Below are 144,179 nucleotides of genomic sequence, written 5' to 3' on the forward strand. Positions count from 1 at the left end.
TAAAAGACAGTGAAAAGAAATTGAGATCCAACCCAAAGTCACACGAGATCTTGAGAGAAATTAAACTGTACCAGAAGCAATATATGGAATTGACGAACCAGGAGATTGAATGGAAAATTAAACGAATGAGACAAAAGACATTTGAATCGGCAGATAAATGTGGAAAACTCCTATCATGGCAATTGAAGAAGAGACAGAAATTGAACACAGTCACAAGTTTGGAGGTAGATGGAAAGAACATTTCGAAACCAAATGAGATCAGCAACTGCTTTCAGAGTTATTTCAGAAGATTGTACGCACAAGGGCCGGAAAACGAAAGAGAAATGGAAGAATTTCTTAAGAAATATGGATTACAAAAAATTTCGCAACAAAGTATGTTGCTTTTAAATGAGAAAATAACTGAACAAGAAATTGAGGGTGCCATCCAAAATATGCAACTGGGGAAATCTCCAGGGCCAGATGGATTAACCTCCAGATATTACAAAGCTTTGAAAGACTGGATAATTCAGCCGCTGAAGGAGGTTTGTAACGAGATACTAGAGGGGAAAAGGGCACCTGAGACGTGGAAAGAAGCCTTCATCACACTTATACCAAAGACTGAGGTTGATAAAAAACAGATTAAGAACTACCGCCCTATATCACTACTTAATGTGGATTACAAAATTTTTGCAGACATTTTGGCAAAAAGATTAAAGAAGGTGCTGGTGGAGGAGATTCATAAAGATCAGGCAGGCTTTCTCCCGGGTAGGCATATATCTACCAATGTAAGGAACATAATTGACATTATAGAAATGTTGACAGTGAACATTAATACGAAGGCAGTTTTAATTTTTGTGGACGCGGAGAAAGCCTTTGACAATATATCTTGGAAATTTATGAAAAAGAATCTCCATGGGATGGGGGTAGGCCAAAGGTTTGAAAATGGTATAAGTGCAATTTATTCTGAGCAAAAGGCAAAGCTAATTGTAAATAATGTGGTTATGGATGAATTATCTATAGAAAAAGGGACACGTCAGGGGTGCCCAATATCCCCACTACTTTTTATATCGGTCCTGGAGGTCCTGTTAAATATGATTAGGGGGGACCAGCTGGTAAAAGGGATTCAGGTCGGAGCCAGACATTACAAATTAAAGGCTTTTGCAGATGACTTAGTATTGACTTTACAAGAGCCAGACACTAGTACCAAAAGAGCTTTAGAACTAATTCAAGCATTCGGCCAGGTCGCAGGATTTAAGTTGAATAAACAAAAAACTAAGGTTCTGGAAAAAAATTTAACAAACGTTGAAAGGGATAGATTCCAAGAGGAAACTGGGTTAGTGGTGGCAAAGAGTGTAAAATACCTGGGGATTAACATGACATCTAAGAATGTAAACTTATTTAAGGACAATTATGATAAGTGCTGGACTGAGATAAAGAAAGATTTAGAAACATGGTCAAACCTGAAGCTTTCCTTGTTAGGTCGAATTGCAGTAATTAAAATGAATGTATTGCCTAGAATGCTATTTTTGTTTCAGACATTACAAATTGTTGATAAACTGGACTGTTTCAAGAAGTGGCAGAAAGATATATCTAAATTTGTCTGGCAGGGCAAAAAGCCCAGAATTAAGTTCAAGATACTCACCGATTCTAAAGAAAGAGGGGGGTTTGCCCTGCCGGACTTAAGACTCTACTATGAATCGGCAGCTTTCTGCTGGTTAAAAGATTGGCTACTTCTTGAAAATGCAGACATTCTAGATTTGGAAGGATTTGATAATAATTTTGGTTGGCATGCATATATCTGGTACGACAAGGTTAAAGTGTATAAGGGTTTTAAAAATCATATTGTCAGGAAAGCACTATATAATGTTTGGGTACGGTACAAAGATTTACTGGAAAATAGAACTCCCAGGTGGCTTTCACCTATGGAGGCCAAGGAGGTAAAGAAACTTAATATGAGAACCAATTGGCCGAAATATTCTGAGATTTTAGAACAAGAAGGTGGTGAATTTAAACTACAAAGTTATGAGAAAATAAAGTCCAAGGTACGAGATTGGCTCCATTATTTTCAAATAATGGAGGCTTTCAAACAAGACAGGAGAATTGGTTTCCAGGTGGAGAAATCGAAATTAGAAACAGAATTGTTAGAACCCAATACTAAGAATCTATCAAGAATGTACAACTTGCTGTTGAAGTGGAATACATTAGATGAGACAGTGAAGTCTGCTATGGTTAAATGGGCACAGGACATAGGTCATGACATTATGTTTGCTGACTGGGAGCAGTTATGGACCACAGGTATTAAATTTACGGCATGTAATGCCTTACGAGAAAACATTATGAAAATGATTTATAGGTGGTACATGACCCCAGTCAAGCTTGCGAAGATTTATCATTTGCCCAATAACAAATGTTGGAAATGTAAAGAGACTGAAGGTACCTTTTTCCACCTTTGGTGGACCTGCCCAAAGATTAAGGCCTTCTGGGAAATGATTTATAATGAAATTAAGAAAGTGCTTAAGTGCACCTTTAACAAGAAACCAGAGGCATTTCTCTTGGGCATGGTCGGCCAGCTGGTGTCGAAGAAGGATAAGAATTTCTTTTTGTACGCTACTACGGCAGCAAGGATTCTTCTAGCAAAGTATTGGAAGACACAAGAGCTACCCACGCTGGAGGAATGGCAGGCGAAAGTGATTGACTTTATGGGACTGGCAGAAATGACCGGCAGAATCCACGACCAAGAGAAAGAGACTGTGGAAGAAGATTGGAAGAAATTCAAGATGTATCTTAAGAATTATTATAAAATTGAGGAGTGTTAAAATGCTGAGGGAAAAGAAGATGTAGAATTGCAGCGAAAAATTGTTTTTAATTCTAGGGTGGAATAGAAAAAGAGAATGAACTTATATTTAATTGGTTAAGAAGGGTTGCTGAATAATGGTACTAAATTAAGGATGCAAAAAGGGAAAGGTATGGGGAAGTCCGGGAAAAGAGGGTTATGAAAATAAGGTTAAGAAAATATGAGTTTTTGTGTTTGTTTTTATGTTGTTTTTTTTGTTTATGTTAAAAAATTGGAAATCAATAAAAATCTTTATAAAAAAACAAAACAAAAACAAAACAGTGTATAGTGAGGGCCACACATAACACACATTCCCAATGTAGAATATGGTTTCTCAGAGCTCCATTAAATTTTGACACATCATCCCTCACAGGTGACTGCTGCAGTTTCATTTCTTGTGTAGGTAGAATAATCATTTGCTTTTGCCAACTTCCACAAGCCTTGTAAGAAACCAGTCTCACTGTCTCTGGATGTCACTGGAGTTTGTTCTGCAACTTTTGAAAAACCATTAATCAGCCCATCAGGCGCTTCATGATGTGGCTCAGAGAATCCACTGTGTATATTTTAAGATAGGCCTTCACAAACTCCCCCATCTACGTACTCATACCTTGCTTTTCATAGGCCTTTCCTTTTACACAGTTAACAAAGTTGGGATTACCTCCAAAGCAATGCAGCCATACACATTCATGCTAAAGTCTTTGGGAGTAAACCTTGGGGGGAAAGTGCATATGTTGTGTTGTAGCACATCTTTGGGAAAAGAAAAGGCTAAGCTGTACACAAATCTGGAGTAGAGTCCCTAAGATGGTTGGATGGCACCTTGTATGGCTCCGTTTCGCAACTCCTGCACCCAGCCAAGCTGGTGCCAAATGTATTGCTCTGCTTTTCTTTGGACCACATCATTGAGGCCAAGGGGCAGAGTGTCTTTTCATCTGGGCTGCCCAGGGCCTCCGTACACACTAATCAGTCTTGCGCAATGGAGAGATCAGTTTGGTGCCATGAATACAGAAAAACAACACAGGAGGCAGCATTTATAAGTTACCGGTCTCTGCAGCCACAGCAAATACTATGAATCTCCAGTGGTGTGACTTCACCCCCTAAGGTACACTCCATTGTCTGTTGAGGCAGTCAGATGCCAACAACAGATTACCTCAGGTTAAGGTAATCAGTAGCCCAAGAGATTATGTTACCCTAAACTGCCTTGGTGTGCTGACAGACTGGTATGTCCATCTTCAGCCTGTGGGAGGGCAGCCCCTTGTTTTCATGTAGGGTTGTCATCAAAAAGCATGGGACACAAGTGGTGCTGTGGTCTAAACACTGAGCCTCTTGGGCTTGCCGATCAGAAGGTCGGCGGTTCGAATCCCCACGATGGAGTGAGCTCCTGTTGCTCTGTCCCAGCTCTTGCCAACCTAGCAGTTTGAAAGTATGCCAGTGCAAGTAGATAAATAGGTACCGCTGCGGCAGGAAGGTAACTGGTTTTTCCGGGCACTGTAGTGTCTGTCACAGTGTTCCGTTGTGCCAGAAACGGTTTAGTCATGTTGGCGACATGACCCAGAAAGCTGTCTGTGAACACACGCTGGCTCTCTCAGCCTGAAAGCGAAATGAGCACCGCAAACCCATAGTCACCTTTGACCAGACTTAACCATCCAGGTCCCTAAGAAGACAGAAGTGCCTGGCATGCTCTGGTCCATGGGGTCACAAAGAGTTGGACACGACTAAACGACTAAACAACAACAAACCATCCAGGGGTCCTTTACCTTTACCTTTTACCTCATCAAAAAAAAATTCAAGGAATTTCAAATGGGGCAGTACCATCCAAATACTTGCTGAAGCTTACCGAGGGCTGTGCAGCTGCACCAGTGCAGCACTTCTAGAACAGCTGTCAGTTCATCCCCTAAGCCCTCTTCTCATTGCTACCCACTGCACTACATCCCCATACAGGTGAGCTGCAGTGATGCCACTGTAGTGAGAGTGGATCCACCCTACCACATCAGCCACTGCTGCTTAGATTGGCTAGTCCTGGTACAGACATTCCGAGCCTGGTCCTGTGCAAATGCTTGGTCATCAGAGCAGTACCCTTGGCATACTCCATTCTTGCTTCCTCTCCCCTTCCCTCTGAAGCCTTTTGGGTCTAGATATGGGGAAAGCTAGCCATAGCCATGACAGGTACTAGAATGTGGGAAGGCTGACATATTTATAGAAAATAACAGATTTTGCATGTTGCTCGTGTAATGTTTCTTTCTCTTTTTTTCCTCCCTGTTTCCCACTCACTCCTATAATTCCATGGATAAAAGCATTTTAAACATTTAGGGTCTTCATTCTCAAACCTCACTGGAGAAAAAAAAGACCTCAGATTGTAGCATGTCGCAGTGTGCCACCTGCACACAGCCAAAACACACTGCTTGACACAACATCTAATGCTGTGGGCGTAGCTGTTGTTTGCTGCAGGAGCTGTAAAAATTGAGCATGCCTGACTGGTTGACCGGTTGACTGGGCAGCTGTACAGGGGATGCTGAGAAATTTCCCTTAACAGTCTGGTTACACCTGCTTTGATTGTAAAGAATTGCAGCATTTCTGCCCCTTAATACAGTGAAGCAGGCGAACCGTGCTTTCCGAGAAGAGTATGGAGACATAAAGAAAATAAATTAATCATGTATGATTTTCCATGCTCGCACAGATGTTAAAAACTTGAACACCACCCTCAGTGCATAACATTTCTGCTTGCTCCCATACAGTATTACCATAAATCGTTTTACAGCTTGAAATAGTAAGCATGCACAAAATGTAGAAGATGATCTTCTCTGCCCAAACTGGCACTGCCACCTACACTTCACCAAGATTTAAATTAAGTAAACGTGTGGGGGGGGGGAGTCCCCTTTCTGTGAGAAAGATTTGCAGAATTGTGTGGGGAGCCAAAACAGGTTGAAGAAGTCAGGGAAAATTTATCAGAGCAGTTCAGCACACCCGACCCATGAATAGCTTTGAATCTCCCAAGATTCCAAGGCAGTTGGATCTTATTCACAATGGCATGTGCAGCTCTCAAAAACAGACACCCAAAGGTGAGAGCTAAGCTAGAGTCCTGCAAAGTATTTCTATAAAGCTAATATGACATGGGGAAGAACCTGCCTTGACATTGTGTATCAGGTGTGGAAAATCATGGCCCTCTGAATGTTGCTGAACATTAATCAATTCGTTAAAGGATGTTTGGGATCTCAGTGCTTCCAATTCCCAACTTTGCCCCAATATGGTATACAACATGGCATCTATACTGACAACATGGGCCAATGGCCCCTTCCTTGTTATCTGTTCTTTTCTTTTCAAAATTGAATACTGGGATTTGAAGCGCAGCTATTCTTAGGCAAATTCGAAACACTATGATTCTTTACAAAATGGTCTGTGGCGTCTACTCTAGACTAGACTAGACAAGGATCTAGTCTTTATGCACAAGTTGCCACAACTCAGTTCTTGGCATTTCCAATTTGAGGGCCGCAACTGAATTTTACTACAATTGAATTCCTGAGGCAGTTTTAGAGGTCTCTTCTTGGGCAAGAACATCCAGATAATTTTGAAAGCAGCTAACAGCTTTGATGAAGTGAGAACATTTTCTTGTACTACGTGTATGTGTTGCTTTAACTGTTACTAAATATGTGTGATTTTGAAGTTATAGGCTGACAGAAATTGGAATGATAAACATTATGAGTACAATTAATGGACCCTGGAGTGCTGACACACTCAGTAGCTGCACAATTATCATAAGAGCAGGGAAATTACTTAATAATGGGACCATAGAATATCACTGTGCTATCTCCTGTGCTGCTGTGCAGTTCTGGCATGTGCCACATTAACAAATATAGGCCTTTCTTCTATATCTTACCTGCATAAGATGTGACAGCCAAACTGAAAGCAACTGCCTAGTCCTGCATTGTGACATAGTTCAGAACTGACCGTGTAATGAGGCAGAATGAGGCAGCTGGAAAGGCTACAGCTGTTGGGGAGTAGAGAGTATGGGGATCTGAAAGAGAGCCCAAATTTTACTTAAACAGTGGACGCGCGGGTTGCGAACGTGATCCGTGCAGGATGCACATTCACAACCTGCAGCATCCGCAACCTGCAGCGTCTGCAACCTGCAGCGGTGCGTCCGCGCACACGCAGGTTGCGATTCGGCGCTTCTGCGCGTGCACAAAGCGCGATTTAGCAATTCTGCACATGCGTGACCACCAAAACCCTGAAGTAACCTGTTCCAGTACTTCCGGGTTTTGGCGGTCCGTAACCCGAAAAAACACAACCTGAAGCATCTGTAACCCGGGGTATGACTGTAATTTACTTATTTGATTTTGCGTGTTATATGTCGGGGCAGATTTACACACACAAAAGGGAAGCCTTTTTAATGTATATTATTATGTTTTTATATATGTTGCAAGCCGCCCAGAGTGCCTGCGACAACCCAGTCAGATGGAAAGGGTACAAATAATAAAATGATTATTATTATTAAGTTTCATGGTACCATAGAATTGTAGAGTTGGAAGGAACCCTGAGGATCATCTAGTTCAACCCCCTGCAATGCAGGAATATGCAGCTGTCCCATACGGGGATCAAACTTGCAATCTTGCAGCTATCAGCCCCAATTGAGCTATCCAGGCTCTCAAGCAAAATGGTGCAAGCAAATGATACTTTAAGAATCCTTTTGAGTGCCTGCAGCCTAAATGGCTTTATAGGACTTTCTAGGTTTCTTAAGATACAAATACAAAAAACCTCAACAACAATACGTGTTTGTAGCAATGGTTAGCAAACAGGCATGGCGTTTGGCAATGGGTTCCACAGCATGTCTAAAATGGAAAAATGAGGTGGCCTTGATGGACCCCCTGAGGCAAGCTATTTACTTATCAGTGTTACAGGTCTTCTCATCCTGCCTGCTCCCAACAAATAGCATTCTGTGGCTGCTGAGTATGTTCAGTCCTCAGGGTTTTCTTTCCTTCTCTTGGGTTTTGAAGAAGTTTATTTGTTTCTACTTCTGTGAACCTTAGGGCTCCCCTAAATCTGTTGATACCTCCCTCTTGTACATAGATGTTGCCAGTTTGACTGCTCGATGATCAGCCCTCGAGAGAATGAATTCCCTATGAGTGTCTATGCAATGGAGCCCGGTTTTTAAAAATTCCTCACACTAGCTACATCTCAGGAAGATCTTATAGGAAAGCCAGGCCTTCTGCCGAGATCCTGAAGCACAAAAACAGGAGTCCATAGAACCAGCCAAGTATGTGAACACACTCGTATTTATTGTGATAAATGTTGTTTATGTACACACTCCCAGGAAATGAACTGAGGCTACAGCTTGCTCAGTCGCATTTTTAACAGTGGAGAATCTGAACAATCATCAGGCTAAAAGGTATATGGAGATTAATAGAGTTCATTTTTCTTAAGAAAGATTGTATTTATTAAACCATTATAGGAATTTAGGTGGAGATAACCTGTGTGAGAATTCAGATTAATGTTTTGGCAATGAATAATCAACTGTGGATGTACCAAACTCCAGAGAAAATAAAATCGTTGAAGGCTGGTGTGAGGGCTATTTGATCTTAGAATGAGCACACAGGTTAGTCAAGAACACCTTTGCATGCTATTCTTATAAAGCAGCATAATCAGGGGACAATGAGGCTGACAGAAGCCAACTCCTCTAATAAAATATTTGAAGGGGCTGCCCCCAGTTGATGGGCATTGCCATTCAAATGGTGTTCGTGCAGCACATCATGGCATCAGTTATGTGGGTTGGGGATTACTTGCCCCCCCCCCCAATATTTTATTCAAGTTGGCACCCTGATGAGCCTGCATAATTGCCCTTCCCCCAAGGGCACATGGCTTCCCTTACCTCTGACATCCGTGTTATGTTTTCTCTTCCTCCGTCTCATGCCTCCTCTTCCAACTCCAACTGTCTTGCCAGGAAACACTCTTGACAGACACCTCCCATGAGCCATTAACATCAGGGGGTGGGAGTCAAGGAAGCAGAAGAGACCTCCTGATGCATTAGCACAGTGTCAGTGGTAGTGAGCTTTGCCTTTGTGATACAGAGCGCAGGCACCACTGAACATTTTCTGTCGAGATACTTCCATTTTTTACTGAGATAATGTATGTGTCACACTCTGAATGCTCAGCAAATCAGCAAAGAAATGCTTACTGTTATCATTAGTAGTGCCAGCTAAAAGCCTGTCAAGTTGAAATGATGGGAGAGGAATGGAGAGCTCCCCATTCTTTCCTTTGCCTGACACCCAGCCCTCCCATCCATCACAGAGGCCATTTACACTGGGAAAGCAAAGAGCTGGGGCCTGGCATGCTTCCCCCAACCTACAGTTGGTTCCTCAAACTGAGTACGGCCTACAGACTAGGCCCAGAGGAACTATGGAATGGTTATCCCCTCCAGATTCTGCATTGTCCGCTTCCTGCTTCTTGAAACTAATCCCTGTTTTGTGTGTGTTGTGGATGACAGAGACACATTGTCCCTCTCATAGTCCTGGACTTTAGGATGGATAAGATGCATACTGTTTCCATTGCATGTGTTTCCTGGTCACCTACTGTCAGGGTTGTGAGTACTCCCCCCCCCTCCCTGTACATACATATACACACACACCATAACCAAGAATTGATTTCTCTATGGGAATGAGTGATACCTAACATGTTCACAGCAGAAAGTAAACAGGTCCCTTGGGAACAGAGTGCGGACTAAATCTGCTTCTTGCCCTTGGTGAACACAGCTACTGAGAATCAAGAGAATCACGGTTTGGATTTTGTTTGTTCGTCACACTATAGTATAGCACAATATGGCATTAAGGGATGGGGTAGGATATGAGGGGCCTCGTTTTTTTTTCATCTATAGGTTTAATTGAACACAACTCCTTTGGACTCGGACCACCCATGCAGTATGCTTTTCATTAAGGCAGGGGTGTGAGAACCCTTAGGCTAAATATGGTCCCCAGGTCCCTTTATCTAGTCCTTGAGAATCTTCCCAGACACACCCTTCCCCAGCTACATCTCCTCTCCAGCTCTGTTCTACACCCACTTTGAGTGTGTTTTCTGGGAAGAATGGCAGATGAAGGTGATGGACTACATAGAACTGGCGGAAATGACTGGCAGAATCCGAGACCAGGGAGAAGAGTTGGTGGAAGAAGATTGGAAGAAATTTAAAGTTTATTTACAGAAACATTGTAAAATTAAGGAATGTTAGAAGGAGGCTGGAATGAAGTTATGTGGCTTTAGCAGAAATATTATAAAGGACTAAGTAAAAATAGACTGTTAATGGATGAAAGGAGGAAAGGTAAAGTTACATTATATTAAGATAAATTATAGGATAAAAATTGGGAAGGATGGAAAGGATTTGCTGAAATAGCTAACCGAACTAGAATACAAAAAAGGGAGGTGCAAGGAGATCAAGGAAACAAGCAAATGAAAGATAAGTTATGGGAAGGTTCGTTGTGGTTTTTTTTTTATTGTTTCTATTTTTCTGTTTTTTATAATTATTATTTTCTTTTTTCTATTCTCTTTTTTTCTTATTGTGACGTGTTGTTAAGTTTGTGTTTAACTTGGTGTTTTTTCTTTTTCTTTTTGTAACCTTTAAAACTTTAATAAATATTATTTTTTTAAAAAAAGAGTGTGTTTTCCACATTGGAATGCATCCTTAAACCATGATAATGCCTCTTGCTTGCCCAAATGCAGGAGTGTGTGTGTGTGTGCACGCACGCGCACTCAAGCGCCAAACCCTTTTTGTGTGCCTAAAATGTACCCTACTATATGAAGGTAAGAAATCCCATCTGTTGCCCCACCCACTTTCTTCTCTAGCTGCAGCCACCACCGGAATATGCACTCTGGAAAACATTCTGCCAATTAAAATCGGGACAGACATCTTTCCGTGCTGTGCTTTCTTGTGAGCCAGCTGGGGCTTTCCCTGTCCCAGCCCCCTGTTTCTGTTACGGACAGCAGCTCCCTCAGCAAGCATCACAAGAGCACCTCCAGCTCTTCCTCTTCTTCTTTGTTATTGTCCTCTTCTCCATTGGCTTCTCCTCCTCTGGTGGGGGCAGTCTGGCCTTCGTCACAACCAGCTCCCCCTCCCTAGGCTGTGCCTTCCTTCATGCAAAAGACATGGATCTTTTGGTGCCAAGCTCTTGTGGGAGAGCTTGGTGCCGAAAATGGGTCATCCAGTCAGAAGCTGGAGTGGCTTCTGTAATTCTGAAATATTTATACAATCTGAGGTGAAACCAGAGTATGGCTTCTGTAATTCTGGGATGTCCTGGTCAAATCGTGTTGACAGGTATGGGATGACTGTGAATGAGAAAATTTGGCCGCTGGGCTGAAAAAAAAAATTCTCATCTGTGTAAGAAACCCATCCACACAAGTTCTTGCCTTCAATGTCTTTTCATTTATATAGATATAGATATTGATTTGTATCTGGAAGTTCTACTGAGTGGGTGTTTAATCTTACCTATATACAAGCAGGTGATTCTCATTCAGAAAAATCTCCATCGCTGCCAGCATTATTGCTCAACATAAATCAGAGTGCATTTAGAGTTCTGATAAAAGCATCCAATAAACTTTTCTCTGTATCATAAAATGAGACCTGTTTGACTACACTCATTGCTAGCGCCACTTTTGGAATGAATATTAGTGAAATGGCTATTCCAAGACTTATTAGAAGGGATGGAGATTCATTCTTTCTTTTTGCTGTGCTCGTCCTTAACCTGCGCAGCCCATCAACACAGCATAATAACAGCAGAAGGAAAAAGTTGAATATTGATATTAGCTTTACCGGCATGTGACAAGCCTGGCATTTGCTTCAATTGGGAGCATCAGTAAAATAGACTCCGAAAGATTATGGCACAAATCATGGTTTGCAAGGAGTTTTCAGGGGCAATGTTTCCATTCCTCTTTGAAACCTTAACTGTTAAGTCAATTTGGGAAGAAAAGGCAATTATTATTGAATATATATGGCATCAAAGTCCAACTTTAGTTTGAGACAGTGTTCACATATTAGCAGCGTGGACAAATTGGGTGATCGTCAGCAAGTCACTGTCACTCAGTTGCCCTCCTATAAAATAAGATGGGGGGAAAACACATTTGTCACACTGTATGACAAAGAGGATTGGAACATAGAGCGGAGACTGTTCATTGCACTGTGCATTCTGGGCCTTGCATGCAGGTAGCATGACTGGTTCAGCTGCACTGGGCACCAGTACCACAGGGGGCACCACAACAATGATTTAGAACAGAAGCACAAGAAGCGAGGGGTGCCTTAAATCCGCAACTAAATCACACACAGTTCTTTATTCAGGTCAAAACTGATTATAGTAACCATTGCTGCAAGATGATGCCTTATCAGCCTACAAATTCTTTTTTTAAAATTGTATATTGGGGATTTCCCCCCCTCTTTTTTTCCTCAATACTGCAGCCATACTGTTTTCCCATGCAAAGCTGGCTGTTTTTCAAGGATTTTGTATACTTTTCTTCATCAAGTGGTAAACAATTCAGAATAGCTGCACATTGCACTTGATGTAGTCTTATAAGTGGGAGGTGACAGCTTAGCTGATCTTATCCAGAGTGAAAAGGTTAAATTAAGGAATGATTTATTCGGTCTTTGCCTTCCATTAGCAATGAATTTATTCATTGAAGAGATGAAAAATCTCCAGTTGTTTATTGTGTGTGTATTTTATTTGAAACATGCTCCAAGGCCTGATTTGGTTACGAATATGCTAACAATGAAACACACACGCACACCCTAATTAAATTGCAACCACAGAAGTTCATTTTATCTTGAGTGCCTTAATAAATCCATTATGCACAGGTTAGTAAACCATGGAGTGATTGTGTTAATGAAAGGGGTGGAGTTAGAATTAGAGTTATACCAGTTTATCTAGGTTTCTTAGGCCTAGACTATGCGATCAACAGCCATGCAGGATGCAAGTATTGCAGGACTGTACCACTTCAGACAGCAGGTAGGGGATCAAACATATACAAGCACAAAACCCCTGAGTGGAGAAAGCAAAGCCTTGATTTCCCCTCTTTTGTACTCCTCTTGAATTCCCATTGAACTAGAAGAACATTAAAAAAATAATTCATGAAAACAGACCAGGCAATTTTTAGAACTTCAAAATTCTAGGGGTGAAATTTGGTTGTGGGGCAGTGGGGGGGGTAGTGCTGTCCTCTGCTACTGATGCACATGGTAGCTACACACCCTGCCAATGGCGCATTCTGCTAGGACGTGCAGTTATGCATGTGCATTGAGAGCTATCATAGAAGGCTATGCAGCAGCTCTGTGCATGAACATGTGTATGCACTTAGAATTCCTTCAGACGCTGGCCTAATGTGCAGATGGATGAGGCAGTGGCAAGGGGTAGGACGGGTCCATGTGGCCCTGCAAGAATCCCCATGCATTCCTTCAGTAGATAGGGAGTGTCATCTGAATCCTTCAAGAAACGTGCATTCCAGAGACCCAATTGCATCCCAACAGAAAGAGCAGAAATTATATAATGGACAAGAGAAATCAGAGCAAAAATACTTAGAGAACATTTAGGAACATGGGGCTTTTATTACTCCCACATGATACTGTACAGATGGAATCTAGACACATATTTCTAAAAAACACACTGTGAAAATGCTTTTTTAAAAAAAGTGTTTTGAAAAAATATTGAATTTGCCATGAGCTCATTATTGCCAACTAGTGTCACATTTGCGTAATGCACTTAAAACTCACTTAAAACATTATATTTGCAGCTGTATAGCTGAGTCCTGTATCTTTAAGCATAGCACTTTACCAAACACGGTATCTACTTAATGTTGTCCCAAAATTTAATTTATTATAGACTTAGCTCATTGGCTGATGTCTGGCCAAAAATTAAAACTGGCAAGGGGAGATGGAAGGAATCACTTGCCTGGTGATAGCAAAAATAATCATATTGGAGGAGCAACACCTATAACCTGCAGGGCTTATTATTCCTCCAGAGCAGGCTATAGCAGCACGGAATCATAGGCAGGCTGTCAACAATGGCTACTCCCCAAACTGTAACAGAGGAATGTGATGGTCAGAGTGAAATTTAGAATGGGATCTGGGATCTGGGTTGTTAAAAGCAGGACAAGGTGCATGGGGATATTTTGGGAGACAGGTGTGGGGCTGCCAGATGAATTTATATATATATATATATATATATAAATATTTATAAAAATGAATTGAAAATAACAAGGAGCTGATGACTGGTTTGCTGGATTGATAAAACAGATCAAAGTCCTTAATTGGGTTGCTGTTTTTGACCACAGTTGTGACCTCTTACTACAAAGTTCTGATTATAATCGATCAAATGTGGTTCCAAATAATAAAGGCTGCTATCTGCGCCAATTCTAGTGGAGACCTGGATTAATGGAGCTGAGCCATTGCAAGGAGAACATTATAGCATGTACTTTACTATAGATTTCTTTGTTTATAACCATCCACAAGTGCAGGCATTTCTCTTATCCCATAAAGAGTATATTTGGAAGTTTGGGTTGCCTATATTCCTCACTGCAGAGGACTTAACTCAAACACCTAGCTATTTTTCTTTAAAGAGACCCTATTTAGGCAAGAGTACTATACCTCTTATCAGGCTGTCTTCTTACATAAGCAGGTTGAGGTCAAGTAATAAGGATAAGCCCCACAGGAAAATGGCACTGATGACTCACAATGTGACATTTCCCCCCTTGAGTCACTATGGAACGAATTCTGCCATAGTGTCTGGGCAGGGAACTGAGCAACTAAAAGAGCTCTTTAAGGTGAAATGATAAGTGGTTATAAGATATTACTTGGGTTCCCTTTCAGACCTCAGGCCCTGGCTAATTTCTTTATGCCTGCAGCACATTAAGAAATAAATGTTCCCCACAGCTTCTGTTAGGGGAAAAAGTTATCTCAACTTCACAGCCCTTTGGAAACGAAAACAGTCTTGTAAGTCATGCCACAATGGCCTGGTTTTTAACCCATAAAATTTCTGGAAGCAGTGGAGGATAGATGAATAGGGCAAATGGGGCATTGCCCCACTGACTCCTGTCTATCCTCAGCCAACCCCCATCCAGAGTGGAGCACTTTAGAATGCATCCCCGAGTCTTTGTGATGTCAGCAGCCAGAACTTACTGGAACTCAGTTCTGGCACCTCTCAGGTGGGCAGCATTGCCATTATAAGAGGAGAAGAAGAGGAGGAGGAGGAGGAGTTTGGATTTGTTATCCCACTTTATGACTACCCTAAGGAGTCTCAAAGCGGTTAACATTCTCCTTTCCCTTCCTCCCCCACAACAAACACTCTGTGAGGTGAGTGGGGCTGAGAGACTTCAGAGAAGTGTGACTAGCCTAAGGTCACCCAGCAGCTGCATGTGGAGGAGCGGAGACGCGAACCCGGTTCCCCAGATTACGAGACTACCGCTCTTAACCACTATACCACACTGGCTCCCAGAACAAAGGAGGCATTCATGGTGAGTTTAAGCACCTCTTTTTCTAGAAAAATAGTACTGCCCCTACTTGTCTACTGCCTCACATCCAGTTGGGAGATGGCTCTGTCTGTCATTGGCTCTGGCTCCACCTACTGTTGGTCTCCTTGTTTTCTGCCCTGTCAATCCCAATGAGCACCACCCACCACTGATGGCAGGTGATCAGTTCCTGTCTATTTTGCAGTCCCTGAAAAACTGGGTGATGAACAGGATTGGGAAGTTGTTTTAGTCTACCCCTAGAAATACACTTGTGGTTCGAGGACCCGACCCCACAATGTGAAATGAATACACAGGATGTGTGATATAGGGTTAATGGGCATGAATAAGGCCACAACTTTATTGATTACAGCAGTGATAAGGTATTGGCTTAGGCATTGGATGACGGACGACGGAGCAGAGAATGAGACCGAGGAGGGGCCGGTGCCACAGCACATAGGTTGCTGAACACGCCCCCTCGGCAGCACCTGGTTGGGTGCCTGCCAGGGGGCGTTGACGCCGGCCAGGTGAGCGGGGGAAAGGCAGGGGGCTACCACCCCCTGCTAGGGGCGGTGCTCGGGTTCCCGCCCACAACCACTCCCCTCTCTTCCAGGGAGGATAGTCTATACAGAGCGAATGCTGTGGCTCCAGCTTCATGCTAAGAAGCATGAACACACATGAAGCAACCAGCTTAATCAGTGCTAGTGAAAAGCTACCAAATGGGGAAATATGTGCCAACTTCTGTTCACGTCCATATGGCAACATTTCCCCTTCCATGAACTTTTGCTTACAGGGTCAAGGAAGGCTGTGCCTTTCTGAAGCGTGAAATCTGTTAGTTGCAAGTCATGCAAATAGGACTGAGATGAGCATGGGGATTGGTGGAATGGCTGCTGACATCACAAAGACTCTGGTGGCACTCTAAAGCTAGGAAAGACAATGATATTTCTGCATACAGTTTCAAAGAGAAAAAATACTGGCTGAAGACTTGCAGGACCTCCAACTGCTATCAGATACTTTCACCTATCAGTTTCTCTTCAGCGATGCCAACAAATCAATTCAGAAGGAAAAGGAAGAGTCCCAGATGAAATGATAGAAGATTGCGCAAAATAGGTAAGGAAAGGGGGGAAGATCTTTTTTTTTCCTTATGGAAATTATTACCATTCCCAATAAAAGGAACAATGATTACACAAGTATTAAGGCAAGGTAACAATTGTTAGGGACGCGGGTGGCGCTGTGGGTAAAAGCCTCAGCGCCTAGGGCTTGCCGATCGGAAGGTCGGTGGTTCGAATCCCCGCGGCGGGGTGCGCTCCCGCTGCTCGGTCCCAGCGCCTGCCAACCTAGCAGTTCGAAAGCACCCCCGGGTGCAAGTAGATAAATAGGGACCGCTTACTGGCGGGAAGGTAAACGGCGTTTCCGTGTGCTGCGCTGGCTCGCCAGATGCAGCTTTGTCACGCTGGCCACGTGACCCGGAAGTGTCTCCGGACAGCGCTGGCCCCCGGCCTCTTGAGTGAGATGGGTGCACCAACCCCAGAGTCTGTCAAGACTGGCCCGTACGGGCAGGGGTACCTTTACCTAACAATTGTTACTCAAACATTTCATTATTGCACTGTAGGCTGCAAATGCCAAACACAGACCTGAGGTACAATTGCTGTTTCTAACATCAGAATTACCTGGTTAAAATTCAGCTGCTCTGCAAAGCAACTAAATCTGCTCAACACCATCTGGCAGCTACGAAGTGGGGGGCAGGGTGATCTACTTTCTGCACAGGTATAATTAACTGATATTTCACTAGCGGAATGCAGTACGAGACATGAAATACACATCCCATTTAAAGCACTGACATTCTTTGACATAACTATATGAGACCTTCAGTGTTTCAGTTTTAATATTTCTGAAGGCTTTGATTTCATTAGTGTAGCCAGAGAAAGTGGTAGAAGGGGCAGCCTGTCATGTCTACAATAAAGTCTATTAAATATAAAGGCGCTGAAATAGCCATTCACTTTATAATGTATTGCACAGTGCAAAACATGAAAGGTTGGCCACAGAACACATTTTCTGGAGAGCTTCAGATAAATCTGCTACTTATTTATCTCTTACACCGATCAGCCAATGGTCATACTGGGGGCTGCAGTCCCACAACATCTGGAATGTGGCAGCATCTTCATCCCTGAGACCCTTAAATTTACAATATGGACTGCACAATGGCAACATCAGAGAAAGGAAATGGGAAGGTTGCTAAAGGAGCAAATTGAATTTCTAAAGTGTGATACGGGCCTTTCCTTCAATGAATTCATAAGGGGTTAGTGAAGGGGAAAACTACTTGCCTGGGGTGTTTTCCCCCACCTCTCTCTGTCATTCCAAAATTGGTTCTATTTCTGCTCCTGTTGAAAGTAACATAGATGCCAGAAAGTTGGGTAAGATGGAGGAGTCCTTTATTTAAAATATTTATATGCCACCCTACATCCAGAATTGTTTCTGGTCTGGTTATAGTTTATTTAGTTTATTTCTAGTCTAGTAATAGTTTATTTGTGGAATTATTTATTTAATAGAAAGCTTTTCTCAGCTGTAAAACAGCCCTCACAAGGCAGCATACAATTCTAGAATAAAACATAACAACGTATCATATCTTCCGTTTAAATACGTGCAGCCATTAAAAGGAACAATACAAAATGATCCAGAGTGTAGCAACTAATGAAACACAGACTGTAATAAAAACGTTTTTAATAATACAGCCATTTTTTAAAACAACAGCAACAACCCTAATAAAACACAGAAAATAAACCACAGCAAACAGAAGCATAGAGATGCTTTCAAAACAGAGAGGTTTTCACCTGGTGCCTAAAGGATAATAGTGTTGGTGTCAGGCCAGCCTCCCTGAAAAAAGGCATTCATAACTGGGTCACCACAGCGCCAGTGGCCCTCTCCCGAGGGTCTCTGCACCCTCACATACTGGATGTTTGAAGGAAATGGGAGGCCTTGTCTGAAGCCCCTGGCCCAACCAAGACACAATGTCTTCAGAGCATCGGAATTTCTCCTGAAGAGGAAATATTCCTAAGCATCATCTAAACCAGTACTGGGGAAGGCCCACAAGCCTAATTAGACTGACCACCCCTCCCCATTTTGCCTGCCCTGCAAAGCCATCTGGAGGATGTCACAAGCAGTCGGCTGGATTTGGAGGTTTCTGCAAAGGAGAAATACCTTTCAAGGGAAAGCGTAAGACTTTTGATAAAGCTTATCAGACTTTATTGGGGGTTCCATTCACCCCTAGATCAGAAACATCGTGGGAGCGCAGGAGCAGGGTGTGCTTGCTGCAAAAATTACTCTGGCTCACCTTGTTCTCTGTATGAACAATTGTAGCATCTGCCTGCCTGCCTGCCTGCCTACACACTGGGCTTTGCTGATGGTGGGCATAATAAACAATGTTTATAATTCCCATAAGAGGTGGAAAGCTGACATTTCCTAACCCACACTACTAGAAAAAAAGAAAGTGGGAATTTCCCCTCACCCTGACACCACCTTCCAAAATGTCAGCAGCAGCCAGAAGCATATTTGTGACTGAGAATGCAACCTATATTTGCTAGTAATTTGGTCAATCATCCAGGTATTGCTTTTTTCATGTACCAACATTTCAACTGAATTCATATTAAAGGTAAAGGTAAAGGTACCCCTGCCCGTACGGGCCAGTCTTGACAGACTCTGGGGTTGTGCGCCCATCTCACTTAAGAGGCCAGGGGCCAGCGCTGTCCGGAGACACTTCCGGGTCACGTGGCCAGCGTGACATCGCTGCTCTGGCAAGCCAGAGTCGCACACGGAAACGCCGTTTACCTTCCCGCTGGTAAGCGGTCCCTATTTATCTACTTGCACCCGGAGGTGCTTTCGAACTGCTAGGTTGGCAGGCGCTGGGACCGAGCAGCGGGAGCGCACCCCGCCGCGGGGATTCGAACCGCCGACCTTTCGATCGGCAAGTCCTAGGCGCTGAGGCTTTAACCCACAGCGCCACCTGCGTCCCCGAATTCATATTAGGTCACGTTAAAAAAAAAATCAGTATATTTTTCTCCTCAGTTTTAACTGTCCAATATCACCAATACATTAAAGATGGACTGAATTTCTAAATATATTCTGTAAAGTCCAAAATCAAGCACGTGAGATTTAGGAGAGGGAGACAACAGGCAACATATAGTCGTATAACTTCGATGTTTTTATCAATGTCCACACATTCATTGGTGTGCCTATTATAATGCACTAGGCATTGGAAAGCAATATTTATAACAAATATTTATTGTGGATTCAGTGATTAAATAGGCAAATTTAATTTTGACGACCTTCTCCCCCCCCCCCCAGGTAATCAATGTAGAAGTGATTACATGACAAAACTAGAGTGCTTTTATTTTATGAAATGGCAAATCAAACAGAGAAACTTCACCTTTCAGTTGAGCAATACTGATGAATGCACAGACCGTTTCCCAGGGATTAATGGACAGCTGAGACAGTTGATGGCTGGAGGCTTTTGCTTTGAGCCATTAACCTCAGGTGGTCATTAATTCTGCTAATAATGCCATGTGTCTTGATCATTATCGCGCTTCTACCATGATGGAGTAGCAAAGGTTCCATTTGAGAATATTAAAATATGCATTAGAAAAAAATAATTTTTTCAAACCTCCTGGTTTGGTAACCATGACACAGAACAAAAGAAGCCAATCGCCTGATTAAAGTAATTTAGTGGTTTCCATCTGTTTTATTTAAAAAGCTCACCAGCAGCACCTTTTTTCTGTTTGTGATCTGCCTGGTAGAACACTTATACTGGGAGTGAACAGCCCAATCCTGAGGGCTGCTCCACACTGCACATTTATCAGCTGACAACTGCAACATCCTGTGACAACCTAAATGAGTGAATGGTCCATCCTAGATCAAACATCTGAGGTAGAACTCTGCATCGCCTTGTGTACAATCTATTTCCATTTCTCACATTTCAAGTTCACTGTAGCCATATATGGTGAAATCAAATGAGATGCCCATAGATGTGGGAACATGCTCTGAGAACAGTGACACCAGTAACTGAGTGCCTAGGATGGGGCAAAATGGCAATCATATCAACGTTAGGTTTTGCCGAGGTTGCAGGCTGATCTTGAGTCACTGCACTAGCCAAGGAAGATAGATTCCAACTGATACAGATAATAGTGATGCTTAGAACTGAACATGGAATCTTCTGCATGTGATCTACCTGTGAGTTATGGTCTTTATGGTTGTGAGACAGATGCCTCGGTCAGACTCGGTCAGTATGCATGTAGACCAGGAAGGCAAGGCAAGTGTTCAGGGAAGGAAGCAGAACCATGGACAGCTCCAAGTAGCATTGTGCAGAATTCAGGCAGCCTAGATAATAGCATTGAAGACCAACAGGCTTGGGAGGATATTGCTGCTTGAAGGTCTAGGTCCAAATTTCCTAGGCCCACCCTTTGATCCTACCAGACACATTCCACCAGAACAGTTCTTATGAGAGTGATTCTTGCACCTAGTCTTCTTCAGTGCTTTTTTTCTTTAAAAAAATGTTTAGGGGTACTCTCATTTTGACTCAAGAAAATCACTGGGAAAGGAAATGAAGTTGCCATTGGAGGTGGTAACAACGAAACTGACCAATCACTGTGCTAGATTCCAACTCCTACTACACATATTAAATGCCCGCTTCCATGTGAGACTCAGGAAACACCGTGACAGGAAATGAGGCTGCCGTTGGGGGTAGCAACGGAACTGATGATTCACCGTGCTAGAGAAGAAACTAACATTTTTAAAATTTTTAGTTTATTCTCCCGTTAGATTCACAAAATGTTTAGGGGTATTGACTATAATTGTTTTAGCCAGAAAATCTCCAGCTCGTTCTGAGATTATGTCAAGATAATGTGACAAACTTAACCAGTGGCTGTCATGCGGTATTCACCAAGAATCATACAATCACAGAATTGTAGAGTAAGGAACTATGAGAATAATCTAGTCCAACCCCCCACCCAGCAATGCAATTTATCCAACTTAGAGCTCGAACCCACAACCCCAAGATTAAGAGTCTTGTGCTCTGAACTATCCTGAAGACATTATATTTAAAAACAAGGTCTCTGACTTCCCAATTTTTCTGAAATCTAAATGTTGAGATCATCCACACAGATATATATTTTTTCTAATTCCTGATGAGAAGTGATTATATTTTAATTATTTCTGCTAAAAATGCAAACAATTCTCATACATTATATGCAATACCACACATATGGCATAATATGCATAGTAGATACATGCACACTCTAGGTTTTCTAATGTAACACATAAACAGATACAGTAATACATATAACCATATAAGATGCTTTTGTATCGATTATTATAAAAGTACAGTGGTACCTTGGTTCTCAAAGGCCTTGGTACTCAAACAACTTGGAACACAAACACTGCAAACCCAGAAGCAAGTGTTCTGGTTTGTGAACTTTTTTCGGAAGCTGAACGTGCTCTGTTTTGAGTGTTACACTTCCAATTTGAGTGCCATGCTTCCGTTTTGAGTGTTACACTGAGGGACGCCTGTTTTTGCTATTTATTTTGCGTTTTTGTTTTTGTGGCTTTTTCCGTTAGTTTGTTTTTGTGACTGTGTGGAACCCAGTTCAGCTACTGATTGATTGATTGTGTGACTGCAGTACATTGTTTATTGCTTTCATTTTATGGATCAATGGTCTCGTTAGATAGTAAAATTCATGTTTAATTGTTGTTTTAGGGATTGTTTTTAGAAGTCTGGAAACGGCCTCGGTCCAGTATACCTGAAGGAGCGTCTCCACCCCCATCATTCTGCCCGGACGCTGAGGTCCAGCGCCGAGGGCCTTCTGGCGGTTCCCTCATTGCGAGAAGCAAAGCTACAGGGAACCAGGCAGAGGGCCTTCTCGGTAGTGGCGCCCACCCTGTGGAACGCCCTTCCAGCAGATGTCAAAGCGATAAACAACTACCTGACATTCAGAAGACATCTTAAGGCAGCCCTGTTCAGGGAAGTTTTTAACGTGTGATTTTACTGTATTTTTGGTTTTTATGGAAGCCGCCCAGAGTGGCTGGGAAGGCCCAGCCAGATGGGCGGGATATAAATAATAAATTATTATTATTATTATTATTATTATTATTATTATTATTATTCATCCATTTTACATTACTTTCTATGGGAAAGTGTGCCTTGGTTTTGGAATGCTTTGGATTTGGAACGGACTTCCAGAACGGATTAAGTTTGAGAAACTAGGTACCACTGTATGCTGCAGAGATATAGTAGCGCATGCAGCTTGACCCATTTATGTCACACAAACATACAAAATAAGTATTTTTTCATACAATGTTGCATTTCAGTAGTCAGGGTTTCTAAACAAAAACACATGACAATGCACAAATGGCTTGGACACAAGCAGCTGCTAGATGCAGGCAAAGCTCAGTTGGTTCAGGAGCACCAGATTCCATGCATAAATCAATTTTAAATGGACTCCTCCTCCTTTTAAATGGACTCCTCCTCTATCCCTACCTTTGTTGAGCAGGAAATGTCTGCATGAGGTTTCCACTTACATTCACTTGCACATGCGTAGTGCTTTCTGGGAGACCAGCGAGCTGATAAAGCAAGGTCTTCCCTGATCAAGTGGAGGGTCCTACTGATGTTCATGAGAATGTCAGCAGCAACACACAAAGGGATAGATGTGCCATGTGTATGCTGTTCTCACCCTTTTTGGAGGAAACAAAATTGTCACACCTCTTCTCCCCTGGAAGAAGAGGAGAAGTGGTATCTCCCATGGGGAAAACATTATGGTTTGATGGGTGCTTTCGCCCAATGGGGAGAGGTGGTGACAGGCTATTTAAGCTTGTTCCGCCCCACACTTGGTTGAATCTGACTACTTAATTGGTCTTGTAAATCCTCAAGTTGTCACATTTAATAAATATAACCTGTTTATCCACATTTGGTTGTCTTCCTGGTGTGCTGGTAATGTGCCCTTGCCCCACTTTTAAACACTGTATTTTCAGATAGATGGTTGAATGTGGCTTTTGTTCTGACACATACTTAGAATTATCTTGTGCCTTCTTCAACACAGGCCCCAACATCTCAGGACTGCCTCCAAACATACCATGTTCCTAACTGGGTTTAGATCTACTTCTTTTTCAGGTTACTTTTTTTAAAAAAAAGAACTTTTGTACTAGCTTATCTGCATGAATACAAAATATATTAGAATAAATTATTTTCAAATGAATGTAAAAGCTCGAGGTTTTTCAACACTGGGATGATTAAAGTTGATTATCATAGCTAAATGTTGACAATATAATATATTCCCCAATTATGCCTCTGAATACTAAATCTTACATTGCAAATTATTTGCTTGTCATTGAGCTCCTTTTGCTTAAAAATAGTGTCTATTAAATATATTTTTTTGAAATTTCAACTCGCATGCACCAAAAGAAGAAAGAAAATGTGACCATCAGTATACCAGTAACCCAGTAGTCTATCACTACATCACCTGGTCTACTTGTGTATAGGTTATTATTTTAAATGAATGTTGGGAAAAGCAATGGAGGAAGGGAAGTTTCAGATGGGGGTTTCAATCTTTGTAGCTGAGCTCTAAGGTCACTGGTTGCAGGGATGCCACAAGACCTTCACTCGGTTTTGGCATGTTTTCTTTGAGCACAAATATACTACACTATGGCCCAGGAGTCTACATGCTGTTATTATGTCAGGACACATTACCAGCAGATGAGAGGAAAACATGTCTTTCAAGCATCCTTGTGCTAATATTCTCAGATAAGCTGAAATAGTTACTGAGTCTGTCCACTGATTTAAGAATCTTAGTTGATCATTCTTCTTTTAATCAATTAAATAAATGTGCATGTTACAACTTCTATAGGTCTGTTTTTGAGTTAATGAAGCTAGTTTGAGTGAACTTACAATTTGCTCTGTGATCTATGAGTGTCTACTCAGTACTAAGGCCATTAAGTTCATCAGGGCTTACTCCTAGGTCAGTGGCTAGGGGAAACTAGCCCCAGTAAATAAAAGCTATGCTCATTATTAGAAGGAAAGGCTCTCTTTAATATTTTCTTTCTCCTTCCTTATTAAATATACACAGCAGAACCTCCAAAGGCTAAAAAATAAAGAAGTGTTGCCCTTGTGCCTTAGCTCCACCAAGTAATCAACTAAACCTTTGGTTGATTAATCTACAGATTAAACAAATGAAAGTGTGCAGACCTAATGGAAATGAATAACTGGCTCAGGTTAATGATGAACAATTGGCTGGTCTCTCAGATCTCATTAGCCTTTAGTGAGTGTCATCAAGAAAGCAGTCATTTGGGTGAGCCTTACAATAGCCTCATTTTTCTGAAGACTGCCTGGTTTCTGCAGTCAACTGAAATGGTGTGCTGGAGTAGGAGAGTGGGGCCTCCACAATGCAGTAGACATACATAAAGGTAAAGGTAAAGGTACCCCTGCCCGTACGGGCCAGTCTTGACAGACTCTGGGGTTGTGCGCCCATCTCACTTAAGAGGCCAGGGGCCAGCGCTGTCCGGAGACACTTCCGGGTCACGTGGCCAGCGTGACATCGCTGCTCTGGCCAGAGCCAGAGCCAGAGCCAGAGCCGCACACGGAAACGCCGTTTACCTTCCCGCTGGTAAGCGGTCCCTATTTATCTACTTGCACCCGGAGGTGCTTTCGAACTGCTAGGTTGGCAGGCGCTGGGACCGAGCAGCGGGAGCGCACCCCGCCGCAGGGATTCGAACTGCCGACCTTTCGATCGGCAAGCCCTAGGCGCTGAGGCTTTAACCCACAGCGCCACCTGCGTCCCTAGTAGACATACATACTTTCTGGTAAATACCAAATCACATGAATTGGTCCTCCACATGATTTGCAATTCATGCTGAAGGTCATGATCACACCAGGGAATATTTCATGACAGAGGGAAGAGGTCTGCACCACATTCCACAACATTTATTTCAGTGTTGTCCTAGCTGAATTAGGAGTGGTGTGCATGCATTGCTAAAGGTATTTCCAAAGCACATTGGAATCCTCAAAGCTTAAAAATAAGTGATACAGAAGCAACAGGTTATAAATAAAAACTGTCTGCTCACGAATGTTGATCAGATAGATTTCACGAGTGGTAGACAGTAATGCTCTCTGTCACTCAAAAGCTATTAAATTCTAACTCAGCAAACAGACCTAAATAAATAAGGGCAAGATTTGATTTATGTTTCATGCTAGAATGACATCTTTGGGAGAGCTTTTCTTTGTTTTCTGCACATCTGAAGTTCAGAAAAATGCATCCCAGGTTTTCAGTAGTTCAAAGGGAAGAATTGTGTAGCTGTTGTTCACCTACTATGTGGTTGTATGTAGAACAAACTGTGTATTCATTCCTTATGTAGACAGCCCTAGCATCCTGACTTCACAATACACTAATGGAATCTATATTTGCAGTAACTATCCAGGAAACAGATGTTTGAGAATACAACTACGCTGGTGGCAGCAAACACAGACTAAGGGACACATGCTGTTGTTTATTCACCATACAGAAATTGAAAGAGGGGAGACTTTGAGAGGGAGGAATTAAGTATGCCTCATTAGGGCTTTATAATTTTATGGGTGAAACTTAATTTTTGCAAATTTCTTCAGTGAGGGGTCTTAAAAATATATTTCTTGGTGCAAAGAATTCAAATCTGCTTTTATTTATGTGGCTGGACAACATGTAGCTTGGTAAGTCTACATTTGATGAAGAAGCACAGAAACTGCTTTTGGAAAACCAAAGAATTATAATGCTACCTTCTGAAAATAACAAGTAATGAGGAGAAGGAGGAGGAGGAGGAGGAAGAGGAGGAGGAGAAGAAGAAGAAGAAGAAGAAGAAGAAGAAGAAGAAGAAGAAGAAGAAGAAGAAGAAGAAGAAGAAACAGCCAGTGCGCTCTGGCTAGAAAAAAAGAGCCTTGGTTATAGCATAGTATCGATGTAAGGTTGCAGTGAGGTGTTACAATCCATGCTAAATACACATCAATCACAAATTCCAAATAAAAGTTTTTTGTAAAAAAAATAGGGTAGACTTTAGGCAAGGCTAGTCAACTATCAGCCAGAGTGAGGCAGCCACCAAAGATAGCTGATTTGGGGTGTCACGGAAGGGCAGCAACTTTCAAGTATTTAATTTATTGTTCTGTTTTCCTGCCAGAGAGGAGAAGAAATGGCTTTTCTGCCTCAGCTACCAAAATGACTTAACAGTGCACCTTGCCTTTGCAGAGAGGTGTGTACAGAGGGATGCTGTCCCAACATTTGCTGCTAGTACAGCTGCATTTCGGCGGATTATAGCAGCCTGCTTTTTAAAAATGCAGCTTCTGGTTTGGAAGCGGGGCTTCTCACCAGACTTGACATTTCACAGCTGGCTACCCTGTCTCTTCCCGAAGGAGCAGCAAAGAATCAATGCTGGTAGTAAGTGGTAATGGTGTGAAGTCACCTTACCTGGTCTGCCAAGTTCTCTGGCTGCAAGTGCTGGCCTTGCAACACTGGCCCCTTCTCAACACACCTCCATGATTGTGGACTACATTCTAAAGCCATTCTGTGAGCAGAGGCGCATTTAGGGGAGCGTGGCCGGTTTGCCCACACTGGGTGCCAAGGCAAGAAGAAGAAGAAGAGTTTGGATTTGATATCCCACTTTATCACTACCCGAAGGAGTCTCAAAGCGGCTAACATTCTCCTTTCCCTTCCTCCCCCGCAACAAACACTCTGTGAGGTGAGTGGGGCTGAGAGACTTCAGAGAAGTGTGACTGGCCCAAGGTCACCCAGCAGCTGCATGTGGAGGAGCAGAGACGCGAACCTGGTTCACCAGATTACGAGTCTACCACTCCTAACCACTACACCACACCACACGCAAGAGGGTTGTACTACTCTCTTACTCCAGAGTGGGTTTAAGGAGGGCACTAAAGATTTTTGCGACATATTGCCATTCTAATCATCTGTCTATTAACCACACCAAGTCCAAAGTACTGATATTTTCAAGGAGTCGAAAACTTTATTCATGGAAACTGGAGGGCACAAAAATTGAACAAGTACACAAATTTAAATATTTAGGAATTTGTTTTCAATATAATTTAGGGTGGAAAGCGCATGTTGAATATCTTCAAAACAAGACAAAAGCCCTATCACACTCCCTCCTTCGTTTTTTCTACTCTGAGGGGGCCTTATTCATCCCTGCGGCCCTAAAAGTGTATAGCATCAAAGTGATGGCCACAATGGCCTATGCTGCACCTTTATGGGCTGCCTTTGCAAACCTCTCACCATTAGAGTCACTTCAAAGCCAATTCTTACGCCGACTTTTAAAATTACCAACATGCGTAAGTAACGCGGCTATTCGTTTAGAAATGAAGATCCCGTCAGTGGAGTTAGTTATATGGAGGAGAGTTTTGATCTATTGGATATCCCTATGGCATAAACTCCCGAACCACTATCTCATTCAATGCATGTGGCGAGATGACTTCACAAATTTGTGGTCAGGAAAAATCCTTGCCAAATTGCAGTACTATGAGATCTCACCCACTGAATTGCTCAAACTGGATCTAAATGTGGCAAAAAGGTGTATAAATCAAAGGCTGGATGATGTGGAGCTATACCAAAATTTTGTAGCTGGTGGTGGAGCCTGTTCGCCGTTAAATTTCGGCATAACCCCTATCTACCGCACTCCGTCCTACTTAACATCGCTTATGGCCGCGTCTCACCGATATGCCTTCATTAGAGCTAGGTTTAATGTCTTTCCAACAAATGTGCTGAGACATAGATTCACTAAGGGCCAAGTCCCTTCAACGTGTGCTTGTGAAATGAAAACATCTGAATCTCTATATCATGTTATGTTTATCTGCCCTTTGTACAGTTCAGCCCGTGCTAGCATACTAAACTCCATAATCCAGCCAATGGCTGACAAACCAGTAGACCTACAGCTTGCCTGGGTTCTTCAAGATGTGGATCCTTATATTATCCTACAGGTTGCTAAATTCCTAACAGCCGTCCTCTCGTACAAGAGACAGAATGGAATGTTATCTGATTATTGATAGTTATAAGAATTTTTTATAACGACATCAGATACTGATTTTAGTGTAGTGCAAATTTTTTTTAATTTTAATCTTAATCTTAAACTTTTCTTATGAATGGCTGATATTTGTCCTTGTGAGTTGTAAACTGTGCTATACTACTTGTGGCTTGTACGAGTCCGCTGTTTTATTTGATTTGTTTTGTTGTGTAAACATTTTGATTTGGCAGGAGGGTACTGCCGGAAGGGTGCCACAACATTGACTTACAACAGAAGGCCAGAGGTGTGAGGGAGCACCAAATTTTGGCTTCACACTGGGTGCCGCTGAAATTTGAAAGCCCAAAGTCCCCCACTGCTGGGGGTCCCAGGTCACTGTAGGTATTCTTACCAGCTTTTTTATGCCCTATTGTTGTCTGAGTTAGAGCAGAGTGGAAATTCCTCAGAAATATGCCTTCCCAAGTGTTTTCTTTTTCTCACCACCACCACTCTGAAGGAAAAATCCACTTCCAGAACTTTCTCTGAATATTCACCACTATTTCTTTTGGAGCAGCTGCCATTTCTCTCTCTCTCTCTCTCTCTCTCTCACACACACACACACACACACACTGCCTTAGAATGACATTAGCTTCAGGGTTTTGCTGGGGATACAAAATGGTGGCTGGGCTGCCAGCATAACCTCAGGGGCCTTTTGCAGAAGCAGCAAAACAAAACAAAACTTTTAAGGGAGAGATGGCAAGGGGAAGCTGTGTTCTTGCCACTCCTCAGTGGTGAGCCCCACCCCTGAGAAATTCTTAGAGAATTTTTCCTCCCTCTGGAGAAATTGTTGAAATGTCTCCCTTCCACGCTATTTTTCTGCCCACAAGATAATGTTGAGAGGCCATTTGTGCCTCATTCTATCCAGGATTCTTTGCTACTGCTGTTCAGTGTTCCAGTATGTTTCAGCGGGTATTAGTTACAACTCACAGCCATGTTCTGCTGGTAGCTTTGAGAAGATTCATCTTCATAAAGGAGATCATAATTAGAGAGTATCATCTTGGCAAGCAGTACCTATCTGTTCCTTAGATACCTACCATGTAAAGATGCCTTGGTGGAAGGAGAGATTATAGAAATATAGGTGATTTCATTTGTTAGCAATATTACAAATTTCAGAACAACAAAGAATTTGCAGTTAGTGTTTCTTTCTAGAGCTTTTTAAGCATATGGCTAAAGGCTGGTTTGAACAAAATCAATTAACTGTTGTTTTTTGCAGTTAGCATTCTACTACCTGCTGCATTTATTTCTGATTATTAAGAAGTTCCTGCAGTGAGGTGTGATTCTGTGGATTTGAGCTTTGGGCTTTCAATAAAAGGTATCTAGAGATATCTCTTTATTCTATTAAGAAAAGCATAATGAAGTAGAATCTTTAGATCATAGTGTGGGGCAAACCCAGCAGGGGATAAGAGTTTTCCACCTTCCTCTGAAGGAGGAAGATAGGTACTGCCTCTTAGTACGAAGAAAAGTGTGTGTGCCATTCCTGATCGCAAATGGAAAAGGCTTTATGTCAAACTATTCAGTTAAACATTTTAAGAGGGGAGGTGCAGAGGGGTGCCACTAGGGAGCCTTATCTGTTTTGGTTACATCCGAGTCCAATAATTTATGGCTCATCTATATCCGGTGGCTTGGAATGTGCACCATAATGGCAAACAGAAAAAGTGGATAACAAGAGACCTCTGAATGTGTTGCTATTTTGGGTATTGCTTTTAATTAGCTAACTGGTGGTTTTCATGTTGAGTAAAGTAGTGATTTAACTGGTGTTTTATCTTAAAATGTAGCAAATGAATTAGTGGATGATATCACTGCTGAATTACTACTCAAGTAAATGAGGGATGGGGAATCTGTGGCCCTCCAGTGGTTGTTGGACTACAACTCCCATTGTCCCTCACATTCGTCCATGCTGGCTGGGGTTGATGGGAATTGGAGGCCAACACAATCTGGTTTCTCTCTCCCTAAACTAAATGATGAACTAACCAATCAACTAAGCCAGGCTTTCTCAATCTCGGCCCTCCAGATGTTTTGAGACTACAATTCCCATCATCCCTGACCACTGGTCCTGCTAGCTAGGGATCATGGGTGTTGTAGGCCAAAAACATCTGGAGGGCTGAGTTTGAGGAAGCCTGAACTAATCTGTGGAAAGAGACAAGGATATCCACTGTCTACATTGGCAATGGGACACTTTGTCACTGAGGTTCAAAATAACCTAATACTAAAGGTGTTGTGATAAACCATACTGAACTGAAGAGGCCAATTTGTGTGCACCACTGTCTTTAATAGGCATGTCATCACCTGAGCCATTGCTGCATGAGTCCGTGGTGGTTATCAGACTCCAAGATTCCTCATTCTCCTTCCCCCATCCTCACTCCAGCACACCAGAGGAGTATCATTTTTTGATCTGATTTATTTAATTATTAAGGAGAGAAAAATTGCCTTGCTTGATCTGATCAAGCATGCTTCTTTCAAAGAAGCAACCTCCCGGATGCTTATAGAAGATCACAAGCCGGGCACAAAAGAGATGGCCTTCCCCTGTTCTTTGTCTTCTACATCTGACAGTCTGTACCTGGAGGCTTCATTTATCTACAACAGCAATAACTGATGGTAGGCTCATTCACCATGAATTAAAATTATTAATGTTACAGGCTTCACATTAGGACTGGAGGATTTAAACCTACAACCTCAGACGGAGGCTTCCTGCAAAAAGGATAGCGCAGCAAAAATTGTAGCATATTTAAAGGACAACTTTCAGCCAAATGCAATTGCCCACCCAAGGAGATCACTGAGAGAGGCCCTTCTCCATGTTCTGCCACTGTCAGAGGTTCAGCTGTGTGTGGTCTTTAATGGCTCCCAGGCTTTGAAATGCCCTTTTCCACCAGAACAGCCATCCACCCCCCACTTTGCCAGCATTTTAACAATAACTACCAGTGATGCTAATGCCCATTCAATTCAGCCTTCCTTCCAGAGCGATACGTTCCTTAAAATGGATGGCTGCGGATGGTGACTGAAATGTATTTTCAGTAATCCCAAGCAGAAATGGCATAAAATAAGGCAAATATGCACTGCAGCTTGGCACACTGGGACTCTGTCTCCTTGTTCCATTCATTGATATTCGTATCAGCAACACCAGACTGTCATTTAACCAAAGGAGCTCATCTATCAAACCCAAGATTGCTATTTTTTCAGTGGCTAATACAGATGGCGAAATCAAATACCGTTAGGAAATAAGGACCTTAATGGTATATGTGTTATACAACATGCCATAGAGCAGGTTCCTGGTCAAAGTAATTCTCTGCTGTAGTGTCAAGAGCATCTGCTGCACTAAAACACTCCTCTTTGGCTAAGTAGTGCAAAATCTAAAGATGGCAACTTTTCCAGTATTTCAAGAATACTGCTCAGGACTAGCTCCAGGGTTGAGGGGGTCTCACAAAGTGCTGTCTGAGGTGCCACTTTCAATCTCACACACCCCAACTTCAGACTTACTTGACAGAAGCAGTAGGTGGTTTATGAAACCATCACTTTAAATCGTCCACAGTGCCACGAGTGCACCAAAGCACTGTGGGAAATGTTGCTGTTTGATTCGTCTTTTCCCAGACCAGCAAAATCTGACTAGAAAACTTAACTTAGCTCAGCCCGGACACTGAGGTCCTCCTCCAGGGGTCTTCTGCTGCTTCCCTCATTGTGAGAAGTGACATTATGGGAAACCAGGCAGAAGGTCTTGTCAGTAGTGGCGCCCTCCCTGTGGAATGCCCTCCCTTCAGATGTGAAGGACATAAAGAACTACATAACTTTTAGAAGACATCTGAAGGCAGCCCTGTATCAGGAAGTTTTAATGTTTGATATTTTACTATGCTTTATGTATGCTGTAAGCCTCCCAGAGTAGCTGGGGAAACCCAGCCAGATAGGCAGGGTATAAACAATAAAAATATCATCATCATCATCATCATTATCATCCCGCATTCGCTTCATATTTAAACCATGCATGTACCTATGAGATAGCCACTGCACATGCACAGATGATAGCTTCACTAATAGGAGCTTTGCAGGGTGGTACAGAGGTGAGGAAACATGTTTGTCAAGTGAAGACATCCTCGCTGCCTTTCTGATGTGTAAATCATGGTGCAAGTGCAACTTGAGACTCAGTGGTGGGAAATGGCTTTGCTGTGCTTAATTAATGTCTACATAACCTCAGTCTACAGATCTATAAACCTTTCTGCAAGCTGGTTCACCCACTGTACTTGGGACTGGAACACAGGGCTTGCAGTACAATGTGGAGGCAGAAACTTTATTGCATGTACAATGGCCCTTTTTGAACAGAATTGCACAGAATGCAATCTGTGGTTGCTTCCTGCATCCTTTAAAAATGTGTTTTACTTAGTGCTGTGGTGGTATGCCATGCTTTGAAGCCCCTCCAAGAAGCTTTGCACTGCAAAAACAAGAAAAAGAGAGCTCACCTTGTAAGTCAGAGGAGAAACCACATTGGAATCTAGCAGGCCATTGATGGAGCTTGGCAAACTTAAATGGGTCATCCCTGGTGGAGTTTGTTTTCTTGCTCCCTCATACAGATTACCTAACCAGTTAATTGGAACAATAAAATAGTGACAAATTGGCAACTCTAACAATGACTGCATTTTCAGTTGTGCTGAAGGGAAAGTGGTAAAAGCATTGTAACCAGCCTACAAAAAGGGATGACTATGCTCTCTTTATCGCAAGTGACTTCGGGAAAGCATGGATGCATTCTCTAAATCATATCCCATATGAGTGCAAGCAGGAGAACGAGTGTTCCATATGCATCATTATTGTATACTTGGCATTACTACAAAAAGAGATCCAAGGGACGCACATTGAACCAGCCTTCCAATTGTGTCCCTCATAATTTAATGTTTGGCATTTTATCATATTGGAAGCCACTCAGAGTGATTGGGGAATAATAATAATAATAATAATAATAATAATAATAATAATGGCATATATGTTGTTATACCTCACATTTTCTCAAATGAAGACACTTCTCCCTTCTCCATTTCATCATCGAGAGCCAGTGTGATGTAGTGGTTAAGAGTGGTAGTCTTGTAATCTGGGGAACCGGGTTCGCGTCTCTGCTCCTCCACATGCAGCTGCCAGTCACACTTCTCTGAAGTCTCTCAGCCCCACTCACCTCAGAGTGTTTGTTGTGGGGGAGGAAGGGAAAGGAGAATGTTAACCGCTTTGAGACTCCTTCGGGTAGTGATAAAGCGGGATATCAAATCCAAACTACTACTACTACTCTTCTTCTTCTTCTTCTTCTTCTTCTTCTTCTTCTTCTTCTTCTTCTTCTTCTTCTTCACAAATAGCTTTGGCTGTGAGATAGCTTTGGCTGAGAGAAGGTGATTGGCCCAAGCTCACTCAGTAGGCTTCATGGCTAAATGGGGATTTGAACCCTAGTGTCCCAGGTTTCCGTAAGAGAAAACACTTGACCATTTGGTTGTGTGTGTGTGTGTGTGTGTGTGTGTGTGTGAGAGAGAGAGAGAGAGAGAGAGAGAGAGAGAGAGAGAGAGATGGAAGCTTCAGCAATATTTAATTTAAGGAGGAGGGCATATCTTTTCATTCAGCACTACAATAAAATGATGGTTGAACATGTTGCACATATTCTCTCTCACAGTTGTTGTCCTCCCTGTGCCAGATGTTATCCGCTTTCATCAGCCAAGCCATCTTCAACCGTTTTCTCAACATGAGCCAACCAATTCCCAACTGCCACATGAACACAGCTAGCTTCCATAAAAACAACATTCCAGGGTTACCCCTAGCAACCTAATGGAACTGGGTTTCTTTCTGTGAGCCTCATAAAATTGTTACTGATCAGGTTCGTGCACACCACTACCAATCCAAATTATAGCATTAATGGAAGCCTGTTGGAAAGGGCATTAGTTTGATGCAGTACATTAGCTGGTATGTAATGGATGGACAAATAGGGGATGGGTCAAGAACTATCATAAAACACTGTGTACCAGTGTTTTAGGGATTAAACTGAGACCTAGGAAGATGCTTCATTCGGATTTTTCCTCTACTATGAAACTCACGAGACAGCCTCAGACAAAACCAACATTCTTTCCCCAGCAACCACTCAACACTCGCCTACCTCACAGGGTTTGTTTTATTTTAGTTTGTTTATAATATGCCTTTCAAAATAATCCCTCCCAAGGCAGCATACAACAAAAATATTGAATTAATGTGTTTAATTGAAGTTATCACTAAAAATGTATGTAGTGCACAGCAAAGTGGAAGATCCCCAGTTCTCCTTGACCCACTTCTAGGATCTTGAAGTAGAGCAAAACAGCAGAAGCCATAGACTATAAGTAGCAAGGTTCAGTATGTATTTACTGATTTAACCCACAGTGTATTCAGCCTACACACGATGGACCTGATTCAATGAATGAAACCTGCTAGCAGAAGCCAATGCAAAGTCTACCATTAACCAATGGGCTTTCCAGCCCTCTCTTCCTTTGTGTGCCCCCTGCACCTGTCCAACTGGCTTGGCAGCAAACCCCAGAATAGCACAGGGGAGGGGGAGGGGAGAGGGGAGATCATTCCATCTGGCAAGCTGAAATGCTTGTACTGATGGAACGATCTCCTTAGTGCTATGCTGATTTCCTCAAAATACCTTTAAAGCACATCTGAAGCACAATTCTCTTCCTGAAAGAATTCTGGGCACTGTAGTTTATTAATGGTTGTTTGGAATTGCAACTCCATTATGTGTACCTGACAGTGCCCAGATTTTTTTGCATTTCTCTCTTGATTAGGGATTTAAAAGAAATAGCTTTATAAGTTGTGTGTCTTTCCCAATTTGATTCTCTTACGTGGGTTTTGCATGTATTGTGGTATTTTATGCATTGTGACTCACAGGGTCCCCCCCCCCCTTGATCATAATTTGGTCATTATTTATTGTAATTGTTAAGAGTAAATTTCTGTTTAATTATCATTTGCTGATGTTTTGAGAGTTAATTTTATTCTGTGCTATTATATCCTAATCGATTATTGAATATTACTATATTTGATACAAGCTGTTCCATTTTAAAGTTATGTTTTACTACAACTTTTTATATTGTGTTAGATTATTGTAAGGTGTGTGTCATTTGCTGTATATTTTGTTGCTGCCAACTTGTGTATGTTGTTGTTTAGTCGTTTAGTCATGTCTGACTCTTTGTGACCCCATGGACCAGAGCACGCCAGGCACTCCTGTCTTCCACTGCCTCCTGCAGCTTGGTCAAACTCATGTTCGTAGCTTCAAGAACACTGTCCAACCATCTCGTCCTCTGTCATCCCCTTCTCCTTGTTCCCTCAATCTTTCCCAACAACAGGGTCTTTTCCAGGGAGTCTTCTCTTCTCATGAGGTGGCCAAATTATTGGCGCCTCAGCTTCAGGATCTGTCCTTCCAGTGAGCACTCAGGGCTGATTTCCTTAAGGCGGTATACAAATTAAAAGTGAAATGAAATGTGCACACACAGCCTAATAAGTGGCAGTAATGCCACACGAAGGGGAATCCACATTCAAAGAGACTGTGGGAACTGAGAGCTCACTCTCTCAGCAGGCGTATGTATCATGTGCACTGATTATGAGACAAAGGTATAACAGTGAGGAGGCTTCATTTGTCTAGCTCTCCAAAGCAACATAAATAGGCCCCAGCTGGTCATCCAATTTTGTGTGAGTAAATATATTAGCAATGTAATTGTGGCACAGCTGAGTAAATCAGTGATATTTGCATGCTAGCACAGGTGAGACCCAATCTTTATCACTGCCTGCTCATATATCCCCTCAATCTCGTTTCATCAGCTCATAAGTAGCCCTTATCCAGTAGTCTCTAGTGAGCGCTGACAATGCACAAAATCAAGATAAAGGGGGCCAAGTTCAAAGGAAGCTTTCTCCAAAATGTCTCACCGTGGTGGGAAAAGGAAAGGGGGGTTCTCCTCTCAAAGTCTATGTTGGCAAATGAGAGCCTGGCAGTTTCTCATCAATCCTTTCTCTTCGCTCCTTTATCCACTTCCTTCTATAAACTTCTTTGGCCATAAGAAAAGGAGCTGCATATTTGACCCCATCTTAGCAACCTTTTAGAAAATCATATTCAAACAACTTTTCCCCAAAGGAAATGGAACTGTTGTTTTATTTCCAAATGCTACAAAACAGCCCAAAGACCGTAATTGCTCCTTCAAGCTGACAGTTATTTTCAGAAGAAGCATGCCCCTAATCCTACTGATGGTTTGCAGGTCACGAATAACATACAGCTGTCAAATTCCTATTGAGATAAACATGCAAACACTTATTTAACTACTTTATGACTCTGAGTCTCTCCCTAACCCCCCCTTTTTTTTACCAACCATAGACATTTCATCTACATAACATCTTTTGAAATTAGGGCAAGAAATGGAGATTTCGCATACCAGAATGAGTGTTTATTCTTCAAAAGGAAGACCTCTGCCCTGTTGTTATCCTTACATGATTTTTGTAGCGCTGCTGCATCAGAAGAACGTGAGGGATGGATGGATGGATGGATGGATGGATGGATGGATGGATGGAGAAGGGCAGCAGGACAGTGAGGTGGAATCAGGATGAGTGAGAGGATCAGGATGAGTTGGTTGAAAGGACCAGAAAGGAAAGGGCTGGTGACCAAAAGAGCTTGCTGTGTCAGTTGATTAGGTAGGACATTATCTCTCCTTCTTTACTGAGTGTCTGCATACTTCTGTTTGTTAAGTTCCATAAATATACACAACAGTTGGTTCAATTAGTGTTCAGTATGTGCTGATTCAGGACTGCAAAGCTTGAGGGAGTCACACTCTGGTCTCTGTATCACATAGGCAAAGTGAGGGACAACCAGGCACTATCTATTGGCTTCTGACTGACCCGCAATGTGGGTCTAATGCCACTGGACGACACTGAAAGGTACTTGTAAACCTTCTCCTTCTGTGGCGATCACTCGTAGCTGAGTAAGATTGTCTTCCATAAACACAGTTTTAACAATGAGTCCTGGGACATTGGTTTCTGGGCAGGAGTTGATCATGATGTGGATTTGCCAAGCGTGCCTTCCTCTTAGCACATTTCTCCCTTGTGTCCTGAGTTTGAGTGTCTTCAAAGCCCATGACACCTTTGGTAAAGGCTGTTCTCCAACTGGAGCGCTCACAGGGCAGTGTTTCTCTGTTGTCAGTGTTTATACTACATTTTTTTTTTTAGATTTGCCTTGAGAGAGTCCTTAAACTTCTTTTGTTGACCACCAGCATTATGCTTTCCATTTTTAAGTTCAGAATAGTTGTTTTGGAAGGCGATCATCAGGCATCCGCACATGACCAGTCCAAGAAAGTTGATGTTGAAGAACCATTGCTTCAACACTGGTGACCTTTGCTTCTTTCAGTACACTGGCATTAGTTCGCCTGTCTTCCCAAGTGATGTGTAAAAATTTTTGGAGACACCGCTGATGGAATCTTTCGAGGAGTTGGAGATGGCGTTTATAAGTGGTCCATGTTTCACCAGCATATAGTAAGGTTGGTAGTACAATAGCTTTGTAAACAAGCATTTTGGTAAACCACTCCCAATATGAGCTGCAGTATTCAGTGTCAATTACATGGCAGAGCTGATATGAATCACTCTATTCTAGCCGCAGCCCCTCCCAACATACCTTATGGAGAATGAATTGTATTTGGTTTGGAATTTGCATTAGTGGGTATATACAGTGGTACCTTGGTCCTTGAACTTAATCTTTTGCAGGAGTCCATTTGACTCCCGAAACAGTTTGAAAACTAAGGCGCAGCTTCCAATTGGCTGTAGGAGCTTCCTGCACTCAAGCAGAAGCCATGTTGAACTTTCAGCTTCCGAAAAACATTTGCAAACCGGAAGACTCACTTCTGGGTTTGCAGTGCTCAGGAGCCAATATGTGCAGGAGCCAAGCCATTCGAGTACCAAGGTACCACTGTATACACACACACACACACACACACACACAGAATTCACACTAAATAAGGACTCAGTAAGATGGTGAATTCTATTCTTGCTGCTACCTCTGGAAAGGTTTTGAGATGGGGCTAGCACATTGGCACTCCATCCCACTCACCTTAAAATCATTGAGATCTTTATAAATTCCTATGGACAACTCTTATCCACCTCTGTGGATGTAACTGGGAATATAACTTATTTTAAAATGTAAGAACTATTTCATATAAGAAAAGTACGTTTTGCATTCAAACCTGCATCATCAAAATTTGTGAAATTTTAATGTCACATTGAATATTCATTTCGGATCGTGGAGCTGAATTTCCTTAAAGGCATCACAGAATTGTTTTCATTGTTAAAATCAAGTGTTATGGGGCAGGATGGTGGCAGAGAGAATGCTCAGCTGTTATTCATTGCACAGGCTGATTCTATTCTTGATATTCATTTAAAAACTTTTTAAAGGGTTCAGCTAAAAGGGGGGGGGGGAATAAAGATTGTGTGATGGCAGACTGCAGCAAAAGAGGGTAGATATCCAAAATCAGGGCAGGGAAAGAGAAAACACCAAATCATCATTATAATTTGACAGTACAAATCAATCATTTGTGACCCAGAGCACTGCAGGGGGCTGTAGTACAAGTAACAGAGAAGCCAGATTGCAACTCGTGGAGAAATGTTGCCGAGACAGATTGTCAGGGAAATGGCTGCCTTCCAGTAATTCTTTACAGAATATGGGGAAAGGGAACAAGTATTCATTTTGACAATTATCAGACAGCTGATTTGAGAGAGAGGAATTTAGCTCTTTTTCAGAATGGGGGAGTGCCATGGCATTTGGAAGGTGATAGAAAAAGATGACAAAGCATAAATTTCTAAATAAGGCACGAAGAGGACATTTTTCAAACCATGATACATGGAGCAAAAGAGGCCTATGCCACCTCAGAAGACTATCTGGAGTCATAGCTGCTCAGGGGAACAGACAGAATTGTGAAGGAACTGGTGCCTCTGAGCACATTCCCAGCTCAGATCAGGAATTTTGTATCTGTACCAGAATTCTGTCCAGAGCTCCTACACACAAAAATCTACTCCTTGTCTATCCCAAGTTTTATTTGTTTCAGCAGGCAACTACAGAAACAGAGAGGAAAACCCTTTTTTAAAATTTTATTTATTGAACTTATATACTGCCCTATACCCACAGGTCTCAGGGTGGGTACCTTTTAGTACCTTTAATTTTGGGTTGTTGTTTTTTATTAACAGTACATGTGTATCACACAGTAACTTAGTTTCTTGGGAGGCTTATTTATGTGAAAGGGGATTACAGAGAAATGAATGTACATGTTTCACCCTTTCTGATGTTTATTATGTTGCTGCCCCTTTAAGTAAAAGTAAACAAACAATTTGAAGTCTGGGAAAGTGAGGGGAAAGAGGTAGACCCCCAAGGGCAGTTGAGTGAAAGTTCTGTCATGGTCCTACTCTGTTTAGGCCCCTGTAGAAATGTTGAAGTGGCTCTGGATCAATAAAAGTTTGTTCTGTTTGCATCTCTCTGGGATGGACTGTAACATTTAGCAACCTGGGAGGATTTGACTGAAAGGGTCAAACAGCTTTGCTTCCACAATTCCCAGCCAACTAACTGAATGGACCAGAAGCATTATGACTACTAGAGATGGGCATAGTCTTTCCATTTTAATTCACAAACAGATATACTCCTGCATACCTAGGCGGTCTTGTGACTGTGAAAAATCATGGTCATACTTTGGATGATTCCATCTGAGTTCTAAACCAAAAGGCACTTTGCTACCAGGGTGTTTGCTTGTTTTTAAGGCAATGTTTCCCACGCTTAGGTTGCCTGCCATTTCATGAATTTCCCCCTTTCATATTATGAACAATTTCATTCTAAGCAATGTGCTTCTTCCCCCTGCCCCTCCCAGCAATGCATCTGGAGATTCCCACCCACCGCAAGGCAACACATCTTGAAGCGACACCATACCTCTCCCCCATCCACAGCACATGGTCAAGATATTCTGCTTCTAGCAATGAAACCAGGTGAATGCTAAGTCAATGCTATTGCTTACTTTTTATTTGAAAAGGCTGAGACGCAAGCTGAAATGATGAAGAAGCATATTAAATCAGGAAAACAGGCATGAAAAACAGATGGTCAGAGGGACAGCCTAACTAGCGGAACAATCCCCCCCCTCCCCCATCAGCAAAACCTGTTAGGGTGCTTGCCATACTGTACGAGGCCAAAAAATAAAATAAAATAAATTTGGCTCTAGAAAACAAATGTAAAATGGAGCAGGCTAATAACAGAATGCAACAGAACTGTCTCTGGAAACTAGTATAGTTTATTTGTCTTTCCTTCAATTTGTACTTTTATAAAATGCATTTGGAGTTGTGGGAGCCTTGTGGTTGATAACTCTGCAGGCAATTAAAACCACAGCTGAAGTAGGAGCTACTAAACCTGTGGTAGCTTTGTAAGGTAAAGGTAAAGGTACCCCTGCCCATCAGGGCCAGTTGTGTCCAACTCTAGGGTAGCGCGCTCATCTCGCTCAAGAGGCCGGGAGCTGGCGCTGTCCAAAGACACTTCCGGGTCACATAGCCGGCGTGACTAAGCTGCATCTGGCGAGCCAGCACCAGCGCCGCACACGGAAATGCCATTTACCTTCCCACTAGAAAGCGGTCCCTATTTATCTATTTGCACTTAGGGGTGCTTTCAAACTGCTAGGTAGGCAGGAGCTGGGACCGAACGACGGGAGCTCACCCCGTCGTGGGGATTCGAACCGCCGACCTTTCGATCGTCAGGTCCTAGGCTCTGTGGTTTAACCCACAACGCCACCCGCGTCCTTGGTAGCTTTGTAAAGGTTTTGCTAAAATAAGTAGCACACCTTTGAAATTGTTTGGTTGACCAGACGGTGCACCACAAGATTACTGCTCCCTGAATGAGTTTGTGTTTCAGCTCTCCTCCTCATGGTCAACCCTCTCTAATTCTGCTCCAGAACTCTGCCAGAGTCTTAGCACTGAAAGGACTGCCCATTGTTAAGATTTCTACAGTTTTAACATGTAGGAAAATGTCAGCAGACTCATCTCCATGGGAATGTTGATGGTCTTTCATATTTTAAGTAACAATAATATTCCCCACAGCTTGGTGGCCAGAAGGTTCATGAAAAGGTGCTCACTTGTTTGTGTATGTATAAATTTTATTATTTTGAACATTCGCTCCATGGTTGTCTTCCAATGAATAAACTGAGCTCACACAATAGAGCAATCATATTGGTAAAAGCAGTACAACTGGACTTCAAAAACACACACAAAGCTCTTCATCATCATTTCCCTCATCTTCCATCTTTGAAATCTGCAGAGTTTTGACAGTTCAGGCAAGGATAGTTGCTGATGCTTGACTCCAGCCTCCTGCAGGGTGAATTCGTGTTAATTGGATTGTATAGTCCAAACCTAACAAACCTTGACAATGCCATTTTGAATAGTTTTACTGATAGTTTCTGTCGCTTACAGTTGAATAGTGGAGAATGCCTTGTTAATGTATGTCCCTCTTTCCCCATCTCTCCCCTTATCCTCCTTCTTGTTGTATATCCTTGGCTGCTGCTTTGGTGTTCTGGTACCTCTGAAAGTAGAATCAAGATCCTGTGGTTAACAAGAGGGGGAAATCCAGGGCTTTCTGGAGAAAAAAAATATTCCTGTTAGTTTTTAATATGTTGAAGCTAAAGGTAAAGGGTAAAGGGACCCCTGACCATTAGGTCCAGTCGTGGCCGACTCTGGGGTTGCAGTGCTCATCTCGCTTTACTGGCCGAGGGAGCTGGCATACAGCTTCCAGGTCATGTGGCCAGCATGATTAAGCCACTTCTGGTGAACCAGAGCAGCGCACGGAAACGCCGTTTACCTTCCCACTGGAGCGGTACCTATTTATCTACTTGCACTTTGACGTGCTTTTGAACTGCTAGGTTGGCAGGAGCAGGGACCGAGCAACAGGAGCTCACCCTGTCGCTGGGATTCAAACCACAAACCTTCTGATCAGGAAGTCCTAGGCTCTGTGGTTTAACCCACAGTGCCACCCGCTACTAGAGTTTAAAGCAAGGACTTCACCTGTAACAAAATGTAATGTGGGTTATAACCTCTAAAGCAGTGATCCTGTTAGCTAGGGATGATGGGAGTTGTAATCCCAAAACAGCTGGAGGGCCAAGTTTACCCATCACTGCTCTAAAAGGACTCTGATAGAACAGCTTGTCACTTTGCATAGGCCCATCCCCAAGGAAAGCAGTTGGAATCTCATATCTTCCAATATTTCTCTGATGAAAATAGGGACATCCTATTTCATCATCATTATTATTATTCCCTGCCCATATGCCTGGGTTGCTCCAGCCACTTTGGGCGGCTTCCAACTTATATGAAAACATTAAACATTGAAAAACTTCCCTATACAGGGCTGCCTTCATATGTCTTCTAATGGTTGTATAGTTACATATCTCCTGGGCTCAGGGATTGCATAACTCCATACCCTCTAACATTTCTCCAGTGAAAAGAGGGATGTCCTACTGTACCCTCCAACACTTTTCTGATGAAAATAGGGATGTCCTAAGGAAAAGTTGGACATTCCAGGATCAAATCAGAAACTGGGAAAGCTTCTGTAAATCCCGGACTGTCGCTGAAAACTTAGAGGGTCTGGAATCTGTTCATCCTGAAAGCTTCTGAGCATGAATTAGAGCCTTTCCACAACCCCCAGTGCCTCCCGTAAATCTAATGGGTCGGAGAAACTGGTCATCCAGTGGGAGTGGTTGGAAAGGCTTGATTTTGCAACCTGGTGTTTGCAACTGGCTTGGAGGCCCTGATTTCACAATAATGGCACTGTTTGTACATCAGAGTTTAGAGCAGAGGAGGGCAACCTGGGGCACTCTCAGTTCTTTTGAACGCTATTTCCTATAAGCCCCAGTCAAAATAGCTAATGGCTAAGGATGATGGGAGTTGTAGCCCAACTAGAGTGCCTACCCTGAACTTTAGAGGCTCCAAGACAAGCTAAGTGTTGTTCAGAATCCTCTGTAGACCCATCATGCCATATCAAATCTAAATTGAAATGTGTCCACAAATATTGACGCCTCAAATCGCGACCAGGTCCTGAATCTACAGCTGGAACCTGGATTGTTTTCCACTCCCAGTTTTCCGTGGCACTCATAAGGGTCACTCTACATGATGGCTGCCTCTGTGATGCCAGCAATTTATCTGGAGCTACCTGCTACCTCCCAAAAAGCTTGCTACTACCAAATTGAGAAGTTTGCAGCAACATGAAAACAATAGGCTTGACTGCTTCAACAGCCTCGTGGTGTTGATTTAAAAGGTGCTTCTTCAAGAGTGCTTGTTTGTTTGTAGCTGCTCTAAAAATTAAAGTTCATGCAAAATCACTCACAGTTAATGCAAAGATCTTGTAAATGTGTGAGGTGTAACGAAAACAGTTCTTTTTAAGGCTGGGAGAAAGTGTTAGAATGCTGGAAGAGCAAACCTGTATAAAAGAGCTAAGAACTGAATTTGTGAGGAAGGATTAAGAGCCCCCAGTGCCATAGCTTGGTTTAGATTGTAAAAGCCTACAGGTATTTTACAGGGAGAACAGGGGTTTATTTAATGATATAGTAATATTATACATGATAGTATAACTAGGAAGAAATGGTCGGAGAGAAAGGAGAAAGTTTTTCTGAACTAGTAGATTAGGATGTAGTTAAATTCCCCAAGGGAAATGGCTGGAATAGAATTGCTTTGGGTTTTGGGTTTTCAAGATTAGACACCATTATAAGGAGTGATTTGACACATGAAACAAAATGAGTGATTTGGTCTAAGCAATATTAAATGTACAGAAAATTTTCTACATTCCAGTTTGCCCTTTTTGAAAAAAGTGCAATTCTATATCTACTCAGAATTAAGCCCCAAGTATTATAGTACAGTTGGGACGCGGGTGGCGCTGTGGGTTAAACTACAGAGCCTAGGACTTGCCGATCAGAAGGTCGGCGGTTCGAATCTCTGGGACGGGGTAAGCTCCTGTTGCTTGGTCCATGCTCCTGCCAAACTAGCAGTTCAAAAGCACGTCAAAGTGCAAGTAGATAAATAGGTACCACTCCGACAGGAAGGTAAACAGCGTTTCTGTGCCCTGCTCTGGTTCGCTAGAAGTGGCTTAGTCATGCTGGCCACATGACCTGGAAGCTGTACGCCGGCTCCCTCGGCCAATAATGCGAGATGAGCGCCGCAACCCCAGAGTCATCCGCGACTGGACCTAACGGTCAGGGGTCCCTTTACCCTTTACTTATTGGTTCTCAAACATAATCCATTCCAGAAGACTGTTTGACTTCCAAAATGTTTGAAAACCAAGGTGTGGCTTCCGATTGGCTGCAGGAGCTTCCTGCACTCAAGTGGAAGCTGCGTTGGATGTTCAGCTTCCAAAAAACGTTCAAAAACAGGAGCACTTACTTCCGTGTTTTTGGCGTTTGAGAGCCGTTCGAAAACCAAGGTCCGACTGTATTTGCAAAATTATGAATTAACCACAGACTAAATTGAAACAAACTATACTTAGCAGTGTGTTGCCACAAAGCAATATACAAAACTGAAACTAGTCATGTATTGTACTGTACTCCCTTGTTTCCTTTTCCTGTTGGTCTCACCCATAAATGATTCCTCCCATACAACCAAATCACTTTAGTTCCTACTTACTCATATTATGAGTATGATAGGATTGCTATTAAAAATATGTACATTGTGTATTTAAAATATTTCTAACCCACCCTATATCATAAGTGATATTAGGATGTGCTATAATCATCAACATCATAAGAATATAATAACAAGAGCAATGCAATGGAGACAAATGGATGAAATTAACAGTAGCAAAAACAGTTGGACCATGGCAGATATTAAATCTCCCATACAAGCCTGTTGAAAGAGGTGTGTGTGTGTGTGTGTGTGTGTGTGTGTGTGAACTAGGGATGGGCAAATAGGTCAATTTCAGGTTCTTTCAATTTCTCATTTTTTCCTGTCAAATTCTGTTCCCCACATTTCCACAACAGTTTGCAATTTTTTAAAAAATAATTCCTCATGAAAATTCATCAGTATTTTAGCCAGAACACCTCCTAATAGGCACATTTACATGCAATATAATGAATTATATGCAATTTCCCCTCATATACACATTTTCACAACACATTTTCCTCTAAAATAATTTTTTACTTGTGCAAATACATTTCTATGAACAGCTTACCCTAGTTTATGCAATTTTGTATGTGTTACGTCACTGGATAAGTGCATTGAGACATTTGTAATGTGCAACTTTCAAAGGGTGGCTGTGTTCCAGTTAATGTATTGTTTCAAAAAGTGCAAATTTTATTAGCTTGCCTATAACTGAATCAAATTTATCTGCATTCACTCATACTTTATACTTATTTGATGTATAATTAATAAAATGTAAGTAAATCCCTAAAAAAAATTAACGGGTTATAAGTAAGAAGGTTATGAGTAAACTAGATGTTTAATGCACAGAAACTGCTTTGCTATGCTTGGTTTTCTAAAGAACCATCGTCATCAGTAATTGCTCTAGTTTTCATTCCCCTAGAGAAAGATGTTAACCACATCTGTTTTAATTATGCCTTTGCTATTCCAAAGAGAACAGAATTCTTCAGACTGGCTTAAGTAACCGCCCCTCCCCACCCCCCCCAAAAAATGTTTTAAGTATGCATGATTAGAGCATTTAAATAATCAACTGTTTTCACTAAACCTGCCATCATGGCTGATTGACAAAACATTGTTCAACCGGAAGTAGCAATTAATTACTTGATTGGGCCATTAAGCATCTGCTAAGCCTTTATAACTCAATAAACTTAACAAGTTTCATTAAAAATCAGTGGAACATGACTGGGGGTGGGTGGGGGAGTCTAAAACCAGGTCTGGGTTTTTTTAACAGGGTTTGTGTGCATGTGTGTCTCCAGCACAGCAATGATCGTTTGTGCCTTTTACCAGCAGACATAATTCCGTTCTAAAAAATGTGTGTTCTTTTATTTCCACAATAAATCAGACCGTTCTCTTATATTTTGGCTGGCAGGTGGTTAATGAGCAATCTTATTAGGCCATCCTATTGCCCCATTTGTCTGCGGGTGGAACTAGATGATAGAAGAAGCACAGGGCTGCTGCTGTTGCTGCCACTTCCATTTTTTTTGTTTTCCTCAACATAATACAGCTTGCAATGTGATATCCTTGCACTGTGCATTTTCCCTCCATGGCAATGCACAGCATTATAATATCATAATGTATAGAGTAGGGTTTCCCAAACTTGAGTCTCCAGCTGTTTTTGGACTACAGTTCGCATCTTCCCTGACCACTGGTCCTGCTACCTAGGGATGATGGTATAGAGCATGAACTACAGCAGCCCATGCACCAAAATTGGCCTACAGTGAGTTCAGTTTTGCCCTTAAGCAATTTCCGCAAAAAAACGCCCACCTGTCAATCAACTGATGTCACTGGGTGAGGTCAGCTGATGGGTAGGGGTGGGGTTCAATCCTCTGCAGCTGAGCTCCACAGAGAGCAGGACCAAAGCCTCTGTTCATCAGGGGAGAGGGGAGATTTCAATCCTGCTTGGTGTTGCTTTGGCTGGAAATGTTCTGGCAAAGAAGACCCCTGCAAATAGCAAAACTGAACCCTTCATTCATCAGCCAGTGAGCAATGAGTTCAGACCTGCTGAGTGCTACCTCACCAGCACACTGGCAAAGCATAACCCACCACAGATCAACTTGGGCAGGTTTGTAGGACAACTCCCTATATGCCACCTGATGTCATCCTGACATAGTATTTGGAGAGGGACAGGGGTGGGGACCCATATATACAGTTCTACATAGTGTAGGGCTGTCCTACGTCCAGATTTTCCTGGCCATTACCAGGATTTCAAAGGTGGGATTGACACCCAGGGAGAATTTCTGAAAGTTGGTGCATTGTCCTGGATCTTAGGCAAGTCAATTGAAAAATCATTCAACAACTTTCGAGGTGCCCTGGTTGTTACTTTTTGAAATATGGCAACCCTGACATAGTGCAAACCTCGGTAGTAGGGAAGTGAGTTACAAATCAAAAATTTAGGCCTAGTTTTCAGCTCAAGCTCAATGTAGGCTCAGTTTTAAGTTATTGAGTGAAACTAAGCTAAAGTATAACTGTAGGCCTCAGTGCACATGGGTGTGAACAATGCACCAGATAGTTTACTCAGCAGAATGCAGCCTATAGATGCAAATTCTGGTAGAAGACCCAGGGGGGGAAGAAGACCAGAAGAGAGAGAGAGAGAGAGAGAGAGAGAGAGAAAGAGAGAGAGATATCAGGATGGTGCTATGTGTCAACCCATTCCAGCTGCTAGAGTGTCCATCTGCTGTCATGCCTAAGAAGGAAACATAAGCAACCAAAGCAGTATAAGAATTACAATTTTGATTGGTGGTCTGATGCTTTATTTCTGCTATGCATTAATATGATCTAACTAGGTTGCTTTATGTCTAGTGTTTGCTGAACCACCACTAAAGCCCATGGACTTCACCCATAACTGTACTTATTGCTTCTGAATCCAAAAGAACAGCTGCCCTTGACAGAAAATTGCATGAATTCTTGTACATCTGTCTTCATGGAAAAGATGTCGAACAAAACCTTGTGCCTAAACAAATTTTCACATGAAGAGAGTCCATGTTGGAAAACAGACTTAAAATTCACTGTGTGCTATCTGATAAAGGAAAATGAAAATTATTTACAGGTGGTACCTGACCCCATCCAAATTAGCCAAAATAAAAATAACAGCAATAAGTGATGGAGATGTAAACAAAATGGAGGGACCTTATACCACATGTGGTGGACATGTCCCCCCCAAAAAAGAAAAATGGGATATGATCTATGAGGAACTAAAATAATAATAAGCTAAAACATACATTTTTAAAGAAGCCTATTAGCTTCAGTTGATCGCCAAAGAATTGATGCTTTGGAATTATGGTGCTGGAGGAGACTCATGAGAGTCCCATGGACTGCAAAAAGCTCAAACCTATCCATTCTGATGGAAATCAGCCCTGAGTGCTCACTGGAAGGACAGATCGTGAAGCTGAGGCTCCAAGACTTTGGCCACCTCATGGGAAGAGAAGACTCCCTGGAAAAGACCCTGATGTTGGGGAAGATGGAGGGCACAAGCAGAAGGGGACGACAGAGGACAAGATGGTTGGACAGTGTTCTCGAAGCTACCAGCATGAGTTTGACCAAACTGTGGGAGGCAGTGGAAGACAGAAGTGCCTGACGTGCTCTGGTCCATGGGGTCACGAAGAGTCGGACACGACTAAACGACTAAACAACAACCTTAGCTTTCCTATTAGGCATTCTAACGATAAGCATCCCAAATGATAATAAAAGTGTTTCTTTATGCGACAACAGTGGACCCCCAATTGTGGTTTATCATTAGACACACTTCACCTAATGCCTATGCCAGACCTTTCACATCTGAATTTGAACCCAAAAAACCTCTGTTTTTAGGTCTTGACTGGTTATTTCACCACATAGGGAGCGACTGGCTCATGGAACCTTGGCATGCGATAGGATGATGGATTATGGGGGCATTTGGGCTGATCTAGCAGGGCTTTTATGTTTTTATATACATGGACATCAGTAGTAGCCACAGAAGCCTGCTTTTATGCATCCCTTGATGGATGGGGTGCCTGTGATTTTTGCTTTTGTTTTGCAGTATGTGTCCCACTTATCCCCAAATCCATCCAGCAGCCATCACTATTCTCATGTTGTAGATAGGAAAAAGAGGTTGAGATATGTCAAGATATCTCAAACGGGGGCAGGGGGGAGAGAGAAGAAGTACTTTATAATGCCCTTATTCCAAATTTATGCGCTCTCCCTCCCCTCCTGCAGGTAAAGACACTGGAGAAGCCGGGAGGGTGAATTGTCAGCCCATATTTTAAAGAGCAGTTCTGTCATAAGCAAAATGTTATGTGCTGCAGTACATAAAAGCTTTACCTGCGTATGAATGCAGCGCACTGGCTTGTCAAAGGGGAGGGGAAATACTGAGCGCTATTAAACAGAATGGGCCTCATTCTGGTCGCTGACACCTGCATATGTCTGAAAGGGAATGGGATTGTATTCGCATCAACATTGTGTCAAAGAGAGCTGAATCTTCCTGGCTGCCAGTATCACTTCTGGTTTGCATCCTTTTTACAGGCCCTGTTGGGTAAGATTATTGAAAATCAAACAAGCCTATAGTACCATGAATATTTTACTGGGCCAAGGATTTTTAATACAGGAATCTGGTTCTTCCCATTTTCATGGCATGCCTGCCATGAAATAAAGCATGAAAGCAGCCAAGCAGCCTTTGATGAAATACATCAGGACAAGGTTGAAAGTGCAATTACGAGATAAACCAGGGATGTTTTCCATCTTTTTAATTGACCCTGTGGCCGTCTAAGACTGCAAACCTAGCCACATTTACTTGGGAGTAAATGCCATTGAACATAGTGGGGTTTACCTCTGAGTAAACATAGCTAGGACTGAGTTGTATTTAAAGATATCAAGATTTGGTTTGATTTATTTCTTTTTTAAAAAACACACAGCTAAGAACAATTTTAATTTCTGCAGCTGTAATCCTGTGTACATTGCTTTGGAGAAAGGCAAACAGGGATCAATGGGAGCTTTTGAGTAAATAAACAGGAATTAGCTCAAGGGCGGATTTTTAATTTGCTTTGTACTTCGTACAACTGCAGAGTGATGCTGCCAATATTAGTGCCGACTCCGTATTGTCTTCTGGATGCAATGAAAGAAAGCCAGTGTGATGCAATGAGTAGGGTGCTGGGTTCAAATCCCCGTTCAGCCACAAAACCCACAGTGTGTCTTATGGCAAGTCGCTGTCTCTTAGTGTAACTGAACTCTCACATGGCTTTATAGAATAAGGCAGCTGCGGGAAACGTTGGCCATCCAGATGTTGCTGAACAAAAACTCCCATCATCCCTGGTCATGTTTGCTGGCCAGCAATATGTTTTCCTGTGAAGTCGGTTTAAAAAGAAGGGTGTGAGGGGTTGTAAGCTAGGTCTTGTCCTCTTGACATAAGCCCTCCCTAAGTCATTGCAAGGCTGCATACATAGTTCTCTCTCTGGCTCATTCCCAACAGGCCTGGAAGGGCTGGGTCTTGACTGTCCCTACTGCTCAAAAGGCTCCTACTACAGAAGGTATCTAGAGACCACCTAGCTGCAGGTCCTGCAGGTCCTTGTTTCTTGCAAGAGCCAGGCACCCTCCCTGCCCCATCTCCGACTCCCAAACAAACAGAGATAAGGGCTGAGTGAAGACCTACACCAGGAACAAGCTGCTGAGATGTAAAGCAAAGCCTGTGAATCTTGCTCTTTTGAGATTTAGTGATGAGGGAGTTCAGCATTAACTGACAGTGAACTCAAGAAAAAACTTGAGGGTCTTCCACCCTCTTCCACTCTCTAACAGGCTGTGGATATCCACAAACTGAAAGCCCAGGCTCAAATCACATCGGCTGAAGCAACAGCGCTTGCTGCTGAAGCAAAAATGAAAGCATCCTTGCAGTTTGCAAAACCTCCAACACAATCTGCACCACAAGAGGGCTGTTCAGTAGCCAAAAGCAGAGCTTGCAATAGATGTAGAAACACGCAGAAGCCTGTTTAGTCTTCTGAGTATTTTCCTACAAATGCTCTTGAACAAGCCACTTTGCAAAAATGTGGCAGCTCGAAAGTGGAATAGGTTATGAGCACATTGCTGATAGGTATAATGTCATCTCAGCGACTTGCAGAGTACAAGAATGGTAAAGCACAGTTCCCGTAGCTGCTGTAACAATCTTTCTTAAATTAGATAGTGGAGCAGAAACAACCACTAGTCCAACGGATGTAGCGGATGACAGGCAAAATGCATCCAGGGTCAAAGCAAACAGGTTGTTTTGGGAGGTGCACACCTCAAGCAAAAAGGTGCAGTTATAGCATACCACCTTTTCTGTGATAGATAATGATGAATCACCATTCCTTGGGTGATAAAGGCATCACGTTGAACCCACCCCAAAGGGTTGGCAAGATGTCTTGTGCAGCACCTACAAGGAAGGATGGCCTTTTCAAGTTGATTCCCTGGTACCTACTGCCACATATATGCTGTATTGTTTTTAACACTTGATTGGAAGCCACCCAGAGTGGCTGGGGAAACTCAGCCAGATGGGCGGGGTGTAAATAATAATAAATTATTATTATTATTATTATTATTATTATTATTATTATTATTATTAGTGAACCCAGCAGAACCACAGTTGCACATGGTTGTAGGAATAATCCCTATTCTTACCCTAAGAAAGTTTAAGTCCATAACTGAAAACCCCAGAAGGTACAGGCAGGGCTGGATATAGGTTTGTTGAGGCCCTAAGCTACTGAAGGTAATGGGGCCCTTTATATGTCCAGCTGTCCTTTTTCAACAACAAATTGTCACTGTTTTTTGTGTTGAATATATGCTATATGGTAATTTATGGACCTAATAGGTACCTAAAGCCATTTGCACATGCAAAATGTAGGCACCCTATATATAGAAATGAGCAAACCAGTGATATTTTAGGGAGCAGGCTAGCAGGCGGGGCCCATTACTTACATCATAGGAGCCTACACAACACAAAACACCGTTGCTGTATGTAGGTTTTATTTTATTTGTTTTTTATCTTTTATTTTGGAAATGTACATCCAGTTTTTTCCCCTTTAATTTTTTGGGGGGCCTTCAAGAGAGTGGGGCCCTATGCTATAGCTTGTTTGTTGTTGTTGTGTTGTTTAGTCATTTAGTCGTGCCTGACTCTTTGTGACCCCATGGACCAGAGCACGCCAGGCACTTCTGTCTTCCACTGCCTCCCACAGTTTTGTCAAACTCATGCTGGTAGCTTCGAGAACACTATCCAACCATCTCGTCCTCTGTCGTCCCCTTCTTCTTGTGCCCTCCATCTTTCCCAACATCAGGGTATTTTCTAGGGAGTCTTCTCTTCTCATGAGGTGGCCAAAGTATTGGAGCCTCAGCTGCAGGATCTGTCCTTCCAGTGAGCACTCAGGGCTGATTTCCTTCAGAATTGATAGGTTTGATCTTCTTGCAGTCCATGGGACTCTCAAGAGTCTCCTCCAGCACCATAATTCAAAAGCATCAATTCTTCGGCGATCAGCCTTCTTTATGGTCTAGCTCTCACTTCCATACATCACTACTGGGAAAACCATAGCTTTTACTAAACGGACCTTTGTTGGCAAGGTGAGGTCTCTACTTTTTAAGATGCTGTCTATAGCTTGTTTAGCTTATACTTAAATCTGGCACTGGATACAAGAGTCATCACACAAATGACTGGGTCCACTCCTTGGGTCAACAGCCTGGTGAACACACACAGGGAGGCGGGAATGTATCACTATGACTCTGCTTTGACCCATAAAGCTATGCTGAGACAACGGTTCTCTATCCCCTTTTCGCCTTTCTTAAAAGTACCGTTTGCACTTGCAGAAGCACAGGATTCCTCTCAGAAGTTTCCTTGCTGCCAGAACTTCCTACACTAATCATGTGAGTTTGCATGGTCACGTGGTTCATTCTAAAAAGTGCTCCTGGCAGGGAAGCTTTTGAGAGAAGAGCCACACACACACAGACACAGACCCTATCGCTGCAGCAGGTAGAAGTCCCGACACACAGAAAACAGATCACTTTGCATACTTAACGAGGCAAACACAGTGCAAAAATCAAAAGCAACTATGTCGAAGCTCTTTGCCCTGCTTGCCTTTTTTGTAGCTCTATTCACTTTGCATGCACTAGCCTTTGTACAGCTGAAGATGATCATTGTGAATGGTTTTACCCAGCTCAACCTAAAATAGTTGCTGAGTCTTCATTTTAAAAGAATCATAGATTCATGATAAAGTAAGGCTTGAAGGAATCTGTCAGAATGCACCCTAAAATTAATCACATAAAACTAGTACAGTGGGAGGGTCATTCTATCTTACAAACATATCAATTTTCTGCTAGTCATTTCTCTATTAAAAGGGAACAGTGGCAAGAACGAAAAGCAAAATGTGCACATGCACATACTGTATGTACAGAGGACGTCAATTATATTGACCTTGTACAAGAGGGCATATTGACTTTACGAAACCCAAGTGCTTTCCATGAATTTAGTTAATATTTGCAGAAGAGTTAGCCCAACTCCTTGTAAGAATTAGCATTACTATGAAGAAATATTGCTTTTGTTGTTGTTTGAAGAAAAAAAACACCCAAATCATTGTCTACTTAGACACTGCCAAAAAAGAGGACAAAAGAGGAAACAAGACTCAATAAAATTTGTGTTTGCTAATTTATATGTAAAGATGTACATTTAGAACTTATTGCTATAAATTAAACAGAAATGCAATACATTGCACCATAGTGCGGAAGACTGTAAACAGATGACCTGTTCGCCTGATCAGTCTGGTGTCGAGGTGCTATTGATGGGCAAGTTCAAGGCCTGCTCTTCCCTCTTATGGTTCTATCTTTAAGCCAGGCTTACACCGGACAGGCCTTCAAAGAGAGGGCTATCCTCTGAAACCCTTTCTAATAGAGTGACTTCTGTTAAGTAGGGCACATGGCCACCCCATTTCCACTTTATTCTTAACATTGCTTTAATGCCTGAGGTTGAAGTAGCAGTTCAAGCAACTTGTGGTAGGATCTGGTTTCCTTTTCTCAAATATTTATGAATTGGTGTGAAAGTATCAAACCATAGGATCTCTCAAGGAGGGCAACCAAGATGATCAAGGGTCTGGAAACCAAGCTTTATGAGGATCGGTTGAAGGAGCTGGGTATCCTTAGCCTGGAAAAGAGGAGACTGGGAGAAGATATGACAACCTCCTTCAAATATCTCAAAGGCTGTCACATGGAAGAGGGAGCATTGCAAGCTTGTTTTCTCCTGCTCTGAAGGGTGGGACTCGAACCAATGGCTTCAAGTTACAAGAAAGGAGATTCTGACTAAACATCAGGAAGAACTTTGTGACAGTAAGAGCTGTTTGACAGTGGAATGTTCTCCCTTAGGAGGTTGTGGACTCTCCTTCCTTGGAGGTTTTTAAGCAGAGGTTGGATGGCTGTCTGTTATGGATGCTTTAGCTCAGGCTTCGTCAGCCTTGGTCCTCCAGATGCTTTTGGCCTACAACTCCCATGATCCCTAGCTAGCAGGACCAGTGGTCAGGGATGATGGGAAATGTAGTCTCAAAACATCTTGAGGGCCAAGGTTGAGGAAGCCTGCTTTAGCTGAAATTCATGCATTGCTGATTCTTGTATCTCCTTCTTTTTACCCCTGTTCCCCACCTCTCTTAATTCCCCTTCTTGTTTTCTTTTCTTCTAAGTAGAACAGGGGGTGGGGAGACAAGGGTGGTATGCACAAAGGAAATGCCATGTACACTTTTTCACATTTATATCATTAAACTAATAGGCAGCTAGGCATAATTCCAGAAAGTTTCTAACTTTCTCTTTCCCCCCAATATTCTTCTCTCCATCTCCTGGAGCCATAGACATCACAGCCACCATTGCCTAGTCTTCAAAGCTCACCCATGTGAACTCTTTTCTTAATGAGAGACCACTGGGTGCTTTTCTGGGAGAGCCATTGCAGTTAAAACTGAAATCCAGCTACTTTAGGCCTCAGATCCAAAACCCCAACATTTTTTATGGGTGAGTTCAAGCTGTTTGATGTCCTTCAGTGGAGACCAAATGAGTGCTTAGCAACAGTATATTGCTTTGATGTTTGAAGGATGAGCTGGCATCTCCCCCACTGACTGAGGCTCTGTGTTCTCTGAGTTAGGGTGATGAGTAACTTAACCCTGCATGCGGTGTTGAGCGTTGAGCTTATGTGGGTTTAAAGTAAGTGAGTTAACCTCCTCTTTGCTGGAAAGTCAGCTGGTGAATTAAGAGTGTTCTAGCTCGAGAAAAGGGACACAGGTGGTGCTGTGGGTTAAAGCCTCAACGCCTAGGACTTGCCAATCGAAAGGTCGGCGGTTCGAATCCCTGCGGCGGGGTGCGCTCCCGCTGCTCGGTCCCAGCGCCTGCCAACCTAGCAGTTCGAAAGCACCTCCGGGTGCAAGTAGATAAATAGGGACCGCTTACCAGCGGGAAGGTAAACGGCGTTTCCGTGTGCGGCTCTGGCTCGCCAGAGCAGCGATGTCACGCTGGCCACGTGACCCGGAAGTGTCTCCGGACAGCGCTGGCCCCTGGCCTCTTAAGTGAGATGGGCGCACAACCCCAGAGTCTGTCAAGACTGGCCCGTATGGGCAGGGGTACCTTTACCTTTACCTTTAGCTCGAGAAAGGGGATGCCATATTGAAGATCGGCTGGAAATAGAACTGGGATGAGTACTGAAGAATTGAGGGGGAAATTGATGACATGGAGACTGTTTGAGTTATGAAACAGAAACTGGAGGGGGAAGACTTTTGTAAATCCCCAACCCTGATAATTTTAATTTTAGTAGGCATCCCCTGTAGCTGTATCCTCCTTGTAGATCTCCCGACACAAATATGTCTGGCCAGCTCTCTTCATATGCCCAGAAGACATATTATATATATATATTTAAATTGCATTGAATTAAACTGGTTAGCCATTGTGGGAGCCAAGGAAAAATATATTTTAAAAAATGAGACACAATTCAGCCCTCATTAAATACATTTTTAAGTGCCATTGATTTCAGTGACAGAGTTAGCACTTTCCCACTGAAATCGCTTGAGACTTAAAAGTCCATTCCTTTGTCTGAATCATACCCATAATAAATGAAAATGAAGACCCCAAAATAAACAAAATGATATGGTTAAAGAGGGAAAACTGAGGCATGCAATATCCCTCTTCAAATATGATTGTTATTTGCTGCCAGCCAAACAGATGGCACATTCAACTGGCTGCATGGAATTGCCACATCTCAGTATGCTTTGTTGTCCCTGATAAACATGACTAGCATTAGCACATGACCCAGGGTCTATGGAAGATTGACTGGCTCACTGAGCCATAGTCCAGTGTCTTGGAGAGCAACAGATATACTGTCCTAGAGTATGCAGCTCAATGGGAGAAGAGTAGGCAAACTTCTACCATGTTCTCTAATACATTCAACAAGTTCAGTTCTGTTACATCATGACATGTCTTCAAACTATCTCCTCTCCACACATTGTTACACACTATTGAAGTTCTCTGAATTTTCTCTACAGCAAGCTCTTTGCAGTTACCCAGTGTATAAATGAACATGGGGGGGGGGGGAGGGTTGGAATCCTGTCCCCAATGTGATACTTGCCACACACACACACCTCTGCACATTCCATTTCTTACTTCCAGTGGCCTGCGCACGTATCAGAAGTGGTCCATACCCTACATTTTTGTTCCAAGGCTCTGTGTGTAGACCTCTGTGCAAATGGCATCTCAGCTGCTTGAGGGTCAGGAATGGGGTGAGCACCCAGAAGGAACAACCCCACCCCAACGCCAATGAAACTTTCCTATCATTCATGTCCATTTAATAATGAATGTGGATTGACACAGTCTTCCCAAATGAGTCATGAAAACTGTTGAGTACAACACAGGATTACATTATCTTTCATGCAGAAATGAAAGAAAAAGAAGAAAAGAATTGTAAATCATGAAATAAGACAACAACAAAAATGGCTCATCAAACGTAGTCTGAAATATATTTGGCCATGTGCTAATTGAGATGGGCTGTTACAAGCTGCAGAGCATGATATTTAATTAGATGAGTAATGAGTGACACATTTTTGAAGTCCTGGAGTTTTGGTTAAATGGGTTTTTTATTTTTTACTTCTGTGTTTCTGAAAGTGAAAAAGGTCATAAGGAAATGAGACCCCCCCAAAAAATCATTTGACAGCAGCCTGATCCAGTGAGATGCTAGTGGAAACTGTCATAAAGCCCAGCAGCAAGGTGTCTTGCCCCTTGGGTTCTAGTTCCCCATTGTTTGATTTTACCCTTTACCTTGGAGTCTGAGAGTTGGAAGAACCCTGAAACTTTAAGCCAACATATTGAGACCTGATCGATGCTCACCCAAGAGTTTTGTTCAATAATATTTACTGATCCCTTTTAACTTGAGTTACTGGGGATTGTACCTAGGACCTTCATGCAAAAATATACTCTGTCGGTGAGCTACGATCTTCCTCCTGTAGAGCATAAAATTAGTCAACAGCACAGTACCCATGAGAACATTTACTCACAGAGGCCTTCCACAGAGTCTCATCCCCCCACTGAAATTAGGGACGAAATGCACATTCTATTGTAGTGCTTATAATGGGTTGTGGTATATGTTTCTGTAGTGGCCATGAAATTTTGTCCAGTTTGCAAATGTAGTCATGGGCCCCCAAAATGTTCATTGTCCCTGTTATATTGTATATGCTTTTTGCAAAGTTATTCTTTCATGGAATTGTGAGTCACGACCGTAGAAGAGTTATTCTTAAAGAGCTAAACACAAGCCCAATGGCATTTGTCTCTTTTTCACTAGCATTTGCCCAATGCTATAAATTAAATGATTTTGGACCACCAGCTTTGCTGCAGAAAACCTTGTGTAAGCTTGATCACTACCTAGATAGAGAAACCACCTGAAAGAAATCACTCTGAGTCACCAAAGAAAGAGCAACATAAGAGAAAAAAAAATAAGAAATATTTGACGATTCGTTATAACCGCTAATTCCGATACAATACTTCAGCTCAACATTTCTCTCACGTTGTATCTGCATATTTGTTTTCAACACTCCTCCAAGTGTCAGCTGCATTTGTGGACCACCTTGTCTTCCTAACATTCAAGAGAAGATAATTGTAACAAAGTGTAACTATCTTGAGTCAGGAGCAACTGTGGTATCAGATTAGTGTTTTCTGGTTACCATGGAAACAACAGATGCACCAGAACGGAAGCTTCTTGTGAAAGGGGGTGGGTGTGGAGAGAATGCAATTGCTCCTAATATCATCCATGTTAAAATATAACCACAGCAACATCAGTAAATTGGCTCCTCCGGCTTTGGAGATTTCTCTTCATGGTGATTGAAAAGCCTTATTTGAATATGCAAGGGCATAACTTTGATGTGAATGTAGAGATGCGGTGGGCAACAAACAGTGTTTTTGTCTTGTGGCTATGGGCCTGTTAGGTTGGGAAAATTTGGATTCCAGACTAGGATCACAAACCTACAGCTCTACTAGTGCTAGAGAGTTTGTTCTCCAGTTCGTAATCAATGATGTTTCCAAAACTCTCTGCTCATCTAGATCTTGCTGCAGAATTTGGCTTCGCAGTTACACTGACTTGTTTCCAAAGTGGGAGTGACATACAGTGGTACCTCGGGTTAAGAACTTAATTCATTCTGGAGGTCTGTTCTTAATCTGAAACTGTTCTTTACCTGAGGTACCACTTTAGCTAATGGGGCCTCCCACTGCCGCTGCTGCCGCACGATTTCTGTTCTCATTCTGAAGCAAAGTTCTTAACCTGAGGTACTAATTCTGGGTTAGCGGAGTCTGTAACCTGAAGCGTCTGTAACCTGAAGCCTCTGTAACCCGAGGTACCACTGTACAGTATTAGGTATTCTCTATTTTTTTCTTTAAAAAATATATTTTCTCAATTAATTAAAAACTTTTCTACCTCACCTCTCAGTAAAAAGCAGTCAAAGGAGACTCGCACTAAAACCATCAGTAGCAGTAGAACAGCAAGAGTTCTGTTCCTGTTGTTCATTGTGCTGTTGGCAGCCAGTACTTCTCCCCTTCCCCACAATGTCCTCTTGAAACAATGTAAGTCACGAGGACTCTCATTATCAGTTGCCGTTTCATAGAATGATAGTTGGAAGGGACCCCAAGGCTCATCAAGTCCAACCCCCTGCATAGCCGCCCTGAGCCCGGCCTTGGCTGGGGAGGGTGGGGTATAAATAAAATGTTGTTGTTGTTGTTGTTGTTGTTGTTGTTGTTGTTGTTGTTGTTGTTGTTGTTGCAGGAATCTCCCCCTCCACAGTGTTCTTATAACAATGCTATGCCCCACAGGCTTGCAACTATTTCCTTTCCAGGTCCATATCAGTGCATAAAGGCTTTTATAATAGTATAAGCTTTCAATTTATACTATGAATCCTCTGCACACAGGTTTGTAAAATGTTGTTCGCTCCACTCGACCAGCGTTTCAAACTAGCAAATTCCATGAAAGATCAGCTTTCCACCTCCCTAATTCTGTGCCGCTGTTTCTGCTGTCTCTCGAGACAGACGGATGCCAAAAACAACTTGCTCTGTTGGGCAAAGCTGCAAGAGATACAAAGTTGAAATTCTCTTGTCCAGTATTTTACAGTGGCGGGGAGAGCAGGGTGTTAAAAGTATTACAACCATGAGACGAGGATAAGGCAAATTATTTTCAGGTGCTGCTTTAAGAATACATGTTCTATCTCTTCTCATGAATAATAAAGGGAAGCCAGTCACCCGCTCTCTACGTTTAAAAGGCATATAAAAGAGGAGTACGTGCACTATGGAGAAAAATCTTATGGAGTGTTGCTACCCTCTCTGTGCAAGTGATGATTTTGTAGGAATTTCTTTTGTGCGCATGAAAAAGGTTCTGCAGTGGTGTCATGCAATAAATATATGATTGACAGAGCAAATATTAGGATTTCTGCCAACACATAGAAGTACTGTTTTGACAACTGTGTCATTGTGAATAGGAGTTACGGAAAGAGCAGACTGCAGCATCTAGCTTGGGCCTATGAGGAGGTCTGATCAAGTGACTCATTCAAAAATTATAAAAGGTGTTCCTTTGCAATGATAATTCTGTAGAGGGAAACTTAAGTCCATGCTATCCAATTTGTGAAATGCTGTTGTGAACCGCCTTCAGATGAAGGTTGGTATACAAATGCAATTAATAATAAAGGAATGTCCCCCTTGACAATATATATTTTGCACAGATTTGCATAAACAATTTCTAACTCAGCCACAAAGCATTATATTATGTGAATGAAAAGCTCTCATTGGGTGCTTCTGCCAAGTGATGATGAAAGGTAGTTTGTAGAATAAGTTAAACATTTTCAGAAATACAGCTTGACAAACTTTCAACATTTAAAACTCCCCCAGTCTTTTAAATTTATTCTTAAATCCTCTTAGCAGTAAACACTGTTTTGAGTACAGTTGACTCTCAACTTAAGCAAGGGTTACATTCCAGGGATAATGCATAAAACCAAAATCATATATATACACTCTCCCTGCACCCCCAAATTCTCTCCCATGGTGGGTACTATGGCAGGTGGGATTGCCAACTCCCCCCGCCCGCTTGATGTCGGCCCCTTTTAATTTTTAAAAATAATAATACATTTTTTGGCCCTGCACATAAAGCTGAATTTGCACAAGTTAAATGCTGGAATATTCTGAAATGAATAACAGACTCTATTCCTACATGGGTTAGCCAATTGCTGCCATACTTTGTGCAACTGCTTTAGCTTATAAAAGGGTCACTGATCACTAGGATCACACAACATGTCTGAGTTAAAAGCCCACCAGTTTCCCTGAACATTCCTATAGTCAATTGTTTGATGGGGAGTGGGAGGCATTTGAGCTGAGCTGACTGTTTCATGGAAGAAATATTGATGATCAAACACCACCCCAATTATTATTGTGACTATTTCTGCCTTGCTGAAAAGAAGCATCAGATGCCCAAGACAAAAATCCACAAAAACTAAGCAAGGGAATCTTTCTAGGGGCAGAGGCAGGTTTTTTAATTACGTTGTGTTTTGTATGTTATCATCTTGTTCTGTTTGGAGAGGGATCTGGAAGTTCAGCCACATTTTGATATGTATGATTCTCCATTGATCTCCAGTAATGACACTTTTTTCTTTTTTTATGCCCTATCCTTCAGTCTCCGGATCATTTATTAATCCGTTCTTTACTCCCAATGTGCAACATAAGTTAGTCTTGCTTATTCAGTCATGTGGGAAAAAAAATGGATTCCATATGTTCTCCCTTTTGAGCTACGGGTTTTTCTTGAGTCAGCAGGAGCAATGTTTGATCTTTTGCTATTTTTAGGTACTTATTTTGCATACAGTTTAGCATCCCAGCAGAACTGTGCATGACTCCCCATTCTAAAGCCCAGGAGTTCTACTGGTATGACCTCATGTCCCATTCAAAGAAGAAGAGTTTGGATTTGATATCCCACTGTATCACTACCCGAAGGAGTCTCAAAGCAGCTAACATTCTCCTTTCCCTTCCTCCCCCGCAACAAACACTCTGTGAGGTGAATGGGGCTGAGAGACTTCAGAGAAGTGTGACTAGCCCAAGATCATCCAGCAGCTGCATGTGGAGGAGCGGGGAAGCGAACCCGGTTCCCCAGATTACGAGTCTACCGCTCTTAACCACTACACTACACTGGCTCTCAAAAGCAAACATGTAGCCTTGCACCACTTTTATTTGCTGATCAAGATACAAATTCATGTGTATGCACACCATTCCCCTGGTTCTCCATTTGCCATCTCCAGAGAAGGGTCTCAAGGAGTGGTGAGGATGCCCTGCAACAGAATCAAGGGTAGCTTTATATTTGGCTTCAGATGCTACATATTGGCTCCATTGCCCTTGGTAGAAAAGAAGAAATAAATGGAAATGTGAAGACCAAAGCAAATACAACTGATCAAGAGAGGGACAGGGAAGGTGGGGTGAATTAAAGCATCTTAGTGTAAAATACAGGGCTTCGAAAAGAGCTGAGTAAAGATCTACACAGGGAAAACAGAGAGTCAACGAGCCTTGCCGTACAGTATGAAGACGTCACATTGCCAAATGAAAGAAAGCAATGTGGGAATGGACTGTTGAGTGGGTTTACGGGCAACAGAAGATGAGAAGGAGAGAACAGGTTGGGAAGGAGGGATATGCCAAACAAAAAGGAGAAACTTAGTGCAGCAAATATAGACACAAAAAGGAAACATCATCCATATGTCTTCCCCACAATGGCGTCCTTGTCTTTTTTAACATGGGAAAAGGAAAATTGAAACTGATGAACTAATGAAGGTGATTTGTTTGTGCTTTAATATTTCTGGTCTTATTTGATCACTGGCCTACTTTGGGAACTTGACAAAAGTACACACACACACACAAAATAAGGGTGGAAACCTCTAATACTCACCCATGTCACTTTATCATGTCTTCACTCCTGAGCCTGTTCCATCCTGTTTCCAGTGCTGGATTACCAAATAGGCAGAGTAGACACCTGCCTATAGGTCCCACACCTTTTAGGAGCCCTATGACAATGGGTCAAAATAATAATGATTTGATCTTGAAAGAAAATTACATCTAGCTTTCTTAGTTCCACGTGTCAGGCAGAAGCAATTTTTATTTTTAATTTATCTTTTAAAACATTTATTTCTCACCTTTTCCTCCATGGGGCAGAAGGTGGTGTACATAGAACCAAAGAATCACAGGTAGAGTTGGAAGGGAACACAAGGGCCATCTAGTTCAGGAGAGGGGGCTGGCCTCTGAAGACTCCTGAGGGCAAAATGGAGAGTGTGGATGCCATGGGCTTCAGATTCCCATCCCTACCCCAAGCCTGTTATTTCCCTGCACAGGAAGTCAAGGCGTTTAAATTTCAGTGTGACGATGAATGCCGAAAAGAGACTCTTCACAAATTAGCCTACATAACAAGAAAGAATCTGTTGTTGAAACAGATTCGCCAGTCACTCTTCAGCTGTTGTGGTGGGCTATTTGCAAGCATGCAGTTGCATTTAAATGCGGCTCCTTCTTACAGATGTTTTCTCAGGCGGAGCTCGAGGGAACATAGAGCCAGACTACACATTAATGCCTCTCACATGAAAAGCTGCCCAGCCAGCTCTTCCTGTTCGGAATTTTGAAGCCTTTTTGCCACCAGGTTTTTTTTTTATAAAAAAAACTAAACAAAGCTGGAGGGGATTGAAGTCATAAACACAGGAAAGGAGGAACTGCTAGCTGGCTTTCTTCTCCTCCTCCTTCTGTGGGTGTTGTTTATCCCCAGATCTCTCTTTCATCACAGCTAACCTTCCCTAGGAGTTGGGGGAAGGGGAAGCAGCAGACTCGCACGAGACTCACATGAGATATTCACCACATCATTCATAATATTCCAATCCTGATTTTCAGATCAAGCTGCATCGTAAAGCAGTCTATGATAAATCATGCTAATGATGCAAATAAGGCGCTCCTGATACAAACTGCAATTCTGAAACGCTTCATATTATTTTCTTCCTGCTGTAGGTACACCATTTAGAGCAGTGGTGGAGAACTTCAGGCCCGGGGGGCAAATGCAGCCCTCTGTAGACTCACCCAAATTTCTAATTGTCCTGCGATTTCTAGGCATGGGTCAGAAAGTTTTTCCTTTTTCTTTTGTCGTCCCACTTTCCCTGGGAAAATTCCCTGTTTACTGCTAATTGGAACTATTGTGGATTAATGTTTGTAAATTTGGCAGTAAACCATGGGTTTCCCTGAGGAAAGCGACAGCCGCCCCCCAAAAAGAAACCCCAACCCCATCAGACCCCTGCCTAAAAATAACAGGACAATGAGAAGTGTGGGTGAGCCCTCTGTTGTGTATTCAGTGGTCTGTGTTTGCCTGAGCTTGAGTCTAGACTAAGGATTCTGAGCCCCTGTGTTCTAATTCGATACATGATATCCAATCATGTAGCATTATCAGGTTTTGGGCTACTGGCATTGGCTCTTAAACTCTGAGTTACGATTTGCAGCTTGCAGGTTTAGACAGCCAATCACATTGAGAGTGGGAGTGGTCCAAGCCTTTAGAAATACATATAAGCAGTTGCTTTGCCCCTGTTGTTCAGTTCTGTTAGCTCAATAAAGTCTCTTACTGTGATTACTGTGTCTCACCTCACACAAACCCATATACTCTTCACCCTCTGTCTGGCCCTTGAGACTTCGCACCAGGCTACACCCCTGCTCAGCTACACCCCTACTTCATACCCTCCTTGAGAGCTTCGGATCTTCCTCCTCATATGAATCCACTTGCATGGAAGGGGGAAGGGGGATCACATGTTCCTGACCTGCCCCCTGTATTGCATCATTGTTGCCTGATTGACATGCCTCTCACATGTTCCAAGGGTAACTTTTGCCATGTGGCAAAATGGAAGCATTTCAAATCCTGATCTCTCAAAGCTCTCAGTTGCATGAGGAGCCTGCATGCTTACAACAAGATCCCCGCTTGCAGAAGTCACCCTTATCAAGGTGCACAGATTGGGCAATGGTGACACGACAGAGGGGAGTGGTGACCCCACTCTCTTCCCTCATGCGATTGCAGGTGCACAAGGGGGGAAAGCTGAATAAGGCCAATGCCATGCGAATTCATCTGGAATCACAAAGGCCACAAGAGTCTCCATACTAAATGTTCCACTACAATTGCAGCAGATGGGTGAAATTGTATCCCAAATGCTCCCCAGTGTCTGGAAGCAGCAGTTCACAGTCTCTTAACATGGAGTTTTACCAGCTGTTTTGGAGGCTGTGTAGAGATAGGGAAGCTGTTGAATCCTCCGGCAGGCAGACTTTGGGGGTTTCCTATATTCCAACATAGATGTCCAAAGTTGCACAAAGTTAACTGAGCAAAGATTTCTACTTCTGAATCTACAGCACATGCTCTGTGCTGACGAATCATTTTCCAGGCTCCATGATAGCAGATCATTATTATTAGACAAGATGTATTAAGGGAGCACTTAGATTTTCAGAGAACAGATTTCTCATCCTACTGCATTATATTGCAATGCAGCAACAGAGAACCATTCTGGAATTGTGGTAACACTTGCTAGGTAAACAGAGTATAGTAGTACTGTATTAGGTTTCATCTGAGAGTGTTTTAATGGTACCGCCTCACATACCATCTGTTTGAATGATTTAAAACTCTATACTGGGCTGGCTTACCTTATGACACCCTGAGATGAATTGACTACAAGTTCAGTGAAGGGGAGATATCTATATCCATCCTCTGGCAATCAGCCCCATTGTCCACAATCTTGCCACATACAATACAGCAGAGCCTGGGAATAAAAACAGAAGAAGGACCCTGTTAGTTCATACCAAAGACATATCTAATCCAATGTTCTGTTTCTGACCGTGGCCCGCTAGATGCCTCGGGGAAGCAAAACATTCCTCCTCTGTTGCCTGCTATTTAGATGTAGGCTTATAGGTAAGAATAAATATAGGGCAGGAAACCTGTAACCCTCAACTCCCATCACATTTGAGTCCTGGCCATGCAGCCTGTGGCTGATGTGAACTGGAGTCTGAAGGTCAACTGGTTCCCCACCCTGTCAGTAGATCTATATCCCATTAATTAATATAAAAGTCATTTAATATGTTGGTTATCACCACATCTGGTGGCACTGTATCCCATGTATCCATTAGGGATTGGGTGAAGATTTGCTTTTTGTGGCTGTTGCTGTTCTGTTATGAACCTACCACCAAGGAGTTGCCAATGTTCTGCAGAATTACTCAACTGTGATCATAACATCTCTGCCTGCATGCTTTGCAACTTTCCATGGAGAATCATTGCATTGGTGCTGAATACTCAGGTACACTGGGGTTGTCAGCCATTAGTAGTGCTACCGAATTCCTGTTCTATAGTGGCAGTGACAGATGTCATGGCAGTGATGACCAGAAGGAGAAAGGCTGCAGGGAGCCAACAAGCCCATCACCTACAGTACCTCCTGCTGTAGGCATATGTAGCAGCAGAAGCAGCTGTATGGATGAAGTAATGCTCCATTTACAACTCAGTCATCTGTCTCCTTCACCTGCTTGCTCAAAAAGGCCTGCAGGTGTGTTATGCAGCAGGCCAGGATGGACTGATAAGATCACTGCAGAGAGAACGTACAGGAGGGTCCGTGACTATCCTGCTTCAGTGAGGTTGTGCAAGTGCAACGTCTGGAGTCAGAAGTGACAGCCTTAACATTCAATACTGAGTAGCATTGAAGGCTCAGCTGCAAAATACTGCATCTTGGTGCGATATATTTTTTTAAGTCACACATGTTTGAAACTAGCATATAGAGTTGGCAGGCTCTCACTCAGAGACCCAATTGTCACTTCAAGGCTGCAACCATCTTATGCAAGCTTACCTAGAGATGATCCCACTGAACTCTATGAGCCCGAGTAAACAAGCTTGGAGTATCAAATTGTCATTTTAATTTCCCCCTCACATGCAACCACACTGATTTGCCACTTTTACAAAATGGAACCTCCAGGTTTAGAGGCACAGAGCCACTGAATAGCAAGTCTTGGGAACAAGCAGCAGATGAGGGCTGCTGCTTCCAGGAACCACTGGCCAGCTTCTGAGAAGTATCTGGCTGGTCACTGCAAGCAACAGAATGCCAGACTAGCAGGGCTTTTGAACTGATCCAGCTGGGCTTTTCTGATGGCAACTTGAAGCCTTTCTTAGTCTCTCTTTGAATTTCAAGAAAAACCTGAATTTGTGTGTGTTATGGCTCCCTTAATTAATTCCAAAGCTCCGCTCCATGCTTCTTTCCCAATTTTAGCCAAATCATGCCCCACTGTTAGCCAGTAACTAAGGCTGCCATCACAAAAATTAGAGGACTAGGCCACCCTGCAATGCTAACACTGCTTCTGAGCCTCCAACAGACACCGTCCATATATCATTTACTAGATTTGAATTAACTGTAGGGGTTGGGCTCAGGCAAGGGGACAAAATCCTTAAAGCTCCATGTAATCCTTTTTTTAATCCAAACTGCTCAAGCCGAATCACTTGGGGACTATGGTTTTGATGTAAAGTATAAATGCCAGCCACATAAATCATAGATGATACGTAACCCTCTTCAGGCTGCATTTGTGAGGCCTCCAACAATTTGCCAGCAGATGGAACTAAAAAGCAGAAAGTGTTTCCTTCAAGGAAAGTTATGCATCTGGTCATCTTATGCATAAAGATTTGGGAGGCGGGTGCCCTTCGGTCTGTTTGTTTTAAAAATTCAGCTTCTTGCCTATCAGGATGCTTTTGTGTGAAATACCTTATTCAGATTGTAGGTTCATATTTTATAGGGAAGAAACCCAGGCTCTATACTTCAAGGGTACAGAGGATCCACAGCTATACTCTGCATAGATAAGGTCCCAAGCCTAGTTAGTCAGCACCTCTGGCTAAAGCATCTCATATTTCAGGGCCAGGGGAAAATTCTGCCAGAAATCCTGGAGAGCTACAGTCGGAGAAGTTACTGGGCAAGATATATCAGTGATCCAATTTAGCATAAGCCAGCTTCTTACAGTCATAATCATGTTGTTCCATTAATATATAAACCTTTGGCTCTGCTGATAAGTGACAAGTTAATGCTACAGTCCTAAACACACAGACATGCACACACCTTCTTAAATTAGCACTGCGATTCTGAGTACACATACTTGAAGTCATAGGATAAGACTAAGTTAATCAATTGTCCAGAGTGGCTCCCGAAATATAAAAGGAATATTTGCTCCATAGTATTAGGTTAATAACAGTTTCACTGGCATGGTTTCCCTCAGAGAATTGTATTTTGGTAGAGGCGCTGAAGATTCTCTGTTAGAAATCCCTAGTCTCCCTACCCTTTGCAGAACTACAGAACTGCACCAAATATTTCACTAAGGCGTGGGCTCCATCAACACAGCTGATTTTATGTCAGCATTTAGATTCATTAAGTGGACGTCAATAGACAACTGCAGCCAAGCCCCTTTTTAAGCATGAGATGTCAAGAGCTTCCATTTAAGCCACATCCTTATTTTTCCCAGTCATAATGCTTGAGTAACAAAGGCCAAACGCGCAGGTGGGATCCAAGTGGGTGGGATTTGTATATCAAATGCCTAGAAGTGTTGCCGGACAAAGTGCCTTGTCTTTCATTGAATGGCTTTTCGTACATAATTTCACCCCTTGCAAAATGTCTCATGAGTCAATTCAAGTGCTATGCATAAATCTCAGCATGGTTCTGACGTGAATCATTTCCCCCTACTCTCCAATATTAAACTCGGCATTTAAGGCAGGGAGTGGCGGGATAACATTTTATTGAAAACAGTTTGCACCTTGGCAAATAAATTACATGTTCCAAAAATTACATACTGAAGAAGCCTGTTCCCCCACCCCTAGCTCTGGTACATGGTTTTAGCCTATCATTGGGATTCCTTGCCCTGCTGCCTAACTGATTTGCTTAACTGATCAGGATGTTGTGGAGATTCATCATGTATGGATGGAGGTAGAATTCAAACATATCTTCATCTAGAATAAACAGAAGTGGCATGTCCCATTTCACTGCCAGAGGTAAAACAGTAATGTGCTGCTATGCTGCCACAGAAGCCTCCCTTATCTGGTGGTGCCCGCAAAGCAGAGGCAATGGCAACAGGTTCTGGCAAGATCTCATGAGATTTCACAAGCTCTCATGGGCCAGCCCTGAGCAGAAGCAACATATAATGGTCGTTTGTAGAGATGTATCACTCTGAAATATAACTACCCCAGTGCCTAGTAGCTATTAGAAGATACTCAGTCCACACCAAGATCCAGCTTGGCTGTGCATTACATTGGGAATGGGGGTCTTGAGAGTGCTGCTCACATATCCTAAGCTCAGTGTGGGCAGGCTTCTCCCAAAGTTGAAGTCATCAGGTACTTGCTAAAAAATCCTCTAGGTTTCTGCTCCCTTATCAACCTTTGTTGTTATTGTTCTTTAATCATTTAGTCGTGTCCGACTCTTCATGACCCCATGGACCAGAGTACGCCAGGCACTCCTGTCTTCCACTGCCTCCCGCAGTTTGGTCAAACTCATGTTGGTAGCTTCGAGAACACTGTCCAACCATCTCGTCCTCTGTCGTCCCCTTCTCCTTGTGCCTTCCATCTTTCCCAACATCAGGGTCTTTTCCAGGGAGTCTTCTCTTCTCATGAGGTGGCCAAAGTATTGGAGCCTCAGCTTCACGATCTGTCCTTCCAGTGAGCACTCAGGGCTGATTTCCTTAAGAATGGAGAGGTTTGATCTTCTTGCAGTCCATGGGACTCTCAAGAGTCTCCTCCAACACCATAATTCAAAAGCATCAATTCTTCGGCAATCAGCCTTCTTTATGGTCCAGCTCTCACTTCCATACATCACTACTGGGAAAACCATAGCTTTAACTATACGGACCTTTGTTGGCAAGGTGATGTCTCTGCTTTGTCATTGCTTTTCTCCCAAGAAGCAGGCGTCTTTTAATTTTGTGACTGCTTTCACCATCTGCAGTGATCATGGAGCCCAAGAAAGTAAAATCTCTCACTGCCTCCATTTCTTCCCCTTCTATTTGCCAGGAGGTGATGGGCCCAGTGGCCATGATCTTCGTTTTTTTGATGTTGAGCTTCAGACCATATTTTGTGCTCTCCTCTTTCACCTTCATTAAAAGGTTCTTTAATTCCTCCTCACTTTCTGCCATCAAGGTTGTGTCATCTGCATATCTGAGGTTGTTGATATTTTTTCCGGCAATCTTAATTCCGGCTTGGGATTCATCCAGCCCAGCCTTTCGCATGATGAATTCTGCATATAATTTAAATAAGCAGGGAGACAATATACAGCCTTGTCGTGGCTTGCCAGTTCCTGCTCCATGTGGATCATGTTTGGTCAAAACTCTCCACTATGACCTGTCCATCTTGGGTGCCCTGCATGGCATAGTTCATAGCTTCTGAGTTATTTGAGCCCCTTCACCACGGCAAGGCAGTGATCCATGAAGGGGCTTATCAACCTACAAGACCTAAAATTGACTTATTAACAGTTTGACTGAAATTGGATTAAGAGCTCTTGAAACCTGTTTCCCCTCTTATTTGTGGTAAGCTAAGTGATGGTGGAATGCACCCAAAAGCCTGGGATAACCATTGTCTGACAAATCCCTCTGCAAACAAACCAGAGGAAATGCTCAATAAACAGGTAATCTGGAAGAGGCATGCATCATTAAAATTGAAGGGTTTATATATATATCCATACATCCATTATTTAAAAAAGAAGCCTCCCTATTCATAGGGGAAGTTTATTGGTAGGGTAGCCTAGCCATCTCCCTTTTTCCTTAAGGGAATTTTGGTGCCAAATACCATCTGCCAACTGTTTGGAGAGTTTCTGAGCCAGCCCTGGACCCCTGGCAGAACATCTATTGCTGGTGTGAGACCGGTGGCACCCACAACCTCCCTGCAAGACAGTTTAACTAAGAACTTACCCCAAGTTCTCTGAGTGTCCCAGTTAGGGATGTGCAGAATAGAACCTCCCCATGGAATATATCTAGTCTTATCAAAATACTTTGGGCTTCCCTCAACATTTTTTTTTAGTGGAATTCTCCTCAAAATTTCACTTTTGGTGGGGACTCTACCACACGCCACTGCAGGAAAAATATTTGCCTGCCCTGTATTAAAAAGTTAGCATGTTAATGTACACCTTTTTAAAGATCCTTTTTTAGGCTCACGTGAAGCAAAAAATAAAATCCTTATTCCCCTCCTTTAAGGTACTTGCTTGAGGAAAGCTGGTTACATCTGGGTCCCCCCCCATTGCATTCTCAGTGCTTTTGTATTGACAAATGCACTCCATTGGCACCTTATTTGTTTTTTTATTGGATGCAGAAGCTTGTGTTGCGTCCCCATTCCCACTTCATGTTGATGTCAGACAAATTTACATGGATGATTACTCCCTTAGCATGCTTATCCATCATCATAATGGCAAGATGTCACCATCCCAACAAACTCAAAGAGATCACCCAAATTCTCTCAGTTTGTCTAAAGGGTGCATTAACCTTCAGAGCTTGATTTATTCTTTATTTACACAACTTCAGTCTCCCAGGTGCTTGCTGTATGTTTTTACCTCACCTTTGTCTTTGAAGCAGGTGAGTTTTCATTGTTTCTAATACCTCATTTATCCTGAGCAGCTGGAATATGTCATTATAAACCATATCAGCCTGCCACCATTTTGTTTTCAGGCCAAAGAACCACCCATCCCTTTCCTTTTCAATTCTAATAAATATAATAATAATAATAATAATAATAATAATAATAATAATGGTGTTATTATTAAGTCTCTAAGCAGCAAGCTCAGCACTTATCCAGGGTTCAGTTTCCTTGAAATGAAGGTCAGTAGAGACTGTGGTCTTTTTAGGGTATATGGCTTTATTTATACAACCTGAGCATAAGATGGAGGGGTCCATGGCATTAACACCCCAGCATCTAGTTTTACCCTAGTATCTGTCCTCTTTTGCATCTGCCTTTAACTCCTCATTAGAACTCTGTTCTCTGATATTTAATCTGATATTTAATCTCCTATGTACATCAATTTTTGTTTTGGACAGAGTAACATTTAGATGAGGAATGTTCCCTGCTGCCCCTCCCCAAATCTATCACACAGACACACAGTTCCCACCTCATATTTGGGCTGTATGCGCAGACTACATTAATCACTTGCTAGCTGCATCCCACTGATATGACCAAATGAAGGTACCATAATACTAAATCAGGTCGTTGATCTATCTAGCTCACTTTTGTCTTGCTGTGGCTGTCAGTGCCGTGAACATTGTCAGCCCTGCAACTTGAGAATTTTTGAACTAAAGGACAGAATCTGGGACCTTTTGGCTCTGGGTACGTTTTGCACATGCAGGCTATCTTTATAATGAAAGGGGTACGACAGAAAAATGCAATCTGGTGGCTATATTCAGGACCTTGGAGACTTCCATGCTGTCACTATTTTTGCAGGTGTGATTCAGTGGCACACACACACACACACAGACACAGACACACACACACACACACACACACACACAAATTCAAGCTGTGCTGTTAAAGTGGATCCCACGGTCCTGCACATCAAACTTGCTCACTAAACAGGTTTTCTGGAAGCACCCCGAGACAAAATTTCTTAAGCAAAATTTTCTCTGCCCACCACCATCTCAGATAGCCTCAGATTTATGGCTTTGCCTGCTTGGATATTGTAGCTGTGCTTTTATATCATTTATAACAGAATGACATATTCATAAGAGAAAACTCTTGATTTATCTGCTTTTTAGTCTGTTGTACTTCCATTGGTTCTCTAATGAGTCACCACTGTTGCTTGCCAAAATTATGTTGTTAATACCCATCGCTTGGAGTTAATTCAGATTATTGGCTACTGAATGAAAGTGGGTTGAATTTATCAGTGCCCTTTACCAGATAATTTCTAGTTATATGTTGTCTCTAAAAATATAAATTGCTCTTTTAAATGCTTACTTGTGAAGAGTACTTCAGGCATAACTTGTAAGATGTATGCTGCTCTGTCTTGTTTGAGTCAAAATAGTGATATTAGTTGAATAGAAATCCCCGCAAACACACAAATTCCTTGTCTTTTTAATTCTTACCTTTTTCTGTGCCATTGTTTCCTCTGGTTTGTCATTCTTTGTCTCTACATGGATCTGTTACATGAGTGATCCAAGCCTTTCAGGGATCCCATACTGAACAGGATGACATCACAATGCTACCTAGTCAATCATATTAGGCTACACAGTGATATCACAGAGGTGGGGTGAAAACAAACCTAATCAGCCTTGCCTGTCTCAAGGGGCTGTTGTCACAGTGAAGGAAAGGTGAAATATAAATGTAATAAAACAAGTTATGATAAATAATAGATATGCTGCTCCATGAATATATTTCTCTTCCTCATGATTGAGAGGGCTATTAGCCATTTTCGGTAACTGAATCTTCCCTGTTTCAGAGGCAGTATACTTGAACACTAGCAACTGGGAATGGGCAAAAAACAGAGATTGTTTTTTTTTTTTTAATAATAATTTTTATTAATTTCCACAAATATAATAAAGAACAATATAAAACAGTATCAGATCATACTCATCGGTTCTTACCCTTCTTTCTTTGACTTCCCCATACCTCCCCATCCCTGCATCCTTGTTTAATAATTCTTTAGCAACCCTTAAGTCCATTGTCTTAGTTCCCTTTCGTAAAAGTTTCTTAAGTTTTTTTGTTTACTGCTGCAATTCTTTACTTCTTACCCCCTGACATCCTAACATTCCTCAATTTTGCAATTATTTTTAAGATATATTTTGAAGTTCTTCCAGTCCTCTTCCATTGTCTCTTTCCCCTGGTCCCGGATTCTGCCCGTCATCTCGGCCAGTCCCATAAAGTCAATCACCTTTGTTTGCCATTCTTCCAGAGTAGGTAGTTCTTGCGTCTTCCAATACTTTGCCAGTAGAATTCTTGCTGCTGTAGTGGCATACATAAAGAAAGTCCTATCCTTCCTTGACACCGCTTGGCCCACCATGCCCAAGAGGAAAGCCTCTGGTTTCTTAGGAAAAGTCCACTTAAGGACCTTCTTAATTTCATTATAGATCATTTCCCAGAAAGCTTTAACCTTTGGGCAGGTCCACCAAAGGTGGTAGAAAGTGCCTTCAGTCTCATTACATTTCCAACACTTATTATTAGGCAAATGATAAATTTTTGCAAGCTTGACTGGGGTCATGTACCACCGGTAGATCATTTTCATAATATTTTCTCTTAATGCATTACATGCAGTAAATTTAATACCGGTGGTCCATAACTGTTCCCAGTCAGCAAACATAATATCATGACCGATATCTTGTGCCCATTTAATCATAGCTGATTTCACCGTTTCATCCTGTGTATTCCATTTTAGCAGCAAGTTATACATTTTTGATAAGTTCTTAGTATTGGGTTCCAACAATTCTGTTTCTAATTTTGACTTCTCTTTCTGAAATCCTATTTTCCTGTCCTGTTTAAACGTCTCATTTATTTGATGGTAATGCAACCAATCTCGGACCTTAGGCTTTAGTTTCTCATAGCTCTGAAGTTTCACCCTTTCACCATCGTATTCTAAAATCTCATGATATTTTGGCCATTTAGAATCCATATTAAGCTTTTTTACTTCCCTAGCTTCCATTGGTGACACCCACCTAGGGGTTTTACTTTCCAACAAATCTTTGTATCTAATCCAAACGTTATACAATGCTTTCCTTACAATATGGTTTTTAAAGCTTTTATACACCTTTACCTTGTCGTACCATAAGTATGCATGCCAACCAAAACTATTATCGTACCCTTCCAGATCCAAAATGTCAGTGTTCTCAAGAAGTAGCCAGTGTTTCAACCAGCAGAAAGCTGCTGATTCATAATAAAGTCTTAAGTCCGGCAGGGCAAACCCCCCTCTATCCTTTGCGTCAGTTAAAATCTTAAATTTAATTCTGGGCTTTTTGCCCTGCCAGACAAATTTTGATATATCTTTCTGCCACTTCTTGAAGCATTCCATCTTGTCCACAATCTGCAACGTCTGGAATAAAAACAACATTCTAGGCAGTACATTCATCTTAATAGTAGCGATTCGGCCTAGCAAGGAAAGTTTCAGCCTTGACCATATTTCCAGATCTTTTTTAACTTCTGACCAACATTTTTCATAATTGTCCTTAAATAAGTTCACATTCTTGGATGTTAAGTTTACCCCCAGGTATTTAAAAACAGAGATTGTTTTCATCCCATTCTTGTGGTCTTCTCAGAAGCAACTGGTTAGTCAAAATTGGGAAAAGGACGTTGGGATAGATAGACCTTTGGTCTGATCAAGATGCAGGGCTGAACTCAGGCAGTAGTTGGGTGGGGTGTTCTTGTTAAGTTGTGGGTGAACATACCAGACGACACAGCGATTCTTCAAACAGCTCTTGTTTATTCACAGGCCAGAACAGAACTGAACTGTAGGGTTCAGCCAGCCTGCTTATATAGAGCTCCAGTACCACGCAACTGTAACAACTTTCTGTAACTATCCAATCACTGAACGTCACTTTCAATCCCTTATTTGCATATGCGGACCCAAGTGAAAACTATCTACAGTATCCCCCTGCTGGCCCAGGGTGAGAACTTCAGTACATAACAGTTCTTGACTTTATATTTCACTGCAATGTCTATTTTGCATGTGTTCTTCCAATAATAAAGTAGAATTACTGAGTGAGTTGGAAACACATATAAATAACCATAGGCATCTTCTGAAGAGCAGCAGTGAATATGAGATTAATCATTATTATGTGGCAAACAAATGCTGCTGTGTAATGATCATGCAGACTATTAGGTAAAACAAAAAGTGTTCTGGAGCTTTTGAATTGTATCTCTCTCTCCCCGCCCCCAGAGGAGAGCACTTAGGTCAAGAGTGAAATTTGATAGTTAACATAGGAAGCCTGTGGATACCATCAAAATATACCTGAATGTTAAAAGAACAGCAGGTTACATTTTTTACCCAAAGTGTGGTTTAGTTCAGGTGGTATCTTAATTTTGTGAGGGTTTTTTTTAAAGTCTCCTTACTGGGTCAAAAGCCTTCAATAGAGGCAGAAGTGAGCATTTAAATAAGAGTGGTCAATAGAGGAAGCTTTTTATCAAGTAAAATGCTGTTTTGTACTATGTCTTGAAGTGTGGAATCAAATTCATTTTCATTTCATTTTCCTAATGCTCAGTAAGGTTTTGCAGCTCAGGACCACAATACAGTGGTACCTTGGTTTACGAATTTAATCCATTCCGGAAGTCCTTTCTTAAACCAAAACCATTCTTAAACTGAGGCACGATTTCCCTAGTGAGGCCTCCCGCTGTCGGTGCCCTTCCACTATTTGGCTTCCGTTCTTAGACCAAAGTAAAGTTCGCAAAGCGGGACACTACTTCTGGTTTTGCGGAGTTCGTAAACCGAATAGTTTGTAAACAGGGCTGTTCTTAAACCGAGGTACCACTGTATCTCAAGGACTGCCTCTTTCCATAGGAACCTACCTGGAACCTGAGATCACCACCTGAGGTCCTTCTTCATGTGCCTCCTCCATGAGATATCTGGAGGGTGGCAACACGAGCGTGGGCCTTTTCTTTAGTGGCTTCCCTGCCATTACACATCTTTAGACAGTAGGTGAATATATTCCTCTTCAACCAGGCCTTGGGCTGATCAATGTCAGGTACCCTTTTAAATGTGTTGTGGGAGGGGGAAATTATTGGTTTGTTTTTGGTCTTATTTTTATTAAGTATTTTGTTGGGGGGGGGTTGTATTGTAATTTTTTTGTTGTGAACTGCCCTGAGATCTACAGATAAAGGGTGGTATACAAATTTAATATAATAATAATAATAATAATAATAATAATAATAATAATACTACAATGGCATGTATTTCCTCATCGTCATCTTGTTGAAACAAACTTCACCAGCCTGGTACCCTCAAATGGCTGTCTGGTGGCAGATGGGAACTGTCTTCTAAAACACATGGAGGGCACCAGGTTGGCAAAAACTGTCAAAAAGCTCTCCTATAGGCAACATATAAGTTTTCTCTTTGCTTGAATGGAGGATGCCATGGAAGGCCGAGAGCACAACTGGGCAGATTAGGATCTAGTTTGGGGTCCCCCCCTAATAGAATCTCAAACTTGGCTGGAGCCAAGTTGAAAATAGCACCTTAGAAAGAATCACAGACATACACCTCAAATTAGAGCTAATCTGAGTTGGGATCCAACAGCAACTGGAGAGCCAAAGGTGTCCCATCACTGTACTAGAGGCTGCCTTTTGCTTTTAAAAACAAGGAAAAACACAAGAGAAGAGTGGCAAACAGCTGTGAATATCATGTAGTTTGATCATAAGAAACAATGTTTCATTTGCTTGTGCATTTGGCAAAGTGTCATTGGGACTTCCCCAAAGTGTTCTTGGTATGTTTTGTTTTTGCATTAAATGTCGCCTGTCATTGGGAAGGCGTCTTCCATCCGAGTCGCTTTATAATTTGTACATACAGTCGACAGCCCTGGAGATAACAGAAAAGCTCCATTTGTGTCTGTCTAACTGCTGAGTAATTTCCTCTGAAGAAGAGCCTTCCTGTTCAAAATGTGAATGGATTCAGCATGGAGCAGCACATTTAAGAAAGTTTTGACACCTGATGGTTTGGGCTTCTCGTATTTTCCTCTCAAAAACTCAAGAACCCAATGCATTATCTCAAGATACGTGGGACAGGAGCTCCCAGTTTTGCTATGAATGAAACTTATGGCAATTCTAGTGCACAACGGAATGCCAGTAAGAAAATGAATGGAGGATATCAGTTATGCAGAGCTTCCACAGGGCTATGGGTTGGTTAGAAATGCTCCCAAAATTCTTCTCATCCAGATTTCTTCCTGGATTATGGCATTCCAAATTAGCTGGCCTTATTTCCAGAGTTGGATCCAGATCTAGAGGGCAACCCATACCTCCTAGCACCAGGCAGTGGGGGGTTGGATTGGGTCAACGTGTCATTCCACACTGCCCTGCCAGTCTCCACTAGCACAGAGCTCCCCCTTTCATCCCACCAAATAGATGAGCAGTCAAAAATGCCACTGGCAGGACCCTCACTAGTGGAAGTCAACAGAAAGTCCCACTGGATCCTGAGCCAGTCCTAATGTTGCCACATGATCTGATTTAGGCCTGATCATTGTTCCATTAAGTTCTGCCACAATTGTGTTCCTGTTATTTCCAGCTAACACAGATTCCTGAGTATGCACATTTTCCTGCAATTTCGAGTTCCTTCCATTCATTCATGCACCCTGGCCCCCCGGTCCCGCATTCTACATTGTTAATCGGCATGCACAACAAATAAAGTACTGCAACAACAACCAGAAAAAAAGCAACCTTAATGTAGACATGATTGCATCAAAGTTCTTTTTCTTGGGTGTTTGACATCTGCACTTCAGCATATTAAGAGACTGCAAAAAGAATCGTGATAAGACAGGTATTCAAATCGGCACTATTTTTCTAGAATAAGAGGTGCTGGAACTCACAATGAACACCTCCCTTGTTTTCTTAGAATGGCAATGGCTCCCACTTGAGAGGTGCCAGAACTGAGTTCCTGTGAGCTCTCCCTGAAAAAAGCCCTGTATACAACCACACCTTTTGTTTGCAGAGCATATTGCTCCCTGGGGAGGCAGAAAGACCACACAAATGAAATGGAAGCAGCAGTTACAAGTTGCTCTGCATGCTCCAATTCCAAATGTAATTTTAGAAATTATCCAAGTTAAATCAGAATTCAGGAGCAGTGCAAAACAGGAGAGAGCAAACCCATGGAACGATAACACAATAGGGGGGAATTCTCTCATCCTTAGGCATGGGGGGGCACCTAACATCAAGTATTGCTGCCACTTAGGGAGCAGGCAGGAGCAAGTTTTTAAAGATTACTCAGGAATTTTAACAGGCCTCATTTAACTGAGCACGTTTCACAGCACTATCCTGTGTCTGTCTACTCAGGAGTAAGTCCAACATGCATCATATACATTTTAAATCAAATTATTCTACTAACAAGTCTTCCTGGCTGTGAACGTAACCACCAAGAAGCCCTTGTAACATTCTAGATCGGGGTGGCGAACCCTTTGAGGGTCAGAGGGTTGAATTCACCTTGGATAACCCCATGGGGGGCTGCATGCCAACAGTTTGTGTGACCACCCTACATTCTTGCACACATGCACATAGGTCCAGTCGTGACCGACTCTGGGGTTGCGGTGCTCATCTCGCTTTATTGGCCGAGGGAGCCAGCGTACAGCTTCCCGGTCATGTGGCAGCATGACTGAGCTGCTTCTGGCAAACCAGAGCAGAGCACAGAAATGCCATTTACCTTCCTGCCAGAGTGGTACCTATTTATCTACTTGCACTTTGATGTGCTTTCGAACTGCTAGGTTGGCAGGAGCAGGGACTGAGCAATGGGAGCTCACCCCGCCGCGGGGTTTCGAACTGCCGACCTTCTGACTGGCAAGTCCTAGGCTCTGTGCTTTAACCCACAGCGCCACCCGCGTCCCTATAGACATACATACCCCCCATTAGCCATGTAGGTCAGCTGAGGGAGGGGGGAAACTATCTCCCCTCCTCACATCAAATTATCCTCTCCCCCTTCCCTTTATCCTTCACACATTGCTTGGGAAATCTGCACATTCCTCTAATTTCTCATCTGTGACAAAATGGCTCCTTTCCACATTAATTGTCATATAATTTAGGGCAGTAAATCCCCACCTTCTAAAAATGACATTTTAATCTCACTCCTAATTTGTTTGTTATCGAATCCCAATAAAGCAGTACATGAACGGATGGGGAGAATCTTCCATCTGGCTTTCTCTATAAAGAAAAATACAAACCCAAATAGAGTTTGATTTTTTTCTCAGAGATAAGAACACATAGCAAATATGAATTTATTCCAAATAACTTCATTGCTAACCACGTTGTAGGAATGCTGCCCTAAATCTCAACAAGAAGTGAGTCTCCTGCTCTCCCATTCCATTAAAAATACAAATAATTCTCATATATTACATACATTATGTGTTATTATATACATTATTATACATTTAATCTTACAGGCATGCATATACTCCAGGTTTCTTGAAAGTAACTAGCACATACACTGATAAATGCAATATAAATCCAACAATGCATAGAACTGCATAAAATGCATATAATAATAATAATAATAATAATAATAATAATATTTATACCCCTCCCATCTTGCTGGGTTTCCAACAAAATATTAATATACAACACTCCATCAAACATTAAAAGCTTCCCTAAAATTATGTTGTGGAAATATAGTACAGCATGGGGTTTCATATATATATATATATATATATAGTCATATTTTTATTCTTACAGTGCTACCTCGGGTTACATACGCTTCAGGTTACATACGCTTCAGGTTACATACGCTTCAGGTTACATACGCTTCAGGTTACAGACTCTGCTAACCCAGAAATAGTATACCTCAGGTTAAGAACTTTGCTTCAGGATGAGAGCAGAAATCGGGCTCCGGCGGCGCAGCAGCAGCAGCAGGAGGCCCTATTAGCTAAAGTGGTGCTTCAGGTTAAGAACAGTTTCAGGTTAAGTACGGACCTCCGGAACGAATTAAGCACTTACCCTGAGGTACTACTGTATTGCTATTTTTGTAGAAAAAGAGGTGCCAGAACTCACCATGAACACCTACCTCATTCTCCTAGAATGGCAATGGTGCCCACCTGAGAGGTGCTAGAACTGTGTTCTGGCTGAAAAAAAGCCATTATTGTTGTTGTCATTATTATTTCAATTTATTTATTGTCTTTTATCAAAAGATCCCAGGGCAGTGTACAATAATAAAAACATAATACAGAGCAGGCTTTTATCTTTTAAAGGCCAGTCAGTGTATGAGTGGCTCAGACATAAGCAGGCCCTCGAGACTGGTGATGGTTCAATGCAGGCAAAGCTGAAGTTGGTCCAGAACTGCCAAATTCCATGTGGAAATCCATTTAAAACAGATTCCTCCTCCATTCTGAGGCAGAAAAAACTCTTATCAGCTTCTCTTGAAATTATCCCATGATGAAATCCTCTGAAACTGCCTAAAAACATTGCTTGTGTTGAAGTTTGGTAGCCCCTCAACAGAAAGAAAAACAAACAAACTGAAAATTCTGGAGGCTCATAGAAAACTGCCCTACAGGAACTATATTTCCAGTATCTTTGAGAATTTTCGGGTTGCTTTCCACTGGGAGTCACAACTTTTATTTTTGTTAAGTGAATCTTCTTGAGATTGCCTGGTGCTCCCCCATCTTCTTCCCAGGCTCAGATTTCCTATTGAAATGGAACCATGACTGTACATATTGTCTGGACCTGACTATCCAGGCAGGCAAAATGGATGACCATTTGGCTAGATTATCCGAATGAAATGTGTGCCTTAGTCACACTAGACCCTGGAAAGTTTGCCAGGATTAAGGCTTGCCTTCCTCTTTTCCAGCTTTGAGTCAAAAGCATTATTACATTTGTGTGTGGAGTGAATATCTGATGTATTCATTATTGCTATTATTTATTTGCCTGTTTTTCACCAGCTCCTGGGGAAATTGTTCATTTTGAGGGGGCACAGAGTTGCTTCCAAATGTGAGCTTTGTAGGGGAGCAGCTGCAGTTTGCAGGGAGGGGTGGAACCAGCCCACAACACCCCTCATACCTTATTTCAATGGCTGGGGGGGACGGGACTATACAAGACCTTTTGAGCTCTGGTTTAGCCAAGTTGGGGGGCTTCCTGTTCAGCAAGTCTCCTTTCCTCCATCTCCTAAGCCTGGTAAACTTGCTCCTTAAATGTAACCTTAGGTTTCCCAACTGCAAAAGCTGATAGGCAGATAGAAATATCCCAATGAGTTCCATCTTCTTGAATGAGCAAAAACTGAAACCTAATTTGGCTCATGAATTAGAAAATTGCATCCTCAGCTTCTCATATATTTCTGATAACTTCCCTCTTACTGGTCTTTAGCTCACAGCATTTGGGGATATAATTCTGTACACCATGAAAGAAAAGGACCTGTACCTTATTTTTTATTAAATGGTCACAGTTCCCTTTTGACATCCAGACTAAATTCAATCACAACGAGGTTATATTTAGCTTTCAGAACGTCACCACTTTGGTAATTGCTGGAGTAAAGAAAAGATAAATATAAGAGAGAATTAATAAGATGGATTTCTTAAGCCAAAACCTTTATACAGCAAGCGAGATAGTGAGTTGGAATCTCTTTATTATTTTCCTTTCTCTCCCCTTATGAGACATCTAACGAGAGTAATATTACCACCTGAGACGAAAATGACATTATATTTGAGTAATATGTATAAGCCATTTAAATGCAATCATCCCACTATTGGAACATAATTTAAACACAAATGGGAAAAAATGTTTTGTGGGAATAATCCATACCAAATGGATGAAAATGAATATAGAATATTGTTAGATTTGCATATATACACAGAATATGCTGGGAGTTAGCTTTCTAACTAACATCCTCAAGAGAGTTCTTTGGCTTCAGTAATAGGTCTGTCAAATCTCATCAGTGGGGAATCTGCCCCATTATTTAATTTAGTAGTTATGCTTTTACCAATATTTATTTTTTAAAAAAAAAAAATGAAATGGGCCAAAGCCTGATTCACAAGTTATTGGTGTTGGGTTTTTACTGGAGGCACACAAGGTTACTTATACCCAACAACTATTTCTGTGTGGCAGCTGTTTCTTCTGGGCTGGATCTTTATAATGTCTGCAGAACAGAACTGTAGACTGGATGAACCATGATGTGGTTCTTTCTCACCCCTGCTGTGTTCCTGTAAGAGTTCCTACACATATCCTACAGTAATACAAATCAGCATCATGTACACAAGTTTGGAAAATTTTTTGCTGGTTTGGAGGATCCACAAGAAGACAAGACTGGACACAACACAGGAAGCTGCCTCATACAGAGCCGGCCCATTAGTTCATCTAATTCATATGTTCAAAGATGACCTCCAAGTGGTATTGGACTACTATTACCACCATCCCATTGACCATGCTGGCTGGGGCTTCTGGGAGTTGTAATTCAACAACATCTGGAGGGCACCATGTTAGTTACCCCTGTTCTGCTTTGGTTCTCCATGGCTCTCCAGGCATTCAGACAGAGAATATTTCAAGCCAACCTGGAGATGCTGGGACTGAACCTGAGACCTTCTACATGTAGAGTTGAGTTATAGCCCTTCCCAGGACTGTTTCAATCATGTCACCACAGCTAGGGAAGTCAACTTGGGTCCTCCAGCAGAGGAGGAAGCCCATCTGGGGGACATTTCCCCTCAAATGTCAAATGGGGAGAATATACTATTAGCTCTTCAAACTCTTCCAATTAAGGCTGTGTAGGAAAAGGGAAATCTTACGTTTAAGGGCTCTGTTGGAGGGGGGGGCTCCCCTACACATAGAAAACTAATATGTCAAGGAGAAGAGTTTAGATCTTCTTAATGGATTTGTGGGGGTTTTGTGGGGGAGGGATAATGCAGTTCCTTGCTGGTGCATGAAGTAGTAGAATCCTGGAGAAAAAAACAATTATCCTGCTAATTTGCTAAATGTATATATACCCTGGCCTTCACAATGCGAGCTGTTTACATCAACACCATTCAGCACGGTTGTGAGCATTTTCACTTAGAGTCATAGAGACAGCAAACTGGTCAATATAATTAAACATTTATTGGTTTACAAAGCGACCTGTGAACTGCAGGCATCTTCCTGATAAAGTACATCCCACTGTAATATATAAACACAAAATTAAGTATTAAACAATGCTCCTGTCTGGAGTTCAAGCAGCAAGTGCAAATACAAGCATAATTAGGGGTTGACTCTGCTTCTGCTGATTTTCCCTGCTCCCGAGAGCATAAAGATTGCACAATGTAAGGAATGCAAACTCCCATCACCTCCTTAGGACACTGCTTTAAATCTCTTCTCTGGTTACTGCCCTTCCTTTTACTGGAGGATTTTATCTTACACTGTTATTAAAAAAACATGTTGCTCATTGAAGTAAATGTACTGTATTTAAGTCTTGTATAAACACACAGTTTGGATGGACTAAATGTGTAGTTAGGGATTTTAAGGCATACTCAATTAAGCACACATTTAGGCATGTGGATTATTTTCACAATAGCCGCTGATAGTTCCCAAAGAGCACTTATAATATGCAGTGAATATAGTTTTCATTTTATGGGTTGTTGATCCAATGGATCCTTTGAGTCCTCAATACTTACCCCATCAATGAGGTCACCATACACTACACAGATGCCCAGAATCACTGTTAATTCTACCAAATGAACCAGCACCAGTGCAAAACAGTTGTTGTGTTGTTGTCACGGAATAAATCATCACCATAAAGGAAATAAAGAAAACTGGAAGTTATGGTAAGTGGGTCTGATCTGAAACTACCACCAGTTTTCAGGAACATATCCAGCAGTATCGGGGGGGGGGGGGAGTGCAGTTTCAATGGCCTTTTATTTTGTACTGGCTTAGTTTTTTTATCATCTCTCTCTTGTGTTCATGCTTCCCCTATGAAATCATCACATAACTAAAAATGATTGGCCATGTAGCATAGTGATGCCATTATGTTTGCTGTGTGTTCCCTGATTGGCTGGGATAACCTATATGATCAATCTATTGTCTTCACATTCAATTGTCTTAATTTACCTTCAGTGGTATCATCATGTAGCCAAATCGTAATGGCTATGTAGTGCAGCAATAGCTACTCATTCACTACATAATCCTCATTTGGCTGGGACACAGACATGCCCAACATTCACACACATGAATAATCTTGGAAAGAAAGGGTAGCAGTAACTGTGACAGAAGAAATGATGCCACGGCGATTGTAAAGCAAGGACTAAGGCAAAAGAAAAAGGGGGGAAAGGAGTGAAAAGAGGGTACATTTGCACAGTCAAATGGCTTTTAGGGAGATATTTCGACACACCCAAATCACTATTTCACACCCACCCACCCATTGAAACTAGATAATATTTGGTGCAGTCTTAATGTCACATACAATGTCACACACATAAATTTATTTCATTTTTTTAAAACTCCCATTAATTTTTGGGCTTTATTGTGAATGCAATGCCTATATTTTAGCAGAATTTGAGAGATATTATTGATTTTTCTCTGAATTGTCTGCTATTGATATCAAATCATATCACTTTGCAGAGAAACACAAGCAATGAAAGATTCCTGTCCCAACGAGCTTGCTTCCACATTAACTACGTAACATCTCACCCACTGAAATCAATAAGGCTTAAACATGCTGAATTTCAGCTCAAGTGTACGTTGCACTGTTTGAAATGTATCTCTTGGGATTCTTCAAAATAAAGTTGATGTACAAAATTCTAGACACATTGCTAAGGAGGTGGGGTGGACTCTCTAAGCTTTCATAGCTTTGCATTGGCTTGAAAACTGATGACTGTATGGTTTTTGAGATTATAGTCACTTCACATGAACAAGCTCACCACCTTTTAGAAACTGCTAAACAAACAAAAGTGAAGTTGTTATAATGTACCTGTGTGGCTCCAATGAATTTGTCCAGAATGGCGGAAGCAGAATAACATCGGCAGCAGCAACCTCAAATCTTGACTATCCCTTGAGGCACATCTGGGCCTGGCTAGGCCCAACTTGACCACCAACTTGAGTAAACATTGGAGCAGCCATGCTGGACCAAAATGGATGACAATTGACAAGTGAGCTGCTTGGAACCTTTGCTAAATCACAGTGACACATTTTGGCACCTTAGGTCTCAGGGATAAGGTGCTAAAGAAAACAACAATGGGCACCTCAACAAATGTGAAATTATAACATTACTGGATTGTTTTAAAGACTATGCAAGAATGTGAGTAACTGCAATAAAGCAGTGATTTCATTTACGCTTTTCCCTAGTTAGATTATGGTCGGCCTTTAGCAACTTCTGCTATGGGTTTGCTTAAGTGAAGAATTTGAGGGGAAAGATGGAAAAACCTGATCCAGTCACTGATCAATATAAAATATTTCACAGACTCATTTTTCTCCCCTCCTTTTTAGCCCTTGGTCACACACACCTTCTCTTCTTCACCTAGCAGAAAACAACATGATCCGGACACACACCATTGACTGGGTGACAATGACCTTTATTCTAAGGTGCTAAGAATGATAGGAAACTTAGATTTCTTTATTTATTTTTTTAAAAAAAACTAGGGCAGCTCGGGAAGTTCTGAGGACAAATCTTCAGCTAGGTAAAAAAACAGCAAGCCTAAGCTTCACATTAAAACAACTGATTGCTTTGACAGCACAATTATAATGCTATTCTTATGTCACTCTTAATCTATATTTTCTAAATGCTATATTGCATTAAATTCTGTTTTACTAAGTCTTTATTCAAAGCTCACAATATGATTTTCTATATGAAAATTATGCTGTTCTCTGAATGAAGCTGTACATATAGAAAAATTGCTCCCTGACACATCAGGACCACATTAGATCATTTGTTTTATATTTTATGATTTTATAATGTTATGATGATTTAATTTAAGTATTTTTTTATGAGTAGGTGGTTTATAAATATCTCTTTAAATAAAAACAAATGAACTGCACCACCAAATTAAACATGGGATATATCTTTTCATCACTTAAAAGTCAGAGGAGATATAATTAAAGTGGCATTGTGTGATACTGATCTGTATCAAGTTATCTAGCCACACAAATATTTTGATATTGTTGAAATGCAAGTGAGAGAAACATATCTATATAATTCTGAGATTGTCAAAGAATCAAAGGATAGCAGCCTGACAGAGACACGAAGATTTGTGTGTCTCAAAGACCAAGAGGAGTGTATCTCGGAAAGGACAGGCCTGATCAGGAGAGAAACCATTTTAGTAATTAAAGGTCTTAATTTTATTCAGAAGGCATGGCTTCATGATACTCATTGACATCAGAGAAAACCTCAAGGGGCTCAACATCTGTGTGCTTGCTGTTGTTCGGGGGCACGTCAGATTCACATCACTGAACAACACAAGCAGATAAAATGTTCAGAAACACACCTGCCGCTAACCAATTTCCAAGAGATGGTATCTCTGCCGAGTTGCCCATGCCAGTTGATTTTAGTCCACCTCAACCACACAAAGCGGCATTTCTGCTACACAGAAAGCTCATGGATTATCCTGACACAGTGGTGCTGCTTCTTGACAACTTGTGGCAGTTGTGCAAGAGTTCATGGATGCAAAGAGACAGGTGCCTAGCTTGAATAGTGCAACCAGAATTCTCCCAAGGTAAAATAGTTGGGCTTGAGACGTGGGGAGGAATTCAATATTGCACTAAGGTGATCGGTTTGCCATGGCAAGCATTTTGGCTTACTCAATGGAATAAGCCCACCCTCTCCTCCCTCCACAAACTGTTCTTGGGGGGGGGGGATTCTTACCGTTGGAGAAAAGGAAATGCATTTAATCCTCTTGTGTGCTTCTAGCTAATACATATGTTACTTTAAAACACACATGTCTAGTGATCTAGCCAACCCCTGCTCATAGCTTCTTTGTCTAAGTTAACTCCACCCCTAAAAGCTGAGACATTTTGTTGTTTTACTCTCCCAAGAGATTGGGAGATGTCTGCTATTTTTCTCTCTCTAATCACTCATTCTGTAAATAGTTCCTGCATGAATAAAGCCATTGAACTCCAGCAACTGTGATTATTCAAATCTAATTCAACCAAGCTGCTAAATTAATTTAGTTGCATTGACATTATGTAAAGTACATCATTTCATCACAGTGGACAACAAGACAAATAATGTTTTTGGCAGAGAACAAAGTGAAGCGGAAGGGAAACAGCATTGCATGTGACAAATACAGGTTGGAACAAAAAATGATGCCTTCTTACATCCCTATGCACCACAAACAATTCTGAAAGACTGTTCAGCATAATCTCTGTGGAAGCTTTTTTTTTGCAAGCAAATCAAGATGAATGCTCAATAAACAGGTAACCTGGAGAAGACTGCTCTCTTAGGCAGAGCCTGTGTTTTGCCATACAAATACACACAAACACAAACACAAACACTGTGCATGGCTACTATAGACACTTGAGAAAGAAGAATAACCCACTGTCACCACTTTCACATTATGTGCAAAACAGCCTTTCAACAAGATAACCACTGTGTATTTTCAGGTCACAGAGGGAGCAAGGCAGGCAGACAAAGAACAGGAGAATCATATCCTTTTTCTCTTCTGTAAGGTAAAAAACAACCCCTGACAGGGTGAAGAGACAAGATGACAGCCCATAAGAGACAACATTAGCACATTACTATTTTAGACTGCTATTTGATTTTGATACCATTCCTATTTTACTCTTAGAATGGTATGTCTAAAGATGATGGTTGTCCTGGATGTCAGGTGAGGCTGTCAATTCCTGTTCTCTCCAGGTCATCCCTGGACATCTGGCAACCCTATCTTAATGTCACTGCAATCATGCTTTGCTGGTTTGCTACATCCCTCAAATGAACTGTGCTCCAGATGATATTTAAAGGTCATCGCCGAGGACTGCTCTCTCTCTTACCCTTGACTAAATCTCCCATGGCATAGGGTGGAAAGAAATTCTGCAGGTGATTTAGCACCCATGAGAAAGGGTGTGTGATTTCTCAGTTTGTCTCTAAGCTTCTTCTTTTTCTGGGAGCCGGCAGTTGCCTGGTCAAGGGCACAGTTCCTTTGTTTTTTAATACATGGGTATTTCCACCACTACCACCCTCAGATGTTGAGGTGTGGGGCGTAGGAAGAGCTATGAGTCCCATGTGGCTGCCCTACACCCACTACACTAGTTTGCTGCCCCCAAGTGCAGACCCCAAGTGTCTGTTCACTACCAGTTCAATTGGTATGTGCCATCTTGACCTTCTCCTCAGGCAGCAAAATGTCTGGAGCTGGCCCGGATACATAAACTATTGCTAATCAGTTCCTCATTTAAAGAACAGATACATCTATTTTATATTGTCCCAAGATGACTGACAGGGAGATAATTCAGACAAGACTGAAAACAAATACCCAAATTGTCATGCAAATAGACCCATGGGCTATTGATTTTTCCTGTTCAAATCAGGAAGCCAATGTGTTAATTGTGACAACTGTGTCTATTTTCTGCAGAGAAAAGGGCTGTTTATTCCAAGGTTATCCTTTCTCTTCCTCTGAAGATCTGAAAAAGAACTTAAGATGCTACCATACAGATTCTGTAGGTCTTATACCAATATAAGTTCAAATTGTTTTTCCTGCCTGACCGTGTTCTCTGTCCTAAAACAAGGCTGAATGACAAACTGATTGTCAAGCAAAATGCTTTTGTTTTGCTTTGTTTTTGTTTTTCCTTTACGTGCTAGAGCTTTGAAGTTGCAAATGGAGGCAGGGAAATGGTGCAGCTGTAGCCCCAGCAGCGAGCTGCTTAATTCACTGCTTTGTGCTGTTTTCTGGTGAATTCTCTGGAAAATGAAATTGAAGTGAATTCAGAGAGACAGACAGAGAGAGAAGCGTTCGTGTGGGCAAAAGTGGGTGAATGTTGAGGTAAGAGTGTGTTAGTGGGCAGTGGCGTAGGAAAGGAAGGGGCTGTGGTGGGTGTGATCTGCCCTGAGTGTCATCACTGAGGGGGTTTAAAAAATGGCAAAAATATGTGTTTTTGAAAAAGAACTCCCGCACCCACCGCACGCCCCTTCCTATGCCACTGCAGGAGCACTCTCCCCTTGAGTGATTTCCAAAACCCAGAAACATTGCGGTCTCCAACTTTGCAGGCAGAGCACAGCCTTTATGGCTAGTAGCCTTCAACAGCCCTCTCCTCCATGAATCTGCCTAATTCAGAGGCGTAGCTAGGTGAGGTGGAGGGCCCTACACATTGCAGGGCCTGCAGCGTGCCTGAGCCACACATCTCTCCTGAGGGGGAGGCAGTGTGCGGACTGCCTGCAAGTTCTGTGCTGCTTTTTCGAGCAGCATGGGGCTTGCCCTACAGCTGAGGGGGAGGCTGCGGAGAGGCTCCACACAGCAAGCCCTGCCTTCGCTCGCCCCACCCCCATAGGCAGCTTGACCCACCCCAATGGGCAGCATGCTCCGCTCCCGGCTGCAGGGCGTGCATGCTGCCCCGAGCACCCAAGTGGCTAGCTACACCGCTGTTAGTGGGTACAGAATTTGTGTGCATGAAATGGTATTGATTGAGTACAATTTTAGTTTATGGATTTTGGGGTTGTGGGCTCACCCACTCCTCTGCTTTTCCTGTGCCTAGAAAGCACGGGCCCAATAGGCTTTTTCTAGGCATGGCTCAGATCAGTTTTTCATTTGTCCTACCACTTTCCCTGGGAAAATCCTCTGTTTACTAGGGAAAATCAGAATAAACATTATACACACACACATACACACATATACACACACTCACCAACAATTAACACCTGTTCCAATTCAATGGTAACTGTGGGTATTCCCAGGGGAAAGCAGCAAGACAAACAAAAGGGTGGAAAAGCCCCGTATTTGTTTTATCGCTTTACATACAGACAACTCCTAATTTATGTGGGGTTGTGTTCTGCACTTCCATGTATGTAACTGAAATCAAATATATTGGGAGCACCCTGGAGATTCCTTCTGGCTCATGAGGAAACTCTCCCCAGAGTCCAAAAAGGGCCCTGGGGAGAGTCTCCTCAGGAGCCTGAGACTCAGCTGTGCTTTACTGAGGCCTAGCATCTGGTGCGCAGGGTAGAGTAGCTGTTGCCACTGCTTTCACACCTGTCAGCTGTGGAAGCCATCTTGTATCTCTGGCACACAAGCTGGAGGGATAGCGCAGCTTCCTTGACCAGCACAGCTGAAGCTTCGATGGAATTTTCCAATGTTAAACCTTCAGCAATACACATACAGAGCTATTTTCCAATACAATGCACAATGAAACAATTATAATTAACACAACTGACCCAACTGAACTATGCAGAGCTGACTACTGAACCTTCATTAGCCATGACTAGAACAAAACTGGGATGGCAGCCCAGCAGCAGGGCCAACAAAGAACATTTAAGTTATGTGAGAACAAGGTCTCCACTCCATTCCACATACAGAAGCCAACAGGGCTGGCACTAGAATTTTGCCTCAACTCTTGTGACACGACAGCATGCTCCACTGCACCTGAGGACAGCAGGCTAACTTATGGAGGGTACAGGACAGGCTACATGGTCCTCACAACTTTGTCTCCACTGTCATCTGAGGAGGCTGCTGCACTCTGTCAAACAGTAGGGCGAGGCCTGGGGTGACTGGTATTTGCAAAACATTTAATTTAATTTAATTTAATTATTTTATTTGGACAGTTTGGATACCATTTATATTTAAGCAAATCTCAAAGTGAAACAACAACAAAGCAATCCCGGCATACCCAGAGAATTCCCACACCTTATAAGACACAATCAGGTAGAGGGCCTTCTTGGTAGTGGCACCTGCCCTGTGGCATGCCCTCCCATCAGATGTCAAGGAAATAAACAACTACCTGACTTTTAGAAGACATCTGAAGGCAGCCCTGTTTAGGGAAGTTTTGAATATTTGATGTTTTATCATAGTTTTTTATATTCTATTGGGAGCTGCCCAGAGTGGCTGGGGAAACCCAGCCAGATGGGCAGGGTATTAATAATAATAATAATAATAATAATAATAATAATAATACAATCAGCAATGAAATGGAGCATCCTCTTTAGCATCAAAATAAGCATTTGCACTACAAAAACACAAGGGGAGAATCCACACTGTAAAACGCAGCTTTAAAAAATCCTCTAAACATAAAAAATGAAATGTTGCAAATGGAAATCAACTAAATGTATGAATTCCACCATTTTCAGTAAAGCGATTAACAAGTAAAAGAAAAACCAACTCAGTCATATGCCAAATCAATCATTTAACAAGCCAGCCTAGTTACGGTAAATCCCCAACACACCTATACAACAATAAACACAATTTAATCTAACTACAGCTAAAAATACATCCCATTCAGTACCTCCCAAAAACACTCTTACATGATTGTATCAATCAGAAACAAAAACACTCTGGACCCATATATGCACGCTTACTATTCTAATATACCTTCGCAGTTGCATTCTCCACACTCTGAAACCACTCCCATAAGTCCATTTCACATCAATCAACAACCCACTCACGTGTCAACCCAACGAGACTCAGAAAAACCTGGAAAAATACTGACATATAAGCAAGCAACAATACATAACCCGCCCCCAAGCATTCTCCCTCATCTCTCATTGTGTTGGAGCAGAAACTATCCTACATGCCACCCAAAGGATATGGAAACCACTTCCTACAGCTTTCTAACAGATCAGTTAATGACGTCCATTCTCTGTCTCCCCCCCCCCCAAAAAAAAAAGCAGGGAAAGAAAAAGACCTTGAACATTGCTCTGACTTGGCCTTCTTTTGAAACACAGAAAGGAAACGTTTCTGAGTTCAGGCACTTCTTGCTCTTGACTCAATTAAAAAAGCAAACCTTTTGTAGCCAAATGTGATTCCACCAAAATACAGGCAATGCCTTATGTAAAGGTAAAGGTAAAGGTAAAGGTACCCCTGCCCGTACGGGCCAGTCTTGACAGACTCTGGGGTTGTGCGCCCATCTCACTTAAGAGGCCAGGGGCCAGCGCTGTCCGGAGACACTTCCGGGTCACGTGGCCAGCGTGACATCGCTGCTCTGGCGAGCCAGAGTCGCACACGGAAACGCCGTTTACCTTCCCGCTGGTAAGCGGTCCCTATTTATCTACTTGCACCCGGAGGTGCTTTCGAACTGCTAGGTTGGCAGGCGCTGGGACCGAGCAGCGGGAGCGCACCCCGCCGCAGGGATTCGAACCGCCAACCTTTCAATCGGCAAGCCCTAGGCGCTGAGGCTTTAACCCACAGCGCCACCTGCGTCCCTCTAACCTTATGTAGTATAGCACAAAAAGCGAAAGGAGAACTATGTGAAAGGAGAACTAGGACAAGGACTGAAACACAAGTAAGGTCTGCATGTGGGAGTTTGTTAGGGCTGCGTAGTCACTTTTAGGCAATAAAAGTGTTACTGGGAATCCACTACACTCTCTGGCATTCATAAAATACCTTTTGCATGCATGGACGTCATTCAAGTGAAGCGGCTCCCCTGATTTTAATTCTGAAAGAATACTTTATTATTCTGGGGTGCTAGAGTTCTCTTCCCCCACTCGGAGATGTGAGAAAATGCCCCCTCCAAAAAAACCCTGAGGCCTTTCTCCTTCCAAATCAGGGCAACATATGCTGGACTCATTATTATTTACATCCTCTTGCTGTGCTTTGCCATTAACTTTCCTTTACTTTGCATGAATGAGTGCCCTTGAAAGCCTACTAGTGTCACTATTAAACTGGAACCCTATTAGTGTCGAAGCTCAACTTTTGTGCGTTTACGGGATTTCCGATAATTAATATCTAGCATCTACCAGCCCTCTCTCTTTTATTATTAGATTTTTATTGATTGCCAGAATGGCTTTATGAGTATTCTTATCCTTGATCTTGTGTTCTGACAATGTAGCAATGTTGCAGCAAAGCAGGAACAAAATATCTTTCAGGGGAATAATGGAAAACAGCCATAAACAATTCCCCCATATTTTTAGCTGAAATAATGGAATGACAAGATGTGCCTTTAAAGAATAAATGAGGAAGCCTCTCTCTCTCTCTCTCTGTTTGTGTGTGTGTGTGTGTGTGTGTGTGTGTGTGTGTTCGGATTCTGCCAGTTCTATCCTTCTCACACAATAGCAGTGCTTTTCTAAATGAAAACTATATTTGAAAATAGTAGACCAGTTCCAATCAAGCAGCTGGAAAGATGTCATACCATAGAAGGCAAGTGGGTGGTTTAAGAGGACTGACAATTAACCCCTTTGTGATGATTCCCAATAAACCTGAGGTCTTTCTGTTAGGTATAATTGGATCAAAGCTTACGAAGGAATTGTTTAATTTCTTTATGTATGCTAGGATGGCAGCAAGAATACACTGTGCGCAAAAATGGAAAGAAGAGGAAGTCCCAGCGAAAGAATAATGGCTTATGAAGATAATGGAATGTGATGAGATGGCTAGACTAACTGTGAGAATTACAGAACAGACTGAAGAAAAAAATTCTTGAAGAATGGAAATATTTTGTAGATTATTTGGGGGGGGGGAACATGGTTATGTTAAAACTTATGTCAGATTTGAAGAATAGCAGCTGATGAGAAGTGGTAGTTTAATTATTTATAATTAACGTATAAAATGGGTAAAGTATAAGTGATACAGTGGTACCTCAGGTTAAGTACTTAATTCGTTCTGGAGGTCCGTACTTAACCTGAACCTGTTCTTAACCTGAACCACCACTTTAGCTAATGGGGCCTCCTGCCGCCGCATCACCGGAGCACGATTTCTGTTCTCATCCTGAAGCAAAGTTCTTAACCTGAAGCACTATTTCTGGGTTAGCAAAGTCTGTAACCTGAAGCATATGTAACCAGAAGCATATGTAACCTGAGGTACCACTGTATAGCAGCTTTATAAGGTACGAAAAAAATACCATGGAAGGGTGAATAGGGAGTCAATGGATATAAGATGTATGTTTTGATGGTTGCTGAAAAGCATTTGTAAAATTTGAAAAGTATATACATATATATCAATAGTATTGGGTCCTTCAAGCTTGGCCACAGTCTGCACCACCAGGAAATGATCTCATCTGTGGACCCTGGTGGACTGTTGGTTGAGACAATGATAGAGAAAGGGACTTGTGGAACTGTGTTGGGTGTCTCTAACCTTGTGTAGGATTTCTAGGCTGGAGGTCAAAAGGAATCTGAGGGGTGGTGATGGTCACTTACAATACTATCTCTTTCCCAGAGACCCTGTACAAGAAGTCCAGTAGAGAAGCATGCAGGTCATGGTGGTCCTTCTCAGAATCCCTAAAATGAATCATAGTCAACTGGAAAAGGGTGAGTTTGAGAGCCTGTATCTGCCTCCAGCCGCAGTGGGGAAACCCAAATCAAATCTACCCCAGCCAGCATGGGCAAAGGTCAGGGATGATAGGAATTGTAGTCCAACAGCACCTGGAGAGTCACAGGTTCTGTATTGGTCCTGGAAGAACAGAATGATTAGCTTATATATTCTAAGCAATTCTTTGTATGTATGTCTATAGGTACTTGAGGTAGGATGAAGTGGCATTAGCTGGTCATGTTCTTCCTAACCCATTCATACCTTAGGAGAGCAGAAGGAAACACTAGTACAAAATGGTTTGTTTTGAACCTGGAATTAGAGGAGCATCTTAAAAGTCATGTTTTATATCATATGATACCATTAGTCTCTGACATGGGTTTTATAAATATTTTTAAAATGCTTTTGAAATGTCCTTTAAAAATACATTCTTTTCTATTGGTTCTGCTAAGGTCAAAAACAAAACTTTCACTGACACCAGTGCAGCTGTGTTTGAAGCAAAGGGAAGTTCTCAGGAGGCTTGAATAGGGAGAAGGGAGTATTTATAGCTCTTTTAATTGCCAATTGTGTATTTCTAAATCAATCACAGGATTTTTCCTCTCCCAATTTTATTTGAATGGGTAGACCTGGAATGCAGGAGTTGCTGAAGATCGTGTTATTGGAAAAAGTCATTTCCCTCATATTTGCCACTTCAATTTTCACCTTGAAGCTTGATAGATTAATTTAGCTCTTCTGGATGCATGACCAGTCAGACTTGAATTTCTCTTACATTACTAAACACTGAAGGTCATGTCTAAGTCCTTGGTTAGTTTATGAGAGAGATCCCAACCTCTGTGTTACTTCTGTTTCCACTAATCTTTCCATACTCCTTGCCTGCCATGGTTGCACAGAACATATCTCAGGTCCCGTCCATTTTGCTAGAGGGATGTGGTTGTATACCAGAAATGTATATGTGCAATTAAACTGGATTAAAAATTCTCTGTTGCAACAAATCCACTTGTCTGGGTTCTGTATATGCATATATGCAATATGTCCAATCCCCTGGACAAGTCAATACTTATGGGGCGTTCGATTTTGATTTAATTTGTTTATGATACTTTTCCAACACTATTGAGCTCAAAGCAGCTTAAAATCGAAACAAAGCATGAAAAGTTAGCGAGCAACATTCCTGACAATATAATCATTTCCAAAAGCACAACAGCATATAAACAAAGCAAAAACAAGCAATCTAACAAATTGTTCAGTACAAACTCGTAATTCAAAAATAATCCATCAGAAATGGCTGCTGAGCATTTGCCTGATCTCAATTGCGTGGACAGGCGGAGTCCCCAGATCCCGAGTGGTCCCCCCCGTCATGTGGAATAACGACTCTAGACAACGTGCTATGGGATTAAATTGGCCACAACTTTATTAAATTTCAAATGTGGGTAGACCTTGGCTCAGGCATTGGGCGTTCTCCCTCCCTAGTCCCCAGCCGGGGACCTAGGGAGCATCAGGGTTATCCAGTGTGTGTGGGGGGGATGGGCCGGCTCTGGAGAACATATGTTCAAGCAGAGATAGCCGCCCCCGTTACGCCGCCGCAGGGGAGAGCAATGACGACCTTTCGGCGTACGGCCAAAGCCTCCCTTCAAAAACCCCTTTAACGGGGAACCCTGGTATCGCCGCCGCAAAGAGGAAGATGGACTAAAGGATTCCGCCCAAGGCCTGATACCGCCAAAGTTGTGACGTTTTGCTACGGGAAAGGCGAAACCTGCCAATGCAGGGAAATTCCTTTCCGGCCCTTCAACAGCGACCTTATCGTAGCAGCGCCCGCATACCTGTGGAGACAGGTTAACCTGCAAAACCTATGAAGAAAAGTTAACCTGCAAAAGAAGACATTAACTGAGGGTGGGTAGGGTGGGAGAAGCTCTGGAGCCAAGTGAGGATTAACAATTAAGATCCACCCTCTATTGTGTGGGCAGGTAATGCCTCCCCTTACCTGGCCTGGTTTCCCTGGCAACGCTTCCCCCAGGTGGGATTGGGCAACTCACTGGGGTAGGCGGGGACCTCCAGGTATCCCACCTGAGGGAAGGCAAAGCCTATGCTGATGGGGCCACTCCAGATCCAGGGCTGCACGCGTCCACGCAAAAGGCGCCCCCCGTTTTAAGTGGGGAGCGGTCATTGTCATAATCTCCCTGAGGAGGGTCTTCTTCACCCAGTACAGCAGCAGAACCCCCCCACAGCAGATTCTTCCATAGTTCTAGCCACAAACGAAGTGGGGCTGGTCTCACTCAGCCCTGGATGAGAAACCCTTGACAGTCTACTCAGCAGAGACTGCTACCACAATCCCATGCTGTCCGGTGTCTATTTCATTTGCTAGGGAAGCGGGTGGCGCTGTGGTCTAAACCACTGAGCCTCTCGGGCTTGCCAAGCAGAAGGCCGGCGGTTCAAATCCACACAACAGGGTGAGCTCCCATTGCTCTGTCTCAGCTTTGGTCAACCTAGCAGTTTGAAAGCACATCGGTGCAAGTAGATAAATAGGTACCGCTGTGGCAGGAAGCTGAACAAAATTTCCGTGCACTCTGGTTTTCATCATGGTGTTCTGTTGCGCCAGAAGCAGTTTATTCATGCTGGCTACATGACCCGGAAAGCTGTCTGTGAACAAACACCGGCTCCCTCGGCCTGAAAGCGAGATGAGCACCGTAACCCCATAGTCGCCTTTGACAGGACTTAACCGTCTTGGGGTCCTTTACATTATTATTATTATTATTATTATTATTATTATTATTATTATTATTATTTCATTCACACCCATTAAACATCTGAAAAGAGCTGCTGAAGCTAGAAACAGGAAGCATTGGCTCTCTTCTGGCTGCCCCCTGCACTGAGCCACTTAGGGCTAGAGAGCAAAAGGTTCCCAGGGCTATGATGTGCTCCCAGGCTCCAAGCCAAATCTATCCACCCAAACATCCAATTGGTTTCCACTGAAGATGCTACCTAGAAAAGATTCAGAACTGGGCTTTACCAGGGCAACGGTCAGCATGGGCCTCGCCTGCCTGACTACTATCTGTGCTTCCCCTGCCTGCTGTATTCCCCTGGCCCTAGATAATCGTGCCTTCTGCTCTCCACCCAGCTGGCTGTTCAGGCTGCTGATAGCACACCATCACAATAAGATCAAGACACTATTACTCTCAACAAAATTCTGAGCAATGGGGTGGACATTGCCTGTCCCTTTGTGAAACCTGTTGGAAGATCTGACAACTTCTGGACTTGACTTCCTCTTTGGACTATTTTAATACTTACTGTCTTGTGTCTTCTTAATGACTGGCAGCTGATCCACCATCACTGATCTTCCATTGTAACCAAAGGGGAGGGAGCGTTGGGGGCATCTGAGACCTGGCTGATTGCCTCCGTAAACTGACAAGTGTGCTCCAGAATGTGCCCCAGAAGAATACAGTGCAGATTAGATCCTTGGCAGTCAAATATGGAAAGGGTTCCCTGAGGCTAGGAAGTTTGTAAACACTGCCATAGCCAATTGATTCAACTGGTTATGGCTAATTTGGATATGTGTCATGTCAGCTGCATTCATTATATCCCACCAACTGATAACACCAGGGAAGCAGTGTGTAAATGGCTCCCTCAGTATCAATGTGTGTTGTGTTGCCCTAGCCCAGGCTGTAGCTCATACCAGATAAATTTGTGCGAAAACATCATCATTCATTTGCCTGCATTCTAGATTTGCTTTTCTTGCTTGGGTTTCCACTCTGGTGGTTCTTTGCCCTGCTGTCCCCACAACGATATTCACCATGGCAGCTAAAAGTTAGAGCAAAAGTTGTCAAACATTTTAGCAATACAAGGGGAATATGGGCTGCAGAAAAAATGAGCGAGGCTTATAGCTGGAGATCTTACAATGGAGAAGCCAGGGGAGCATTATGCATCAGTGTGCAACAGCACAGGTGGTCTAACCGTGCATCCCAAACCGTAGATCTCCCAGGATGAAAGAGTTTTGATTTGGTGGGTCTTGGGCTTTCCATGGTTCAGCCATCAAAACTTAAGAGCGCATAACTTATGCCGGTTTAAGTCCCCCAAAAGGGCCTTTCTAGGGTTGTGGTGGGGGCAGGTCAAGGAGAGACTTGCACCTATTCCAAACCCTGTTCAGCTCAGCCATGTGACCTAGGGCTCAGGATGTAGTCCCTCCCAAAGACTCCTGAACAGAGTTTTGAATACCGTATTTTTTGCTCTATAAGACTCACTTTTTCTCTCCTAAAAAGTAAGGGGAAATGTGTGTGCATCTTATGGAGCGAATGCAGGTTGCGCAGCTATCCCAGAAGCCAGAACAGCAAGAGGGATCACTGCTTTCGCTGCACAGCGATCCCTCTTGTTGTTCTGGCTTCTGAGATCCAGAATATTTTTTTTCTTGTTTTCCTCCTCCAAAAACTAGGTGTGTCTTATGGTCTGGTGCGTTTTATAGAGTGAAAAATACGGTAGTTTTTATTTAGTTAGGATTGCTCTGTAAGATTTAGTTTATTAAACAATTTGACAGAATACAACCACATTTTAATAATAAAAAAGGCAAGCGTTTGTCGATTAGCCCCCTAGCCTTCTTACTCAATGGCCTGAACAGTGAACAATGGAGCTTGAAGGTTTTTTTTGGAAAAGATATGGGCTGCATAGATTTTTCTTCTATAGCTGGAAGGTGTTTATACACATGCACACACATGAGAGGAAGTTCAGGGAATGGGTCCCACAAAGGGCTGCTCTAGATGTCTACAACTCTGGAACAATGGTTTTAGTAGTTTAACACTGCAATGGCATTTGCATTAGAGATAATTATTTCCCACTATGTTGGGTTTTTTTTTTTTAAAAAAAGTATATGATTTTTAACTCACAGTGCTGAAACCAATGAAACATCTTTTGAATTATACCCAGTATAAGTTGGCATTTTTTCACCACTGTACCTCATCCCTTGAGAAAATAGCTATTTTCCTACGATCACGCTATGTGAAAATTGGCATTTGCATATAGCTGCAGCAGCTAATAATGAGTGGGTTGTATGCAAAAGATTATGGAAGTCCCAAATTGCAATGCTTTGCAGGAGGAAATTATACACAATTGGATGTGTTATTAGCAGAGACTGTTGTTTTAAAAGAACCCCCTCACAGGATCAGATTTTGCCTAAGGACTGGATCTGTTCTGAAATCATCCAAGCGGCAAAATCCAGGGTACATGGGCTCTGAATCTGCAAAAAGTAGGGGTGCTGATCTCATGGAGAAAGCTTCCACATCTACTCAGAACTTGTTAATAAAGCCACTTACATAATGCAGATGGAGTCACCAGAGAAATGTGATAATAGATTACTGAGCAAACTGAACAAAATCTGTATCATTTAAGGAGAAAGGAACAGAGGTTTTGTCTTTCTTAGACTTAGACCTTGTACATAACAGGAAGACATTCAACCAATCCTATAGACACTCGAAGCAGCTACACTCCAATCTGGGTAAGGGAAGAGACACCACTGGCCTGCTAGGGGAGAAGAGCTTATGGAGCTCCACCAGCAATCCAGAAATCATAAGAATCACAGAGTCATAGAAGCAGTCTGCTGACACCTCCTTGATGGAAGCTGCCCAACTCCTCCACTTGGCCTTCCTGGGTTACTTCCATGGCCCTTCCCCACATCTGCCTGTGTGTCTGTTGTTCCATGCACCTCATACTCTCATGAATTGCTACCTTGCCATTGGTACTTTTATCTGCTCTAAGGCTTTTGCAACAACCAGCTTCCTCTGCCACGGTAGAGCTTGATCCTGAAAAGATCTAGGAACCAATCCCATGGCACTTCTGCACAATATTTCAGGAGATAGTTAGGTCAGAATGGGAGGGGCCTGCATTATCATGGGTCTTCCTCATTGTATCTAGGCAGACATGGCAGGCCACACAGTTTCTGAGATTCAGAGAAGTGTGGAATTCTGGGACGGTGTTCTTCAACCTTGGGTCACAAGAAGTTGTTGGACTAAAACTAAAATCACCCATGACAATTGGCTAAGCTGGCTGGGGATAATGGCTGGTGTAGTCCAACAATATCTGGTGACGCAATGCTGAAGAACGCTATTGTTATCTTCAACCTATATATGAATATATAGCTGAAATAACCCCAGCTTTCTGACAAGCTGACTGCTTGAAATCTCTGTTTTCTCCCATTCTTGATTTACATTTGTAGGTGTACAGTGTAAAATAAAAATAAAAATTAGGTGTACACTGTCAAAAATAAAATGTAATGTGCAAAGAGGCTTTAAAATGGAACCCAGATTGCATAGAGCTTTTGTTTCTGTGTCACTTAAGGAACGCATCTGACTGCTATTTCCTATGAGTTTTCCTGATCCACGTCTGTTCCAGGTCAGGAAAAGTGCAACCGAAGTTCAAGTGTGTAGATGTCTCTGGGGGATTTTGAACATCAGCGTGCTGCCCATCAAAAAGTGCCCAAGGACTCAAGAAGACAAAGGGAGGTGGGAGGGATGAGAGAAATTAAGTTCAAGGAGCTTGGCAAGAACTGGGAAAATTCTGCTCTGTTAGTGCAACATCAGAAAGTGAACAAAGAAGCAAAGTAACATAAGACTGAGTTGAATGTAGGGAGAGAATACAGCATCAACTTTATTTGCATTTTAATGAGAAACTGTCAACATCACACATCCCAAGCCAATATGTGAACCGGAAAACCATTATCCTTTGAAATTCTCTGACTTTCGTAATGCAGTTCTCCAACCAAACAGGGTGTACAAAAATGTGTATACTCTATTAGTATACATGCATGATTCGTCCATTAGTGAAAAATTACCTGCAAAGATTATTTGGGGAAATTGCTTGCAAAAACATGTACAGTAGTCAAAACTGCATATCTAGTTCACTGCTTGGCATTTGACCAGTAGAAAGGACCATTTCTAATTGTTCACATAGTGCCCAACCATGGTTAATGGTACATCTGAATCAAGCCATTTTGTTTTCAACCCCACACTGGTTTTCCAAATATATTTTCTTGCCTCTTTTAAAATAAACTGAAAGCAATTTGGGAATATGAAGTTTCTTTATATGATTTCTTGAACCACAGACATTTTAAGTGGGTATTACTGAACATTCACAGTTACTCTGAACTGTCATATTACCTGGCAAGTATTTATATTACATGCAATGCCCATCTCATTAGAGCATCATAATCAAACACACTTTTTTGAGCCACAGGTTTTAAAAACGGCATTTAATATATGAAAGAGCAAGGCTTCTTGATCATCATACCTTTGAAGTGCCCTGAATTATGCATCAGTGGATTTCTTTTTTTAAAAAAAAAGCCCCTCTCTGTCCATCTGTAGAGATATTTTTAATGGATTAGCTATATTCCGTGGCAATCCTGTTTGCTTACACACTGTATGCAGTTTTACTCATGCAATCCCCCAAAACGGGTTTGTGTAATTGGTTTAAGGCAAATCCAGCGCTATGCTAGTGACAGATGCTTTGTTAAACACAAGAATTGAAGTCAGGTGACAAATCAGCAAGGAGCTTGAGACTTTGCAAAACAGTTTTGGCAAATTAGAATCAATATAGTTTATTGCAATCCATAACCAAGACAAGGCAGAGTGTGTAGTTTGGTGCTTGCTTGGAAACTCAGTTTAGCAAGTTGGCAATGCATAGTTGTCAGATTAAAGCAATTTACCCTGAAAAGGGAACGAGACCTGTAGAGCTCATTCAACACACAAGAGGATATTTTAAGACAGTCATTTGTGAAATAAAATAGGGGAAGGCTTCCTTGTATTTCTTAATAACTGGCTATCATTTAGACAAGTAGCAGATGAATTACTACACCTGTTTCTGAACCATATCACTTCAAACTGTAGACTGGCAGTCTGGGGTGTGAGGCACACATGACTGCATGCTTTTCGATTTAAAACAAACAAACATAACCCCAGTATCCTTGCATATAGATACAGTGGTACCTTGGTACACGAACGGATTGGCTCCCAAACAAATCGGCTCCTGAATGCCACAAACCCGTGAGTGTTCCTGTTTACAAACATTTTTTGGAAGCCAAATGTTCCATTGTGTTGTTTTTTTATTAAAAAAATAATATTTATTAACATTTTAAAGACTACAAAAGAAAAAAAAGAGTTAAACAAAACAAAACAATACAATACAATACAAAAACAAAAACACCACACAACACCAACACCATAATATTAAATTAACAAAACAAAATAAACACAATTTAAAACACATCCAATAATTTCATTATCTTGTCTTTCATTATCTTGTCTTTTGCCAAATGTCCATTGTGGCTTCCGCAGCTTCCAATTGAGTGCAGGAAGCTTCTTTAGCCATTTGGAACGGACTCCCGGAATGGATTTAGTTTGAGAACCAAGGTACCACTGTAATTAGAATGTGGGAAAAGTTCAAATCTAACCTTCTATCCAATATGCTAGTTTTCTGTGTTCAAATATTTCCCCTCCACACATCCATAAGCATTTAACCATGTGATCCCATGTCATGAACAGGCAGGACAATGGGGAGGAGGAAGAGGATACTGGTGAAGGGTGTAGCCAGGACTGGGACATACAGGGGCAAGCAAGGGATGGGGAAGGAAGTACTCACAGGGTTACGGAGGATGACGAGGGGATGGGGGTCAGTGCACAGGAACCAGAGCAGCAGAACCCATCACCAGAGCCAGAGGGGCCCCTGTCTCCACCAATATGATGGGCTCAGGGGCATAGGGAGTGGTGGGCATGGCACTGGAGAGTGAGGCAGGCAAGGGCCCACAGCCCAGCTCCCTAGCTGGCCAGGAGATGTGTGGTTCCTGAGCTGGAGTAGACTTGGAACAGATGAGAGTCACCTGCCTCATCAAGCCCAGATGCTGCAATCAGCAGACAAACTACAAAAGGGCAATAGAGCTGAGGTGCTGTGTCTGCTCAACTGCGTATATTGAAGGACCTCAGCATGGATGCTCCAGGATCTCTGTGGGACTGTGCTTCCATTGGACATGTGGATTGACCCTGGACTGGGGGCTTGACATACTGACTTGCCACCAGGTAGGCTAAGGGTTCAGGACACCCTGCCTGGAGTCTACAGCGGTACAATCTGGGGTGCAAGGTTTACCACTTCACGTGCTTTTTGTGTGAACTATCCCTGAAATACTCTTTTATAAAGGATTAGTTGAAAGTAGCCAGCTTTGTCCAGGAATTCTAAGAAACCCCACAAAATGAGAGAGATAAATGGATAATGTAATTTGTTAGTTTTAGGCAGGGCTTTTTTTCTGGGGGAATGCAGGGGTATGCATACCCCTAAACATTTTGTGAATCTTTGTACTTTCGTCCATTTACTATATTTATTTTTCCCCATTTGAACTATAAAATGGTGATTTTCTTGAGTCAAAATGAGAGTACCCCTAATAGAAAAAAGCACTGGTTTGAGGGCTCTGTACATCTGAATCCATCCAGGGCCTTGACCTGACCTTGAGGACACCTGACTTGGATCTAGCCCCTAATCAATTTAGTGGTAGGGCTAATGTTTAATTAGGTGTAAAACAGACCAAAACAAAACAAATCCCTGTACTGTTAGGAGGGTTGTAGGAGAATGATGCACTGCAACTCCTTTCCCTTCTCCTCCTGGCTACACTGCAGAGAGCAGAAGTGTTCGATCATCATTCCCCAATTATAAGCGTAACAGAATTTCTGCAAAATCAGGTTGTATAATATCTTGCTTTGGGCATAGACAGAGTGGGAGAAAATTATGGCTCACAGGTCAACATGTTTCACACAACATGTCCTGCTGTGAGGTCAGGAATTGCTGGCTCCCTCGGTCTTTGGGTTCAGGAATTGCTCAATTTAGCATTTTCCTTGCTTTTCTTGGACACTGACATTTTCCATCTATTAAGCCTTAACTCTCTTTTTAATGGAACTTTACGCCATTTGGTTTCTCTGGGTTTTCTCTCCCCAAATGTCAGATGTTGTAGTGATTCATGCTAATGCAGGCGTTATTATAAAGCTTGTCAGCTTTTCAATGGATCTGAAAGGGGCTTCAGCCAATTTGGGAAGATTGCAAGGGACCAAATGTTCACCTGGCATTTATTATTGTTAAATACAAAAGTTGTTTTAAAAGAAAAGGGGGAAACACTTTGCCAGCTGGCCACATGATATAATAAACCAATTGTTCTCCTTCAAACTGGATTGATCATGAGATGAAGATATAATAAAATCTCTCATTAAAATCAAGCAAAGGTAACAATAAGAAGAGTGCTTCTAGTTTTGATCATTTTCTTGAGATCTTTTAGAATGGCCTGTAGCACAAATAACAGAGATCACATTCATATACTACCCCTAGGAGTGCTGAATTTGGGCCTTTGGATTCTGAGAAATAAAATCCAGTGCAAAATTCAGAATTTATGGAATTAAATTTGAGACTTACAGTTCAGTTCCATTCTGCTTGGTTAATATGTCAGTCTGTGTCAAGACACCCACACCCACCACAACACAGCCGATCGTTTCTGAATGGCGGTTAATTCGCTCAATTTAAACTTTCTGTGATATGAGCTATTCATGTTTTTAAAGCCCAAGCTGCAATTCAGTGAGAATAAGTTTATTTTGAGGGCTTCCTTCCTGTCAGCTTGTCATCTGCAAATGTGACAGAATAGAACATTTTCTGCCTGCTAACACCAGGTTTGGGAAGTTTGCTGCCATTTCCAGCACTCTACATGATTTTAGTCCCTTTCTCTAGCTGTCAGTTTTTATTAGGCATTTCAGTTCTCATTCCTTTCCCATGATCATCTTCCTGCCCCATTCCCTCCTTTTCAGAAAATGGACACTAGCAAATGCATGTTGCTACCCCAAAATCCATTTTTTATGATGTTTAATGAATATCTGCACCAAGAGGCAGCCCTTTTGAGCAGCCAGAGGAGGTGAGTGGGTAAAACGATGCCTAACCCTCTCCTCTTACATTTTTACCACTGTTGAAGTGCATAAAATTACATAAGGCATCATCCAATGAAGAAGTTCCGTTAGCGTGAGGATTTCCATTTGGGAAACAAAACTTACCCCCACTCTCTGCTCCCCATACACCCCCGTTCCCTCCCCAAATATGCTGCAGAGGGTTGGAGGAAAACCAAGAAGAGACATATGGAATGTGTAGGGGAGGGAGGGAAGTTCCATTTCACAGTCCTTGTGCCAACTGAACTACTTCATAGGATGCCACCCATAAAAAAAAATGCATAAAATTGCACCAAAAGCACCAGAGATGCTCTTGTCCACCCCCACTTCTATGTCAGGGACTGGAAGGACACTGACATAGGGGAAAGGGGGGCTGGAGTCTGACTCAGGAGAGGGGGGCGGTGGTTTGTGGGCGCCTGTACCAGCCAGGAGGCAAGAGTCAGAGGCAGGGGGAACTTCAGAACTGGAGTGTGCAGCACAGGATGGGTCAGAAGAAGTGCAGGGAGAGGCAGGTCAGGCAAGTGAAGGCCCAGGTGCTACTCCAGCACCACTGGCTCCTGGAACCAGGGGAGATTGAAAAGAGAGGAGCAGAGAAACGGATGAACTATGCTGAGATGGCGAGACTAACAGGGAAAATTCGGAACCAGCAGGACCAGACTTTCCTAAAGGAATGGAAGAAGTTTTCGATATATTTGGAAAGCAATTGTAATCGATTGGCATCGCTTGTAGGGTTAAGAGAAGTTTTGTACGGAGTAATTTATAAATTATTGTGAACAGAGTTAAGAATAGATGTATTGGAAATTTGAGTTTATAGCAATAATTATAGTAACAAAATGCATAATTAGAAAGGCTTTAGAAAACCATCAGTCGTGGTTGAAGGAAGTCTTAGGCTGTGATAGCCAAAAATTTCTTAAATGATGCTTAAAAGGATGTTATGCTGGAAAATATGTGTAAAAACTAATAAAAAATATTTAAAAAGAAGAGAAGAGAAGAGAAGAGAAGAGAAGAGAAGAGAAGAGAAGAGAAGAGAAAAGAAAAGAAAAGAAAAGAAAAGAAAAGAAAAGAAAAGAAAAGAAAAGAAAAGAAAAGAAAAGAAAAGAGGGGCAGAGGAAGTTTCCACACAGGTGCAGTCTATGGCTGTGTGCAACCAGGCTCTTGGGGGTAAGTGCATAAACTGGTGGTGGGGTCCCCCTGTTGCTGCAAGTGTTCCATAGAGTGCGGATCTGGGAACAGCTGCCTATCTGGTAGAATGGGAAGCATAGATACCCAGAACTTTAGAAGCAACTGTAAGTATTATCTTTGACAATAAGTAGTTAACTCCTTTGGCTGGGAAGCACCCTTGAAACTGTACCATTGCAATTTCACCTGCTATTTAGAAACAAGGATAGATCTTATAACCTCCTGAAAATCTTGTCAATTATATCATTTGCTGGATTATTATTATTATTTTAAAAAAGGATGGCAAACCTTTATCTATTGTTGACATCATGACACAGTTAGGCTCTGAACAACTTCCATGGCTCCTAGGATGCCTGTTGAGATATTTACTAATTGGAGCACCCACGCACGCACGCACGCGCGCACACACACACACACACATAAAAGATGCCACTGGAGAGTTCATTTTGTTTGAGCAAATATTTCCAGGAACAACTATTCCAAAGGGCCTGTTTTCTTTATTATATAAAGTCTTACACAAAGGCAAATGCTGAATGCTGTCCTACTATTTATCTGTCAACCCACAACACAAAACATTAAAAGTGCTAATTTTTCCATTAACTTATTCTACTATCTGCTATTCTGGCCCTTTTATAACATGTTAATTCAATCATTGTTACTGTGGTCCTTATTTTCTCAAGCCCATTTGCCAAATCTAGAGCATTGCTCTTTTTCCCCAATACCTAGCAATGCAAATTCTTGCAATTGTCAGTAAATTTCCTTGTATTTCTAGTAACACGTGTTTCAGATATCATAAAAGTATCTTTTTAGCTCTCAGGGTAACATATAACCTGTCACTTCTGCAATAGTTTATTCTAACTATTATCCCCCCAAAATTGGATAGTCAGACACTTCCAGAAAATAGGCATATACTCAGCATTTCCCAGTGGGCCCTGTCAGTTTTTAGCCCATTTTCTTTTTGCCCCTCCACCCCAGCGAATGGTCAGATTAACTGCTCAGCAAAATATCTGCCCAGCCTTACCAAACACACATTCCTCTTTTATTGAAACTTACTGAGAGAAATTCTACAGCCATTAGTTTTACAATGCTAGCTCCTTCATAACTAACACTGAACAAGCACGGCAGTAGGAGATATGTGAAGCCTATAATAATCCTGGCAGACACCAGCAGAAAACTCAACTTCATAAATACTGTTTTTGTCGAGTGGTGGGAAATTCTTTATAGGGTGAGTTTCATGAGAGAAAGAAGGTATTTCTGCTATGTACAATTAAGCCAATACCCAAGCCTGTTCAACCATCAGGGCTGCCAAGCTAGGAACTCTGGGAACCGTAGTTCTGTGAACTACATTTGCTCTCTAACAAAACGACCAGTCTTGGAGTCCTTTTGGGGGAAGCCATGCCTGTCAAGTCTATTTCTAACAGTTGACAATGTTGATATATTTTGGGTGGTAACTTTGTAAAATAATAATGATTTGCTTACACACAAACACACACACACAAGTCACAAATTCAGACTATAGGAAGATTAATGAAACCAAATTATTTTCAGTTTTTTTAAAAATAAATTCATTGGATTTCCAGTTATCTTTAAAACCACATGAAGGATGGTAAATCTGTGATACTCCATATGTAAGCTAAAAAGGTAAAGGATTCCTGGACAGTTAAGTCCAGTCAAAGGCAACTATGGGGTGCGGCACTCATCTTATTTCAGGCTGAGGGACAGGGGCGGAGGAAGGGGGTGCGGTGGGGGCGGGTCATACTGGGTGTCACCACTGAGGGGGTGACAAAATGCCAGGAGGCACTCACTGTGGGGCCTGCAGTGCGCCCAAGCCACACATCTCTCCTGGGAGTGACATGGTGGCTTGGGTACCCGCAGGCTCCGCGCTGCCCCAAACGGTCCGCCCGCCGCCTCCCCCTCAGCTGTAGGGTAGCTGAGTGGGAAGAGCCAGGCAGACTCCTCAGAGGCTCTGCGGAGCGTCCTGCCCTGGCTTGCCCCTCCCCAGTGGGCAGCTGGCCCCGCCCTGGGCACAGGGCACACACGCCACCCCGGGCGCCTGATCCGCTTGCTCTGCCACTGCTGAAGGAACCAGCGTTCGTCCTCAGACAGCTTTCTGGGTCATGTGGCCAACATAACCAAACTGCTTCTGGCGCAACAGAACACCATGACAGAAACCAAAGTGCACGAAAACGCTATTTATCTTCCTTGCACTGGCATGCTTTCGAACTGCTAGGTTGACTTGAGCTGGGACAGAGCAACAGGAGCTCACCCCATTGCAGGGATTCAAACCACCGGCCTTCTGATCGGCAAGCCCAAGAGGCTCAGTGGTTTAGACCACAGCGCCACCTGTGTCCCTCCACTCCATATGTAACTCAGTTGGTTAGAGCATGGTGCTGATAGCACCAAGGTTGCAGGTTTAATCCCTGTATGGGCAGCTGCATAATCCTGCAGGGGGTGGGACTAGGTGATCCTTCGGGTCCCTTCCAACTCTGTGAGTCGATGAAATTCCAGTCCTCATAGCCAATGATCAGGGATGATGGGAGTTCTACTTTAGCAACATAGAATCATAGAATCATAGAGTTGGAAGAGACCACAAGGGCCATCGAGTCCAACCTGGAGAGGCAAAGCTGCCTTATATCAGCTGTTACTATCATTGACTTAAATTACTTAAATCCACTGATTTCTATGGGTCTACTTGAGTATGAATACAATGACCACTCTGAGTATGCTATATGGGTACCACAACACAGGACACACTGCTACCATATCACATACTCTGGTGCAATAACAGAGATTTACTAGCAGAACACTATCAGCCAAGGCAGCAAAAATGTCAAGTGGAATGGTTAAATCATAGCTAAAGTGGTTTCTGATTGGGCTATTGTATGGCCAGGTGGCGACAGCCCCAGCCCCCAGGGATCATAAAGAAGGAATAAAGACTCTGACAACATTATAGGGACTTAAAATTAGGCCACAACTTTATTAAACTTCTGAATGTAGGAAGACCTTGGCTTAGGTCTTGGGCGTGTACCCCTCCCAGTCCCCCAGTGGGGGGGGGAACTGGGGCTCACCAGGGTAAATGTGATAGGGGGTGCTCTTCAAGACATAAATGTAGCAGGCAGCCCATCCCATATCCCTGATGACCTTTCAGTGTATGGCCCGTGACACCCATATATATATAACCGCTTTAAGAGGGGGATCCTGGAATTGCCGCCACGGGGGGGGGGGGGGGGAGTCACCGCTTCGCATACACACACACACACACACCACATATAGGGAAGAAAAGACTAAAGGATTCCACCTAAGGCCATAACAGCCAAAGTTGTGACAAATTGTTACGGGGAAGACAAAACCTGCCAAAGCAGGAAAATTTCTTCCCAGTCCTTCAACAGCAACTAGTCAAAGACCGCAGCAGCGCCCGCTAAACAGGAAGAAAAAGTTAACCTGCAAACAAGATACACTAAACAAAGTGAGGGTAGGGAGGGTGAATCTTCAGAGCTGTCTGCCCGGCTAATACCAGCTCCGCCCCCTATTTATAATGTGTCTGGCCCCACCTCCCAGGAAACAAAACTTAAAGCTGAGGCTGGGCGTGAACCTCTGAATAATACACTGAGAAGCAGGCCAGCCCCCTTCTACTAGCAAGTTCCCTGGGAACTGTAGCACCACACGTGATCCCGCAAAAGGCACCCACAATATAGTGAGAGTGCTCATTACCAGGTTTGTGTAAACTGAGTTGTCATTTATTTTATTTTACTTTGTAAAATGATCCTAACCTAGAGCAAAGGGCTGTCATCGTGGCTTTTTCACTTCACCTGCAGAACCCACACTTAAAACTAATCTGAATTTGGTAGCAAAAAGCAGGGGGAAATTATACAGTAACTTGCTGCATATTTTTCCCCAAAAGCAATGATTTGAAAGTCCCAGACATAATTGATTAGTTTCCTTGCTTGTGAACAGGTTACACATCAGAGTGGGCTTGAATTGTTCCAAAATCTAATTATCTGCTCCTTCATTTACCTTTTGGTTTGGGGTGTTTGCCAACCTGAATGTGGTTTATATTTAGCATCTTTAATATTCTCAATTGATGAGAAACCACAGGGGGCGATGATGCAACAGAGCACCCACAGCAATTCAGAAACTACTTTCTCTATATTTATACTTTTTTTGCTGCTCATGTTCAGGAACTGATGCCAGGGACTACACAAGAAACAGCTCCCCGCCCCCCCTGACAGGATAAATGAACACAAGATTCCCAACACTGCTACCTTTCTACAAGTCTGAAACCAAGGAAATGCTGGCTGTAAATGTATGTGAACTCAAATTAGTGATGGAATCTAATGTTTCATTTATATTCAATTACTCCTGCACATATTGGCTCTAATGGACATTTATGTATACTCCGATGAGCGCATGGATTATGGGCTATGGATGGGCCCTCTGTAAGCTTAAAAGATTCCACAAACACCTCTTGCCAAAATAATAATAATAATAATAATAATAATAATAATAATAATAATGGTAATAATAATTAATTCCCCACCACTAAGAGAGGCAGAGGAAAAAAATTTCAAACCCCCATCATTCTGCCCAGACACTGAGGTCCAGTGCCGAGGGCCTTCTGGCGGTTCCTTCACTGTGAGGAGCAAAGCTACAGGGAACCAGGCAGAGGGTCTTCTCTGTGGTGGCACCTGCCCTGTGGAACGCCCTCCCACCAGATGTCAAAGAGAACAACAACTACCAGACTTTTAGAAGACATCTGAAGGCAGCCCTGTTTAGGGAAGCTTGTAATGTTTAACAGACCACTGTATTTTAAAACTTTGTTGGAAGTGGCTGGGGAAACTCGGCCAGATGGGCGGAGTAGTAGTAATAGTAGTAGTAATAAGAAGAAGAAGAAGAAGAAGAAGAAGAAGAAGAAGAAGAAGAAGAAGAAGATAGGAACCTGTGTGTTCCATGAGGAAGAAAGCAACTCTGCTGAATTCTCCTTGGAACTCTTGCACCTTTCAGTGGCTTTCAATATTATTGAACATGACATCACTGCAGGTCACTTTTTTGGACCAGGTCAATCAGCAGCTGAACTAGGTTCCACACAGTCACAAAAACAAAAAATCCAAAAAAGCCTCAAAAACACAAAAGAAATAGCAAAAAGAAAAGCGCCAAAATTAATCCATTCCAGAAGTCTGTTTGACTTCCAAAATGTTCAAAAACCAAGGTGCAGCTTCTGATTGGTGCAGGCACCCCGGAAACAATAGCTGACAGGAGCATCGGATGTTCAGCTTCCGAAAAACGTTTGAAAACTGTAACACTTACTTCCGGGTTTTCGGCGTTTGGGAACCAAGGCGTTTGAGAACCAAGGTACCACTGTATTTTGATTAAGTTGTGACAGCTACTGATATGTGAAGACTTCAGCCAGCTCAGGGGAAAGCTGGTTTAACTGTCACTGAGGGGAGTTGGAGATAGAATTCCAAGCTACAGAAGGAGAGGAGGAACACACATCCTGATTGGTGGCTGCAGGTTTAGACTTCTTAGTCAGACTGTGTGATTGGTTTAAGTTAGGCTAGGGGTGGGGCAAAAGAAGTGAATATATATGCTGGGTGCTGGTCAGTTGTGGTCAGTATGTAGTGGCTGGTGCTTGTGGTGGGCAGCCAGAAGGAGAGGGAATGAGAGGACTGAGGAAGAAGAAAGAAGACAAGAGAGAGGAAGGCAGAGCGGCTCACTTGCCAAAGACTTGCTTTGGTAGCCAAACCACTTGGCTCTGACTGAAGAGAAGAGGGGGAAACCTGCTAAAAGGCTTGAGGGAGAAGAATTGAGAGGCAGTTTGGAATGTTGGGCTCTTTGGTGCCTGGTAAGAGACACAAAGAACATTCCGGAACAGGGCAGCCAAAGCAGAGCTGCGCTTTGATAGGTCAGTAGGGATTGAAACAGGGGCTTCCAACAAAAAAAGTCATCAGTTATAGTGTTGGTGAGGTTTACCTGGGGCTGAGTAAATACAAAAGTGTTTTAACAGGGTAACTAACCCAGGGGTCAGCAAACCTTTTCAGCAGGGGGCCGGTCCACTGTCCCTCAGACCTTGTGAAGGGCCAGACTATATTTTGGAGGGGGTGAAATGAACAAATTAATATGGCCCACAAATAACCCAGAGATGCATTTTAAATGAAAGCACACATTCTACTCATGTAAAAACATGAGGCAGGCCCCACAAATAACCCAGAGATGCATTTTAAATAAAAGAACACATTCTACTCATGTAAAAACATGCTGATTCATGGACTGTCGGCGGGCCGGATTTAGAAGGTGATTGGGCTGGATCCAGCCCCTGGGCCTTAGTTTTCCTACCCATGAACTAACCCACCTACTCTCATCAGCCAGAAACATCATAGCCAGACACTGGAGAGACCTGTCAGGTTTAAGCATGGACCAATGGTACCAAACAGTATGGAAAACAGTCTTATTAGAAAAACTAACCAATAAACTGAAACTGACACAGGGACAAATGGAAGAAGATCCTTCACCCCGGTATGGCTCCCTTTTATCACACACACAGCCCAACAAGACGACGACAAGAATCCACCAACGAATCAATATGGCTAACCTGATTCAAAAACACACACACACCCCACTCACACATGAAAACAAAGTTCACCACAACCAATCACAAACAACCACACCCTGGGCCAACCCCAACCTCTCTCACCACCAAAGGAAGACAAGCGGATAGTAAAGAGAACCATCACAAGTGATGCTGACACAAAACCCCACAGTACATTAAGTAGAATAGAAACATTGCCACCCGATCCCACCCCCACTCACCATGGCCCCCTCCACCTCTTCCCCCCTTTTCTTCCGAATGTAACACTAATATCTCAACAAATGAAACTATTCTGTAAAATGTAACTTGAAAAAAGAGACATTACACATACTTTTGTAAACCAAGAAATCTTTATTATTATTGTTGTTAACAACAACAACAAGGTAACTAACAGCTTCCTTGAAGCTGTCTTGGTTTAGTCATAGAAGCGGAAAATGAGTGGCTGGTATTTGAAGAAACAACAGCAGGTTAACAGAGTGTGTGCCCGTTTAAAGAGACAGGAGCATATCGTAAGCTTGTGAACTGCTACATAACCTTGTCATCAATAGACATGAATGTATTTTTTAAAATATAGTAACTATATCTGACAGGCTTTGTACCATGCCTACACGTCACAATTACTAGGGTACAGGGTAAGTTAAGGGTGCAAAGTATATAAGTGATCATATATGGTGGCAGTGGTATAGGTTTGGTGGGTTTTATTGACAAAGTAAAGAAATACCCCCCCTTGCCTTGCCACAGACTCGAAGCTAGTTTCCACACCCAATCTGAAGTGCTGCGTTTTTTAACCCTTAAAACTCTAAACATTAAAGCTGTGGTCCTCCAGATGTTGCTGGATTGTGACTCCCATTATCCCTGATCACTGTCCATACTTCCTGGAGATGCCTTAAACTGCCTGGATTCAGGGTACCATAAGGATCATTTAATTCCATATGCACCCATCTATGTGTTGAGATTTCCCTCAGAGGCCCTACTGGATGTGCTGCCCCACCCACATATATGGTGGGTGGCAATATGGGAGAAGGTCTTTTCTGTGGTGGCTCCAAAGCTGTGAAACTCATCCCCTAATTTGCCTTGTTCTACGGTAATGAATTTTAGGCACCAGGCCAAGGTGACCCATTTTTCAGAGTGCTCTTGGGCTCCTTATTACCTCCTTTTCTCAATTCTATTGCTCTGATCAATTTTGCTAGTCATGAGAAACTACGGGTTTGTTTGTTTGGTTTTATATAAAAAAGAATGTATGTGTTTATCATATTTTATATCATTTTCATATGCTTTGTTAGAGATTTACTTTTAAAGGCAATGTGCAAATATTAGTCAAATATTATAATAAATAACATAATTTGTTAAGGTTGTGCATAAGGAAACTAATTACCGTAGCTTCGTACTCATTCATTGCAACTTTGCAAGAATCTTTTCAATATAGTTGAACTATGTTTAGATGCTTCATTCTGCAACTTCATTTGCGAAAAGCTAGTTGCCTAGGAGATTTGACCTTCATTCTGCTCATCCCAGCAAACATTAGCTGTTGATAAATCTGTCACCCACAAATTTGTCTAATCCAGGAGTGGCAAACCTTTTGCCCTCCAGATGCTGCTATACTACAACTCCCACCATCCTTGACTTGGGCCATGCTGTCTGAGCCTGGGGCTGACCATACTAGGAGCAAGCTAGTGACCATTGCAACACATTGTAGATAAGTTAATGATGTGTATCATTTGCGTGTGTAGGTCCCCAGGCCACCCCTCAAATAACTTCACACATAACACGTAATTTTAGTTTTGGTTTTGGGGCACTATTTTGGCCACAACTTTATTAAAATACAAAATCAGTGAGTGGTTGTTTAGACATTGGTTATGACTATCTGTCCCCCCGCCTGGGACAGAACTGACATCCTGAGGTCCGATCGGTAGCCAGTAGAAGAGAAAGTCAAACTGGGGGTCATTTGAGCTAAGCGTTGGACCCACGCCGCTCACCCCAGCAGCTCCCCGAAAGCTTGCCTGCCCGGTCCTATAACAAGGATTCCCATAACAGGGATTGGGCGACCCTGGTCCCATAATAGGGATTGGACGAAATCATGGCAAGCCCCAGGATTCCTTTAACGGAATCCCCTTCAGCGCAATAGGAGGGGCAGGCACCGCCTGAACCCCTCCACCACCAGCATATTATAACCAATGCCTAACCGCAACCTTACAAGTTGTGACGAATTGCTGAGTAGTAGGCAAAAACCAAATGGCACAGCCAATCACCAAATGGCAAAATTCCTACTAGGCCCCTGCTCCAAGGCAGACGACCCCATGACAGGCAAAACAAGGTCAACCGGAAAGAGGGCGGGCGGGCGGGTGATCCGATGCACTCTGCAAAGAGAAAGAGAAACCAGAGTGCACCAATATTTAAAGACTATGGTCCCTCCCACCCAATTTGCAACATACAATTTGCCCCAGCAACCCGGTTACCCAATCATGATGCCAGGCAACAATTATTAACCTGCCTGGCAACAAGAGGCCTGGCCTGGTGGCCCACACCGCAACACGTGCTCTCATTTATTGGAGAACACGCTTTATCACAGCAGTTTATGTGCTTCTTTTCCATCTTTGCTGTGTGTCCTGTCAGTTGACAGAGAAGCCTCTACTACAAAATATGAACTCATGCAGTTGTTAATGCATACATTAACATATTTTCTCCACCCTAACTTTTAACTCCTCTTTCAAAAGCTGTTCTTTGCGAGCTGAGCGTTAGCATCCATTTCCTTGCAGCTATTGCTTCCTTTGTAACTTCCACTGAGTCTTCAAACTGGGAAAGCTGTGACAGAGATATTATGCTAGCCTGCAATTCCTGTTTTACATTTTCCTGACAAGTGATAATTCAATTTCTGAGCCAACACAAAGTGTTCACATTATCAAGGGCTGTATCTCTATCTTAATGATTTGACCATTCATGTGAATAATGTTCCAGTAAGTGAGATAGCGTTGCTTGGAACTCATAATGGCACTGCTGATGTTCTTCCTTCCTGTCTTCCGTTTAAGGGTTGAATCATTTCATTCCTTTCACACCGCCTTTCACATTACTGTATATTACAGTACAATAGTTCAGTTTGATTTGTGTGCAAAATATGTGTTATCCTTTTTTTTTCCTCCAGGGAAAATCAGCATGAGTCTGGCATATGGAATGTTGCCATTGGACCTGGAGGACACCCATGCTTCAAAAACAGCACACATGAAGCTCAGGCCTTTGCTAGTCTCTCCGGTGAAAAGAGGTATGGCACAAATCTTCTCCATCACACAGATAATGCCACATGTGACATAGATGTTCCACATGGATGTCTGACCGTACAGATAACCAATTTATTTGACTCTTTCCCTTTAAGAAAAGCTGAGTAGGCCACACAAATTGGCTACCTGTATGGAGGATTCAATTCCCATTTGACATGCTTTGCATTGTAAAGGGGAGTAATTTGAAGCCTAGGGATGACAAGATTTCCCACTTTCGGTTCTTTCAGTTTATCATTTTTTCATTCTTAAATTCAAATCTCTGCATTTCTATAGCAATTTTCATTAAAAAAAATCCTTGTGAAAATTCACTAGTATTTTAGTGTAACTTTCTCCCAATAATGCATTTTTTCCTAATATACACATCTCTGAAAGCATATTTGTGCGTGTGTGTGTGTTAGATATTTTTACCAATACATTCATTTTTAATACAAATTTCCCCCAGGATATGCATTTTTGTGAACACTGGTTGGTTGGAGAACCTCATGACAAAACTGGGTAAGTGCAAATATTGAAGGTTGGCTGTGTTTTATTTTTATATTGCTTTGGAAAGTGCAGTCTTTCCACCCTAGTCCAAGCTCTAGTGACAGATTCGCAGGGTGATCTCTATAAAGTCACTATCAGTAATATTGGTGTAATTGAGTTCATCCAAAGGATCATCTCAGAATGCTGTTTTATACACATCAGATTATTTGTGGACATAGCTCAGTATTTTTTACTCTAGCAGTGGCTACCCAGGTTCTTAGAGGGCAGAGATCCTTCACATCAGAGGCTGCGTGAATTGAACCTGGGAACTTCTGCATACAATGCATGTGTTCTACTACTCCAAAAAGTTCTTTATGTCGCATCGTGGTAACTGTTAGAATTCCTGCTCCATGGTTGCAGTCATAGGATTTTTGTCTATCACATGTTTTGACTCCACAGAGTGGGAAGTGACGAAGACAGGATGTTTGTGTTACTGTGTTCTGTGAAGTGGGACTACAGTGGTGCCTCGCAAGACGAAATTAATCCGTTCCGTGAGGCTCTTCGTATAGCGGTTTTTTCATCTTGCGAAGCAAGCCCATTGGCAGCTTAGCGGATTAGCGCTATTAGCGGTTTAGCGGCTTTTAGCGATCAGCTGTTAAGCGGCTTATCAGCGGATCAGCTGATAAGCGGCTTAGCGGCTTAGGAAAAGGGGGGGAAAGGGGGGGGAACCCGCAGGAACCCGCAAGACATTTTCGTCTTGCGAAGCAAGCCCATAGGGAAATTCGTTTTGCGAAGCGCCTCCAAAACGGAAAACCCTTTCATCTAGCGGGTTTTCCGTCTTGCGAGGCGTTCGTCTTGCGGGGCACCACTGTATTGTTCTTTTTCTCTTGGCTGTCTGATGCTAGAGAGAGAGGGAGCCATGCTGCAGTGTTCCATGTGTGTTTATTTGTAAATAAAGTAGATTAGCCAAAATGCTGAGTTGCTGGGGTTCTGTCATGCATGCTGCGAAGACTCTGCGGATCCCTAAGTGTGCCGGTGTCGGTTGGCATTGGTCACTGTGATGTTCAGGCTGAAGAAAGCTTATGAAGCTCCCGAACGATCAACCAGGAGGGAGGGAACATGCCAGTTGGGCATGTGTCTCTGCCAGGGCCCTACTTGATTGTAGGCTGAACTCCTGACAGTAACAACATTGAGAAAAGTAATGACTATGAAGGGGAGAGTTGGTTCCATGTGCTGTTACAAATGGTTTGTTCATCCAGCACAATCATTTTGCATAACTTGATGTCATTAGATATGTTTCTGAGCTTTTCTTTCCCCCTTTTTTATGTGATCTCCCATTTGTTCTCTTACATTAGTCACTGTACAAAATCCTCAGCTTTATGCTAAACTCACAAACATTTACCCCCATATCGGCCTCAATGGAAGAAAGACCTTTATAAAAACTCAGCATTTTTCCCCTTCCCCTAACTTTCTGTGCAAGTGGCAATGTAAAAAGATAATTTGTTTGGATTAGTAGTTGGATCAATTCTTAGGGGAAGCCTTGTTCATACAGGTGGATGCCACTCTTGTCCATTTCTACAATGTACTTAATCCCGCGTTAAGGAGATTGTTTTTATTCTATGTCTGTGCAATGCAGAATTAACACAGAATGCCTTTCTCACACACATGACAATCTGTGTGTGGAAGGTAGATGCTCAGTCTTCTACCACATAAAGGGCAACATGGTGAGCATGTATGCCAGGCCTCCAAATGGAGATAGAAAAAAGAGATGGGTTCATTTACAAACACCTCAGATAAGTGCGGAGGCTATAAAATAAAATGGAGAAAAAATGGAAAGAGGAATATTTTTCAGTTGTTCTTTTTTTAAAAAAAGCTCATAACCAGATCAATATGGCAAAAAGCTAATCTTAGGGATTGAGCTTTATCAATAAAGTTGCAGAAACCACTTGTTCTTGTGATAAATTATTGGCAGTAAAAATATAGAGCTTGCCTTTTTTTGGCCTTAAATGACCGAGGCCTCAAATATCTGATAGATCGCCTCCTTCCCTGCTGACCCTCTTGGGCATTTAGATCAGCAGAAGGGAGCCTTTTGTTAGTTCTGCCACCCTCTGTGGCAGAATGGCACCCTGGGAGAGGGTATTGACTGTGACAGCCCTTAAGTTGGGGAGCTCCCTCCCCATAGAGATGCATCCAACACCTTCACTATACAGTTTTGTCTGAACCTCTTTACCCTGCCTGTTGGCACTAAAGATGTATATTTTTAGGATCCACTCTGTTCTTGTGGTGGTTATTTGTTTTAAAATGTTGCATTGCCGTGACCCACCTGGGGACCTTGGGGTAAAGAGCATAACATAAATACAGTTGCAGGATGGAATTCAATGTAGCGCTGAAGAGGTTGTGACATCGGAGCAAGCATATCTGCTTGTCCAGTGGGATGATTTCCCACCAATTTCTCTGCCCACGATGAACTTTGAGAGGCCACCTGTGCACAAGTTTAACTCGGAGCTTCCTGAAAAGCTGTAAACTGCTCCTGAGCTTTCAGCAGTAATTTATTTACCGTAATACTGGTCAAGTGTGAACAGTGCGGTAGTCGTAGTAAGAGTACATCAAGCAGTAAGCTCCCAGTGGAAGTGCACCGTTGTCATGGCAGACTATGATGATGGAATACAACAGAATGTTGAGGAGAGAGCGTGACAACAGGAGAACATTGGGAACTGGCTATTATAGAGAGATTCTTTTCATGATGTATGCATAATATCAATGGCATGTCGATGTTTTCATAGCGCTTTTCCTGCCATCACGTTTTGAGTCTCAAGCACCATAATCAAACATTTTGTAACTTGCTTAACGGTATGTCTGTGTTTGCAAAAAAAAAAGAAGCTGAGATATTCGCACGGCGGAAAAACCATGAAGACAGTGAAAATTGCCTGTGACAACTACAAATGTATGGAAATTCAGGAGGTGATGCTTCACAGCCATTGCAAAGAATAGCACAGAAATGGCAAAATGTTTCACCCCGGAGCAACGACATGGATGCCCATGAAAATCTTAGTGTTTACACATGACTAATCGCAAAGCCCCCTTCATGGATCACTGCCTTGCCGTGGCGAAGGGGCTTGAAGAACTCAGAGAAGCTATGAACTATGCCGAGCAGGGCACCCAAGATGAACAGGTCATAGTGGAGAGTTTTGACCAAACGTGATCCACCTGGAGGAGGAACCGGCAAGCCACTCCAGTATCCCTGCCAAGAAAACCCCATGGACAAAGACAACAGGCATATAAAAGTTATGACGCTGGAAGATGAGCCCCTCAGGTCGGAAGGCGTCCAACCTGCTACTGGGGAAGAGCGGAGGGCAAGTACAAGTAGATCCAGAGCTGATGAAGCGGCTGGGCCAAAGCCGAAAGGACGCTCAGTTGCGGATATGCCTGGAAGCGAAAGGAAAGTCCAATGCTGTAAAGAAAAATATTGCATAGGAACCTGGAATGTAAGAACCATGAACATGGGTAAGTTGGAGGTGGTCAAAAATGAGATGGCAAGAATAAATATTGACATCCTGGGCATCAGTGAACTAAAATGGACGGGAATGGGTGAATTCAGTTCGGATGACCATCATATCTACTACTGTGGGCAAGAAACCCGTAAAAGAAATGGAGTGGCCCTCATAGTCAACAAAAGAGTGGCAAAAGCTGTACTGGGATGCAATCTCAAAAATGATAGAATGATCTTGATACGAATCCAAGGCAGACCTTTTAACATCACAGTAATCCAAGTTTATGCACCAACTACTGGTGCTGAAGAAACTGAAATTGACCAATTCTATGAAGACTTACAACACCTTATAGAAGTGACACCAAAGAAGGATGTTCTTCTCATTATAGGGGATTGGAATGCTAAAGTAGGGAGTCAAGAGATAAAAGGAACAACTGGCAAGTTTGGCCATGGAGATCAAAACGAAGCAGGGCAAAGGCTAATAGAGTTCTGTCAAGAGAACAAGCTGGTCATCACAAACACGCTTTTCCAACAACACAAGAGACGACTCTACACATGGACATCACCAGATGGGCAGCATCGAAATCAGATTGATTATATTCTCTGCAGCCAAAGATGGAGAAGCTCTATACAGTCAGCAAAAACAAGACCTGGAGCTGACTGTGGCTCAGATCATCAGCTTCTTATAGCAAAATTCAAGCTTAAACTGAAGAAAGTAGGAAAAACCACTGGGCCGGTAAGATACAATCTAAGTCAAATCCCTTATGAATACACAGTGGAAGTGAGGAACAGGTTTAAGGATTTAGATTTGGTGGACAGAGTGCCTGAAGAACTATGGATGGAGGCTCGTAACATTATACAGGAGGCAGCAACGAAAACCATCCCAATGAAAAGGAAATGCAAGAAAGCAAAGTGGCTGTCCAATGAGGCCTTACAAATAGCGGGGGAGAGAAGGCAAGCAAAATGCAAGGGAGATCGTGAAACATACAGGAAATTGAATGCAGATTTCCAAAGAATAGCAAGGAGAGACAAGAAGACCTTCTTAAACAAGCAATGCAAAGAAATAGAGGAAAGCAATAGAATGGGAAGAACCAGAGATCTGTTCAAGAAAATTGGAGATATGAAAGGAACATTTCGTACAAAGATTTCCATAATAAAGGACAAAAGTGGAAAGGACCTAACAGAAGCAGAAGACATCAAGAAGAGGTGGCAAGAATACACAGAGGAATTATACCAGAAAGAAACGGATGTCTCATATACCCCAGGTAGTGTGGTTGCTGACCTTGAGCCAGACATCCTGGAGAGTGAAGTCAAATGGGCCTTAGAAAGCACTGCAAATAACAAGGCCAGTGGAAGTGATGGTATTCCAGCTGAACTATTTAAAATTTTAAAAGATGATGCTGTTAAGGTGCTACACTCAATATGCCAGCAAGTTTGGAAAACTCAGCAGTGGCCAGAAGATTGGAGAAGATCAGTCTACATCCCAATCCCAAAGAAGGGCAGTGCCAAAGAATGCTCCAACTATCGCACAATTGCACTAATTTCTCACGCTAGCAAGGTTATGCTTAAAATTCTACAAGGAAGGCTCAAGCAGTATGTGGACCGAGAACTCCCAGAAGTGCAAGCTGGATTTAGAAGAGGCAGAGGAACCAGAGACCAAATTGCAAACATGCGCTGGATTATGGAGAAAGCTAGAGAGTTCCAGAAAGACATTTACTTCTGCTTCATTGACTATGCAAAAGCCTTTGACTGTGTCAACCATGGCAAACTATGGCAAGTTCTTAAAGAAATGGGAGTGCCTGATCACCTCATCTGTCTCCTGAGAAATCTCTATGTGGGACAAGAAGCTACAGTTAGAACTGGATATGGAACAACTGACTGGTTCAAAATCGGGAAAGGAGTACGACAAGGCTGCATTTTGTCTCCCTGCTTATTTAACTTATATGCAGAATTCATCATGCGAAAGGCTGGGCTGGATGAATCCCTAGCTGGAATTAAGATTGCCGGAAGAAATATCAACAACCTCAGATATGCAGATGACACAACCTTGATGGCAGAAAGTGAGGAGGAATTAAAGAACCTTTTATTGAGGGTGAAAGAGGAGAGTGCAAAATATGGTCTGAAGCTCAACATCAAAAAAACGAAGATCATGGCTACTGGTCCCATCACCTCCTGGCAAATAGAAGGGGAAGAAATGGAGGCAGTGAGAGATTTTACTTTCTTGGGCTCCATGATCACTGCAGATGGTGACAGCAGCCACGAAATTAAAAGACGCCTGCTTCTTGGGAGAAGGGCAATGACAGGCCTAGACAGCATCTTGAGAAGTAGAGACATCACCTTGCCAACAAAGGTCCGTATAGTTAAAGCTATGGTTTTCCCAGTAGTGATGTATGGAGGTGAGAGCTGGACCATAAAGAAGGCTGATCGCCGAAGAATTGATGCTTTTGAATTATGGTGCTGGAGGAGACTCTTGAGAGTCCCATGGACTGCAAGAAGATCAAACCTCTCCATTCTGAAGGAAATCAGCCCTGAGTGCTCACTGGAAGGACAGATTGTGAAGCTGAGGCTCCAGTACTTTGGCCACCTCATGAGAAGAGAAGACTCCCTGGAGAAGACCCTGATGTTGGGAAAGATGGAGGGCACAAGGAGAAGGGGGCGACAGAGGACGAGATGGTTGGATAGTGTTTTCGAGGTTACCAGCATGAGTCTGACCAAGCTGCGGGGGGCAGTGGAGGACAGGAGTGCCTGGCGTTCTCTGGTCCATGGGGTCACGAAGAGTCGGACACGACTAAACGACTAAACAACAACAACTGTGTACCAATAGCTCGAGGGTCGTCAAGGTGCTGCCCTCCTTCTATTGTCAGGACTCCAGCTCCAAGCAGCCCCAATAGTCAGGAATGATAGGAACTATAATCTGACAATATCTAAAGGGCACCATGTAGATGTTAGGCGCTAAGATGATGATGTGACCAGCAGCCAATAACTTGCATTTTTTTTTAAATTTTAACTTTTGCTGCCATTCCCTTTTATCTACCAATTCCCCCCCCTCTTTTTCTCAAGGCTGAACTTTAGAGGGCAACAGGGTAACTTTCTTTCTGAATTTTAAATCCTAAAGTTTTTCCTGTGACTCTTACCCCTCCCTTTGGCTCACTTGTTTTTACTTATGTGTGAGATATGGATGCAAGAACTACTACTGTATTTTTCACCCTATAGGACGCACTTTTTCCCCTCCAAAAATGAAGGGGAAATGTGTGTGCGTCCTATGGGGCGAATGCAGGCTTTCGCTGAAGCCTGGAGAGTGGGAGGGGACCGCACTGACCCCTCTCGCTCTCTAGGCTTCGCGCAGCTCTCCGCAAGGCGCGGGAGCCGTGCACTGGGCTCCCACGGCTTGCGGAGAGCTGCCTGTTCTGGGGGCTGGGGTTGGGGGAAGCTCGGGGTTCCCCGCCCCAGCCCTGCACCTGGGGGGGAAATAATTTTTTCCCCTTTATTCCCCCCCCCCAAAAAAAAAAAAAAACACTAGGTGCACCTTATGGGCCAGTGCACCTTATGGGGCGAAAAATACGGTAATACAAATCTACATTATACCTCTGCAAAGAAGAGGATATAGACGGAAAGTGGGTTATAAAGGCGACTACTGTTGTCCCTTCAATGGTTCAGTATTAGGAAGGGAGTTATGTGTTCTAGGACAAAGCTGGGGGCCTAAAGGGACAATCCTATTCTTGAGGATTCATTGTAGGTCCCATTATTCTAGTGCAGGTTTCCTCAACGTCAACCCTCCAGATTTTTTTGGCCTACAACTCCCATGATCCCTAGCTGGCAGGACCAGTGGTCAGGGATGATGGGAATTGTAGTCTCAAAACTACCAAGGTTGAGAAAGCCTGCTCTAGTGGAATATAAGTTATGCCGCCACCATGGCAGAGTAACATTAGGATTCAAACATTGCTTGCATGAATACCTAAAGCCTAGAAGTAGCAGATTTTTTGCTGGTTGTGCTACTGGAGCTTAAGTTTGTTTGCCTATTATATGTTATTTACAGGTTTTATTACTTTTGATTTATGCAGCTCTTTAAAATAGCTTAATTTCATTCCTGAAAATGTTTTTGCATTCATTATATGTGTATATGCCAAACAGCACATTCATTCAACAGTGACCACTGAAGGAAAACTTCTGGTCAAAATGCATTTGGGTTTTTTTAGATTTATGTTTTTTTAATAGATTTATGTTATAAATCTTTTTTGTTACAGCACTGTATTTCAGCATTACAGCACTGTATTTCAGCATTACAGCACTGTATTTCATTTTTTTTTAATCCCAGTTTGCTTGTTATCATTGTATGTGTTGTGTTGGGATAAACATCCTTTGTCTAGGCATTCAAGAAAAATCAGCACGCACCGTGTTTTGTGGGCAATGGGATTAGACACTTTCCTAGGGAGTTGGAGGAAATAGATAATCTCTTGACTGCAAACTCCTGAAGGCAACTTGTATAAATACAGTACACACACACAACAATTACTATCCCTATGGCATACATTTCTTTTATTATTTTTAATTTATTAGTTAAATTTATATCCCACCCTTCATCAAAAGACCACAGGGTGGTTTACAACATAGAACACACATGTGGATAAGTAGCATAGTATCTACACAACATGGGATGCAGGTGGCACTGTGGCTTAAACCACAGAGCCTAGGACTTGCCGATCAGAAGGTCGGCGGTTCGAATCCCTGCAACGGGGTGAGCTCCCGTTGCTCGGCCCCTGCTCCTGCCCACCTAGCAGTTCGAAAGCACGTCAAAGTGCAAGTAGATAAATAGGTACCACTCCGGTGGGAAGGTAAACGGTGTTTCTGTGCGCTGCTCTGGTTAGCCAGAAGTGGCTTAGTCATGCTGGCCACATGACCCGGAAGCTGTCTGCAGACAAACGCCGGCACCCTCGGCCTATAGAGCAAGATGAGCGCGCAACCCCAGAGTCGGTCACGGCTGGACCTAATGGTCAGGGGTCCCTTTACCTTTACCTTATCTACACAAGATAAAAATCAGAACAATTATATATGTACAGTTCTAATACAGGCGACGACTAATTTACATGTGTCCAATTGATGTGCAACTGCACTCTCGTGGTGAGCCGGAAGTGGCTGGAAAAGGGGGCAGAATGGGTTTATGGGTGCTTATGCGTGCTCCACCATCACATGAGATGACCCAGAATGCAACCTCCGCCCAAATCAGGGGTTGCCTATAATGTGAAATAATAAAATATGTATAACATGAAGCGTCTGTAATACGAGATACCACTGTAGCAGCAACAATGAAAAAAATAGAGAAAATCAGCAGGAGGGTATCTCAAATACAAAAACAGTGCACAAATACAGACTGTTCTCTCTATCCAAAGACAGCTCTTAATCCTAGCCTCTACAGAAAATGATGGACCTTCCCAGCTCTCACTTGGGAGCTTTCCTTTCCTCTCCCAGTCTCTCATCTTGGGCTATCTTCACTTCCCTGCCTCTTACTTGGGGCCCCTTCCACCAACTACCTGCCACTTTGACATGGGCGAACTCACTGGCCATTGATAGCATTTCAAAAAGGTGGCAACCAAACAGGCTTTCTCCCAGGTAGACATATGTCAGACAATGTGAGGAACATTATAGACATTTTGGAGTTGCTGGATGTTGACATTAATAGGAAAGCAGTTCTGATTTTTGTGGACGCGGAGAAAGCCTTTGACAATATCTGTTGGACTTTTATGAAAAAGAATCTCCAAGGGATGGGGGTAGGCCAAGGTTTTGAAAACGGTATAGGTGCAATATATTCTCAACAAAAGGCCAAGTTAATTGTAAACAATGTGGTAACAGAAGAAATACCTATAGAAAAAGGTACACGGCAGGGATGCCCAATATCCCCTTTGCTTTTTATATCAGTCCTGGAGGTTTTGTTAAACATGATTAGAAAGGACCAGTTGGTTAAAGGAGTTCAGGTCGGAGTTAGACACTACAAATTAAGAGCATTTGCAGATGATCTAGTATTGACTTTGCAACAGCCAGATACTAGTACTAAAAGAGTATTAGAACTAATTGAAATATTTGGTCGAGTAGCAGGTTTTAAACTGAATAAACAAAAAACGAAAGTGTTGGAAAAAAATTTAACAATGGAAGAAAGAGAGAGTTTTCAGAATGAAACAGGCTTGGAAATAACAAAAAGGGTAAAATACCTGGGGGTAAACTTAACATCTAAGAATGTGAACTTATTTAAGGATAATTATGAAAAATGTTGGTCAGAAGTTAAAAAGGATCTGGAAATATGGTCAAGGTTGAAACTTTCCTTGTTAGGCCGAATTGCTACTATTAAGATGAATGTATTGCCTAGAATGCTGTTTTTATTCCAGACGTTGCAGATTGTGGACAAGATGGACTGTTTCAAGAAGTGGCAGAAAGACATATCAAAATTTGTCTGGCAGGGCAAAAAGCCCAGAATTAAATTTAAGATTTTAACTGACGCAAAGGATAGAGGGGGGTTTGCCCTGCCGGACTTAAGACTTTATTATGAATCAGCAGCTTTCTGCTGGTTGAAACACTGGCTACTTCTTGAGAACACTGACATTTTGGATCTGGAAGGGTATGATAATAGTTTTGGTTGGCATGCATACTTATGGTACGACAAGGTAAAGGTGTATAAAAGCTTTAAAAACCATATTGTAAGGAAAGCATTGTATAACGTTTGGATTAGATATAAAGATTTGTTGGAAAGTAAAACCCCTAGGTGGGTGTCACCAATGGAAGCTAGGGAAGTAAAAAAGCTTAATATGGATTCTAAATGGCCAAAATATCATGAGATTTTAGAATATGATGGCGAAAGGGTGAAACTTCAGAGTTATGAGAAATTAAAGCCAAAGGTTCGAGACTGGTTGCACTACCATCAGATAAATGAGACGTTTAAACAGGACAGGAAAATAGGATTTCAGAAAGAGAAGTCAAAATTAGAAACAGAACTGTTGGAACCCAATACTAAGAACTTATCAAAAATGTATAACTTGCTGTTAAAATGGAATACACAGGATGAAATGGTGAAATCAGCCATGATTAAATGGGCACAAGATATCGGTCATGATATTATGTTTGCTGACTGGGAACAGTTATGGACCACCGGTATTAAATTTACTGCATGCAATGCCTTAAAAGAAAATATTATGAAAATGATCTACCGGTGGTACATGACCCCAGTCAAGCTTGCAAAAATTTATCATTTGCCTAGTAATAAGTGTTGGAAATGTAATGAGACTGAAGGCACTTTCTACCACCTTTGGTGGACCTGCCCAAAGGTTAAAGCTTTCTGGGAAATGATCTATAATGAAATTAAGAAGGTCCTTAAGTGGACTTTTCCTAAGAAACCAGAGGCTTTCCTTTTGGGCATGGTGGGCCAAGTGGTGTCAAGGAAGGATAGGATTTTCTTTATGTATGCCACTACAGCAGCAAGAATTCTACTGGCAAAGTATTGGAAGACGCAAGAACTACCTACTCTGGAAGAATGGCAAACAAAGGTGATTGACTTTATGGGACTGGCTGAGATGACGGGCAGAATCCGGGACCAGGGGAAAGAGACAATGGAAGAGGACTGGAAGAAATTCAAAATATATCTTAAAAATAATTGCAAAATTGAGGAGTGTTAAGATGTCAGGGGGTAAGAAGTAAAGAATTGCAGCAGTAAACAAAAAAACTTAAGAAATTTTTATGAAAGGGAATTAAGACAATGGACCTAAGGGTTGCTAAAGAATTATTAAACAAGGATGCAGGGATGGGGAGGTATGGGGAAGTCAAAGAAAGAAGGGTATGAACTGATGAGCTTGAAGTTGTATTGTTTTATACTGTTCTTTATTATTTGTGTGGAAAATTAATAAAAATTATTATAAATAAAAAAAAATCAAAAAGGTGGCAACCGAGGGGTAAGCTGCCTGTGGTGTCTCCCCCTTGTGGTGACTCCGATCGGCATTGGCCCATTACTGATTGGCTCCCTGCCTGCAGCATGCCTGACTTCTCTCTCTGCACAGAAGTTGGCTGAGTGGCTGTACATAGTTATAAAATCCCTGCCCTGCATGTGCTTGGGTTGGGTGATGCTTTTGATCCATTCCAACTTACAATTCTTCTTCCAGCATATTTTTTTCATTGTGGAAAAAAAGAGAGGCCTGTCTTTTCACAAAGGGTAGCATTTTGATATCATCCCTCTGAAAAAAAGAAATACCTGGCTGAGGAACTGGGAGGAGGAGAATCTTTATGTTCGCTGTCAAATCACATGTCTGCTGCAGCGAAGCATAATGACACCTCCCTCCCTCCGCTTTCATCATAAGCATTTCACATTCCTCCTGCATGCGGGTACGTGTGAGTGCACAGTTGAGGCTGTGACAGCTGCAAGGACTCTGAAGAGGCCTAAACTGATTGAAACATCACTCTCCCCTCAGTTCATTATTCTGGCTTGTTTTGTTAGAACTGTAGCGCTGCATAAAGGAATCACATGCCTGCACGCTGGTGAAATAAAAATGTTTGTCATGAACTCGCAAGCGAACTAATATCTCTGCAGAAACATATTACCTCTGGTTCAGACAGCTACAGTAGAAGCAAAGGCAGGGAAATTCCCATTTGCCGAAGTCACTTGACTTGAATTACCCACTGTTCAAAAGTGGCTTTCTTTGCCTTTTTCTGGGGTATTTACTACAGACAGTGACGGACAGAAACGACTCAATACCCACGGGCCCAGAATCTTTTCAAGAGGCCCCTACCATTCAAAGGGCCGCTTTTGGCAGGCTCTCAAGAAGTGCCAGTGGAGACCTTGGATGCTCAGCTGGGCCTTATGCCAGTGACACCAGCTTGTCTGGTTTGAAAAAAAAAAAAGAAACCAAAGGGACCATTAGGAGCTAGTGTCATGATGTGACTGAAAGGCTAACATCTGACCAAAGAAGTCCCTGGTTCAAATCCTGCCTGCACTATGAACCCTGGCCATGATTCTTGCAATGATTTCTACAATTACAGGAGCCCTGCCCTCTCCTGGGACACTGTTTGGGGCAACTGTGGGAGCCCCTGAAAGAACTACAGCTATCATAGCCCCTGCTTCCTATCATGCTGGTGAGACAGATGCGAAGGGAGGAGGAAACCTGTCCCACCTTTGTTTCTGACACTCCCAGAGCAAAGGGAAGGCTGTGCATTCAAGTGAGTTCTTTGTGAGTTGGATGAAGGCTTTGGGGAGTTGGACAGTTATTGGGTCTTGATTAAAATGTATCTTGTATCAAAAACATGATTTTAGTAAGTTAGCAAACCCTAGTAAGCAGAAGACCAGGGCCAAATTATGTATCTGACAACCTGGTACAGTAGTACCTTGGGTTAAGAACTTAATTCATTCCGGAGGTCCGTTCTTAACCTGAAACTGTTCTTAACCTGAGGTACCACTTTAGCTAATGGGGCCTCCCGCTGCCGCTGCACGATTTCTTTTCTCATCCTGAAGCAAAGTTCTTAACCCGAGGTACTATTTCTGGGTTAGCGGAATCTGTAACCTGAAGCGTCTGTAACCCGAGGAACCACTGTAATTTAATGTTTATTAGAAATGTTTCACATATGATGCTTTTCAAATATTTATCAAACCTCCCGAATCCTACACTATCCTTTCATTATTAGTAAATATGTGTTTTGAAGCTCAGCATTTGACAGAACACATTCAGCCCTGAAGTTTTCATTTACTTCTAAATAATTTAAGTCTTAGTGACTGCATAGGAACCAGAACAGAACCCGTTACATGTGTGTGTGTGTGTGTGTGTGTGTGTGTGTGTGTGTGGAAGATGTTACAATGCATGTGGAGAGAACAGTACCAAAACAATTCAAACATAGATCTTGGAAAAGAAGAATGCTGTTTTCAGAAGCTGATTGGATTTCTGAATTCTATTGGAAATAACTTTTGCTAAGCAAGAAACTTTGCTATAAAACAGTCCTCACTCAGTGGCAATTTGAAGAACCAATTCACAAAAAGGATTCCAAATTGGGAGTATTTACACAGCAGAAATTTCAAAGGGCATCAAAAAATGTGTGTCCTTGCGTTCTGCACTCTGGTGAGGTCAGAGCATGGAAGCTAAAATAGGACGTCTGGGATTGGGATCAGAAGCCAAGGCAGCTTCTGTAAATCTGGGATATACTGCTTAAAATGGGACAGTTGCACAGTATGCTATAGTTTAAAACTTCTTTTAAAAAAAGAAGAAAAGGGGGATTTCTGCATTCTGTACAGCACAATTGACAACTGAATAGAGCATCTTATTTAGTATCAAAATAAACACTATGCATAAAAATCAGCTACAAAAATACAATAAATAATAATAATCAATATATTAAACAGCTAAACAAAATGCCCTCGAAGCATCAGGAACTAAAATATTCCAAATGAAAATCAACTAAAAAGTATAAATTCAACCTTTTAACATAACATGGTAAACAATTAGGCAAAAGAAAATCAACTCACTTCCCAACCAGCACACATCAATCAATCATACTGTTGCACAAACCAATCCAATTATATAGCAACTTAATGTAACTGCAGCTTAATATAACTACAGCTAGAAATACGTACTCTTCATTTCCACTCAAGCACACTGTTACATGATCGACGCACATCAAACACAGGAATACATTAAACCAATATGCTCAAACTGACTATTTTATCACACCTTCAGACCACACGCTCCACACTGCAAGCACTCACATAATTTAATTTTGCATCCTCAATCAACAATCCACTCGATGCCATTAGAACCAGCCAAACCTGGATAAATACAAGCAAGCAACACTATGCAATCAACCCCTAGATAAAACATTTATACAGAGCTACAATTCCCAGAGTTCCCAGGGAAGAAGGACTGGTGGTTAAACTAGTCTAGAAATTGCAGTTCTGGGAGGGGAATAAGAATCTCCTAAGAACTGTCAGAACACTTAATGAACTACAGTTTCCAGGATTCTTTGGGGGAAGCTGATTAAGGTGATATAATAGTGGTTTGAACAGGTGGTGCAGGTGGGGTGACAGTTATAGAGTCAGGTTGCCAATTGCCCCTGCCACCTTTGCAGCACATGGATGGCGTTACACTGGAAGAATTGGCAAAGTGTAAGGTGTTATGTACTGAAGTTCTCACCCTGGGCCAGCAGGGGGATACTGTAGATAGTTTTCACTCAGGTCCACATATGCAAATAAGGGATTGAAAGGGACGTTTAGTGATTGGATAGTTACAGAAAGTGTTACAGTTGCGTTGTAGGTGGAGCTCTATATAAGCAGGCTGGCTGAACCCTTCAGTTCTATTCTGTTCTGGCCTGTGAATAAACAAGAGCTGTTTGAAGAATCGCTGTGTCGTCTGATATGTTCACCCACAACTTAACATAAGGCTCTGATCCTTGCTTCACCAGGTGACACACTGGGGTGACCAAACTCACAAGGCTGTAAGCAAGGTGAAATTGGACAACTTTCAGAACCAGCTTTGTGCTCCCCTGGAGGAAGAGCAAACCACAAATGTGATAAGTTAGTCTTGTTTAGTCCCTCCTCTCAGCCATGATTACCATCCTACTCGGGAAAGTAAAGGGGTGAGCATCCCCCCTTCCACATCCCTATCACTATTCCTGCCCCTCCATGTATGTTTGAGAGCTGAACATCTGCTTTTTCAGGGTTCTGAATCAAGCAGGAAGCCTATTAACGAAAAACACCTCCCCCCCAATTATGGATGGGAAATCTGCCAATTCTGCTTTCTCATTTCCCCAAAATTAGGTGCATTCTTGCATCAGTCTGTAACTTTTAGAAACTCACAAAAATTTACCAGCATGTTAGTGCCCTTTCTCCTAATATGGACACTTTTGTATGTCTTTTTGCAAGCAATTGTATGTTACTTCTACTAATAATATTCCTTCTTAATGAACACTTTCTCCCAATATACACATTCTTGTACTCAATATTTTTGGTTGGAGATTGAAAAGCACAGCAAATTTAAAAGCACAGCTATGATTATGTTCATATATTGTTACAGGAAGTGCAAATTAGATAGATTTGCGATAATACTGACTTGAATTCTACCCCACCCCATCCCTTGTCCCTATTGCAGAAGCTTAGTCCCCAATACAACAATAAGGAGTTGTGGGAGGGGACAATATGCCCAGTGCTGCTCTACCTGTCTCCCACATTCTTATAATGGGGAGGGGGGCTAAATACAGATGAATTAAGAAATATGCCACTTTAAACTAGCCAGCTAATCCACAGGATAAAAATGCCAACCCTTCTGAGCAAGAGTGGAAGCCCCCCTAGCTCCCCTGTGAACAAACTTCCCTCCACAGTTAGTTCCTTTGCTTCACAGACACATTTTCATTTAATGCTATTTTCAAACACTTTGAGCTATTTTGCAACGATGGATAAATATAAAAGGAAGTCGGGGCATTATTTATACCAAGGAGCACAGCTTGTGGTCCATTACAAAGCATTTAATTTGGGGATGAAATGTAATGGATTGAGGGAGTTTTCCCCTGAAAGGCTTGTCTGCCTTTAACCATTCTTGAGCATAATTGTTTGTGGTATTATGGACTCATTCAGTAGCTGAGGTGTGAGGATGGGGAAGGGGAGGTTAATACAGATAACACCATTTTATAAAAAACTTTTGCAGAGCACTCAAGGATAGCACTGCATATATATATATATATATATATATATATATATATATATATATATATGCTTATATATATATATATATATGGGGCATTGTCGAAAAGTAGGTATCAACTGAACTTGGTCTGAGAGCACTGTGCACAGTGGAACTCCGTAGGTGTCTATGCAGCAAGCCTGCTCTTGTGATTAATTTAACAACGGGTCATATCTCTGCCTGAATACACAAGAGCACAGGACAGGTTCTGTCTGTCCAAAAGGTGTCAAGCTAGCTACCTGGCTTACGTGACATGACATGTTATTGGCTCAAAACAGCCAGCGTGTCAATCAAGTCCCGCCTGGGTCCAAAACCCCTTAAAAGTGAACCGTGGCCATACAATCTTTGCCCCTCAAAATGCTTCAAAATTGCTCCTCTCAACTGACCAGTAACGCTGATACCTTTGCACATGAGGAGATCAGAAGTCAGTTTGAAAGTAGATAATAATAGGATAGATAGACTTGAACTAAAACTTTTTTATGTTCTCATTTTCTTTTGTTTTTTCTTTTTTTAAATTTTAATTTTTATTAAGTACAAATTAGAAAACATACATATTCACAACAAAAGGAAATACAAAAGAAAAAGAAAATACATCTAACCAAGGAAAAAAAATTAGAGAATATTTTGTCTCTTTTCATATTTACAGTTATTTATACCTCTATAAAATTTATACCTCTATAAAATTCTATTCACAATAAAGCAGTGAAATGAAAGATATCAGAAAAAAGAAAAAAAGAACAAAGAAAGAATAAAGAAGTAAAAGAAAAAGATCATAGGTGAAAGGTGAAAATTTTTAAATGTAGATAAGTACTCGCAATACATAGCCGTTTCCCATCTATATTTATATTCAGTTGTATAATTTCATCTTGTCCTTATCTACCTTAAATATGTTCTCATTTTCTTGAAGCAACATTCTGCCTCTTACTTTTTTCACCCTTCTTTCCTTTTAGTCTTAATAAACATCCTAAAATTTGGCTGTTGGAGTCCTGGCTCTGCTTCTACGAAATTCTCAGAGAACTCTCACCCTTCATGTGTCTCGTTACTTGGTTCATGCTACACATGTGTGAGTTGGGGGTTGAAAGAGAAAAGCAGACTAAACTGGTCTCTGGGGAGGGACAAGTAGGCTGGACGCTCTTTCTGCCTTCCTTCAATTCCTTTTTTGGTTCCCCAAATATCATTCTGGTCTTGGAGTAAAGGCAGCTAAGGGTGCGTGGCGCAAGCCTACAGAAGTTTTGACATGATTGGTCTAACACAAGATCTAACATAGGAGGAAAATAGCAAAAAGGTTACTTCCCTCCCCTTCCACCACAAATTACCACTCTAATTGCAGTGTTTGTTGTAAAATCAATGTTCTCTACTTTTGCTTCTGGCTATGGAAGCAAATTCAAAAATAATAATCATGTCCCAACAGCCAGCCAAAATAAAAGGTTAGTCTTCAAAAGAGGGATAAGCACTAAGCTCAAAAAGCTCTATGGTCAACCTTCACCTGCCTTCTGCTGCCTCTGCCCTTCTCCTCCTCTCCGGCAAAGCAATTTCAATTTTATAATATAACGTTGCAACATTGTAATCCACAAACAGTGCACCATGAGGAATTAATTAAATAGCTGAAGGCTCTTGGGAGCCCCAGTTGTCATCATAGAGGAGGATGTCTACTGATGTCTACTGAGGTCAAGGTTCTGACCTCACCTCCTTCAATGCATCCTCCTTTTTGAGAAAGATTTGATTACATATTTGCAGCAACCACCAAACATTTCCAATGCAAAGATGAAACCCACTTACTTGCCCTCAGTGAAGAAGACCCCCAAACTGTAACGCATCTAGGGACATAATAGAGAGGCTTGCCAACATCCGCTGCCAAGGAACTGTGGGAATAGGAGTATTAACAAGTATAAGGAAGCCCCTATTTTAGCTTTGAAATGTTGGAAGGTCTATGTTAGTTTGGGATTCATTTGCACCAAACAGTTCCTGCTTACAGAACAATAATCTCATCTCCTCCAGTTCCTTGTTTCAGAAAAGGGTGCCAGATAGTATGGATAATGGTAATACAAACCTAAGCCCGTCACTGATTTATCCGACTAGTTTTCCTCCAGAGTTACTTACTAGGACAACAATGAATTGTGCAAACATTTAATCAGGCTATGCCTAATATTCCCTTACACAACAACGATGCCTACATAACAATGTTGTATCCTTGATTGTGGCACCTCTTTGTTCCTGGTTCCCCTGGAATACAACGCATACTCGGTTATTGAGCACATATTACATCAAATAATACCTGGGAGCTCAGTGGTAATCATGAATATAGATGTTGACCTAAAGTCTCCCACAAATCCAGGACAATAGTTTCGAGCCAATTGTTGCTCTAGATCTGCCATTCTATGGGCTGAGTTATAAGAACAGCTAGATGATGAAGCTATTCTGTTTGCTCTACATTTTACGTCGAATCCTTTCCATCAACATCCATATTCATTATTACCTCTGATGAAGAGCCATATAGCACTTTCTGCAATTAATATACCTCAGCCCTCAGCTACCAACTACATTTTGTCTTCCAGATTTCTTGACTCAGACCTTTTTGGCATATCCTTGTGCTTAATTGCATTCAGTCCTTTGTGGCTTTTGCCCTTTCTGTCCTCTGTCTTGATCCTGCACAGGTCTCCACACCTGATATTCCTTGCTCCAGGATAATTTGATTGATTTGACATCTAGATCTTGAGTCCTGTACAAAGCTAATTTCATTTCCCCAGCATGAAATCTGGGCCTGTTTGACAAACCTCATGTGGCCTGCTTGAATGTTCATATTTCCTGATCTTTCAAATAAACCAGTTTCTGATATCCCAATTAATAGTAATAATGCTTGACATCTTTTGGAATGACATTAGAATATTGACGGCTCTTCATGCATGTCTTGATAATCTTTCCAAGGCAGGTCAATATTATATCCCCATATTGCAGACGGAAGGCTAAATTTTACTAGTTTGCTTTAGGCGATCCAGCAAATTCACAAATGGAGGAGATTTGAAGTATGGCTCACAATCCTGGCTTACATTTTTAGTCACTACACTACACTGCACTACACTACACTACACTACACTACACTACACTACACTACACTACATCAAGGGCTTCACACATTCATGTTCATCATTTGATGATTGGAACAACTGATATGTGTGAACATGTTGTCAGATATAAGATGGACTTTCATATCACATTCATACAATGCAGTTAACATACTCAGCTGCCAGTCAGCAACTGCAGTACCTGCGTGTCTGACACACACAAACACACACCAACTATAGTTACCACACTTGCCAATATAAATGTAGCAAACAGGTGCACAACTTGTGGCCTTCCAAATGCTGCTAAACTACAATACCCATCATCTTTGATCACTGGCCATGCTGGCTGGGTATGATGGGAATTGTAGTTCAGCAATATCTGGAGAGCCACAAGTCCCCCGCCCCCATCCCTGGTATAGTGCCTACTGGTCCTGATATCGCAATAAATGCTTCTCAGCCATATGGGGAGCCAGATGTTAGCAGTTTACACCAACTGAAGCTATTTTCCGCCCTCTTCTCAAAATGAATTGCATAACATGGATTGGCAAATCCAGTCTTTGTGAATTTCAAATGAACTAACTTGCTCTGTTTGGACTAATGTGCATTTCAGAACTTTGTTATCCACTGGTTTCCACCTTTCCAGAATTTCCAATATGTATTTCACAAGAGAATGTGTTTTAAAATACATGTTTTAATATGTTTTAAAATTCAGATTTTAAGAAAGTAAATTGCAGATTAATCCAGTAATAGGACAGAGCAGATTTGTGTGTGATCACATATGAAAGTCACACAGACTGGAAATAGACTGATTTGCCTCTCCTAAGAATTATGCAGCTTGGCTCTGCAGACTCAACAGAAGGCAAATTTTCTTGAAATATTTGGCATGCCTCCTGACCTAGTCAAGCAGAGTTCTCAAAACAAAACCACACCATGAAATAATTCAGCCCCCCAACATTTTCTGAGGCAGGCTGAGGATTTCAAATGAGGTCTTTGAATAATAAGTCAAGACCCAAAGGAAGTAAATGTGAAGGAATAAGTCCAATTCCAGTGCTGAGGAAATATTTCCAATTTAAAATACTTTTTTGATAGGACTGGGAGCAAGTCCATAGTTATTGCCAGCAGCAGGGAATGAAAACATCAATTCTACATATCACCAAGAGTGGAAGCTCACGTACCAGCTACATTAGAAAGCCCTAGTAACTCCAAGAGAAAGTATGCACTGCATATGTGTCCAGAAAAAGGTAATCTTATAACCTATTCAGAATCTTAGAACCTATTAAGAAGCATTATGTTATACAAAGTTATACATTGATATTTTCTAGGTTTGCTAATGGGGGGAGGGATGTTCTGCTATTCAATAGTATGTATGGAATGCAGAATATACTAAGACTAGGATGTGGGACAACAACTCCCATCATTCCTAGCCATCATGACCAATGTTCAGAAACTATGGAAGCTGTAATCCAGCAAGCATATGAATTTCCCCTCCTGCCTGTCTAGAACTATAAAATCTTACATTTTATAAGAGATAAAACCAATGTTGCATCATCATGGACTTCATGTTTACCAAGTTAGCAGTTATTTATTTATTTAACCAAATCGATATACCACTTACTAGAAGAAAAGATCTCTAAACTGTTGTTTTTTAAATAGATTTTGCCAAGGTGCTGCTGGGTCAGGGTAGTTGATTAAATTTATCCTGAGGAAGTAGGGTTGTTGACTGAAATGTGTCTACTCCCCAAAAATCACAAAATGAGCCTTCATAAATTTTGAAGATTCTCTGAACCAACAAATATTGTGCTGAAGGTCACCAAATATCATTGGGCATGTGAAAATGTTTGGCTGTATACTCTCAAGGTTCACTTGCTCCCATACAAAATTGCTGGCGGGGGGGGGGGGGACTTTCTTTGAGGGTATTCCCAACAACTGTAGGGAGGTAGATGGTGACCAAAAACTTTATCTTTTGTGTTGTAATGGTTTAACATTGGAATATCCTCCTAATATCAATCACCTGACACAAATTCTTACAAGTTTTAGCTACCAGATAGCACACTAAGTGGCCCAGGGTGTGGGTTGCATGTGTGCGTGTGCTTTAACATGCTTTTGCTGTAACATCTACTTAATAAGCTATTTGCTGCTTTCAGTACAATCCTGACGGCTGTTTTTCCTTAACTAGCGCTGTATTTTTAAATTGCTTTAATGTTACATTTGTTAGCCACCTTGACTTTTTTTCCTATGATTAGCTAGTGTGTCTATATAAAAGCTGACATGAAATGCTATTTGGTATTTGATCATGGACATGCAGTGGTACTTTCATTGTAATTGTTGTAATTGTTGACTGGCAATCATTGTAATTGTTGACTGGCATGAAATCCTAGTTATAGTATGTAGTTATAGTATGCAGTATTCAACTACATTTGGCATGCAAAGCTGTATCTGATAGAATGCAGTGGAATGTAATATGTGGTCACAAAGTGAATGCAACAAGTGTGCAGGCAATTGGCTGCTGCAGTATAGTTTTTAAAGTGTAAGTAGCAAATAGTAAATTAGCTTTGTACAGGACTCAAGATCTAGATGTCAAATCAATCAAATTATCCTACTGTTTTCCCCATAATGCAGACCCAATCCAGTGCTTGTTATTTGCACTGGAAGGGAACCTCCCATTTTGTTCCAATGGAAATTATCTTAATAGCAGACAAAGGGGTGAGGAGGGTAATCCAGACTGGGACTGCAACAGGGAGCAAAGGTTTAAAGCACCTTCTCCATCCTGCACATGGATTTCCTCCCAGTGGCGAACGAAGGCCACCTGACACCCGGGGCGGGGCAAACAGCCAGCTGCGCATGCATTGCGCTGCTATGTAGGACGCATGCGTGGCGCCGCTACGTACGATGCATGTGTGGTGTTGCTATGTAGGGCTCATGTGCAGTGTCACTACATACAGTGCACACGTGCAACACCGTGCAAGTGTTGTATGTAGAGGTTTGCCACCGGAGCCACTCAAACGCCGTACAGACGGTGGTGGGATCCTCTGCTCATGGCTGCAGCCGCAAACAGAGGATCTTCCACATGCGGTGGCGGTGGTGCAATGTTTGCTCATACTGCCGCAGCCAGGGGGGCAGAGCGAGCATCCCGTGGGGTGCCTTCTTGTCACCCCTCCAGATATGGCACCCAGGGCACACTGCCCACGCCCCCCCCACTGGTTCCCCCCACATACCTGCTATTTACAGTTTTTAGAAAAACACAGCAGCCACGAAATTAAAAGACGCCTGCTTCTTGGGAGAAAAGCAATGACAAACCTAGACAGCATCTTAAAATGTAGAGACATCACCTTGCCAACAAAGGTCCATATAGTAAATGCTATGGTTTTCCTAGTAGTGATGTATGGAAGTGGGAGCTGGACCATAAAGAAGGCTGATCGCCGAAGAATTGATGCTTTTGAATTATGGTGCTGGAGGAGACTCTTGAGACTCTCATGGACTGCAAGAAGAACAAACCTCTCCATTCTGAAGGAAATCAGCCCTGAGTGCTCACTCGAAGGACAGATTGTGAAGCTGAGGCTCCAATACTTTGGCCACCTCATGAGAAGAGAAGACTCCCTGGAAAAGACCCTGATGTTGGGAAAGATGGAAGGCACAAGGAGAAGGGGACGACAGAGGACGAGATGGATGGACAGTGTTCTCGAAGCTACCAACATGAGTTTGACCAAACTGCGGGAGGCAGTGGAAGACAGGAGTGCCTGGCGTGCTCTCGTCCATGGGGTCACAAAGAGTCAGACTCAACTAAACGACTAAACAACAACAAGAAAATATTATTGCTGGAATGACAGCTTCAATTCTCTGAAACAGAAGTGTACAGAATCTCCCTGAGAAACGTTAATAGCCCTATCATACCTCCTTTTTCTTTTTCCTTTCCCTCCCTTGATATTCCTTATTTCAAATTCACCTTGACATGTTGCTTTAATCAAAACTCCCAGGCTATCACCAGTGTTTTTAGAATCCCCTCCTGCACTGAGAAATCTCACTAGTCCTATTGAAACTCTATTTGCTTCCTTTCGAGTGCCTCAGATGTTTCACCTGGGCAGGAATACAAAATTTTCACAATAGGCAAAATCCATTGGGAATGCTGGAAAGAAAGGAGACCCATTTTCTGATTGTGATTATCTAGAACAAAATCTTTCAAAAGGAGGAAATGCTTCTCCAAGCAAGGGGCTTTGGGCATGAATTTGTGTGCTTCATGTAAAACCATTGGGAAGAATGGTTTCTGTTTAGAATAATTATACATCATATTTTGTCTATCTCGGTATGTTCTATTTTAATTCACAAAAAGTGAAGTAGGGAACCCAGAGGCAAAGGCAAACATCTGTTGCACAGCTCACTTTCAAATAAGGCTTCCAGGCCTACATTTTATATTATAATAAGCTGGTATGTGCGAGCACAAGATGGATATATTTTAATTGTATTAGTGGGGTTTTGCATTATTCAAGCATGAGAAGAAGATATTTTAATTGTATTGGAAGAATTTTGCAATGTTTAAATGACTTTTAAAGAAGCAAATGGCCCATTTGATTAGACTGATATTAATAGAGGATTGCGGAGCTGAAAGTATACTATGAATAATGCATCAATGGGTGAAAATTCAGATTGCAGTGTTGACAGGAACATAAGTGTTCAGGTCATGCTTGTGGTATCTGAAGGCTCAATCCTTGTCAGAGGAGTCATCCTGAAGGTCCCAGCTACATAAAATATGGGCATGCTTAATAGCCCTGGACCCTGATTGGACTTTATTCCATAACCTCCCACAGAACATGCTTCCTGGGATGTATTAGGTCAGGAGAGATGCTATATCCCTCTGGATTGCTCCAGCAGAAAGTGGCACTAGGCAGTCTCCACAACTGGACACATCTCCTGGTAAGACCCAGTGAGGTAAACAGCAACCCTCTCAAAATATTCACCCCCCCCCCAAGGAAACAGAACTTCTGCCTTGCCTCTTGAAGGGGGCATATTTCCATCAAAGGAGGTGGTGTTCATATCCTGGCTGAAGCCCAAGCCAGGATAGCTCCTCCATTGATGAAGATCACAATGCTGTCAAGTCTGAAGACCTTGTGTGGCCTCCTCACTCCAACACGAGTCACTTTCAGTATCTCTGGTGGCCCTTCTGCATTATGACCTGTGGACAAGGTACTTGACCCACCTGCATAATCAGAGAGGAAGATTTAAGTACTTCCCAGCTCCGAGGAATGCTGGTGTCAGAAGGTACAGGTAAAGGCAATCACTTGTTGGCAGAAGAACCAGGCTTCTTGGGGGTATGAAGACTCATTGGGAGCCAATAACTTTGTAGACTGAGTTGCAGCTGGGCCTGGGTGACAAGGCTACATAAACTCAGTTGAAGCCTGCTTGTTACTTGCAGACCCTTTGTTCTAGGTAGCCCAGCTTCTTGTTCCAGTGGCCTACTCTGACTCAGCTTTGTATTACTGATCCCTGCTAATGCCTCAATCTTGCAATCCTGCCTACCTTTTGACAACTGTGCTGCTTTTAACTTTGACTTTGCCTCACAACCCTGCTGATGGATCATGAATACTCTTGGATACATGCCCACTGTGGATGATCTTGATTTCTTCTTAAAATCCTGTTTTTGGATTGCCCTGTTATGTGACTTCTACCAGATGAGGGCAGGATGGGTGGTGAGGGAGGATTTCAGCCCAGCATTAGTTAAAACCCAACATTACTAGTAGAACTCATGTTGCTGATTAGAAGTCTGCAGAATTACCCGGTAACTGGATCCAGCCAATATCCAATGGGCCATTGGTGAGCCAAACAGCAAGGGTATGTGTAATGTGCCATCATAAATTTATTTCTGCTCACCATAAATTTATGTGTAATGTGCCGTCATAAATTTATTTCTGCTCACCACCACTCGTCCTTCCCTGGTTGCCCAACATGAAATGAGAGGCCTCTTCCTCTCACATTCTCTGTATGGCATACTGAATATACACTTGAAGGGGTTGTAGTGGAAATATCTTGTTCCCCCCTTGATATTTGCCCGGTCCCACTGGATGTGATTCTTGCTCTGGGGATAAAGGAAAGACTACATGAGCTGCCCTGCCTAGCTATAAGGTAGTTGTGTGTGCTGTTCTTAACAAAATGAACAGGTTATGAAACTACCTGCTTCTACTGAGTGCTGATGTGAATGAGCAGGATCATGGAAGCCTCGGTGAGGACTCCACTCATCTGGCATGTGAGTTACAGCAGTATCAGGATAACCTGACCACTATAGTCTAGTTATTGGTAACATCAATACTGGGTTACTGCAGTGCACTCTATGTTGGGCCTGTTTCAGAAGCTGCAGCTGGTGCAGAATGCATCAGCTAGACTGATGATGGGGTAGATGCCCAACAGCATCTGTTAAAACATTTGCACTGACTACTCATATGCTACCAGGCCAAGCTCAAGGTACTTGTGTTAAACAACTTGGGCCCAGGATTGCTTGAGGACTGCCTGAGCCCTTTTATCCCAGCTCAGTTGCTGAGATCATCCAAAGGAGGAATGTTAGTTGTCCCCAGTGTTAAGGAAGACTGTCTGGCCTCCACTAGAACCTGAGCATTTAGCATCACCAGTCCCATGCTGTGGAACACATTTTCAAAAGAGTTTGACATGCTTGCTTTTGACTTCCAAGCATCTCTGGAAAACCATTTTTGTGCCAACAGGCCTTTGCAGCGGTCTGGGGTACCAGCTTTAATAAAATATGGGGGGCAGGTAAACCCTGACCCGCATAATTGATCACATGTTGTGGTGCTCACACTCCATTTGAATGGCAGTGCACATCAACTTTGGCACATACTCTTTGCTCAGGGTGGGGTTATGTCTCTCACTTGGCACCAAGCCTTTAAGAGAGTCAGAAGTGGCACAGGTTTCTCTCACTATATCTGATCAACAAAAAGAGAAAGAGAGTCACTCACTATAAATCTGCTAAAGAAGGTCAAAAGTTACAAGAGAATCTCAGAACAGCTTCTTTCAACAAAGCTTGGCATGAGTTAAGAGGCAAGGCCAGAGAACTTCTGAGTAGAGTGATGATGCAGAAGTTGAAAATAGCGGCCAGATTTGTGATGGGACTGGATCACAGGAAGCAGTTTCTAGGCTCTCAACACTGCAGTAACAAATGAAAGGGCAGAAAACTATTCCTTTGGGAACTTTGGCTTTGTGCTAGCTATCTTCTATCATCTGGTCTATTCCCAGAAGAAAAATAACTTTTCACAGTCACAGGAAGCATCTTTTATTGGCCAAGATAATAATAATCTTTATCAGGCTTACTTTAGCATTATCTTGAGAAGGCAAACTCTCTAAAGCCAGGTAAGAGCTCTCTCTCTCTCCATACCCTTCAGCTTGAACACTGATAGATGGATATTAATATCCGCTTGTGCATTTAGGGCCTGATGGAACTTCATTCAATTTAAATGAAAGGCTCCCATTTTCTTCTATGGGCTTTGGATCAAACCTCATGACGGCACAATTTCCTTCCCTTTTAGCAAAGATCTTATTTTATTATTATTGCTGTATTACTGGAGGAAGGCCTGTTGTTAAGTTTAATTGACAGGTCTTGGGGGAGGGAAGAGAATTCTGTTCCTCTCCCAACCACACAATTATACTTCTCCTCTAATACACTACACCCTGCAATCAGATGCAATCACATTCCAAATCTTTTCCCCTGCTTCCCCCAGTGAATCACACTACAGTGTGATTAATTCGTTCCGGAGGTCTGTTCTCAACTTGCAACCGTTCTTAACCTGAGGCACACTTTCGCGAATGGGGCCTCCTGCTGCGCGTGTGCCTCTGGCAAATGATTTCCGCTTGCATTCCGGGGCAAAGTTCACAACTAGGAACACCTACTTCCAGGTTAGCGAAGATCATTACCCGAAGTGTTTGCAAGGAGGACTGTTCAAAACCAGAGGTAATAATAATAAATAATAATAATAAATTTTATTTATACCCCGCCTACCCGGCCAGAGCCGGGCTCAGGGTGGCTAACACCAGTAAAATTACAGTAAAAACATAATAGGAAAAAACCCCCAATTTAAAATACAGGTTAAAATGCAATTTAAAATGCAGCCTCATTTTAAA

The 144,179-nt window shown here is 42.3% G+C and overlaps 5 long non-coding RNA genes across 8 annotated transcripts; 3 read left to right on the top strand and 2 right to left on the bottom strand.

Moving 5' to 3' along the window:
* Positions 1–5,733: 5,733 nt before the first annotated feature.
* On the top strand, positions 5,734–8,364 carry LOC307215971. Its single transcript, XR_013838825.1, has 2 exons — positions 5,734–5,868; positions 7,874–8,364. It is a non-coding gene; the product is annotated as an uncharacterized lncRNA (long non-coding RNA).
* Positions 8,365–15,102: 6,738 nt separating this feature from the next.
* On the top strand, positions 15,103–17,718 carry LOC307215988. The gene is made up of 3 exons (XR_013838848.1): positions 15,103–15,277; positions 16,062–16,378; positions 16,881–17,718. It is a non-coding gene; the product is annotated as an uncharacterized lncRNA (long non-coding RNA).
* Positions 17,719–29,575: 11,857 nt separating this feature from the next.
* Positions 29,576–35,202, bottom strand: LOC307216002. The gene is made up of 3 exons (XR_013838869.1): positions 33,964–35,202; positions 32,779–32,894; positions 29,576–30,907 (listed from the first exon to the last, which is right to left on the bottom strand). It is a non-coding gene; the product is annotated as an uncharacterized lncRNA (long non-coding RNA).
* Positions 35,203–41,445: 6,243 nt separating this feature from the next.
* Positions 41,446–112,400, bottom strand: LOC307215968. 4 transcript variants are annotated; one of them, XR_013838818.1, is made up of 7 exons: positions 111,811–112,400; positions 81,486–81,589; positions 65,135–65,250; positions 62,620–62,806; positions 62,376–62,524; positions 41,778–41,888; positions 41,446–41,677 (listed from the first exon to the last, which is right to left on the bottom strand). It is a non-coding gene; the product is annotated as an uncharacterized lncRNA (long non-coding RNA). The 4 variants fall into 4 exon arrangements; XR_013838821.1 differs by lacking the exons at positions 81,486–81,589; positions 111,811–112,400 and adding an exon at positions 72,551–72,633 and having other exon boundaries at positions 62,376–62,478; XR_013838820.1 differs by lacking the exons at positions 62,620–62,806; positions 81,486–81,589; positions 111,811–112,400 and adding an exon at positions 72,551–72,633.
* LOC307216010 lies at positions 87,230–88,766 on the top strand. The gene is made up of 2 exons (XR_013838877.1): positions 87,230–88,050; positions 88,583–88,766. It is a non-coding gene; the product is annotated as an uncharacterized lncRNA (long non-coding RNA).
* Positions 112,401–144,179: the final 31,779 nt, after the last annotated feature.

This window comes from Podarcis cretensis (assembly GCF_951804945.1).
Source record: "Podarcis cretensis genome assembly, chromosome: 5".
In the NCBI taxonomy this organism is placed as follows: Eukaryota; Metazoa; Chordata; class Lepidosauria; order Squamata; family Lacertidae; genus Podarcis; species Podarcis cretensis.